At 36.0% G+C, this 121,714-nt stretch overlaps 12 protein-coding genes across 24 annotated transcripts; 6 read left to right on the forward strand and 6 right to left on the reverse strand.

Annotated features, from left to right (window-relative positions):
- The first annotated feature begins 1,287 nt into the window (after positions 1-1,287).
- On the forward strand, positions 1,288-4,233 carry LOC126798959 (uncharacterized). Its single transcript, XM_050526059.1, has 2 exons — positions 1,288-1,674; positions 3,697-4,233. Exons 1-2 carry the CDS (start codon positions 1,593-1,595, stop codon positions 3,885-3,887), a joined length of 273 nt encoding a protein of 90 aa, XP_050382016.1. The 5' UTR covers positions 1,288-1,592; the 3' UTR covers positions 3,888-4,233.
- An 897-nt stretch (positions 4,234-5,130) lies between these two features.
- LOC126797044 (putative glucose-6-phosphate 1-epimerase) lies at positions 5,131-11,241 on the reverse strand. The gene is made up of 11 exons (XM_050523733.1): positions 11,140-11,241; positions 9,850-9,858; positions 9,675-9,725; positions 9,466-9,540; positions 9,067-9,123; positions 8,812-8,972; positions 8,490-8,630; positions 7,053-7,155; positions 6,860-6,959; positions 6,203-6,399; positions 5,131-5,626 (listed from the first exon to the last, which is right to left on the reverse strand). Exons 1-11 carry the CDS (start codon positions 11,239-11,241, stop codon positions 5,615-5,617), a joined length of 1,008 nt encoding a protein of 335 aa, XP_050379690.1. The 3' UTR covers positions 5,131-5,614.
- Positions 11,242-12,136: 895 nt separating this feature from the next.
- On the forward strand, positions 12,137-12,550 carry LOC126797047 (uncharacterized). Its single transcript, XM_050523734.1, has one exon. It carries the CDS (start codon positions 12,137-12,139, stop codon positions 12,548-12,550), a length of 414 nt encoding a protein of 137 aa, XP_050379691.1.
- Positions 12,551-13,070: 520 nt separating this feature from the next.
- On the reverse strand, positions 13,071-14,356 carry LOC126797048 (fasciclin-like arabinogalactan protein 14). Its single transcript, XM_050523735.1, has 2 exons — positions 13,633-14,356; positions 13,071-13,261 (listed from the first exon to the last, which is right to left on the reverse strand). The coding sequence occupies exons 1-2, from the start codon at positions 14,354-14,356 to the stop codon at positions 13,071-13,073; spliced, it is 915 nt and encodes a 304-aa protein (XP_050379692.1).
- A 1,716-nt stretch (positions 14,357-16,072) lies between these two features.
- LOC126800841 (endo-1,3;1,4-beta-D-glucanase-like) lies at positions 16,073-18,929 on the reverse strand. Its single transcript, XM_050528258.1, has 7 exons — positions 18,649-18,929; positions 18,463-18,484; positions 18,146-18,269; positions 17,777-17,867; positions 17,485-17,574; positions 16,798-16,898; positions 16,073-16,374 (listed from the first exon to the last, which is right to left on the reverse strand). Exons 1-7 carry the CDS (start codon positions 18,794-18,796, stop codon positions 16,234-16,236), a joined length of 717 nt encoding a protein of 238 aa, XP_050384215.1. The 5' UTR covers positions 18,797-18,929; the 3' UTR covers positions 16,073-16,233.
- A 32-nt stretch (positions 18,930-18,961) lies between these two features.
- Positions 18,962-28,675, reverse strand: LOC126800840 (uncharacterized). Of its 7 annotated transcripts, none has more exons than XM_050528255.1 (17): positions 28,536-28,666; positions 28,244-28,350; positions 28,088-28,144; positions 26,814-26,892; positions 25,233-25,310; positions 23,919-23,984; positions 23,747-23,805; positions 23,548-23,644; positions 23,305-23,369; positions 22,030-22,456; positions 21,925-21,953; positions 21,611-21,819; positions 21,391-21,509; positions 21,145-21,240; positions 20,990-21,065; positions 20,713-20,866; positions 18,962-20,152 (listed from the first exon to the last, which is right to left on the reverse strand). In XM_050528255.1, exons 10-17 carry the CDS (start codon positions 22,280-22,282, stop codon positions 19,979-19,981), a joined length of 1,110 nt encoding a protein of 369 aa, XP_050384212.1. In that variant the 5' UTR covers positions 22,283-22,456; positions 23,305-23,369; positions 23,548-23,644; positions 23,747-23,805; positions 23,919-23,984; positions 25,233-25,310; positions 26,814-26,892; positions 28,088-28,144; positions 28,244-28,350; positions 28,536-28,666; the 3' UTR covers positions 18,962-19,978. The 7 variants fall into 7 exon arrangements, with proteins under 7 accessions (XP_050384212.1, XP_050384208.1, XP_050384209.1 ...); XM_050528251.1 differs by having other exon boundaries at positions 23,492-23,644; XM_050528252.1 differs by adding an exon at positions 27,139-27,395 and having other exon boundaries at positions 23,305-23,644.
- A 22,387-nt stretch (positions 28,676-51,062) lies between these two features.
- LOC126797049 (serine/threonine-protein kinase BLUS1) lies at positions 51,063-61,665 on the reverse strand. Its single transcript, XM_050523736.1, has 20 exons — positions 61,603-61,665; positions 60,989-61,177; positions 60,472-60,726; positions 59,290-59,414; positions 59,033-59,077; positions 58,840-58,921; positions 58,685-58,753; positions 58,424-58,594; positions 58,255-58,320; positions 57,212-57,280; positions 57,002-57,124; positions 56,792-56,862; positions 56,449-56,660; positions 53,497-53,594; positions 53,372-53,428; positions 52,221-52,340; positions 52,055-52,100; positions 51,911-51,969; positions 51,215-51,273; positions 51,063-51,114 (listed from the first exon to the last, which is right to left on the reverse strand). Exons 1-20 carry the CDS (start codon positions 61,663-61,665, stop codon positions 51,063-51,065), a joined length of 2,031 nt encoding a protein of 676 aa, XP_050379693.1.
- Positions 61,666-61,808: 143 nt separating this feature from the next.
- Positions 61,809-66,614, forward strand: LOC126800858 (ubiquitin receptor RAD23b-like). Its single transcript, XM_050528278.1, has 12 exons — positions 61,809-61,982; positions 62,193-62,354; positions 64,025-64,063; positions 64,161-64,237; positions 64,326-64,364; positions 64,721-64,880; positions 64,949-65,083; positions 65,160-65,225; positions 65,621-65,668; positions 65,762-65,871; positions 66,103-66,181; positions 66,264-66,614. The coding sequence occupies exons 1-12, from the start codon at positions 61,917-61,919 to the stop codon at positions 66,378-66,380; spliced, it is 1,098 nt and encodes a 365-aa protein (XP_050384235.1). The 5' UTR covers positions 61,809-61,916; the 3' UTR covers positions 66,381-66,614.
- A 17,694-nt stretch (positions 66,615-84,308) lies between these two features.
- Positions 84,309-87,434, reverse strand: LOC126797560 (uncharacterized). Of its 2 annotated transcripts, none has more exons than XM_050524208.1 (7): positions 87,293-87,434; positions 86,839-87,070; positions 86,498-86,740; positions 86,088-86,199; positions 85,813-85,987; positions 85,013-85,253; positions 84,309-84,807 (listed from the first exon to the last, which is right to left on the reverse strand). In XM_050524208.1, the coding sequence occupies exons 2-7, from the start codon at positions 87,020-87,022 to the stop codon at positions 84,518-84,520; spliced, it is 1,245 nt and encodes a 414-aa protein (XP_050380165.1). In that variant the 5' UTR covers positions 87,023-87,070; positions 87,293-87,434; the 3' UTR covers positions 84,309-84,517. The 2 variants fall into 2 exon arrangements, with proteins under 2 accessions (XP_050380165.1, XP_050380164.1); XM_050524207.1 differs by having other exon boundaries at positions 86,839-87,084; positions 87,293-87,429.
- A 16,147-nt stretch (positions 87,435-103,581) lies between these two features.
- Positions 103,582-105,343, forward strand: LOC126799564 (uncharacterized). Its single transcript, XM_050526792.1, has 2 exons — positions 103,582-103,695; positions 104,876-105,343. Exon 2 carries the CDS (start codon positions 104,905-104,907, stop codon positions 105,187-105,189), a length of 285 nt encoding a protein of 94 aa, XP_050382749.1. The 5' UTR covers positions 103,582-103,695; positions 104,876-104,904; the 3' UTR covers positions 105,190-105,343.
- A 6,469-nt stretch (positions 105,344-111,812) lies between these two features.
- On the forward strand, positions 111,813-115,732 carry LOC126798853 (uncharacterized). 6 transcript variants are annotated; one of them, XM_050525922.1, is made up of 6 exons: positions 111,813-111,951; positions 112,105-112,348; positions 112,956-113,091; positions 114,041-114,136; positions 115,200-115,323; positions 115,462-115,732. In XM_050525922.1, exons 1-5 carry the CDS (start codon positions 111,876-111,878, stop codon positions 115,320-115,322), a joined length of 675 nt encoding a protein of 224 aa, XP_050381879.1. In that variant the 5' UTR covers positions 111,813-111,875; the 3' UTR covers position 115,323; positions 115,462-115,732. The 6 variants fall into 6 exon arrangements, with proteins under 6 accessions (XP_050381879.1, XP_050381878.1, XP_050381880.1 ...); XM_050525921.1 differs by having other exon boundaries at positions 114,041-114,132; XM_050525923.1 differs by having other exon boundaries at positions 111,850-111,928; positions 114,041-114,132.
- Positions 115,733-115,882: 150 nt separating this feature from the next.
- On the forward strand, positions 115,883-117,083 carry LOC126798855 (probable CCR4-associated factor 1 homolog 11). The gene is made up of 2 exons (XM_050525927.1): positions 115,883-116,496; positions 116,614-117,083. Exons 1-2 carry the CDS (start codon positions 116,437-116,439, stop codon positions 116,923-116,925), a joined length of 372 nt encoding a protein of 123 aa, XP_050381884.1. The 5' UTR covers positions 115,883-116,436; the 3' UTR covers positions 116,926-117,083.
- Positions 117,084-121,714: the final 4,631 nt, after the last annotated feature.

Here is a 121,714-nt window from a genome sequence, read left to right on the forward strand (position 1 = left end):
CCCAACAAAAAAAACTGTTAAGATTTGGAGTTAACTGCCAAGTATAAAAAAAAAATCATTGTCAAGGTTATGATCTCCACATGCTTTGGATTGAAGCAAATACAATAAAATGGTTAATCTGAACTCTATATTATGGCCGAAATCGTTTCAGCTAATTACTACGAAAGTTTAAGTAAATTGTTTGAGACCCTTCTTTTCTTCAAACGGAATGAGTATAAATAAAGTCAAACTGATGCCCTATTCCAACTAATATACTCGACTTGCAAAGATAGATTAGCATCTTTAATCAAGCGACGAATAAATTTTTTAAATATAAATTTACAAACAAGATCCCAAGAAAATTGGCTGAACAAACAGAACAATTGGAGAATTTACAAAATAATATATAAAATATAAGGTTGCTGAAAAATGATAAAAGTAACCATTCATATGGTCGTGATTTGTGACTTGGTGAGTTTTGTCTAGTATCATTGAAAGCTTCAACACTGCCCTGCAAGTCATGCACAATGTATATGGAAACAAATTTGTTGCACACCCTTATCATGCCCACCACCCTAAATAAATGTCAAGTGTCTTTTATAACTATAGTGATAAATTTGTTGAGAAAAATGACATTTGACATTTACTTAGAATGGTGGGTATGAGGTAGACATAATAAATGTGCGATAAATTTGCTTCTCAATATATATATATATATATAGTTCGTGCATATATTGGAGCTAGTGTGCTACAATTATTCACACTAAGCCTTTGTCTGCGCTCTGCAGATTGCACCCCCAAGAGCTAATTAAAGTCGAATTATTATTCATTAAATTCACAAATCACAAACAATACTACTAATTTTTTGATTATTTACATAGATGATGGATCATCAATGTAACTTTGTATAACAAGGTTTCATGGGACTCCTAATTAGAAGTCTACAAGAATGTGTGCTGACATTGTATGCGGAACTATTCAAAAATCATAATATTTGAATAATTGTTATTCACTTACTCTCGAGCTCTTGCATGACCAGTGCCCAGAAAGATTCCTAAGACGTTGCATATTACCATTTTTTTTCCATTAATTAGATACTATGTTAATCTATTTCTTTGTGGATAAGGTCGTTTTAAGCTTCCACATAAACGAGACTTTACGTACAATAGAAGTAAAAAAAACATCCTGATATAGTCTTTTATATATAAAGTAGAGAGATGAATAAAGAATCACAAACCTTTGAGGCCTCGCAGTGTCGGTGAAGCACTTATTATAGAGCTTTATAACGGACAAACCGGTGGGTAGCTCTACCAATTGATCTGCCATAGTCCCAAACAAGTCCTCTCTCTCTCTCTCTCTCTCTCAAACACTTCAAATATCTTACTTCCCTCACAAATAGAATCGATCATCTGCAGGAGAGTAATTAGCAGATAATATACAGGAAGATCGAGAGATATTGAAGCTAGGTGGTAGTGGTGCATCTATCCATGAGCATATGAAATAATATTGCAGGTCTGGCCGGGTTAAGGAGCATAACAATTAGAGTGAGTAGAGGGTTCAAGAATAAGAGAAAGAAAAGCAGAAAGAAAGTGAAGGTTATACAAGAGAGATTGATGGAGTTCTGGCACAAGATGATCTTCCCTGTCCGCCGTGCTTGGCTCGCTGTCTCTACTCGTGTTAAGGCTCGCAAAAATGGTCAGTCTTCCATCTTCATCGTATGATTCATATCCATAGTTCCATATATACACCATCTTCTTTATAAGCTTATAACTATATTAGTACAGGTGCCATGTTTCTGTATCATCTCTCAATACTCAATAGTTCCTGATAGGATGGAATAATCATCATCCTCTCTATATATCTACATGAATGATTTTCACTTTTTTCAGTAGCAAAAACTGAAAGTGAATGATTAATAATTGTCAAAAACTAGTACATAGTTAAGCTATATGTTCTTCCCATTTTGTTTTAATTTGTTTTATTCTCTGTCCTTTCACAATTTTGTTACATATTTTCTTGGTTTCTTTCTTTTCGTGAAGTTCATAATTAACAAGCATGCTATCATCATTATATGATTTATTTCATCTTCGTCAACTGATTTCTTTTATTGTATGAATCAGAGTCTTTGTTGTCAGCACCTCCTCTACTCATGGAGGTGTGGCCCCTTCTCTATCATCAATTTTTTTGAATTATTTTGTAGGATGAAAGTTTTCTCTGCTGAATATATATTTAATTTCCTCTGAAAAATTTAGTTGGTGTTATTCCATCCCCTCTATTTTTCCTACAAGAAGCAAGTGTCTACAGAGTGTTTAAAATAAATAAAAATCCATAAGAGGCAAATTAGTCGTTACTGAGAAAGAAAATTAATAAATTCTCTATCTTAGCTTGAGGTTAGGATAAATTAAATATCAGCTTTACCCTACTAACTACCATATTATAACTGAAAATTTTAAATCTTAAAAAAAAAACCGAACAATTTATGTTTCATGATCAGTCTCTTTCAGTCTTTATGTGGGTGTATTTACCTGATTATCTTAGCCAATGACTGTCAAACTCAGTAATCAATTAGACGAATCTACATTCAACAACAATTAATTTGATTACTCTACATGAGGAGGTGTCTAGTGCTTTGATTAAACTAAAATGACATTGGTGGGTTGTTTAAGATTTAAACAAGGAGTGGTATTGAGAGCTTAGTGGTAATCCATTTATATTTAGCCAAAGAAAAGTTGTAGTCTTGTGAGCTGCTGCCTTTTCCATTCAAGTCCACATCTGTTAAGGAGGCCATGACACCTTCCCCACTCCCCCAAATGTTGCTTACCTAATATTCACAGTTTTATGGTGACCTTCTTTAAGGGTAAAGTTGGGGTCATCAAGTTTTGTTGCTATGTGTCTGTGGGCAACTGTAGTGAATTCTAGATTTCTAGATGCAGACTCATCCTCAACTAGCTACCTTCTTTATATATTAATACTCAAATTTTCTATTTCAGAAAGCGAAACTTCAAAGCGTTTTAGCCGTTGATCAGCATGGGACCTTTGGCGCGATCCACATCAATCAACGACTTTTAGTAGCATAGTCACCCATTAGCATTTCTTAGGACCCTAATAATCATACTTTATGCCTCTAGTATTGCTTCTCTTAGAAGATTAGTTAATAAGTTCCATCATCACTACAGTACTTTCCACAATCTAACCAAGTGTTTCATTTGGTTTTGATTTCTTCCATATATGCCACTAATCAGTTGAGTACTACAAGAGTATAAGACACAAGAAAGTGTTGGATCGTACGGAACATCCAAATTCGAGTAACTCCTGCCATTCAAAGTGACAGGCTGCTACTTTAGGGACCATCCCAACCTTCCCGTGTCTAATTTCCAACTCAAATATTTCGAATTTAGCCGAAAGCTGAGTCCTAGAGATATTAAGAACTATAGCTTTATTGATGCAACTTCAAAGTCTCAATAAGAAGTGGTCTGGTCTAGAGTTGATATCGTGTTGTTTAAGCAACTAAAATCTTCATCACCAGCCACAAAAGCATCTATGATGTGTTGATGACATAAATCCGAACTATCTGTTTTGGCATCAGATGATTATTTTTCATTCATTTAGTGAATAAACTTGAAGTTGCTGTCTTGCTGATATGGAATCTGATGTTACCTTATGCATAATAGGAAAGCGATTACTTACGAGTGTTTCGTGGATGGTGTTTTTGAACAGGTGCTGGGTTGTTGAAGCTTCACGACGATGTGCAAACTTGTGGCTATCAAGATGTGCAAGTGATGTGGCAGATGTTGAGCAGAGAGGCTGAGATGATAAATCACCACCATGCAAAACGTAAACAGCGACAGTTTTGGAGAGTGTTTAACAGCCATAGTAAAGCCTCCTCCTTCTCTGCAAGTCGGGCATGAATATGATGAGCTTCATCGTCGAAAGCCAGTTAGAGAGACTATAAATTATAAGAATAATAATGCTTTAAGCTGCTGGCCGAATTGGCATCATAGTTTTACAGTCGAATTGCCAAGATTGCAACAACGGCATGTATATAACTGTTGGAAGGTGTCAAAAACAGTGCAAGATGAAGTGTAGAGTATGTGCCTAGGTTTTACCTGACATGGTCATTTGTAAATATAATAATAGTTCGCTAAAACCAGAAAACACAGCAGAGTTCGACAGAGGCCTTCATCGCAGAGAGCTCATTTTTCATGTTTATTGTACTTGTTCTACGAGCATGCAATATAAGTCCATGGCTCTAAACTCTAAAGTTCTTGATCGAATTCAACTCTTTCGCTGATGCTACATGATTAAATTTAAAACATTCGCTGACCCTGGAACCCAATACAGTTTCGGTGAACATGACAATTGCGCATAAAGTGACATGCATGCTCGGATTGCTAGATTGTATCTGCATTTCTAGACATGATATGGTTTCAGAACTTTCTAATCACCAAGCGAATGAAGCGATCATTCAGAATCCATGTCTGCCACTGAAATTGCTTGTTGTTTCTTCCTTACTTTCTACTGAGAGCTGTGATTCTCTCACAAACTAGAGCTTTCAATTTTAGATTTATCACACCGCCCCCCTAAGATAATTTTCCTATGATCCCATCTGTAAATGCCACAGCCATCAAGGATCGCTTGCCATGATACCAAAAATAAACCAATTCAGGTCTGCAGTGCATTGATGTTACTGAGCGAGTAGCTATTGTGTCAAAACGTTGCTTCCCTATTTTGGGTCATCTTTGAGCGAGTAGCTATTCTGAAAATAGGGCATACTGATAATTGATGATCTCCACTCATGGCTATAGTTCAGAATAGCTACTCGCTCAAAGATCTCAATCGTGTTAAAACGTTGCTTCCCTATTTTGTGTTGATCTTTTTTGAATATATATAGGGCTGGACGGGTGTTCTCTTAAACTTCAATCCTTTATCTATCAATGCATTGGGAAAGACTATCAAACAGAAGCTTTTATACTGATTGCCCCATCTTATTTTATCATTTTTCCTAAAGGTTGAAGCAAATTAAGAGAATTTCATACTATTTTGGGGGATAAGTATTCCCAAAGAAAAATAAAAATAATCAAACCATGAATAACACAGCAGAGGCAAGATCCTTTATCCAATAAAAAAGCTGTCAAGAACCATATTTCCGAATCAAAAAACTTCTCAACTATGGTTGCTATGCTAATTATTACTAATCCAAAGACAAGCAAGAGATTTACAAGTCATCTTATCAACACGAAAGAATAAAATTGTTTGAAGAAGCTTATGGAAGAGAAAAAAGGACTCAAAGGAGCTTGGGTGCTATGCTAATTATTACTAATCCAAAAACAAGCAAGAGATAATCAACACGAAATAATAAAATTGTTTGAAGAAGCTTATGGAAGAGAAAGGAGCACGGGGATAAGGGGCCAAAAGGCCTTTTTTTTTTATCTTCATTTCTTCAGTAGCAAGTCCACTATACATTCACAAGATATCAACTAACCTTCCTTTAACTGCCTTCTTCATGTTCCTACACCAATGAATATCCATTGAAGTGGATATAGACAATGATGCTGATGAATGATGATGAATCTGCACTCCAACGAAAACAACTGCCACATCTAATATCCAGAAACTGCCTGATATGGATTTATGATCATCCGTTCACCTGATAAAGAAATGAAACAAGAATTAAAACAGACACAAACATGTATTATGAAGACAATTACAACCTGGCGTGGCAAGCCAAAATCCAAGTTCATATTGATACTACAGATTGAAGTGAAGAAAGCTGAATCGTATTCATACAACATAGCAACGATAGCACGAGTTTGATGCAAGGCATGACTACCGCGGAAACAACAAGCTAACAACTACAGTGGACAATCAATGAGCCCCAGTATCTGTTCCCTCAAATGCAAGTTAAGACCAACAGTCTCCGAAACTTTCTAATATTCAGAACTCCTCCTATAGTCCGTATATATGTTTTCTTTTTAAAAGAGTGTCCCATAGTCCATAATTAGATATGTAACAATTTTGAAACTTGAGCAAACTGTCACTCCTCATCCATTTTATATTTTACCATGTTGACCTGCCAATGAAAAATGGATGTATCGATCTGTTGCAGCTTTATTACTGTACTCAAGTAAACTACCAGTAAGAGTATACATAAAAAGGCTGTACTGAAGTAAACTACTAGTACAGGAATAATCAAAAGGTTGACCATTAAACCACCATGCAGTACCTGATCTGGGTCAAGTTTTCCACTACAGTAACTTGAAGGAACAGCAGACAGCTCCTGCCTTCCTCTCCATTCTTCACCGGGTTTCAAAGTAATAGGCGTCTCCACACAAGCAGCCTGGACACAGAGCATATGCTTGTATTCATCATCTCCAAAATCAGGAATCGCCTTTGCTTTCTTATCCCATGGATTCCAAACAACTGCAAAAGAAAATGATAAACACTAAGGACACAACGTTTAGTATGTACATCAAGTGTAATCTTCAATGCAACGTGCAGACTTGCAGAGCCTTCTGCATTTGCTCAACTGATGGGTATGTAGCATCCATTCAACATATTATAAAAGATAGGTAGTATTTTACCAAATATTCTAATTAATACAGTAGTATACTAAGAAGCGAGACAAGTAAAATAAAAAGAATAAGACAAACAACAACAAATAATTATCATACCCGCAGATTTCTGTTCTGTTAATTTGAAAATATGCTCAAAACAGCTTGTCTTATAAGAAAATTTCAAAGATGCGACAAGCAAGAACTTCCATGTTATCATTGTTATGTAAGCGGTCATCAGTTGACAACCCTTTTTTTTTTCTCCTCCCTGAAGTTCCTCATTACCATAACATTAGTTGCTAACGAAAACTAGTGATGTGTAAACTAACCAGCATCTGGAAGTCCATCCTTTCGCAAGACAAATGTTCTCTTTCTTTCATGGTCCAGAATAGCAATTTTTGTAGGTGTGCCAAGATAAACTTTGTCCACCTTGACAATATTACAAGCCAATATGCAGACATATTAAACCAAAAGAAAGGAAACTGTGAAAATCCAAAGCATCTAATGCAGACAAACACTAACTTCTGATTCAAATGTTATGGCATCCCCTTGTTCAGTAAACCGCTCTCTATCCTTCAAGTTATCTAGATAATCCAGTGTCTCTAGTCCTTCTACTCGCACTTCACTAAACAGAAGCAGCGCGCATGACAGTTAATAATCAGTAGTTCGTACACGTTAAACACAAAAGAACAGCTGTCAAGAGTTATCTGCTTGGTGAAACAGCTAAGACATGCTTACATTATAAGGTTTATAATATTCTATACTGAAGAAGCAAACATGCCATGAAATTGTGATCCACAGCATATACAATTAGGTATGACATTTTTCTGAGGTTTTGCAACCAAGTTTTTTCAACCATCAAATTCACTACTAAGAAAGAAAGGGGGACATATAATTTTGTCAGAAGATAAATTCAGCACCCATGACATAGCAGCAACTATCGCCATGCAGAACACTCGACCCCCAAAAACTAACCCAGTAAGAAATGGACCTCCTATATATTTCCTATCACCATTTTCCAACCAATTCTCAACAGGGTTGGTTGATGCTTGATGCCATTTTTTTCTCTATTGAAGACATCAATTACGGGGTCTACCATGCGTACTCACATTTTAATAATCCTATCTGAAGCTTTTTATTTCTACAAATTTTATTTAGTTTGATTCACCACAGGAAAATTATCTTAGAATATTAGTATAATATGCACTATGCATAACAAAACTATGTAAAGGTTGTCACTGTAGCATTACGGTACCAAATCATTATCTATTCTATTTACATATAACATATAACTGAGAGGGTGAAAGAAACATATGGAAATATATAAATGATGTGACGCAGCACAGTAGCTGCTTAGGAGCCAGGATCACAAACTCTAAGAAATATAGGTTAAAGTGTTAAACACACACTGATTTTAGGCTCCACTCCCAGGCTTCACACCCTAGTCTAGGCTTCACACCCAAGACACTATAATTCGGGAATCTCTCCCAGGTTTCTCACCTTAATCCTATCACAGGATAATTCAGAAAACACTCTGATATTTTTATTCAACATCACATATCTCAGCCTATTGGCTTTTTACAGTTATTTATAGGTTCTATAACTGACACTAACTACTTTTAAAGACTCTTTAGGACTCTTGAAATTCAGAAACTGAAACATAAAGACCTAATAAATAAAAACTTAGACTCCTAAACTGAACAAAAACAAAAAGACTCAAGTAGACTCTTGAAATAACACTAAGCCTAAAGACTCCTAGGATCAAACTTCTTCTAAGCTGCCATTTAATATCCTGAGAGCAATGATCAGCTGCTCTAAATTTCCATCTCTTTCATTCATAAATCATGAAAGGTTTGGCATGATGTCCTCATCATGATGCCTTGAAGTTCTCAGTACAACTGAATTAGAAAGCTGAAATATAGATACAAAATTCAAACAGCTAAAGTTTCATGAGCATACCTTATATCAGTTACAGCCAAATAGGTGTGATAAGCGAATGTGAATGTAAACGACCTTCCATCAGTGTTTGTATTTCGAATGCGGGAATTCAACATTAAATCTCCTCCAGGTCCCAGGGTCACCCTGAGTCGAAATTCATATCTGCCCATAATAATTATGACATCACTTGATATAAGCAAAAGGAACCGATCACCACACAGTCTCTCACATATATATATGTAGTGTGTATGAATGATTGTATTGGAGAGAAGGATGGAATTTGTTTGTTCCAGACAGCTTGCAAGCAATTACACAGGACCACTAGAAAATCCAATTCCTTTACCTGTGAGGCCATAATTTTGAATCCTCTTCAGAGGTCTTCAGGATCAGATCAATGCAAGCTTTGTTGCCACTATTTGTTGGATGAGGCGGTGGATCTTGATCAATACTCCAAAACCTATTCCTAGCGAATCCATGTTGTTCAAGAGAACCAAGATTTCCAAACTGCATATGCCGACTAATTATATCAGAAAATAAATGAAAAACCTATATAACCAAAGGAGAATGGAAGAGATGATAGAAGATGCAAAACTCATACTTGTGGAAAACAGATCGGAATTCCACCACGGATAGCCTTAGGAGACTTAAATGTAGCCTGCAAGGTGCATTATAAATTTAGAGAAGGGAACGTTTAACCATTATTTATGCAAAAGCTAATTGTACAAAGAGTTAGAGAATAAATTATAGAAGATCAATCTCTGTCATTCATAGATTTCTATACAACTGTTTCTCAATTAAACTTATCCCGGGTATATCATTTCTTTCTCAAGTATAACTGAAAGCTAAGTTGCGCCTGTAGATAAAACCTTTAGCATTGCAAATTCGGCATCATCAATTAAATGACTAACTTGAAGTGACTTCAAGGAAAGTTCCCAATCACATAGAACCTAAGATGAACAGCTGCTATGCAGCATATCTATAAGGATCTGATTGTTACCTTACTACTCATGAAAAGCAATTCTTCCCCATGTTCATTTTTCCATGATGAAACTTGGGCTCCATACAAATATATCTGTATAAAAGCATATACAATTTGTCAGTAACAATAACATTATTCTTTCGCACACAATTAGCGCGATACTACATCAATTTAATCAAGAGAAGACAACATATTATTTATTTTAAACAAAGGAGGGATATAATTACAGAAGCCAACATGGTCATATAAACTACCGTATAACTGTACTTTTTCTTGAGCTATATCACAACACATTAGTTAATCAATATCAACACACTACATGCCACACTCAATACACTTACATGGAAAACCATACCCCAAAAAAAAAAGTATTTCCATCTTACATAGTAAACCTTCAAATACCTGAAGCATCTATACGGTATAGATAAAAGGCACATCAAGTTATAAAGAACTCTATATTACCAAGACCATACCCAATATAATTCGTATACTAAGAGACATTAGTCTATGAAGATCTCTTACTGATCAACCTACTGCTATGAGATGAGACAAGATATAAACAGTAAATTAAGTATTCACAACTCACCAGGGACGGAGCCAAAATTATGAAATAGATTGAGCTAAATGTTTTTGAATTAGAAACTCCAGAATATATAAATAATATAAAAAAATTTGTACAAACAATAGCAACTGATTAGAATTCTCTCAAAGAAAAAAACTAGCTAAAACAATAGCAAATCCAAACGATAAAACTTTATGATGAATAATTTCTTAATTTGAATAACCTATTATTCTCTTGGTGCCGATTCCTTTACTAAGTAATGAACATGAATTGAGTCACTATTGTTTAATTATATTCAATTTAATTCTGATAATAAGGCTGTTTTGACTTTCCTTTTGATTAACTTATGGAATATGGAAATTTTTTGACTGGGCTAAGCACTCGTAAGTATGTGAGATTAAGGATTAAAAGCCTACCTAATCAGAAAAATTAGAAAAACTTACTGGGTTGTAGCCCAGGTAATGCAGTACTACGATCCGTCCCTCAATTGAGTAAATATCACATATTATAAACCAAACACTGATAAAGCCAATACTCTACGATAGCATCTAACTATGTCACAATATTTCTTGTTCATCTCCCAACAAAGTATCATGGTAGTTTCATAAATCTTTTTTTCTCATTTGAAACCAAAATCAAGATTTTGACTCATTTGACCGATTCTCCCACAAAAGAGACGAACAGACGATTTCTCAATTCAATAGGCACCCAGAAAAGGATCCCACTAACACTTTGCAAAGTATATCCGAAATACGAAGCAAAACAATGTCAGGCATTGAGGGCATGTAACATGAAAACAGCTACTGAAAATCGCAAGCACTCAAAGTCTGTACTCACACTGCATCCCAAAAAACAGTGTACAAAGCACTTCATTACTCAAGAAACATATCACATTTTCTTTCCAAGAACCATATCACATTGTCAATTCCATGATTACTCCAAGAAAGTAAACGATCATGTATAACTTTACCGATCTTTAAAGATTTAATCTGGGCATTGTGGTCAACCTCTAAAGAAAGAACAATGCAAGAGGGAATAAGAATCAAGAATCAAGAATCAAACAAAGAACAATCTTTAGGATTTACAATGAAAAATGAAAGATGGAAGAATGGGAAGAATTGGATACGCACCTCAGCCGAAGAGCCGCGAAGCTCTTTGAGAACAACCTTCTCAAGGCCATTGGGGGCCTTACAGTACTCCACCAGCACCTTCTCTGAAACCCCAGAAGACATCACGATCCCTACACTAGGCCTCTTCCCTTCTCTTCTCTGCCCTTATATACTTTTTTCCAACGAATTTATTTTATCATCTGTCGCATCAAACTTAACATTTGTCACAATATATTTCTTTCCATCAAACTTAATCAATTTGAACCATAAATCCCTGTAAACCCAAAGTAGGGAGGGAAAGAAGTTCATTTTTTCTCGTGGTTATTAATTGATAGAAAATATCATTTGTCCTCTGATCTTATTTTCAAAAGTATTTCCTGTGTACATGGAGCCTTGTCTTATATTGTATCATTATATGGTTGATTTCGATATACACAGAAGATTTGATAGGATATATAAGATATCTTAAAAACGTTTGTAATTTCACTTATTTCGAATGATTCCGAATAATCACGTGACAATATCCGGTAGTTCTTACGTGGTTACTGGAGGACTGTAAAATTTCTCATTTCCAAAGAGAGAAAAAAAACACGTTTTGACCAAGTCAGATTTGTTGGCCGCGCTGGATCACCGATATATAAGTCTAAAATCATGGAATAATCACTCGATCGCCATCTTCGATTCCGGTCAATCTATTGTAGAGCTCCGAGCTATGTAAAGTCGAAGGCAAGCTCAAAGACAGGAGGCATCATGTTTCGAATTTCACCCGACATTTTATGCCGAGTGGTGCCACTAGGAACAAGGGAACCCTACAAAGACACGGATATGATTGCAGTGAGATTACGGTTCAACCACTGCGACTTAGTAACAAAGAACAACGTCATGATCGGTGACGATCGTTATATGTTGATCGAAAATACCAAACCCCCACCCCCCCCCCCCCCCCCCGGTCCAAAAGATCATCATGATTCCTCACTTCTCTCGTTTCAAGCAGAATAGCAGAGCCTCCACACAGATCATGGAAGAGTTTCTGTCAAGCATGGGTGTCCCGGAGGACGGGCATTCCAAATGCCTTCAAAAAATATTCAATGTCGCTTTGGCTGAACCTCCTCTGAAGCCCGTTCTGGTGATCATCAACCTCGTAAATGATCCGCAGCGCAGTGCGGACGAGGTGGTGGTGCAGCCTGATGAGTATCCAGAAGATGAGGGCCTGGAGAGAGTCCATAGAGATAGGTTGGAAGCTAATGGAGTGTCATCGTCGTGCGTCATTTGTATGGAGGAGTATGGCATTGTTGACTTTGATCGAGTGCTTACTCGCTTGCCTTGCTTGCACCTTTTTCATGCGATTTGCGTCATAACGTGGCTCCTGAAGAAATTAAGAATCCCAACTGTCTTTTGTGCCTCTACTCCATGCCTCATGTATACGTGCTAAATTACATGTTTTTTACTCATCAGTCATCATCCAAGTCGTCACACCGGAGAAGTCGAGGCGGAGGTGCATGGCTGCGGTGTTGGACTCCCATCGTACGTAGGTGCTGAATGATGAGCTTCCCATGATGGTCCATAGGGCTCAGTTTTTTATTTTTTGAATAAATTTTAGTTTTTCAATAGCAATAAATATTTCTTTTATTTCCTTAAAGGGTAAAGACTGATAATTTCTCATTCAACAATTATTTCATGAAGGTAATCGGGCAGCAGATGCTCTTGCCAACTCTGATGAAATCACTTCTTTTTTTTCTTTTTTGTATTTCACGCAAGCACTATCTACTATTTACTTCTATTGTATGCTGGTTGTAACATGTTAACTACCTTCGATCAGAGACTACGTTGATGCCCACGCAATATCATGCATATCTTCCTTCTTCAGTACATACCAGTACGTACGTTCTGAAGGCTATCACGAGAGTCGATTTAGGTTCTAGATTTTGTTACGAAAACAAAAGGAATTCAATTCATACAAATGAAGAGCAGTGCTGAAATGCTCTGATCAAAGAAAGCATTAGAGATATTCGTAAATTCACATTGGTGAAGCATTGAGAAACCACCTCTGGCAACCTCCCTCCAATCAAGAGAGAGCTAAGAGGTTGCTTGCATGTACTTTGATCGATCAATGTAGCAAAGTTTACTCCTTTCTTTGTATAAGCTGCAGTACGTAAATATCATAATAGAAAAACATGCAATAACGTCTGATCGAACTGAGCATTAATCTAAGCCGCATTGACTGCGGCAATCGATTAAAGGGATTTTTTTGTCGATTATAAGCAAGCAATAAGATCGAAAACCCAAGAGATTGAGCGAAGTGATATTGATGAAAAGCGCTGAGGAAAACTGGAAAAATTTATTACTTGAACACATCAACTAACAGATCGAAACAAAAGTCCATGATATTCACCATGTGACACTCTCCTTATTCTAATATAAACAAACCTGATTTTCCTTTCTGGCTCAAATCAGGATATCATGGAAGTTTCATCATACACAAAGTGGACAACAAAATTACAGAGATGACAAAACCGTAGCTGATAGAAAACACTGGTGTCCCAGCTGACTTAGACTTGCCATCTGGAGAGGCTGCACCGGAACCATCTGCAGTACCGGTACCTGGAGCAGCATTGGGAGAGTCCAACAAACCCTTTGGAGAGTGGGGAGAGTCGGCCGGGCTTTCCGCTGGAGATGTAGGCATATGAGTAGGAGCTGCAATTGGTGGAGAGATGATATTAGGCACTATTGCATTGCTGATTTGGAACACCGAAATGTTATACGGCTGGCTAGTCACCATCTGGACAATATTTGCGCTCTGATCAGGACTAGAAGCTGAAGAAATAGAGACTCCATCTCCTGCGGTGCTGTTACCACCGATGGTGGCCTTCAAGAAACCCTGCTGGCCAGTTGCTTGGCCGTTGGCTTGAAGCAATGTGGTCATAATGGTTGGCTCATCCGTTGGCAATTGTTGGAGCTTTTTGGTGTCAAAGTACTCTAGGGCAACGTGGACGCTCAGAAGTTTAGCGACCATGTCTAGTGATTTCTTCGTGATCGATCCCATTCCATCATTGTCGACCACAAAAATTGTTAAGCTGTCTCGTTTGTTGATCTGATCAGCAATTGTGGTTCGCGTTAAGTAGTCATTGAAGGTACTGAAATCTTTGTAGTTGCTTAGTATGTCGGTGATGTTGAAAGCATATGAACAAGAGAAAAGGCAAAAGGAAGAGAGCAAGAGAGTGGAAATTGGAAACTTCATCTTGGCAAACTGAGGACAATTGAACACAGAGAAGCAAAAGCGAATCAAGAATGAGAGAGGTGCCTTTCAAGTGGGATAGAAATGATGTATATATACGCTTGAAGGGAAGAGTCAGTCTTCACCAAATTTGCGGGAACATACTTTTGTTTGGTTAGAAATGAGGGAGAAGATGATGGTAAAGCTAATTTCTACATTGTAGAAAAGTGCAGACCGAGTCTTGCATAGTTGCCAATGTATTCGCAGTGTGTCAAAAATAGCTACTGTATCTTAAAAGTGCACAAGAAATCGGAATTGTAGCTCATCATATCAACTCTCGGACCACATTATATGAGCGAGTTTACACGAATGTGTACAGATTAACCGTCACACTATGGTCACTAAGCATTTCAATGTTTGTGGTTTCACCTTTCAAATACAAAGAGTATTTTCCGGACAATTAGGGTGGATGAGAACTACATAAAAATGGGTGAACTGTTTAGTTTGTGCTATCAACTCCAGTAAAGAAGAGGAGTTGAGAATTGAACTAGCAGAAAAGTGAACAAGACATGAAACAACTCTGATTTGAGCGAGGTGCTCGATACAGAATCAAGTGGAGAAGGAAAGACTGCAGAATACAATAATCCCAAAAATGCGTTGATCCGGGGCGTTAGGATAAACTGTTACCCACTTCTACTCGTTCACAAGCAACCAAAAGGGCTATACATATGCATATTCATATTCACTGATAGTTTGTTATCTGGGACTTTCACATTTCATGAAAAATAAAGGGAAGTTAGGGAACCAGGTTGGTTCTGATCTCATGAAACTACGAATTTCTTCCCAATAAACTCACTTGTTGTTATAAATAACAAGGTTTGTAACCATCTCTCATAAGCATTTACCGGAAAACTGACACCACTTCTGTAGTAATCCTGTTACCTCCCCTCAATAATTCCAAATAGGAACAGTCTCCTACTTAGTTATATTTTCTAAAGATAATATAAACCTTAATACCCTAAGATACGCTTTTTGTATCACTCACTGCAATGCTCCCCTATTCTGTATATGGCTCATAGTTTGTTCAATACTTATTTAAAGCCTTTGTTATTGGCTAAACTAGTCATTTGTATAATCTCACCTGGAGCTTATAGTATTCACTTCAAGCTCCCATTCCATGAGTTCTTTCGCCTTAAAATCTCTATTACTTTGAAGTTCCTCGATTTATTTCCAGTGCCCAACTAAAACACAGTCTTGGGAGTATGGAACGAATTACTTTCTACCTCCTATGTTTCCCCTTATCCGAGAAGTGTTTCATCTATACTATCATCAAAGAAAGACTGAACCACTGTTTTTTTTTCTTTGGACTCATTCTAAGTTCTAGGTGAACCACTGGTTTAGATACCACCTGCAAACCAGTCCTGGGCATAACAGAGAGTTCAACCTAACAATATTTTCAGTAAATGATGTGTTAGATCCAAAACTCTGATTCACCCAGCATTATCAATTTTAGAACCCAGATATACATATATGGGGTCTTAACATCTACTCTGAAATCTAAATCGATGAAACTAAGTACTATCTGGCATCTGCCACGAGTTCAGCATCTATTAGCCTTAACCGAGTGTATAATAAGAGGATGCATTCATAAGGATTAAGTGGTTACACATCTGGGTATTTTCTTCTCGAACTTGAAATGAGTACATTGTTCCCCATTATGTCGACTATATACACAAGAGACTCTAGCAAACGCATTCACTATAATCAAAATAAGTTGACCTTTTGAATGCAGAGTATCAAATTATTAGGTATGATGTTATGACTTCTAGCTGGATATAAGTTCCAACAATCATATGAATCCATATTGTTCGCATCAGAAACAGAAAGAGAAGGAGAATAATTTACTTGACATGCTTAGCAAACCACTGCAACATGTCATTATGAGCTTCCTCTGCACGCTGTGTAGCTGCTTCATCGTCAACATCGTACCTCACAGCCCAACCATGAGCAACTTCTGGGAAGATTTTTACATAGCTATCAACCTATAGATAAGAGAACAGATTTTTTTTTCAGTTAAGATAAGAGAAAAAAAAAGTGCTCAAGGGAGTTTTGAATAAAAAGATTAAAACAATTGGTAAACTATTTAAACCAAAATGAAAAACACTAGATAGATCAATACATTGGAGACAGCCAGACAGGTTTGAAATAGTATATGCAGTAGTGCAAAAAATGATCTAACATTCATTCTTTTATTATTTTCTCTATTTTTCGTTTCCCCCTTGTAATTCATATCCAGATACAGGGATTGAACCATTATCTTAATCTTTATATAAGGTGACTCCCTACATATGGAATTATTACTCCCAAATAGTCTCATTTTTTAGATTATTGTGCATCAATCATTGAAGGATGAGAAAAATCCTCATAACAAGACTAAAAGAAAAGAGAAAGGAAGGTCTCTGCACCTGGGGTTTAGCATTTAATATCTCCTCAAACTTCATCACGAGTTCCGGTGGAGAGTAGTTGTCAATCTCAGCTCCCAGAATAGCAATAGGAGATTTAACCCCTGTTGATCAAGTAAAGTATTTACCATTTGTCTTTCGACCTGTGAGAGAATAATAATCTGCCAAATTTGTGATAACAAACATTGCAGAATATTATTGGTGAAACAATTGTCAACTGTCAACTAATGATAGAGTGCACTGTAAACATAGCATTCTTAAAACGCCAACCTAACCATCAAATGAAAGCACTGAATATAACACAAATGCTGTTGGTTGATCCTGAATTCCATAAGAACTATAACAACTCCAGCTACCATTAGACTGATTATAATCTTGGTGAGCATTAGTTAACCCATTTTGATAGTCAAGATCAATTTCTTATTCTGGGTATGACAATACATCAAGTATGATCCAATTTTGTCTCGTCATTCCAATCAATTTGGTCAAGTACTACTACACATGAATCACTATTTTATTGGTACAGTGCTTATAAAAAGACACTACTGTGTTGGTGTGACCTGGTTTTGTAATGCTTTAATATCTATATCAGTTCAATGAATTAATCAAAGAAAAATGATCCCTGTTGTTCGACTTGTCATAATGCAATTAAAATATTGCTTTAAAACACTAAAGTAGTGGAAGTCATACTCTCAATATCATCGACAGAAGTAAATGGGGGATGCAACAGCACAGCAGCTTGGATCAACTCAGACTTTGCAAGTTCGGTGACTACCATGGCTGAGATAACAAAAAGTTTCTAGTTTAGTCAGCTGCTATGTTTGAAGTTTCCGAAGAATTAAAATAGGGGAAACTACAAGTTAATTTAAAAATGTGGCTGACTATAGAATACATAGTGGAAATGATGACAACAATTATAAAAGTTAACAAAACACAGAAAAAGGAGAAGATATCTGTACAAAAATGTATCAACCATACTCACCACCCCAACAGAAGCCTGCAGCTCCAATAGCATAAAAACCTTTGCCTACAAGAGTGTCAATCACTGATTTTGCATCTTCAAATCCCTTAACCTGATCAATGCTTAGACAAAAAATCTATAACTAAACTATGCGACATATATGCACAAGTTTGTGACCATCAACTTTTTAAATAGCTACTATAGACCTTAGGTGTTTTCATTAATTGATGCTAGGTGTAAAGCAAAAAAAGAAAAGAAAAAGGCAGCAGGGAAAAACTAATATTGCATGCAGACCAAAAATGTATATCTCTAATTATGCCTCAACATTACAGATGAACATAAGTTAATTAATAAAAAAAGTCAGAAATCCATAACAGAGCAAGAACAAACCGTTTCATGATCCTTTAACCAGACTGCTAGAGGCCTGTTATTGTCATACACAAACAGATCTCCATAGAAGAAGTCTGGAACTACAACAAAGTATCCAGAAGCAGCAACTCTTCCTGCAAGCTTCCTTAAAGAGGAAATGCATAAGTTCTTAGGAAACATGTAACAGTGTAACCAGTCTTGAACACACAGATTATTTGTTTTCATGCATATACTACAGTCCTCCATGTACTCATTGTTTTGTATTGAGAAATCAAATTATCTCAAAAGTAGAAGCACAGGTCAAGCATAGCAGAATCCAGGTAGAAATAGCTCATTACCTCAAGTTGGGAGCTCCATATCCTGCAGGGTAAGTCAAATACATATATTATAAGGTCATCATCATAAGGTATTTCGTGCACATCTTCTTGTGAAACAAACAAAAACAGGGACTTAATGATTCAACTTTATTCCTAATACTTCACTGAAACATAAAAAAGACAATTGCTGAGGATGCAGGCAAGTACCAAAAACATCAGAGATAAGAAGAATAGCGCGCTTGGAGTTGGGAGAGCCCATGGCATAGACATCAAGGCCTCCATATTTTTCAGCACAGCCTGAACCATAGCTTGTGTTGATAATTGGTGGGTTAGAACAGCACTGAGAGCCTGCCATTGCTTCTCTGACCAGTGCAGACTAAATCCTTCAGACCGAAGTAGAAAAATAAGAGCAAAAACTCTTCTGTAGGTATAAGACTTTTAGGAGAGGATGATGGCAAATGGAACTAATAAGCTAGTAGCAGAATAAAGGAGTCAACCACCCTCTTATTCAGTCACCCCCTGTATGCTTTAAATACATGATTTTGTGGGGAATTCTTGACAAGATGAATATATATACAATATAATTACGTATGTGCCATACCGAATCAGAGAAATTAAGTAAATAATCAATAAAGTTTAATAGCGGATACTAGAACTTGAACATTTTTTATTCTTTTAATGGTTGATGCTCAGTTTGTTGCCCAAGTTAGTCTGACCAAGTCCATATAACACTTTCTTTCATAGAATTCTCAGCCAACTATTCAAAAATCAGGTTAATTTTTTCTTCCTTGACATGTTTTCATTATCAATTTATAGACAATAGACGAATATGATCTGTCAAAACTCAAACAAAAGGAAGAAATTGCAAAGAATTATATTACAAGTACTGTAAAAGAAAAGAAAATCAAAATACGTTCAGAGCAGAAAGATGAGGGCCTGTGTCAACAAGTGCTACCTCATGTCACTGATTCATCACTAGAAGTCGGCCAAAATTGGACAGTAAGGATTCAGTACAAGTCTGTCATGTTGGACAACAGAAACCAAACAACAATCAAGAAAAAGCTAACTAGGGTGATGCCACTTATGGGTAAGTGAAAGATTATGGATTAAGTATGAAGGAGCAAAGTCTGCTCCCACTGGGATAATAGACATATATATGACTTATAAATAACCAATCACATTTCCAAAATCTGTATGGTTTCTTTCCTTCAATGAGCCACAGCCAAAAATAACTTCTTTGTAACTTTTTGAGATGTCTTTGACCCTCCAATAGTCAGCTATCCACTCTATACTGCTATTCTACAATCTATGCTGCTGTAATGTTAGGCCACCGTTTCCTAAGTGTACCCCACGCTGCTATAATACAATCTTTCAGAGGCAAATTACTGAGCTAGGCACAATGATGAACTGGTCATATGGGGAAGGCATTGGAAGACATAGTGAAGTCCGACAGATTACTTTCACCTAAAAGCATCTATCTGCACCAACTCAAACCCTGTTCATTGACACATCCATCATACATAAACTGACTTTTAACCTATGATACAAAGTTCAACACAGAAGGGGAGGATTCCTTGAAAGCAAGCTGTAACTCTAAAAATAGATCAGAAGATGTATTCCAAAGTTCCTTTGCAAGTTTGGCATCATATGAAAGCATTGAAGAGCTGACAGTGTTGCCCTTTCCACCGAAGAAGTAAACTCCAGATGTTTCCTAAAATTAACACAGTGGATCAGATGAGTATTTTCCGAGGTCTGAAGAGTGAAATTTCACTGTAATCCATTAATGTATCAACATTTACTGGAGAACACCCACCACTGCAGTTACTACCAGTATTTTTCTTTATAAACAGTAAAAAAATTAAACCAAGATGTTTTGGACACTAATGTAAGCCATAATGCACAAATTCCTTGGAACTTAAAGAATACATATAGCAATTGTCCAGTGACCTGTTACAGCCTTTTTTGAAATGCCATTCCCACCAACAATTATACTAAAGCATAACAAATAGTAAAGCTTGACAATAATACTTTCAATGAGAAATAATCAGTTTTTACACTGTAGGCCAGAGCAATTTAAACGTTAAACCCCTTTATCACTGGATAAGGTTTATTGTCATCAAGATATATCCTATAAACTGTTACGGGGATAATTAATGAGATTCTTTGGCTTAGAACTTCTTATTACGTTTGGAACAAATAAGATCAATAGACCAGGACAGACATTCACAACACATAACAAGCTGCATAAGTACAGAAATAGAATAAGCTTACTGGTGGAGCAAGTGCTGCGTCAAGAATGGAGCTAATTCCAGCCTCAGGTGACTGCAAGAGGCAAAGACTTCTCAAGACTTTAAAAGCCAAACTGGATAGGAATGGAGGAATTTCTCGCATCATGTTGGTTTCAACAACACCAGGATCTACAGCACTTCAAAACCAAATAAAACCGTATTTAACATGAGATATTTAAAATAGCATCTCATGCATGATCGTAGAAAAGAATTCAGCACAACTCTTCCCAGAACCAAAAAAAATGCTTGTAAACACGTACTTGACAGAGATGTGACGAGATATGTCCATCAAGTCAAGTTGGCGATGAAGCTCATAGGAGAATAGCAGCAGGAACACTGTCAAGACAAAATGGGGCAGGTTGCACTATAATAGACACATAGGAGCTATTCTACAATAATAACATCTAGAACTTACATTTGGAATTCTCATACACATGAGCAAATGGGTATCTTTTTAATCTGCTGAAGCACTTCCCAGAAACTATCTCCTTGTCAGCCTGTATATTAGATACTGAAAGCGAGAGAACATCAGCGGACAGTAAAAAAAAATCCTAATTTCGTAAAACAATCCAACAAAAGTAGAAAATGAAGAAACTTTATAAAACCAAACTCTACTCATGAAAATGATCCAACATCACATACTCAAAAGATTGTCACTGACCACTTCGATGTGTGAAAGATGTGACATTCACTAAACGAGAAGGAGTTAGGCTGTTTCTGAGAAGCAGTAACAATAGCTTACTAAGAGCAAACGCACTCAAGTAGTTTGTAGCCATCATCCTAGCAAACATATTAAGTAAAAACAAGACAACCTCATCAGCAAACAAGACTACATTCCTTATATCAGAACCCAAAAAAAAAAGATCAGATCAAGTCATTACTGATCATAGCCCTCAGCGGTGAATCTCGACGACGTAGCAAGTATTCCAGCATTGTTAATCAGGAGCTGGACCGAGCAGTGCATTTGCGAATCGGAAAGCCACTGCTCTAAGGAGTCTCTAAACTCAAAAACCGACTGCAATGATGATAGATCAACCTCGAAAGCTTTCAGTTGCGCACTCCCATTCTTCCTCTTAATCTCCACCATCGTCTGCATCCAAAAAAAACACCACCAAATAATTCCGACCAAACTCTCACCTTTTCGAAAACCAAAACCAAAACTAAATAAATTCCAAGTCCCCCGGAGATTACATACCTTTTCTAACAAGTGAAACGAGCGTCCAACTGTATTAATACACAGAAATCGATTACGACTCTTATAAATTAAGGAAGCAGTGAATAAATTGAACAATGTGATTACCGAGAACAACGAAGAAGCCGCGAGCAGAGAGAGCGTGGGCGGCGGCGGCGCCGAGTCCGGAAGTAGCACCGGTGATGATGCAGAGGGGCTTTGTTGATTGGAACGATGGAGGAGGAGGAGGAGGAGGAGGAGGAGGAGGAGGAGGAGGGGAGGCGAAGAGGAGGTTCCAGTAAGAGATGAGAAGACTGAGAGTCCATAGGAAGCCCATTCTCCAGAATTCCATGGACATCATAAAATGAAGTGTCGTGTTCATCGTCTTGTGAATTTCGTGGGTTGAAGAATGAAGGCCTCTGTTGGTTGATGGAAGAACGAGGGAGAGAGAAGTTGGTGGTGGGTTTGTTTTCTATCAAGATTTGTGGGACTGGGGAAACTGGGGATTTCACTTCACTTTCAGTTCGGAACTGCCTCCACTCGGGGCTATTTATACCTATCAATCGGGGGTAGTATGTTATTCGGGCATCAACAATATATCATGTGAAACTACCGGGATAACTAACGATTATCGGTGATTATTTTCTGAAAACGATTTTACATACATGAGTCAATTAACATAACTCTTGATGCCAATGGGTAACTAAACTGTAATTATCATGCTATACAAACATATATATATATACTAGACACTTTGCCCGCGCTCCGCTGCGGGTTTATGCCGATTAAAATCAAGTCAATGGAGAAAAACATGGAAATAGAAGTTTGATTAGTAAAAATTAGATACAAAAAGGGGTTGGTGGTCTATTATATATTGGTGTTAACCCAAAAGTTTGCATCAATATTCAAAATTTCTTAGTTTCATAGATTCTCTTGCTCATCAAAACATAGTCAAAACTCAAAACCAAGTAACAATTTTGGTTGCCTTCCTGTTAGTAACATTGTTGCTTTATTGCCCTCATCTTTAATCATCATGTATGTTTTATATCTGTGGAGGAAAAAATAATGAGAAAAGAAAGAAAGAAATCAAAACAAAGATAACTTGAATATGTACCTTTTTAACATGATATCTATCACCACATTACTGATAACAATTTGCAATTTTTGCGCAATGCCTACAACTATGCAATCTTCTTACATAGATGCAACATATAAAGTTAATAAAGAATAGTATTCACATAATTATTGCTCCATCTTAGATCCTATCGACATTACTAAACAAACATTAGTTTGGTTGTAATAGATGATGGAGAAATAAAAACACATGAAGAATTATAGTAAATGATTGTATTTGTATTAAAAAATAATTAATGATTACATGAAGTTTGAGCATATAGTTAATACCTGTTATCAGAGTCCTAGATGATGGAGAATCGGTCAGAACACTTTTCGAAGTAAAATGATGGTCCCTGAAATAAGAAACAAACATTGTGGGTGACACTCTGTATTAGTAATATGATATCCTGAAGGTAAAAGAGTAATATTGAATAACGCATTTGCATCTCAAAGGAAAAATATCTCATACACATACCAAACAAATAGAATAATAACATGCATTTAAGTGTAGAAATGTTGCCGACAAACCACTTGTTGAAGTAGCAAAGTTCAGCTCTTGCTTTTCCACTCTAACAGTTGTCCTTCATTTTCAGTAATGAAAATTGACAAATGGATAACTAAGCTAGTACTTTTACAATAAAAATAACCCAATTAGTTGATCTGGAAACATTAAACAATGAGTGTTTACAATAGTCTAAGTTGAAATATTGTTCATGATTTAGCTTTTTACCCGAAAATGCCTGCTAAGAAGTTTAGGATCTGCTAAAACACCTTATCTAGGAATCGAACCTGAAGATATGTGGATATAATGAACGATAAGTGAGAATATTGGTATTTTAGGCAGTAAAGGGATATATGTTTCAAGCACCAAAAGTAGTTTTTTTCAGTCAACGTAAGCATACCTCATTCAATGGAGTCTAAGGGAAGGGATTTGCAGGCTATTGATTTCATCTAAAGGATGTTGTGTCCTGAAAAAAAGTAATAAATGATTCAAACATTAAGAGAATTAAAAAGTACATAAGCATATCTGAATTGATAGAAAAAGAGGGACTGAGATTATAAGACATTTTATTTTTGGAAGTGGTAGCCGGACTTGGAAGAAACCAAACAAACTTCAAGGGATTTAAATTCAAATACTAACTGTGGTAAAATCCTAACAAAATTTTCCTAAAAAAATTCTAACAAACTTAAAAGCTAGGTGCACATTGCTTTATTACCGGTATCATTATTCTTTCCTCTAGTTCTAAGTTCATCTTTAATTTTGCAAGAAAACCTTATAAAATATGCACGTGCAACATCATGTTTCTATTGAACTGAACTTTCTATTACCCTCATACATATGCTACTGCCATTGAACAACATATTTTGAGTTGTGACACCTAATAACTGAGAGCAAAAAACGATTTCAGACACGTGAAAGAGTGGATCTTAATCAAAATACTCTTCATAACATATAATCATTAGATAATTCCTAACATACCAACTGCATTACACTATTCATCTCCACCAGTTTATGGCGACAATAATTCGATTATCTTAGATATTGATAGTAATTCCACCACCAAGAAACAAAAGATTGTTTTATAGTACGTGCTCTCTCTCTCTCTCTCTCTCTCTCTCTCTCTGGTTGGCAATTTCCCACACTTGAGAATTAGTTGAAAGTTCTAGTTCTTGTGAATAATGGGGTTTAGGGACTATTACATGTGACATGTGATCCTATCACCAACACAACCAATGCTATTGGATATTGCATAGACGTCTTTAATGCAGTGTTAGAGATATTAACATATCATGCTTCTGTCCAGTTTTATCCCTTTGCTAAGCTTAATGGTGAGCCAGTTGGTTACTACAATGATTTGGTCCTTGAAGTGTTTCATGAGGTTTGTGATCGAATTGATGAGAATTGCATAAGCCAAAACCTATCTTACAGAGAAAAGAAGACATCAAAGAACATGTTTTTTTATAGAACTCTCAGCCCAGGAGATCCTCTCGTCAACAGAATCCCATACTCATACTCCAAATCGAATCAGAAACCACGAATGTTATTTCAATTTGAAAAATTCATTCCCACAATCCATATCACATCACATAAACCAAATAACAAAACAAATCAAAAACAAAAATATATGCACTACCACCATACCACCAATTCCTAAAAAGATAAGCATATTGTGTTTCTAGACATCCTAATTTCCGAAAATGAAAAGCATGCTCACCCAATATAATACTCCCTTGGCAAGTAAATGTCTTTGAGTGGACCAAATCACCCGAACAGTCGACGTAAATCCTATGGCCTGCATATCACACAACTTATCAACTCCACAATCAACATAATATCCTTGACCAAAATCCAATTACAAATATCTAACTCCAGCACAAAAATTATATTTCAGCGATGACATGAAGAGCAAGAGGAGGAGAAACAACCGAGCTCGCTAATGACGGTTCAAACCCTAAAATATTACAATCCCAAATCCAAAATTCAGAGTAAATTTCAAATCTCAATCGAAAGTAAATCCCTCTGAAAAAGAGATGAGATTAGCAACATCAGTTTTCCTCAGAGAAACAAAGAGAAAAAAACTGAAGATGAGGAAGAGAAACCCAAACTAAACCACCTACAATCACAAAGAGAGACAGGACGAAGAGAGCACTCAGAGAAGGAGAAGGGAGACACACAAATGAAATTCAATCTATTTCACTATAATCACCAAACAAATGAAGGGGTTTTTTTAGAGGAGAAAGATGCCGAGAGAAGGGAGAGAGATGCAGATGGAGCAAGAGGAGATCGAAAGTAAAGGCATCATTAAAATCCGGAACTCCCCATAACCTATTGTTTTCACTTTCTCTTGAGGACAGTTTCGTGATTTCCGCGTAAGCCGAGCCGAGCTGACACTGTTTATAAACCGACTGCAGTGCACTGTAGCGATATTGTTGCTACACTGTTGGAATTGCAACCGGCGTATAATATATTAGGTGCAAGCCCGCGCTTCGCCGCGGTTATTGTGTATGTTCATATTTGTTGATGGAGATCACAAGTGGAAATAATCGCAAAGGGAAATATATAACATACATGTACATATACATGCATGTTAAATTGAAGCTGGAGCCATATTGTTCAAGATAAGAAATGCTCCGCTGCGGAATGATAAGTGAGTAGACAACAATGGAAATCAACAGATATTTTTAAGTATGAGTAGTAGACAATATGAGCTTCTAAGAATGATAAGTGAGGTAAACATAAGCAAAATGAGCTCTGAGAAATCCATGGAATAAGATAAGTCCCAGCTGAACACAATTTCAATTCACCGTAAAATGCAACCAATAGGATTATAAAATTTCAATTAAGATTTTGGATACTGCTTGGCATTGGCTATGGCAGTTGAGAAGGTTGGGGCAACAAACTTCAACTTTCAAAAGGCAAATATTTCTGTCTCATCCATTATTATAGAAAGATTAGGGACAACTTATACACAACACTTAAATTAATAACAGTCCTTTGTTTTTTTTTTTTTGTATCAAAAGGACATACACAACCTATGTAATACTACAAACATTGAAATTTTTTAAAATCATTTGTATTAACATCAAGTGGCATATAAGATGATTAGTCTCGCACTTCAGATTTACTGACTTGTTTGTTGTACAGGGAAGGAACATTCCCCAGTTTCAAATAATTGACATATTGATTTAGTTAAATGTTAGCAAATTGATTGAGTATCACTTGTGATTACTTTAAATTATCTCTGAATGCATGTATCCTAATAAAGCACTCTTAAGTCAAGGAAGAGGAATCATACATGCTATATGTGAACAGATCTTCTGTGTTTTGTGCCCCCTCCTAGCACATATGCAGCAGGCCTTCTAGACTTCTCAAAACTAAAATGAAAAACAAAACAAAAAATATTATGCAACACGAAGTTGATCCACTGTTGATTCAATCCAAAACGCTGCAGCTAGTTAATCAATTTTACACAACCCAGAACAAAATCTCCATCCAAAAAAATGAAAACTTAACAAAGGCATCATTTTATATGCAAGTTAAATCTAATAGATTAAGAAGTCTGTATTATCCCTATTTTTGTAATGGAATCCTATCTCAGCCGGCAAAATCCAAAGGCTTACCTTTGGTTTTGGCAAAAATACTTACTACAAGTCCTCACCTGAAAACTAAAATATTATCTGATCTTGATGATTAAGCGCTAACTACTGGAATAGAACATTGAAAGGAAATCAAAGAGAAACACAGAACTCTGATAATACTAATCCTTTCAAACGTAAGCTTCAATATGGGAACGAAAAAACCTAACAACTCATCCCGTCAGATCCCCATTACAGCTTAAATGGGTAACATAACATTAAAATCAGAAAGATAGAAACACCTGCGTGTAAAGCCAAAATCATAAGTGCAAACCCAATTCATCGTAGAATTACCAAAATATAACCCCTAACTAAAAGAAAATGTAACCTCTAACCAAGTGACAGTCCCATTTCTTTTCACAAAAACCCCATTTCATATTACTCTTTTATCCGTATAGTGTGTATCCCCTTGCTTTCTATTTCTCCCAACCCCTAAGCATACAAAATCAAACCTACAAAACTGAAAAATAGTAGATACTAAATTTGTAGAAGATTAAATACCACACAAATCGTCATAGTATCAAAGACAACCTTCAAATTGTTATAAATAAATGGATCCGAGTTACCAATCTAATCAATTAGTGTAAAATTTGAGAGCATGGAAATTAAGCTTTTTACCAAGAGCATATATATATATATCCTACAGTATTACATCGAAATTGGATATATAATGAACCACAGTTGGATAATATATAAATTTATAAATTGAGAAAGAGTACATCTCTAGGTCACCCCTCTGGCTATAAATTTAATCCTCTCTCTTGTTCCTTATTTTCTCATATAGTATTCTTTCATTGCATATATGAATACTTCGTTTTGATTTGAATTGTAAGCATGAGTTTTCGTTATATATGAACTGTCATGATTTTAATTTGGTACCATATTTCGTAAAAAACAGATCTATATCATCATATAAATAAACCCAATTGCTTACCTTCGTTTGCCAAAAACTTTATGCCAAAATCGACTGAAAACTTAGTTCGTTCTTCTCCTGGAACAAAGAACACAGTCAATTATAGAAAAGAATTTGGTACCATGATTTTGTAAAAAACAAATCTATATCATCATATAAATAAAACCAATTGCTTACCTTCTTCTGCTGAAAAATTTATGCCAAAATAGACCAACAACTTCTCAAAAACTTCTCAAAATGGTCCTGAACTTTCTCAAGCACTATCAAGCACAATATTCAGTGGCCTGAACAAATTCATTGCCACAATCCATATCCCATCACAGAAACCAAATAACAAAACAAAATCACTTACCAAAACCAAATAAAAAATATAGGAAGAAACCAAAAGAACAAATCCAAACAATCCGTGAGGAACCAAGAACAAATCAAAACAAAAAGATTGAGAACCTAAATAGAAAGAAATCTGCACCTTCTTCAGATCTCTATCGTTTCCCACATGTATCTCTCCTTCTACGAATCTTATAGCAGAAAGCTACGAATCCTATGATTGAACAATATGAACAGTGTATCAGCTGCCAACCCGATTAGGTTCTTCCTCTCCTCTCTTTGTCGATGTACTTAGGCCTCATCATTTAGCCCGCGAACCTGAAAAGCCCGCAAGCCCGACGGGCTTTTACCCGGCCCGGCCCGCGAGAAAGCCCTCTAAAGCCCGTTTCCGTGGGTAAAGGGCCGGGCTTAAATTAGAGATGTGAAACCCGGGCCGGCCCGCCAAAAGCCCGCAAGGCCCGGCCCGTAAAAGCCCGCCAAATAATAAAATATTATACATAAATATTTTATTAGGTTTAGAATAAAACTATTGCATTATGAAGCAACTATATTAAGGAAACTTCTTGGGATCGATCGACACCAGTAGATATGATCGGTATATATATTTAGTGACCCTGTAAAAATTTCATCCAATTCGGAACTCGTTTAACCGTCGGAATTTTCGGTAAACCGAAAACAACACTAATATGTCATAAGGGAAGACCCATTACCAAAATGCGAACACCAAAAGTCATTTGCATATTTGAAATCACCTAATTTTTGTTACCGATTGTGTGCGGTCGCATCATGGAAACCCATTTGGCAAAGCCCCGGTCAATGAGGATTTTAATATGTCAAAACGCATTTTTCTTTGTTAACCGTAGGTATGGACGGTCAAACAATATCCAAAACAGACGAAAATTTTACGGGTTCCCTAAATATATATACTTATCACATCTACTGGTGTCGATCGACCATATTTCGAACTAGAGTTATTGATCGCCGAAGCGTCTATTAATGTATTGTAACTTTTATATTAGGTTTATATTAAAATTAACGCATTATGAAAGCGACTATATGAAAGAAACTTGTCGGGATCGATCGACACCAGCGGATGTGATTGGTATATATATTTAGTGACCCTGTAAAAATTTTATCCAATTCGGACTTCGTTTGACCGTCGGAATTTTTGGTAAATCGAAAACACCACTAATATGCCTTAAGGGAGGACCTATTACAAATATGCGAATGCTGAAATCCGTTTGCATATATGAAATCACCTAATTTTTGTTACCTATTGTGCGCAGTCGAACTGAAGAAATCTATTTGGCAAAGCCCCAGTCAATGAAGTTTAAAATGTCAAAACGCCTCTTTTTTAGTTGACCGTTGGTACGAACGGTCAAACCATGTCCAAAACGGATGAAATTTTTACGGGTTCCCTAAATATATATACTGATTACATCTACTGGTGTTGATCGACCATATTTTGAATTGGAGTTGTTGATCGCCGAAGTGTTCACTAATGTATTATAACCTTTATATTAGGTTTATAATAAAACTATCACATTATGAAAGCGACTATATGAAAGAAACTTTTCGGAATCGATCGGCACCATCCGATGTGATCAATATATATATTTAGTGATCATTTTCAAATTTCATCCAATTCGGATCTCGTTTAACCGTCGGAATTTCCGGTAAACCAAAAACACCACTAATATGCCCTAAGGGGTGACCAATTACCAAGATGTGAATGTTGAAATTTGTTTACATATTTGAAATCACCTAATTTTTATCACCGATCGTGCGTTGTCGCAACGAGAAAACCATTTGGCAAAACCCCGGTCAATGAGATTTTATTATGTGAAAACGCCTCTTTTTTTTGTTGACCGAAAATTCCGACGGTTAAACGAGGTCCGAATTGGATGAAATTTTTAGACGGGTTCCCTAAATATATATATCGATCACATCTATTGGTGTCGATCGACAATATTTCGAAACTAGAATTTATTTGTGACTTTTGTTTTAGAATGTTTTCTAATAATTGTTTTATTGTTTCAAACACTTAAATTAGAGTATTATATTGTTTTTCTAATACAAGCTCGTAAGGCCCGGCCCGGTCCGCAAAAGCCCGCATGGCCCGCCTTAGGTGGGCGGGCTTGGATCTTCGTATTTTTTAAAATACCCGGCCCGGCCCGCCACTTATTTAAATTTATTAAGGCCGGGCCCGGGCCCGTTACTCATGGACTGTAGCCGCGTAACTGTTGTGATACTGTTCCAAACATACGGCACGCATAATATATAGGTAAATATGAAATATATTATAATCAACGATAGATTCTTAAACAAGATTAATTTAGAGCATCATACCTGCAACGAAGGTTCTAAAAAGCGCTAGGCGATATGCAGGCGGACAACCACCTCCTAACGCCTAGACGGTTAGGCGGCCTCCTAGGCGGTTTTCGAATTATTAAATATTTATTTATTTTTATACATATATTTAAACTATTTTAATGATTAAAAATATATAATGATGTCTAATATTAATTTTAAAAATACTTAAAATAGTTTAAATTCACATAACTTAAGTAGAAAGTCCATAAAAAATATTTGAATAAAAGATAAATAATGAAACAAATGTAATAATATTAAATCTCAATTTCTTTCTCTCTAAATTATTTCCTAACTTAATATTCATATTTCTTTCCTCTTCTTCTGTTGATGAGATTTAGTTTTCAGAAAATAGACAAAGAATGAGAGTTGCGGCCTCTTTTAGGTTTTTTTTATATCAAATGATGGTTGACCGGCTAAGACTAAATAGGGTTGATTAGACCGCCTAGGAATGAATAGGACCGCCTAAGACTGATAGGACTGAATAAGGCCGCCTAGGACCGCCTAATTCACAAAACGCCACAGATGGCCGCCGAGGCAAAAAGCGTGGCGATGGGTGACCTCCTAGCACCTAGGCACCGCCTAGACCGCTTTTTTAGAACACTGCCTGCAGCATTGACAAAGATGGACATTGAGTATGATCTTATGTGACTCTCCTAAAAAGCACTTGTGTGGGATAATTCATGTGTGCTTAACATAGTGAGCACATGGCCATAAACTCATGTATATATAGTGATTCAATTATTGCATTGTCCATCAAAGAGTCTTAATCGAATTCCAGTTTGTTTCCTTATTGAACATGAGAATTATATCAGAAATCTCTTATTTATATGATTACATGATATTACTGAATATACATTCCTCATTCAACTTAAATTGCTTAATAATATTTGATCAATTTACTTAATCCTCAAGTCATGTAATTTGTTTATTAAGTCCAAAAAAAATTTCAATCTCCCACTAGACTGTACACTGATTACAATTAAGTAATTGAACAAGATAAAGTCTAAGTAAAAGCTTAAGGCATGTGTGAGCTGAATTCTATGCATAAATCTAAAACAAACAACTTAGTCATTTTATAATTGTAAGTGCAAAACCTAGAATTAGTACAGAAACACTAGTAACTGTGGATTAAAGATCACTGCAAGAACTCCCACAAAACACAAGAGTTTTTGATATGATCTAAAGTAGAGCTAATGACACTTCACATATAATTTTTTGCAATGTCAAAAATACTTTGTGTCCTCCAAATGGTTTTAACAAAAACTCCAAAATCACAAGTATCAGTAGCACCAGTGGACATGAATATACTTGTTAATTGTAAAGGCAACATGTACATAACAAATTACTGCACATAAGTATCCACTTAAATTCATAACAACTTGATAGGATAAAATTGAAAATAAAGTTCTATAATTTCGAAATTTTAATGTAAGGGACTGAAAGAACATAATAATCGAATTCTTCAATTTTATAAAATCAAATCAAGTTTATATCACTAAATCAAAGATAATAATCAAAAATACAAGAATAAAGACTTAAACATTGAAAACTCTCTTAGCTAAATTTTGAATGCTCCCACTAAACTCCAGAATCTAATTTTTCTAAAACTCCAAGATTTGAACAATGCCTCTTGAATACTCCAACTACTAATGGTTTGGTGAAAGGATCTGCAAGTTGATATTCAGTGGCAATGTTTTCAACACTGCAAACTCATTTTTCTTAACTAACTTCCTCATGCCATAGTACGTGAGATCAATGAACACATAACCACAAGCAGAATAGTTTGAATTTAGATAATTCCCAGCAAAGTCAGAATCATTGTAGCCTATTAGATCTAAGTTTTCACTTTTCTGTAAACAAACATGTGGTTTTTAGTTCTTTGAAGATATCTCAGAACTTTCTTACCTGCATTCCAATGGTGAATTGATGGATTACTCTGAAATCTAGATATCATACCAACTGCAAATGCTAAGTCTGGTCCAGTGCATACTTGAGCATACATAAGACTACCAACTAATCTAGCATGAGATTTTGAATCCATCTCAGCCTTTTGAGCTGCAAACACATGCAATTTATTTTATTTAATTTATCACCTTTAGACAAGGGACTTCACCTGCATTGCAGGTTTCCATTCCAAAACGGTTCAAAACTTTGGTAATGTAGCAAGCTTGAGATAATCCTAATAAGCCACATTTTCTGTCCCTTCTAATCTCAATGCCTAAGACAAAAGATGCTTCCCCCAAAATTTTCATGTCAAAATTCTTTGACAGAAAGATTTTAGTGTCTTTGAGCAATTTGAGATTTGAACTAGCTAGAAGAATGTCATCTACATATAGAATGAAAAAAACAAAATTTTCTCCCGCTGTCTTAAGATAAATGCATTCATCTACAATGTTCTCTGTAAATCCAAAGGTAGATATAACTAAATCAAATTTTCTATACCACTACCTAGATACTTGTTTTAAACTATAAATTGAATTTTTGAGTTTATAAACCATTTTCTCTTTCCCTGGAACACCAAATTTTTCAGGTTGTTTCATATAAATATTTTCCTCAAACTCTCCATTTAGAAAAGTCGTCTTAACATCCATCTGATGCACCTCCATGTCAAAATGAGTCACTAAAGCCATGATGATTCTAAAAGAATCTTTTGTTGACACAAGAGAAAATGTTTCAGCAAAATCAATGCCTTCTTTTTTAGTGAACCCCTTAGCAACCGTCTAGCTTTAAACCTCTCTATATTTATCTTAGCATTTCTTTTTGTTTTGTAAACCCACTTAGAGTCTATAGCTTTTTTATTTGACTTCATGGACTTTATTTCTACATTCATGGCCTCAAGCCATTTTTAAAATCCTCACCATTTTTAGCTTCACTAAAAGAGACTGGATCAATGTCTTATGTAGGTTCATCATCAATTTCTTGAGAATACACTATAAATTCATTGTTAGTTCCAAATGTTGGAACCTTTTCTCTTGTAGATCTTTTTAGTTCGGGATTAGTTCAGGTTCTTCTTCATGCTCTAGTGGTTATGCATTATTTTCTAGATTTTCATTGTTACCTACAGGTTGATCTATTTCCATATTTTCAGCAAAATTTTCATTTGATGGCTCAGTTCATCATCAATTTCTTGAGAATACACTATAAATTCATTTAAAACTTTGATTTTTTGTAGTTAAATCAGTGATATTTGGTGAAATAGTCTGATTGTTTAGGTTAAGTGAAACTCAAGAATTTTCAATATTTTTTGCAAGTTCAGTAGATAAATCTACATAGTCTGCATTGAATTGAGTCTCTCCTAAAACTTTAACTTGATAAGTCTCAAAAGTTCTGGGAGAATGTTTACTTGAGTAGAGTTTATAACCCTTAGAATTTTCACAATAACCTATATAATGACAACTAACAGATCTTGATTCAAGTTTCTTGTCAGTGTAAGTCATAGAATGTAATTTAGGGATGTACATCATGTAGTTAATACTTACTTATTCTGTATATGGTAGTACGTAGAGTTGTAGTACAAAAAATATTATCTATATATAGCCTGCAGTGTGAGATGAATATATATCAGAAAATTATTTCTCTAAATCGTGTCATATTTGAGTTGGTATCAGAGCAAAGATACAAAAGGACTTTGTCTCTTTTTCTTTTCTGCTACAAACTATTTTATGAAATTGAACTCCATTGTTAGGGTTCTTTTCTCTCAATTTCGTCTACATCTTCAAAGCATCCCAGCCACGTTTCGTTTGTCGACAATGAGTGAGTCATTCATTAGAAGTTGACTTTGGTTCGTCATCATAGTGCAAGCAGTGTTGTTCTCTATGGTGTTATCATCTGACGTCCGATCTATGTCAGACAGATCTCTAGCACCAGCGGCGACGGTTCAAGCTTGGTATTACGGAGGTGACGATTCAAGCTCTTATCCGACCCGGCTCTTCAGTCCGCCATTCAAGCTCTTTGATTCCGACATCTCCTCATAGTCACCGCATCTCCTCCAGCATCTCCAATCCGGCGTAGGTAGTCCAGTTCTGACCCGGCTTCAGCCGACCTGGATTTAGATCCATTCGACCCGACCCATCTATCAGACCCGCTCCGTCAGACCCAATCCACTTTGTCCAGATTTGTTAACACACCCAAGAATCTAATTAGTACACCCACTCCAAAAAAAAGGTGGAGGGAAAGATGTCTCGTGTGTATGTTGGTAATTTGGATTCTCATGTTTTAGAATGAGAGCTTGAAATTGAGTTTCGTAATTTCGGAATGATCAGAAGAATATGGGAGGAAATCACCGGGTTATGCTTTCATTGATTTTGTCCGCATGAGAGATGTTGCTAATGCTATTCGGGAATTAGATGGCAAGTATGGCTGGAGAGTTTAGTTTTCCCATGATTCTAGACATGTTGTGGGACAATAATGCTCTAACGGTATTATCTCTCGAGTAGGTGGTGGTAAGATTGGTATGACTTTAAAAGTTTCAAACTTTGTTGGTTCTGATACTTAGATTATTGATTCTAGTGCCTCTGATCATATGATTTATGATAAATCTTACTTTATTGCTGAGTTGTCTGCTCTACCAGTGTTCTATGTCACTAATGCTAATGGTGAGGCCTTTCTTGTGCTAGGGAGATGGTCAGTTCGTATCACTCTTATTTTAGAACTTCATAATGTACTATATGTACCTGACTTATCACATCACTTATTATTTGTTCTCTAATTGAATACTGAGTCTAGATGCTATGTAACTTTCTTTCCCATGTATGTGATTTTTCAGGATCTTCTCACCAAGTAGATACTCGGTCGGGGGGATTTAAGGCAGATTGTTTCACCTGGATCAACATAAGGAGGAGCTAAACGAGGGGGCACAACCATGTACTGCCTTGACTGCAAGTTCTATCCATCTAAGTGAAATTTGGTCGTGGCATCACCCATTGGGGCATTCATCTTTCCATGTTATGAAAAAAAGTATGTCTTCCCTGTTTATTGCTGTGGATGAGTCTTCTTTGTGTGATGAAAAATGTGTCCTTGCTAAGAGTCATTGTTCTACCAATTCTCTGAGCTTTTCTAAGAGTCATACTCCTTTTGAATTAATTCATTCTGATGTTTGGAGACCTTCCAATGAGCCTATAGTCACATGTATACGGTATTATGTGTCTTTTATTAATGATTGCACTAGGTCGTCCTGGGTTGATTTTCTTCATTCTAGAGATGAGGTTTTTCCTGCTTTTCAAGCTTTTCACACTTATGTTAATACTTCAAGGGCTTGAAGCATATGACATTCATTATCATCACGAAAAGCATACATAATATTATCAATGATAATTTTCTGTTTAAAAGATAATACCCTTTCAATTCTGAAAACTGGTATGTCAAAAACCTTTAGATGCTAGTGAAAAAACCTCTTTGTTCCAGGGACTTCAGGAAGCTTGCTTGCCCTAAAAGGGGCTCTTCTGCCTTTTGGCAAGGCATTAGCCATAAATGGACTTGACATGCCTTTACCGTCTGCCGTTTGAGATGGGCTAGTCAATCCTTTACCCTGGGATTGATCAATTGTGGCTGCATTAGAATGAAGCAAGAACTCATTAAGAGTTTCTTCTCATCTTCAGAAGTTTCCAACTGAGCTTCTTCCTTTGATGTGGATTTATCATTTGAGTGCTTCCCAATCCTTTGTTGGTCTTGGCTTCTGTTTTCCAGCTGGTTTGCTTGATTCAGCAGTGTCGTATGAGACTATATACCAATAAAACCCTAAACCACGTCCATTATGTAGCGGTCCGACAATTTTGTCTCCACTCTTGTATGTTTCCCATAGAGTCTTTTCTTTTGGTTTCAGACTCTACTTCTGGATCCAGTCTCTTGCTTCTGGGGTTACGTCATTCTCTTTGGAACATTGACATCTCTCTTGTAAGGATGTCTGGCAAGTAGTTTTTGTCTCATGCAATTATTTCAATATTATAATCATATTGAGATAAAAACATCTGCCACCTAAGGACTATTCCTCTATCAGCTGCATCAGTTAGTTTATAATTCTTGAAGTTTTGTTACTCACTTTTTATATGTTCGGACCAGGAATTTATTTCCTAAGAATGCTTCTGCACCCTTAATGGATTTAATCCGAGCGAGGACTTCTTTGTCTCTAGTGGAATAGTTTAATTCAGTTGGATTAAACCTTCCTGACATGAATTTACAAATCTTTTTATAACTTGTATCTGGGGTAATAGCTAAGACTGCTCCTACCCAATAGTAATCATTTTGCGTCAGTTTGCAAAATGATCTTATCACCTTCTTCTGGTAATTGTGGGGGTGGAAGATTCTCGTTAGCTCTTTAATTTTCTTGACAGTGTTGCTATGATTTGTCGTGAAAGACCACTACTTTTTAGACTTGTTTTGGGAGAGAGGAGAGTTGTGAGACCACTGACTTGAGGAATAAAATCTCTCACAAAATTAACAACTCCCAAAATCTTTGTAAATACTTTTCGTCTGGGATGTTATCTGGAAATTGGCCAATTTTTTTGACAGTATGGTCTTGGAGACGAATCTCTCCATCCTTAACATGTATGTCGAGGAAATCTATTTCACATTTGATAACATGATATGTCGTTAATTAAAACGTCTATAATTAAACCCTGTAAAACATCATCGTTAGTATAGAATAAGCAGAGATCGTACTTCCCGGGGAATTGAAGGGAACTCTAAACTTTTAGTGTTAACAAATAATGGGGGGTTGGAGATTGATTATTAACTACTAAAATAAAACCTAAATTATTATTTACATGATCGACTTTTCTTTAAAAAACTTAAACCAAATTTACCATTACATCACATAATTACAAGTTCAAACCTATCATGTATTCTAATTCGACCAATTACATACTTTTTAGACACCAATACAATTAGAGCATTAGGAGATTATCTAATCATGCAAGATTTCAATTAACATTTAGATTGACTTAGGGCCGAATCTAAATTTGCATGCAATCGAATTCAATAACACTTAGAGTAGAAATCAAACAAGATTACATTTAAGCACTAAATCTTTGTTGGAGACATGTTTCATGTATGGCGTCACCCACCATGGTTTCATATACAAATTTCCAGAATTTTTACCACTTTTAATCAACACAAACAGAACCTAATTAGGGCATGATTTGATCTGTGTCAATATGGTTGATGAATCTAGCACTCAAACACAATCTTATGGACTGCATCCAAACACTAAATTTATATGCACATATCTGAAAATTATCTAAAAGTATGAGAAAGATGATTAGAACACAACAATAGAAATACAAACTCAATAATTATAAGAAACCATCAATTCGACAAAGATCCAAAAATCCAATAAAACAATCTGAAATTTTTGATTCTTAATACAAAACAATAATCCCACACAAACATCATACTCCAATCTTCATAGACAAAATATTGTAAAAAATCAAAAATGAACAAACCCATGAAGAAGAGTTGCGAGAATCACACGTTGTAGGAACCTTGGATGTGTGTCTTCAATGGTGATTTCGGTGGAGATGAAATTGATATATGGGGGAGAACGACTTGTTGTTTTGGTGAAGGATGTTTGAGGTAGTATTTTAGTAGAGTTTTGACTCTTGAATGCAAAGGAGAAGTGATTTTATTTGAGAGGTGAAACCATGTATATATATATATATATATAGAGGAAAGGGGGATGCACGGTTTGGTTTTCTCTTTGATGTTGCATCTTCCTTCCTATTATAATGTCATGTTTTATTCCATTAAATCATGCTATGCTTTATTCCCTTAATGATCATCCTCTATTTAATTGTTGCATGACTTGGCTCCATCTTCTTTTCTCATAGCTCATCCTCCATTTCTTAATTCTCTCCACTTGGGCACTCTCATCCTCCATGCTTTAGTCCCTTAATTCATGCCATTCTTTATTCCCTCAATGATCATCTTTTATTTAATTATTGCATGACTTGGCTCCATCTCTTTTTCTTTAATGATCTCTTCTATTTAATTGTTACATGACTTGTTGATGATAGGACTCCATGTACATGGCTTTTCCTTGTTGCACTCTATTATTATCTCTTAAATCCAATTAGAACTAGTAAGTTAGTAAAATAGGAAAGTTCAATTAGGAAAGTTACGGAATAAGAATTTCAGTTCAAATAGGGCTTTCCCAATGCAAATACAAATGTTACAGAAACGTCAAATGATGAAGACTCCTAATTCACCTAGGTTTCCTAGTTCAACGGGGAATCCTACTTTAAATTGGACTCTTGACAATTTCTGTGTTTTTAACTCATGTAAGCACAAAAATGCACCTAATAGTCTAATATCGCCCAAGACTCTTACTACGACTTAATGACTCAATAGTACAACAATAAAGGCTAAGCAAAGTACAAATGGAAGTAAAAACATGTTAAGAATGTCGCAAAAATTGCTCCTATAAGTTCAAAAGTGGGTAATGCTATGGAATTAGGATGCATTTTGACTTGCCAGAATCCTGACTATGCATCAAACTTGGAGAAGATTCTTCCTCCCTTGAGTCTGTTGATGAGAACTCTCACTTGTGCTATCTGATACCAATCGTTTATGGTCTTCTTATTCACATCTCTATAACCTATCACATTTTGGCTTTTTCTCTTACTTGTTCTGCATAATTTCTTATGAGAAAGGCTAGAGCATGATGAGGACTATCAGATGGCCTAATTAACTTCTTTTCAAGAAGTTCCTGAATCTGGCTTTCCATTTCTTTTTTATCTTGCTCTCTATAATGTGGAATAGCTTTGACATGGAAAATAGCATTTGCATCATGCATTTTTAGCTCACAATATACTAGACCTTTTTCCTAGTACAATTGAGGGTCTTCACTGATGATGAGTTTCAGTAAATTCTCAATCTCTATAAGGGTAGGAACCTTCTTTTGTTGAACCTTGTTGGCATATACCTTAAGGTTGTGTTCCAAATGAAATCTTCTGCTCCATCATAGCTTGAACTCTCATTATCAGAACCTTGAGGATTTTCCTCTAATTTTGATTCTTTCGAGTCTTTTGAATTCATTTCAACCGTTATTATTTCTTGATAATCTTTTAGCTGATCTTTTAACAACGGAACCAGTTGAAATTCTAGCTCATAACCTGGATTGTGATCACTACTCTTCGCTTATGATCTATGATATTGTTATGTGAAACCTTCTCCTGTGATTCTTACTGCAACTATAAGTCTTGATTCCCAGTAGAACTTGTTATATTTCTCAAACCCGAGCATGGTTGGAGTTTGAATTACAATTTGTTGAAGGAGAAAATCATTTTTAGTCAACAAATCAGCTTTCTGAGCTTCACACTACCAAAATCACTTAACGATAAAAGTTCCTCCTCCCAAGGAAATGTTAGCATTCTTAGCGAAGATATTCATATTTATCTCATTGTTTCCCATTCCAATTCATGTGACTGGTTTGTCAGCTCGTTCCCAATATTCTTCAGGAATAGCATATCTCCTCTCTAAACTGTATCCTGATCCACTATCGACAAATGCATGTATATGATATTTCTTGTAATTAAGAATCTTCAGTCTTACGGTTATGTAGAACCAATCGTCTAGACTTGTTTTAATGGTTTTAGTGAATCACCAAATATATTTCAATAAAAGAATTGATTATCCTTTGTTCTTCTTGTGTGGAAGACTCTCATACTTCTGTTGATATAGAATTGCTTAATGAAGTTACTAACTTCATTTTTTCAATATCATTCCTAAGACTCTGCTTGAGGACTTGCTCTATTTCTTGCTCATAGAACATCTCATATTCTTGATCAATACTGATATTAGCATCATTCTCCCTTGTCGTTCTGCTGAGGTCTACGATGAAGCATTCCTTATGATATGTTTCTCATGTTCTCTCACATTTACAATAGTCACATGTAAATGCTACAAAACAATTATTCTGCTTTGGTTTATTCTTCCTAAAAAATTCCTTTTTAGGAGTTGATTTCTCTTTCTTTTCTTCAGAAGATTTTGGTTTATAAGATTTCTTCTTGAATCTATACTTTTTAGAAGCGAACTTTCGTCCACATCTTTTGCTCGAGAAACTACTTGAAAACCTGCTTTTATGGTTCTTGTCCTTGGAGATATGACAACCCCACTGAGTTGGGATATCCATAATTTTAGGACACAAGTTCTCAACTCCTTTGAATTTTTTCTTTGCCATTTTTGACATCAGGTTATCTGTGAATTACTTTCTTAGGAGATCCCTAACCCTTTCTGCTATCCCACCAACTGTAAACTGAGGAATGAGATTTTCTTCAACACATTGAGCTACTGCATCATTACATGGTTATGGAAGCTTTCTATAATATTTTTTAATGAGATCATCATTCTCTATGTCTCTAATTATGTAGTAGTAATTCTAGAATTCATTCCTCTATTATTTGAAAAATCTCATATTACAAATACTTAGTTTCTGAATATTTGCTCTAACTCCTTCTTTCAGTTGCTCATTGTGCCCTGTTATGTCTCCACAAAACAAAGCATAGATTGGCATAGCAAAGTCCAACATACTATTGGTTTGAGCAAGTCTAGTTGCCCAGTTTGGCCACATCGAGCTTTGTTTATAGGAATTGTACCATTTATGGACAATTTCTACCAAGGTTGACTCATAGTATGCATGAGCATTCTCATAGGAATACTTGGATAACACAAGAGCTTGAGTCAGTTTTAAGCTGGCGACCCAATTGTCAATAGCTTTTGTCTTATCCCCAACTCTATCAAGATCTAAGTATACACCTCTTTCAGAGACAGATTATTCCCATTTTGGCTCTGTAGGGATGAACTTTTGCATGCTCTGTTCCCTAATCCTTCCTATATGAGCTTGTCCTTTTAGAAGTTTAGGCTTATTTTCTCGAATAATCATTGTTGGATAGTTCGTAATATTTTGAATTACTGGTACTGGTCCAATATTCCTTATTCTGGATTCATGAATGATTGTCCATCGGTCTTATTTTTCTGTGCTTTTTGATAAGGAAAAATATTCCTCTTCTTCTTCTGTTGGATTTGGGAGATTCCCCTGATGATTTCTTCTAATCCTTCAATGGATTCACAAGATTATGCTTGTGCATAAAGCTCTTTTAATCCCTCTGTTTTAAGCATTTTTAGAGGTCTTTTAGAATCTTCTTCTTTGAATGCTTCTTCGTGAAAGGTTGTGGCTCTTGACTTAGATGTACTAGCCTCATCATATCTGGCAAAGGAGTGTCTATGATGGAATTGAAGTCTAATTTTTCCTCCCATATCTTCGTAAGCTGAAGCATTTGAGCTTTGAACCTGTCTTTCCGGGGTGAGAGTCTCCATTCCCTTGGAAAGGTTACTTCATGCCATTTTGTGAGATGTTTCTACCACAGATTATTTTTGGGATTTGTGAGTATGGATGTAATAACACGAGGGCTATTTAAAAATCTGGTATTTGGTGCCACGTTCGAACTGTTGTTATAAGCGCCTTTAGATCTTAATAGTTATTTGCGATATAAGCAAAGAAGAGTAAACAGAAACACACCAAAGTTATAGTGGTTCAGCTAAAGCCTACCTCCATTGTGATCTCTCTTGAGAGATTTACTAGTACTGAAGAATTTAGGTACAAGTACTTATTGTAGACCTTAACCCCTCCCTGTCTAGCTCCTATCTCTCTATCACCCTTAGCTCTCCCTTTAGGATTTCTGTCTCTCTCTCTAAAAACCTCCCTGCAGCCCTATTTATATCAATAGGGGCTGCTTAATACAATATGGACTAGGATTATTAAACCTAACACAAATCCTAATAGAATATTAGAAGATATACTCTCCTAAAACATATAGAAAAGCTGTGCTAACTTATTTCCTTTTTAAACCTGGATTTGATTACTGAATCCTAACTCCAACATGCATCAACGAGCCAAAAACACAACACGAACTCATTAACTTATAATAGATTCGATAATCTATAGCAAGTTCCATCATCCCGTTCTTCATTGAGATTCCATATGACATAATCTCAGTCTCAGACAATGAGCTACATCTCTCAGATGAGTAGTAAAATTTGGGAAACATTAAAATATGCAACTTGGTTGCACAAAGAATCTTCCACTGTTCCTAATAGACTTTTTTTAACCTGTTATTCTGTCATCCTGTAAAACACACACGACAGAACAATTTATTCCATCTCTTGCTAAGAGTTTGATACCTACTTAAACTGCTCCTATATGCATGTAAGAGTATCTTTTTTGCATAGCTTCACTTACTTCCTTAGGAGTAATCAGTCTGATGTTTCTTTCTCCACCAGTGGCTGGAACTGTTAGTTCAAGAATCTTGAACCTATGAGAATCTAAGATGAAATATCCTCTCTTATATATGTCATTCAATCTAAATCTGGGAGCAAATGCCCCTCTTACACTTAATTCAATCTCATTGTACTCAAATTCTTGAGCATTAATGAGTTGTACTAGGACAATACCCTTCTTACTGAGAATTCTATTCAACATCTTCATGTCACTTTTAGATTTGGATTTTTTCCACTCGAGTAGTTTAGGTTCACTAAATTTAAGCTCATTTTCCCCTTTTAGTGAAGGTATCTTGATCTTACTAGCAACCAATCATGCTAGTTTTCTTCATCGATCTTTTCAATTGCTCATTCTTTCATTTTTTCTACAGATTTATGTAGATTTAGGACTATGATGCTCAGCTCTTGAAATTGTTCTTCGAGGCTACTTCCTATCTCTTGGAGGTAGGCTATGCTGTAATTTTATTGGTGAATGATGGCTTCAACGTTTTCGCTGAGTTTTTCTATAGGAAGGTGAAAACTTATGGCTTGACAATCTTCCTTTTTTACTTATAGATCTACTCTTTAATTCATCTTATTCGGGAAACTATAGTCTCTTAAAGCTTTTTCAGGATTTCATATATATCTTTTAATTCAGCTGCTTGCTGATGAATGTTATTAGCGAGATCCTCAGTCCGAGCTAACTTCTTTTCAATATCTAAAAGATATTGATTTTCTTTTAAGTAATCTAGCTTGACTTCAAGCTTAGCTATTCGGGAATAAATCTCCTCGAGTTGATCTGAAACTTTGTCATTGTCTGTGTGTTTTTCTCCAGATAGGTGATCTAGGATTCCAATCAGACTTAGTCTTGAATGATTAGGTTCTGCTACTCTAATCTCATTCTGGAGATGAATATGTTCGTCGTATAGAGTATTTAATACTTTACAGACGTATTCGATGGAGTATTGACATTTTTGGATATGTCTTGAATGAAAGCACACATGTCACTTATCACTTCCTTTTTCTGTACAAAAGGTGTGATTACTTTTGATTTCGATCTTTTTTTATTGGCTTCAAGGAGCCAACTTTGTGGCATAAGTCTGTTTTTACCTGTTTTGAGCAAAACAAGCTCTGATACCAACTAGGGCGGATCTAACTGATGCTCCGAAAATCAAGGGGCTTTTGATCTTCTTCGAAGACTTCTCGAAAAACTTCAATATTTTGTTCAGTTTCGTAAACTCTACGTTGGACTCTGTATACAATATTTCAGTAATTTTTTGTATTTATGTATTTTATTAAATTTTTATATTTTTCTTTTTCTTCCTGAAGTTTCTTAAGAAAATTTCCAGTAAACGCTAATAATTCAAGTCTAGAGGCTATTGCAACTGAACGATAAAAATAATTGTTTACCTTCGAGTGCAGAGGATAGATTTTAACTGCAAATGTCAAAATAAATTAACTCAAATATGAGCCCACTACACTCCGTCAGAAAATAAATAACGGTGAAAACTAACGAAGTTCACTATTTCACATACCAAAGTTGTGTACTGTTCAAAACTTGAAGTACCAAAGTGAAGTTTGTGAAACATGAGGTAGTAAAGTTTATAAGGGGCCAAACATCATGTACCGTTGGGACAAATCTCCTTTTTTTTTTGTTGGACTCAAGTTTAATTTGCTTGTTTATTTGGTTTGTTTTCCTTCATAGTTTGTAGGTAATAATGAGCTTATTCTTTGTAGTGGAGCTTGCTCCTGCCTAACCTAGCAATATTTATTCGTGATTGGCTTATGCCTAATGAAGTTATTCTTTATTCTAAAAAACAAAAAGAGCAGTTTTTTTGTTATAAAAATTAAGCGGTTTTAATAAGCAAAATAAATGAATCACATATTTGTTGTTGAGCTATTGGTGCCTTATTTTAATACAACAATATTTGTACTTAGATTTGAGTGGGTCATGTGCCCCACTCAATTCCTTTATGTCTCCGCTTCTAACGTTATGCGTAGAGTTAAAGTACAGTTAGATTCAAAGGTTGTGATAGCTAATCTGATGGGTATCTCTAAGAACATGAGAATTTACCCTCTCGTTATTGAAATCAAGGAGAAATGAAAAAGATTTGAAAATTCCATTAGGATCTGGGCTCCAAGAAAAGCAATTGGAGCTGCGCATGCGGCTCCGGTGCTTGCCACCAGGATTGTGGATCCTTTGCGATGGGCTTCAGTGCATCAATGTCCTTAGTCTCTGTTTTATGAGTCGATGTCCTCCATTGCCCCCTAAAAGAATTGGCATGGACGACAACAACGGCTAGTATATGTTATTGTTTCTATGTTGGGTTATTATCTTTGTTTTGTTTGGATGTAAAGAGATAATCTCCTTTTTCTTTTTGTATTTCGGGCCTATTCAGGATTTTTATAACCAAAAAAAAATTGATGATCGACTGGAATCTCTGTCCCTTCTTGATAATATGCTTAAGAATGATGTTCCACAAGTATGACTTTTATCTCTAACTAGGTATGTGTGTTATCCAGTATAAATATTAGCTGTACTACACGATCATCTTGAGCATATACATGACACATATCTGCTTGTTTGATTTATTGACTCCATTACATATGTAATAACATTACTTTCTCTTTGGGTTTTCTAAACGGCACACTTCCTTAAAAAAAGGGAATTTAACAAATAGTTCGTTACATTTGATAATATAGATTCTCCCATCATAATTACAAGTTGTTTACCAAAATCAGTAAACAAAGCCATAGTCGTTTGTATCATGCACATGTCGAGTACAAATACTGAAAGAACACTATAAAGTACAAGTGTCTGAAAACATCATGCATATATTTGTCAATCAAAAGTACTAAAGTTCATACATTTATGTGTCAATTGTCAATCCTTTTTTTCTGATTGATTTGGATTTGGAATTGTAATTGTCAAATCCTCTTAACATTTTGCAATCCAATCCAAAATGTTAGGAAGGTAGGGGTGATTTCACTAAACAATACCTCATTTATTATTAAAGCTAACATTTAGTACCTCACATTTGGAAATTATCTCATTGGTACCTCAAGTCTCTATCTCAGCCCAATTTTAGTTCATTTCATTAATTAACACCGTTAGTAGCTTCAACTCCCACTAATTTTCAGAGGCATTTTTGTCACTTGATTTCTCTACAGTTTCAACTTCTTAAAAAAAAAACAAGTTGATAATATATATCATTTCATAGCAAAAATAAATAAACATCATTTATTTACCACAACTATTACAAACAAACTAATTAAAGTTCACAATTACAAAATAAACTAGCATATATTTCATATTGTATATGTCTATTAACCAACAACCATATTGTTACAATAAAACGCTCAAACTATTTTGGAAAAAGTGAAGGAGTAGGAAAAAGAGCGTGCGTAGGAAATCAGTAAGCTGAAAAAAGAGGAGTATAAGACTTGTAAGAGAGAGGGTGTGATGGTTCAAAAGAGAACAAAGGGAGTCAAGTGTTTGACCACGATGTTGTAATATCCCGAAAATTAGTATCTAATTTCCAATGAGTTCCCGGATATTATTAAGTCGGTTGTTGTCCAATTTTATTTCACGAGGGTGAAAACCAAAGTTTTCGAACAATTAATTGCTCAGAAACTTTCAATTTGAAGGGTCTAAGTGTTAACTTTTTATTCGTTAGGAATCTCAAAAAACTTCATTCATAAAGATTGTGGAGTTTGTCAATACAAGTTTGTAGACCTGTGGCACACATGAATTGGAGATCATATGAAAAAGTTGTAATCATCATAAGTTTTGAGATTCCGGGAATTTTAAGTATAAAAGAGAAATTTTGCTTTAGGGTTTCTATTTTTCGTAAAACACTTTTCCTCTCCTTTTCTCTTTGCGCCTTGCCTTTTCAAAATAAAAAATTTCCTTCTAACCCGACCCAACGTTCCCGGCCAGCTCCGGTGGTTCCAAGCGACGGGGCTAGCCCAAAAATCTTCCTCTCCTCCTTGCAGGCCTCCCTATGTTTGTGGAGTGTGCAGTTTCACGTTAGTTTGCGTGCATCGAAGGTTGAAAGGAGACCCGATGACCAGACTTTAACCCAGATTCATTTCTGGCTATTCTAGGCTCTGGTGCTGGTCAAGTTCCCCTCTCCTCTTCCTGGCGACCTCCACAATGGTAGTTGGTTGGACCACCTTGCTCTCATTTGCGTGAATCGAGCTAGACAATGGTAACTATTTCATGGCTGTGAACGGACCCGATTCATGTCCTTTCCGGCGCTGCAGTTGGCCATGACGTCTTTCCTCCCCTTTGCGCATCTCCATGACGCAGTGGGTCACTCTAACTCGAAGCCACATAAGTATTTCAAGGTAGCAAGACGATGGTGGCAGAACAATGATCCTGCATCCTTACCGACGGTGAGTGTACTGTGTTTGGGTTAGTTTTACAGGCTGGTGTTTTCCCCATCCGACTCAAAATGATCTTTCTCACCTTGAGGTTGAAGCTTCAAATTTGCAGACTTAAGTGAGCTCTTAGCAGAGATTTCGACCGAATTCATTATCACACTAGGTACCGAAATGAATTCCTTGTCTTGTTGATGTTATAACTATGTTGACATGCTTAGAGTTGTAGTTTTGCGACCATGTTAGCTTGTAGTTAGCATGTTTGGGTAGTGCCTTGAGGCTATCTAATCTCATTTATCATGTACTAGTGGATTTTTAGTAATTGCGTGTATGATGTGTAGTTTCCGACTGTTAAGTTTTATGTTGTAGGTTAGGAATGGTCAAATTAGTTAGGAGTCAATCCGTGCAGATCCGACCTTTTTACCGACTTTAAACTATGAAGTAACCAATTGGATATTCCGGAATAAGTTTAGTATTAGGCAGCTTAACTTCGAGTCTTGGTGAGATTGTGGGCATAAAACTTTAAATGTTTCTTTTGTACCCAAAGGTTAATGAGTTACAACCTTTTGTTTGATAGGGTATGTGCCAACATTATGTGGAGTGGATTACTCTGATTAGTATTCTTCACAGTACGTATAGAAGACGCAGCGGGAGTAAGAGGTGAGTAAACCTCACAATGATCATCATGATCAAAGTTAATTTATATTTATGAAATTGCTACATGTTAAATTGTTTTACAAATAAGTTTTGTTTAACTCATATGAACTTGATCGATTACGGTTCATAGGTAAGTAAAATGGTTTTATTATAAAAATGATTTTTGAAAGGTTGGGTTTTATTATAAAAATGATTTTTGAAAGGTTTAGCGATTGTGAACTATAGTTGGTATTAGTGGGTGATTCTTGAGTGAATGTCTGTATATATATATATATATTTATTTATTTATTTATGTTGAATATATGTATTGATGGTGTGGAATTGTGAGATGTTATAATTGATTTATATGGGTACTTGTTTGTGTTGGCGGAATGGATTGGAAATTAAGAAAATGTACATTTCTGGTAAATTGATTTATTAGCATGGTTATGCTTATATGTTGATGCTTGAGTCACTTGGATTTAGGTACAATATTTTCATGGTGGGATTGTTATGTCAAGTGAGTTGTTTTTAATATTCGAGTTGTGTTCAAATGTTTTTGTCCTCGGACGGTCACAGTGGTGACAGTGATGGATACAACATTATCATGGTTGGATTGAAATGTTGTAAGTGTACTTTATAATGTTGAGTCGTGTTTAAAATGTTTTTGTCTTCGGATGGTCACCGTTGTTGTGACAGTGACAATTAAATCAGGAACCAAGCCTTTAACTAAGTGTTGATTATGATCAGTTAGAGCTCTAGTATGTCTGTCGTAACACTGTATGTGGGGGAACCGAATAGGGTTATACTCAAGTTCATGAGTGCATGTGTTAAAGGAGATTTTATTTATGATATTTTCATTTGGTCATTGAGGTGTAAAAGAAAACAATAGTGAGTTGTTTTCATGGTTTTGAATGAGGATTTTTGATTACTGGTTGAGGTGTTAGTATTTTCATTCCTAGTATCTGGTGGTGTACTTGTAGAAATTTTTGAACTATGTTTTCATACAAGAATCACTAATCTTTATCTTGCATTTTATTTGAGTGTAATTTGTAGAGTTATATGTTGCTTATGTTTGAGAAATATAAAACATGTGTTATGTAGTTAAGTTTACGCAAACGAGCTTTAAAAAGTTTACCGGGTTTGTTGTTTACAACCCAGTGCACCAATCCATGGTGTATGGTTATATGTGCAAGTGAGGGTATTCAGGTTCGCAGTATGAGAGATTAGAGAAGTTGTGTACAACGATATAAGGGTAATATTTAAAATTGATTCGAATTATCACATTTTCGAATTTGAATTTTGTTTTTCACAAATGTCCTTGAAGATGACAGGATGTGAGTCTGAGTACAAGTCCTCCGACTCTGACTCCTTCGGCTCTACTGGTCCGGCCCCAATCCCTTATACAAGAGTGGCAGTTCTGGCTCCGACGACTTCGACAAATAGATCTGACATCCAAGGCTTTATGTTTCCTGTGGTTGTTTTGTTCCTACTGTTTATGTTTCTTATAGGTTTGTTTCTGCTATATCTTTTATGTTTCTCGTTGTTGGAGTAAGTATTTTAAAAACACAAAATGGCTGGATAGATGAAAAGGGAAAAGATACAAAACATCCATGGTTGACCGATCATGATTAGCATGGGTTTTCCTCAATCTTTTATACCCTTCACATCATGATTAGTTTTGCGATAGAGATTATGATAGAGATTTTGAGCATTTTATTGTAACAATATGGTTGTTGGTTAATAGACATATACAATATGAAATATATGCTGGTTTATTTTGTAATTGCGAACTTTAGCTTGTTTGTAATAGTTATGGTAAATGAATGATGTTTATTTATTTTGTTTTGAAATGACATATATTAATCAAGTTGTTTTTAATATAAATTTAAATTAAAGGAAAATAAAGTGACAAAAATGCCCATAAAAATTAGTGGGAGATGAAGCTATTAACAATGTTAATAAATAGAAGGAACTCAAATTGGGCTGAGATAAAGACTTGAGGTACCAATGCGATTGTGTCTATATGTGAGGTACTAATGGTTATAATGGATAATAGTTGGCGTATTGTTTAGTGAAATCTCCCGAAAGATAGAACTAGTTCCTCATGTTTTAACTATGGACAGATTTCATACCAGCATTGCACATGGCTTGGTTAGTTAGAAACTTTCTTTTCAACCTTGAACTCATGGAAATATAAAAGTTTTTTTTATTTTGCGGGGAGTTAATTGATATTTTAAATAACTCATATAAAAGTTGATGGTTGGAGATTATTTACTAAAAGTATAAACATGTTGAAATTTGAAATCCACGGACACAAATGTAGAGTCAAAGGAATAGGAAAGTAAAAAGTGATAATAGTCAACTTGACTATAAGTAATTGATAGCAAACAAAACACACAAAAAACTATAGCACCTTAGTAAAAACATGAAACAAATACATTATAAAAAAATCAGAAAATTAATTAGAAGTATGAGACTGGTAAGATAAAGTACCAAAAAAATTATATATATAAATACATTATTGATATCTCACAATTACTAGTAATATTTAAAAAATTATAGCAATGTATATCAACTTTTGTCATGAAACAGAATAAAGTATCAAGTAAAGCAAAGATGAATTTGTCAGCATTAATTAACCGAAAAGAGTGTCATAAAATTTATCATGAAACATATAAATACAAGAAGATGCGGGTTTAAAGGTGAAAGTAAGTCTAAATATAGAATTTATAAAAATTCTACAAAATTAACGTAAACTATATACACTTAATTTACATCCAGCTCAACTATAAAACCTGATGTATATAGGTTTTCCTCTACCTATAGAAAGATGAGTATCAAGGACATTTGATGTGGTTAGTCAAGTATTCTTTCTATTTCTTTTATTTTTACAATTTTCTATTTGTTTACTTGAATCCGAGCATTCGAAAAAAGAATTGTATACCTGAAAGTGATGTGTTAGAAACTATTTCCGTAACTAAATAAGAGGTGTTTGAGTGAAGCATGTAAACTATTAACCTCAATATTAGGCAGGGTCTAATTTTAATTTTTGTAGCTCATCTTGGGCAATCACAAGCCTACACAAAATAACAAACCCACACGCAGTATTATCAGCATCTTAAGGAGAAAACAATGAATCAGATGCATTCGTTATTAATTCATTTATTTGTACTATACCTCTTCAACAAATCAGATATTTCATTTGTTAATTCTACCTCCCTCTCACTAGCTTGAGGCTGCAACCAAACAAAATAGGTTAACTAGTGTTTGTAGCATCCATAATCACCTACCATGACTCATAAAATAAATCACTAACACATGTAAGGGAATAAATTTAGATGAGCTAAGGACTTATGTGAAGCTACAAGAATATTGTTTGCCCTTAAAATCTAGATATGCAACTTAATGACTTTTCCCAAGCTTATTACACACGGAAGGTTAGATTCGACTTTTCATGCGGGCAATGTATATATATGGTTTTTTTGTTTTTATTTATTTTTTTATGTTGTACCCAGCGGAATTGCATTTGCGATATTTGGAAAGAATCAACTAATGGTGAGCACTACATTTAGTATTCCAATGTTACTGTTAAAGTTCCTTGACCTCATAGCCTAGCTAGTCGTCTAGCTTAGGAATGTTAAGTACTGCACTATACCGTATGAGACAACAAGAAACTCTACAATTACTCACGAGCTATTTAATTTTTTACTTTCAATTCTTATAAACATATTATTTAAATAAATGTGAAAAATGGACAATGGTGTTTGAGGCCTTAAATATAGTTTTATTTATCTTTTACTTCTATGTTAATTCCTTACAAGTTACATAAGAAAATTAACTAGATAAATATGGATGAAACTCTTCAGAATGTACCAAAGATTTATCTGTCCCATAAGTCACTTGGGTGGATCCTCTATTAGCTGAACGGTTGGCTGAAGTCAAGGATTGAAACAGTAAATTAAGAGAATCCTATATAATTTGAAAAGATTTAAAATGAACTGCCACATTAGTTTGAACCTGTGAAGTCTGCCACAATTTGTTTCAATACAGCAAGAATAGTCTCCTGTTGAGCATGATATAGAGGAATTAATATGTATCATCCTTTAGATATAAGACAATATAATGGGCCAGCACATACCCTTTGTATAATATTTGTTTGCAAAATAGAGTTTAATAAGGGGACAAGAGAATAGCCCGGTAGAGTTGGTGAGATGACATCAGAAGGATTAGTTAGTGGTGATGGAGCTAAGGGTGATGGCAGAGCTGATGATTGTAGAGGATTTGCGAGATTCATACTGATTACCTACATACATAAGGAAACAACCACCTTAGATATACACAATGACAAAAGATAGTAATGACCCCCTAAAGCCCAAATCAACTTTTAATAGTCATCTAATTATATATGCTTAATTAGCCCAAAGAGGGTATTCTAATGTTAACTTAGGTTAAGTCAAAGAATGTCCTTTGACGGTGCTTCTTCTCATACACATGACACCCACATAAAAATTAACACCAATTTATGCAAATATTAAATATCATATTACATTACTTTCAATCCATGTGACATTAATTTTTAGTTTTACAGACCCGATATCTACATGGGCTTGAAGGAGTTGACAAGTGCTATCATAGGATCAAAAATCCATAGTTGGTAAGGAGATTAAGATATATGGCTTGTGTAATAGTGATACTTTTAATTGTCTTTTTTTTTGTGTGTGGTGATGTTAGATACTCTACAAGTACAAACCTATACATTAATAGTTTTGGAACTGATGAAATTTATAATTTAGCGAGATATTAATGCATTTTTTGATAACTTATTAATTTATTAAGGTATAATATATATTTTCTTTTACTTTTTCGAAGAAAAAAAAAGTTTTTATTTTATTCATGCATTACATTTTTTTATTTATCACGGATAAATCCATTCAAACTATTATGTTGTTTGATTCAACGTATTATATTATTTTATTTGATGATAATTAAAATCAACAAAATTATTCAATAAAATCCTCATAAAAGTACAATTTATTATATTAATTATGTCATTATTAATTTATATATTTGATGGGGTGTATATGAATTATCAAATTTCTATTATCTTACAAATTTAGCGCACTATTAATTTAACACGTTAGCCCCAAGTTGGGACCGATAAAAAGTATAATTTTAACGAGGTTATTAATTAATCAGGTATTAATTTAACAAGGTTCTAGTATTATTACTTCTTAAAGTAGTTCGACATTTTATATCTAATATAAATAACAAAAACCATATAGAAAACAGTTGATACAAAAAATTTAATAAGTACTTTGACACAATTGTGCTAACCTCAAAACTACGAACCTGTAAGCTGTGACTTTTTTGTAGTATAGGAATAGGAACGACCTGAAAAAAGAGGCCCAACTTTTTAGTTTTCACCTATAAACCAAGTTTAAAGCCGGACTTACTAAAACAACCTTTTCTAGGTCAACATTCTCTGATGTGACTTTGAAACGTCCTTTTTGTTGAACAACTGGTGCCTTTACCTTCTCATCTAGTTCCTCAATATTTACTGTATTAACAATAACCTTATTATTTAAGAAACAATTGATATGCATACATATACACATTAAAGGAAATAAAAGGTCTGATATACATGTATACACTCATATAAATCATTGTATAATAGTTAAGGCAACAAATTACAACAATAATTCCACGATGTTTAAATTAATCTATGAAACAATTTGCATAATGATAAAGTCACCAAAAACACTATTACAGTTAGTTATAAACACTTGCAAAAGAAAGTAAATACATTCAATGACAACACAAAATCACATAAGATGTGGTTAAAGATAAAAAGTACCACATATGTATAAAATTCTCCACAATGAAGCCAAGAAAACTCTCCACTGAATCTACCTAATCAAATAAATGTTACTTCCGAAATCATAAAACTCAACTAGAGACAATCACTATACAATAGTTGTCGATGTCAAAACTCAATGACGATGCATGTGCAAGAGGCCATGATATCCCACTTAACCTTGTTGTGTCATGTCACAATCTCTATGTGATTAGAGCAACAAACAAAAGTGTTCATATATCAATTTCGTATTTACATTTACAAACTATATATCAATCGTTGATGATTATCATGTATTCTCTATAGAAAATTATCTAATACAAATTAGCATACTATTTTATAGAAAAAGACTGTGTAGTATTCTATTTCAAACAAAAGTCTCTAAACATACCCCTTATATTAATTTAGATCAAAAGTAAGATGTCTTACAATTTGCATAATGATAAAGTCACCAAAAAAATTATTACAATTAGTTATAAACACTTCCAAAAAAAAGTAAATATATTCAATGGCAACACAAAATCACATAAGATCGATGTGGTTAAACAACCTAATTAGGATAAAAAGTATCACATATGTATAAAATTCTCCACAATGAAGCCAAGAAAACTCTCCACCAAGTCTACCTATTTAAATAAATGTTATTATGAAATCATAAAACTCAACTAGAGACAATCACTATACAATAGTTGTCGATTTCAAAACTCAGTGACGATGCATGTGCAAGAGGCCATGATATCCCACTTAACCTTGTTGTGTCATGCCACAATCTCTATGTGATTAGAGCAACAAAGAAAAGTGTTCATATATCAATTTTGTATTTACATTTACAAACTATATATCAATTGCTCATGATCATCATGTATTCTCTATAGAAAATCATCTAATACAAATTAGCATACTATTTTATAGAAAAAGACCGTGTACCATTCTATTTCAAACAAAAGTCTCTAAACATACCCCTTATATTAGTTTAGATCAAAAGTAAGATGTCTTACAATGGAAGACATATACATTGTCTATATATACTTTACATATTCATACATATATAAATTCAAGATAAAATTCATAAACACAAGATAAAATCCATAAACATAAAACATGCCTGGTGATTTAGATGCCTTAGGAACCTCTGAAAGCATGTCATTTGCTAGTTGTGGAGCTATTCCATTGCCATTTGCATGACTTTGGGGTTGGTTTTGAAGTTTCTCACTGAAGATGCCACTAGTTCAAGTGAGATATATGTACATGTATATACATGTGTGTGTCTAAGTTATATATATCATAGCAAAAGATAATTAGAGCACAATATGTAAATAACTACATAATTCATAGTCGTTAGATTCTTCTAAACTATGAGAACTTGATGTGATGTTGGAAAACACTGATTAGAAAAATTAGTTTACAATGTCGCTTAATAGTATATAAAAGATGGCTTTAATGCTATTGCTGAAAAAAGGATTTACAAAAATGTCCAGTTGTAACCACAAAAGAACTGAGTTGAAGATTAGATTTTTTATAAGGAGGATAATCCTCTAGTTATAATGTCATGATAGCCAACATTTCAATTCTCGACTCCTTATGTATTACGTACAGAGTAACAACTTCATATAACCATTATCTCCATTTTCATAATCTATTATTTAGTGAGGACATTTGTCGTACTTCATATACAACCAAATTGTGTCATTATATCTATTATACATTTATTACTATATATTTTCTATCTTTTATGGGTACCCTCTTATATTTTTCTGGTTAGTTGTGAGCAGATAATTGTAAATACACTAGTGACATCACTCGCATGAGTCATATTCTCCTATTAGCATTTTCAAAATCTAAGCCTAATATATGACATATCACCGATATTTCCATATATAAGAGATTATATATTAACAAATTAATTTAACTGACTATGATAGATGATGTCTATTTTAAATATTAAAATCAACACATATTAAGAATCATACATAACTCATGGATTTTAGAACCATGTGGGAAACTAAAGGGTGTTTTGAAGTGCTATGGAATGAAAGTTCACAAGTTGATTGTTCTTGAGATTAGAAACTACTGCATCTCATATTATAGAATTTGACACCTTCATTCGCTCATGGAAACATCAAATTGTGAACTAACAAGTTTGTTCAAATCTCCTATTTATCTCGATCGTGTGCCGACTAGTGGACATTATTTTCGTTCTCTTGAAACGGAGTTCTAGATTTTTCATACTAATTATTTGAGACTGAACAAAAAAAACCAATTTACACGATAATCACAACTTCACATAGCATGATAGTATCTATTAGCCATTTATACTATTTATTAGCATAATGGTAAAAAAGGTAAATAACAATCATGGTGATGATATAAAGATGAAATTTATTGTATAGATATATATGTTATATAATATTTTTTTTCGTATTTACTTGGCAAGTATTTGGGAACGATACGAATTAGAAATCAGTGAGTAATGTGACGTCGAGTTACATATGGGTTATTAAAAATCAACAATAATGTGACAGTGAGACATACCTCTCTCCTTATGTAATTGTATCACCAGCCTCTAATATAATAAAACTGCCTGTTGAGAATTGCCTTCTATGATGAGAATTCCCAGTCATAGGATCTATCATTCTTCCAATAATATCTACATTAGGCTTCTCAGTGAGATTGCTTTCAAGGCTGTGTGGTGAAGAATTCCTTGACATATGTAGCTCATGGCCATGACTAGCTATGCTAGAATCGTCGTCTGATTTGTCATTTTTAACTCTGGTATATGAAATATTGAAACATTATACGTAATAGGTCTTGCAACTCATACATCAACTTTTGAAGAAGATTAAAAATAAAAAACAGTAAGGAAAAAAACCCATAGTATATATTTCATAGTTAATTAATACCTGGCATCGTGAAAAGTTGTGTTAACAAATGCAAGAGGACCTTGTTGGTTCCGAATCACATCATTATCTTCCTGTAAAAAAAGGTCTAAGCAATATCTCACACAAAGAAAATTCAATTTCTAATGATGTGTGCAAATGTATTTGTACGAGAACTTTGTGCTAAAAACAAAAAAAAATGATAAACGTAATTTAATCAAATAAAAGAAGTACCATGTCTGCAACTGGGAATAAATTTTGATATTTTGATTGCTTTTGTTGTGGATCAAGAGTACTCAACGAGCTACAACTCTCCAGTTGACTACTATCAAGAGTAGGGTCATCAACATCTTGGATCTAAATAAAGAAAACATAATATAAAAATTGTATTTGATGTTCCAGTTATCATAAAATTATAAGTAAAAATTCAAGATGGGTGTTTACTAGAGAAGCTTGAGCCTTCATATCTTCAATATTGAAGTTCCAACCACTAATTCCACGTTTATATTCATTCTGAAAACAAATCAAAAGTCAACCAAAAAATGATAAGATTGAAAGGACAAATTAATATATAGAGAATATGAGCCCAAGTGCTCTAAATAAGAGAACACTACCAAAGATTGCTAACATTAACCCGAAAAAAAAAATATATGCAACATGTTCAACTTTTACCCGTTATTGGTGACTCAAATATAAATGCAATATGCAAATATAATATCTTCAAGGTTGATGTTCTTACTTTTGTAAGTGTACTATAAAAAATTAAATTAAGCCAATTGCAAAATAATATTTTAAAAAATTTGAAAGAAAACCACTAGCATAATAGTTAGTGATGTTTTCAATGGTCGTACAAACACACCACATCATCATACAAACTCCATGTCACCCAGGATAAGTTGTCTACATTTATGACTTATACAAATTGAGTCATAAGTCCAAATCCATGGGAAAATATACCTTGCTTGTGGATGTTAAAGGATTTTGATTAACTACCCGGCCCTATTGTTATATCGGTGTTGATTTTGTAACCCAATTTTCTTTATCGTACATGAATGGTGATTTATCAAGAATATCAGTAGATCAATATTACATACGTTATAAACCCCCATCATTAATTTTCAAATATATATATTTAAGAAATATTTAACCTATAAAGAAAGCTTAACATGTAAACAACCTAGTAATCATAGGGAGTAATTCTATTTGTCAGCCCACATGGTTGTTTTATTCTTGGTACTGTTTGTTGAGCTATAAATTTAATTGACATCTTAATTCAATAAAAAAATATGTAAACTAACCTATCTAGGTTTATATAACCACATAATTCATTTATGCAATGAAAATATGATTTGGAAAGTGATCTAACCTAACCTTCTTAAGAAACATTAATTACCTTAATTTACAATAACCACAGTATAACAAAAAATTCACAGTTACGATTTTCTATCCAAAAATATTCTCATTGATTTTTTAAAAAAATTTCTTGCCTGGGAAATCTCCTCCTTTTGACCATCTGGCATTTTCTTTTGAGCAAGCATATACTCTTCTTTTCTCTATATTTGGAAAGACAAATTCTTAAGTACATAAGTTTCATCAACATAGCATGCAAAAAATGAGAAGTTTCAAGAGTCGCATCAGCAAAATTGATTTTGTAACCTTTAATTCCTTAATGCGATCACCAAGAGCAGGCAGCCCCTCCAGAAGTGTTCGTGCAATATAATCATTTGACCGAGCTTGCTTGAAGAAAGAATGTTTCAGCAACTTCTTGGCAGACGGTCGTTTTGAAGGATCTTTTACCAAGCAACTAGCAATCATTTGCTTAAAAGACTAAATGTGGAATATAAGAACCAATGAGCACTAATGCAACCACCATTAATCTTAAGATAGAAAAAAAATATACATTTTTTCAATAAATACCTTGGAGAATTTTCTATCCCTTTCATAATCAAGACCAGGCGGTGCATTTTGCAAGGTCATAAGCAGTACCTACCACCAACATATCCTTAAGTTCTATGAACTCATAATGTGCTCAAAGTTGCTCATAGAAGCATACAATATCAATGGATAAGCACCTTCATTGGAGGATATTTTGAGAAAGGAGCATGGCCATGGGCAAGCTCCAATGCAGTTATACCAAAAGACCATATGTCAGCCCTACATTATTAATCCAACCCAACCTTAACACCAAAATAAAAATTATATAATGGAAAAAAGCTTTTATGAAGAATATACCGTACGAGTAGGAACAATTTTAAACACACTTACTTAAAATCATAACCATGTAGTTGCTCCATAACCTCGGGTGCCATCCTACAAGAAGAAAATGTTGCTTCTAAGATAGAAGGGCATTGAGAAAAGTGAGACCATAAAATTAAACTTATTCCTTTCGGACATTAGAATTTCAAGTTCCTTATATACGATTTGTATATAATCCAAGCCATTAGTTTATATTTCATCTCGTGAGATAGCTTAAGATTTCACAAATGACAAAGTCATAAAGTGCGTAGAAAAAGCAAGCATACCAACAAGGTGTTCCCACAAATGTATTTCTCATCCTTTGCCTATCACCGTTATCAAAAAGGCAAGCAGAGACACCAAAGTCCCCAAGCTTGATTGCACCACGTGAGTCAATAAGGATATTCCCAGCCTATAGAAGAGTTTAGAGATTGTGCAAAGTTGAGGTGCAAGTGTATGACAGTTACACTAATATTAGAGACAAAAGTAAAGGAAAAAACAAGCAGTTTTCACTAATGGATTAGTGTGTTATTTTGGCACATATATAGCAAAAAAATACTTCGGCATAGTAAAAACATAAAATGCTTATTGTTGTTATTAATGGTGAAGTCACTTAATCCGAGGTCATGATGGACACTTCCAATAAAAGGAAATCCACCAAGCCAGCCAAGGAGGGTGGCGCGCACACACACATATATGGAAAATGCAACACCTCTGTTGGTATGACTAGCTCTATTGATCTACAACATGCATGGATTAAATATAGGTATAAATGCGATGCGGTGATACAGTTTTGACAAGAAATCATTTGTAACAATAATAGGAGTAAAAAAAAAATGATACTTACACCATGGATATATGAAAGACAGGATGTTGACATATTACAGACAGAAAAAAGTATCATTTTCACTTATTGGTTTTGAAATGGATATATATAGAACAGTAAATTGTGGCATAGCATAACATACTTACCATCTCTTTACATGTATAAATAACATGAAAAAAGCATTTAACTTGGTTCCCATTGAAATCATATAATTAATGAAATTTTGAACAATTGGTTTACTGATTGCAACGTCTGCTTAAAGAACCATCACAAATAAACCCGGCGCCTTGTAAAATTCTCATTGATAAATTCATAGGAAATATGATATCTAAGACAAAAAGGTAACAAACTTGCCACTGTGTCCGATTGAAAATTTGTTTTTTCTTAGGATATAGTAATTATACATGTAGCAGGAAACAAAAAGATTCAATATTGTTTAAAAGATATATGCAACTCAAAGACAGACATATGATAGGTTTTACAAAGAAGTACCAACGTTGAGGTAATAAAACAAAATACTAGTTATGCAATCAAGCATAAAGAAACTCCAGGACCAAGTTAAGACCAACTGATATGTTCCTACAGAGATTATGGGATTATAATCATTATATCAAAATAAGTGTGGAAGAAAAAACAATCTTACTTTGACGTCTCGATGAATGTGTCCATGATGGTGTAGATACTCTAAACCCTTCAGAATCTCACGTAATATAGTGGCTATAGCTACTTCCTCAAAACCATCTGGGTATGCGGCTTTTAAAATGTGAAGACAAGAACCTCCGGCCATAAAAGGCATGACAACCCACAGATTATGATCACTAACAAAGGAACAATGTGATTTGAGGACATTTGGATGATCAACCAATATCATTGTTTGCGCTTCACGTGAAATGTTATTCTGTAAGAAGCAAACACATTGACACAATGTTAGTTGTTAACACGAGTATCATTGAGCAGGAGTCAATTGGGCATATACCCAACTAATCTGATTCACAATTAGATCATTATCAATTAACCTAAGCTATATAACAAAAGTTTATGTATCTTCCAATCCTAGCTAGCAGCCTAAAAAATAGTCATGAATCATGGATCACATTACCAATAAGAAAAGAATACAAGACAAGATAAAGATAATTAGGCATATATATTGAATTTGGTACCAGATCACAATTGTCTCTTTCGAAGTCGAGGATTTTGATGGCAACAACCTCATTGAAGGGCTTACACAGGGCACGGTGTACAGAGGCGCTCACACCTTGGCCGACCTCCTCGTAGAGCGTATAGTGCTCCGGTCCTATTGGGTACTTCTTCTTCTTCTCCATCCTCACCAGAATGTTCTTCTTCTTCCTCTTGTTGATCAAACCAAATAATCACAGATACAAATGCAGAAACTGGTTTGGGTGCCACACAGAGGCAGAAGCAGAGAAGAATAAGAGACCATGCATCTGAGGCATTGAGTGTGTTTTAAAGGCGGTCACAGGAGTGAAGGGAAAAAGGTAGAGAAAGGCATTGAATACAGGAAAACGATGATGGTGACGAGAGACGAGGTTGTTGCGTTTGTGTTGTGTCAAACGCTTAATTTCTCGTGAAAGGGAAAAATGGGAAAAGGAAAACCTGGGATTTTTTTCTTTGTAGTTTATGGATTTTGATTTCGTGTTTTAGGTTTTCCCAGGTTGTTTGATTTTGTGTTTGGAAAGAGATAGAAATGGAAGAAACGAAGGTGTCGGATCGCCGCTAAAACGGTGGAGAGAGAGAGAGAGAGAGAGTTCCTTACGTTTGTATGCAGGCATATATCCCGCCACTTGTTATCAGTCCATTTTTCCTTTTCATCTTCCATCCTGGTAGCACGTGACTTCTGCGTGCTACTTGTAATTTTTTTTGGTTGAAACGTGTTACTTGTATTTTAGGTAGAAGAAGGACTATACATATTAGGGTAAAAAAGGAACAAGCAAGTAAAGTTGAGCTGCGCACTCTCTCTCTCTCTCTCTCTCTCTCTACTCCGTTTTGGTCTCGTTGAGGCTTCAGCCCTCCTCCATTGTATCTCTTCCTAGGGTTTCCTCTGCACCCCCAATAGCCCCACGCGCCGAGATGAAGCTCACCGTGAAGACCCTCAAGGGCAGCCATTTCGAAATTAGGGTTCAGCCCACCGACACCGTGAGCAACTCTCATTTCTCTCAATTCTTCAAATTTCCATTTTCTGCCCTATTTAGCATTTCGCGTTATTTGGGTCCGGGTAGTTGAGCAATGCCCAATTTGGGAATGGTTGAAAACGTTGTTGGTACTTGTGGTTTAGTTTGTTTAGATGTGATTGGGGGAGAGTTGGGGATTGGGTGTCTTTGATGTTTGTTTTTTGAATGAGTGAAGGTGATGGGTGTTAAGAAGAACATTGAGGACATACAAGGGAAAGATAATTACCCATGTGGGCAGCAGTTGCTCATACACAATGGGAAAGTGTTGAAAGATGAAACTACCTTGGCCGACAACAAGGTCTCCGAAGATGGTTTTCTTGTTGTCATGCTCAGCAAGGTACCTCTCTCGCTCTCGAAAATAATGTTGCTGTTATTATTCGAATGTAGAGACAGTTTATAATGTTATTGTTAGTTGTGAATTGATTTTCGGTAATGTTGGTTAGTTTAGTGTCTGATTATGGGAAGACTGTAGTTATAGAGTTTGTGTGACTGACACTTTTGTATGCATCGATATTGGAAGTTTGATATTGTTTATAGGGTATGTAATTGAATTATTTCATTGTACCTGCTGCTACACCTCTAATTTAGAAAGATAAGTTTGACAGATATAGATATAATGGTTTCATCTACTTCGGTAGGGAAATAATGCCGAGGATACAAGTATTAATTTTATCAATAAAACGATGAGAGTTGTGAATAATATTTTGAGGTGTGTGATGGAGTGTAAAGCTTACCATGATTAGGTATTGTATCTGTGCCTAATGGAGAAATTATATGCCAAGCTGGAGGTAAATGATTCCTTTAACGATTTGTGAAGTGCTGCTAGGGACTACTCAGATAAATATATTCAAGGTTTTAATTGCAATTCTACGTTATGGATATGGAGGTGGCCAATAAAACATAGAGGCTGCCTATTAGGACAGTGAGCTTTTGGGATCTGGTTGTGGATGAAGTGGAGAGGTGGTTAAATACTGGATGGAAGCATTTTTAGCAAGAGGCGAAGATAATTGTGGTTCAGGCGTCTTGAGCCGCTTACCATTATTTACTCTTTTCCTTTTGAGATCCTTTCCAGTGTCAATAATAGTGTCTTCACAGAGAGGGGTGGGGGAAGTAACAGAGACCAGTTAATCAAATGGGAAATGGTGCAAGGTACTTTTAAGCGTGGGAATCTGGTAATAATAAAAAAAAACATGAGGATCTACTTTGTAATAGTGACACTGTTTACATAAGGAAAGGAGGAGTTATAGTATATATTATCTTGTCTTTTTGTTACCCTGAATCGCCCAAACCCACTTTGCGGACCAAGCTCGAAACTGGGTCCTCCTGCTGAACCCTACAATCTTTCCTGGCTAGCTATTGTTATTAACATGATCTTTCCTACTAATCCTTTGTTGATTTTAGTAAACTGTTACTAGAAGCGTTTATGGACTGCATACAAATGCCTGGGATTCTGCGTGGTGCTTTGAGGTTCAATGCAAAGTCCACATCAACTAATTCTCATCTTGCTTCAATACAAAGAATGTAAAAGTATGATTAAAAAGAAAATATTACTTTTCTAAACTGAACCAATTAAAAATGAGTAAATAGAAATCAGATGGTGTAAGATTTGTACTGATACAATTTTTTTTTGCATAATTTAGTCTTTTAAGCTGTTATACTTTGCAAGGAAAGTTCACTGAAATCCACATATGGTTGTGTGTGTTTTTGTGTGTTGCCCTTGTTTGTTATTAGCTCATTCAATCGGAATCTTGCATGGAACATGATAGTTGGTGTTATCACTTTATATGCTGCTATGGATATTGTTCAGTTGTTACTTGTATTTTGCTAAAACCAACATCTGTTTTGTGTGTGTTTGCACGAAAGGTCCAAGATGATATGTATATATGAAACATAACCTGGATAGGCAGCAATTGCAGATATTCTTTGTTTTATGATTTAAGTGGTTTGCATAACTCCTCGTTCATACTTGTATTCGCTGTTTCAATTCCTGTTTTGTTATTGTGACAGAGTAAAACTTCAGGCTTAGTAGGGACTTCATCTGCTCAGGTCATTACTTGCACTTAAAAAAAAAACAAATTGTGTGGTATACATTTTTGTTTTTTGTTTTCTCATGTATAAGCTATTCTGTAATTCTATATCACAGCCTGCTTCTACGATTCCACCTACAACTGCACCAATCTCCAATTCTACTACCAGAGCTGAAGCTCCCGTACAAGCACCGTGAGTTTATATGACAAGAAGCCTTTTGAATTAGTTTTTAGAGTAATTTAGATTTCATCCAACATACTTTTCCCTTTCTGATTTGCAGGCCCTCAGAGAGTACCGTACCTCCTTCAGACACAGCTGAGTATGGTTTTATCTGAAATTCCATACAATGATATTAGGTCTAGTTTGTGTGTTCCAGGTTGAATCCGATAATTTAATAAGATGTGTGACTTGTGTGAATGAACAATAATTTGGTCGATGTGTGCTGTCCATGTTGTGACCTTAGTAAGTGTAGGTATCTCAACATCCTGTGTGTGTATTTTCTTTCTTTCCTCTTTAGGTGGAGTGCTGCTTTATTTTATAGTTTTCTGTTCTAATTTCTATTTCTTCCGTTCCAATACAGCATATATAAACAAAGTTAGATTTTTCGTATCTAAGTATGTTTACTTATTTGATGTAGAACCTACTGATGTTAAGTCTATTGTGTTGCAATTTCAGTATGCATACTGATACCTATGGTCAAGCTGCGTCAAACTTTGATCAGACTATTCAACAAATAATGGATATGGGTGGTGGAACTTGGGACAGAGAAACAGTTACACGTGCACTTCGAGCGGCTTATAACAACCCAGAGCGAGCAGTGGACTATTTGTACTCTGTATGTCTACATCTAATTAACTGAGCTCTTATATTGATGTAATCAGCTGCTGACACAGTGTTCTTCAGAGCATTCCAGAAACCGCTGAAGTTCCAGTGCCTGTGGCTCATTTCCCTGCAAGTCAGGCAACTGAAACAGGCATTGGTAATGCTACACCTGTCTCCGGAGCACCTAATTCTGCTCCCCTGAATATGTTTCCGCAGGTAAACCTTATGATTGTGGAAGGACTTTCTTTTCATTTTATTCTGTTGTATATTTATCTTAGTTGGATCTCTTCAGGAAGCATTGTCCGGTGCTGGTGCTGGTGCACTTGGATCCCTTGACTTCCTTAGAAACAATCATCAGGTAAACATCCTGTTACCATGCCTCCTAAAGTGTTCTTATTGCTGTATAAATCATGAAATTGACATGATTAGATCATATAAAACTTTTCCAATTATACTGTGGAATTAGGTACATCACAATGTGCATGGTATGATTTTATTTGACATTGTGATGCCAATTGCTATTTTAATTTATTTTACTTTTTTTTAATAAGTATTCTGGAATCCAATGAAAAGAAGCTAAGCAGATGTAATCACAGCCGAAGCACCTACATTTCACTAGTCAATTGCATGCTAGTCTTTATCTATCTGTTGAATGGGTTCTGTGGGAGATCATGTCTGGTTTAGATGTTTCCTTTGCTATATTTAGCTGTTAATGATGAGGGTTTTGGTTTATTTAATTTGTCTTTATTACAGTTCCAAACTTTGCGCTCAATGGTGCAAGCCAACCCACAAATTTTACAGGTAGGTATAATGTGAATTTTGTCTCACACTTGTTAATGTTATGGTTTCCTTTTAAGTTGTCCCATATTGTCTTGATTCTGCTTTTGTTTACAGCCCATGCTGCAGGAGCTTGGAAAGCAAAACCCCCAGCTTTTAAGATTAATTCAGGAGCACCATGCCGAGTTCCTTCAGTTGATAAATGAACCTCTTGAGGGTTCTGAAGGGTGAGCATTGAGCACCTTTACATGCGGAGTTCTTAAACCATAGTCATAAAAAAATGCCTAATAAAATCCTTGAAATCTTATCAGGCCTCAAAAATAGAATAGTTACAATATATAAAATTGTTAAAAATTTATCAACACTGAGAAACCTGGCCAAGCAGGATTAATTCTCTTTTGTGATTGTTGAAGCGCATGTCCTGTATGTGTTTTTCACTAAATTAATCTTTCCTCCAGTGACATGTTTGATCAGCCTGATCAAGAAATGCCACATGCTATCAATGTAACTCCAGCAGAACAGGAGGCCATTGAACGAGTATGTATTTTTATTCTATCTCTGATAATCATTCGTGTAATTTATTTATGTTGGCTCATTAGTTGTACAATTTTCTCTGTAGCTTGAGGCAATGGGATTTGATAGAGCCTTGGTGATTGAAGCATTTTTGGCTTGTGATCGCAATGAAGAACTGGCAGCCAACTATCTATTGGAGAATGCTGGGGATTTCGAAGATTGAATGACAGTCCTTCCCCAGTTAATGGATACCCATTGGATTCATGGTTTTTCTTTTGGATCCTCATTCTTGACACTTGCAGTATCTTCACTCTGGTAGTGTTTGGAGTAACTCGTGTGGCCATTAATAGAATATAATTGATTGCTTTCCCCAAAAGTTCATCTGAAATGTGTGACACCTTTTGTACTTGGCCAAGGCTTATTTCTTGTGACTTTTTTAGGAGAGTTGATTGCTAAAGGAGAAGTCTTCAGTTCCAGTTTTTGTTGTCTCTGGTTTTGTTTAGCTTAGGGCAGTGAAACTTTACAAACCAACCTCACACGAATAATCAAACAAAGAAACGGAACCCCTGGCCTGTGCTCAACAACATGGCATTGTTTATTACTACTCAAGAATTAGATCGAGCTGCTGATTGAGGGACAATATGATGGGCTATAACAAATCAATCTGAGCACCATTTTTGCTTCAGGGCTCTCTTTCCATGCACGGGTCTGTCTACGGGACAATTGCACAGTACCACTGAAATGAAGCTCTCAGGCTTTCAGCTTCTAGATTGATTCGTCTGGTGTCATGTAACTTAGCAGAAGTCACATTCCCAAGGTCGACGAGGTCGATAGATACAGTTCTATGTACAATCGGGTTAGTTCTTTTCATTACTACATTAAATATGACAAAACTCTTAAAGATACTAGCAGACTGGAAAAGGGGGTTAAGCAAGAAAATTGAGGATGTTCCTTTAGTCTGCCTCCTAATCTGTTGTCTGCTGCAATTGATAGTTTGACATACGGGTGTTTGCCTGATCAATGTCGCTTGCATAGTAGGATAGGAAGCTGATCCATGTTAACATATTCCTTTTCAAATTTTCAGGATTAGAACTGTAAACTGTGGATAATTTTCCTGAACCACACATTATTGCTACAGTCAATGGTCTAAATATCGGTTATCGGCATCGTATCGGTTTTGGAAAATAAGAATATAACGGGGATATATCGAGATATATCGGATTATATCGGATTTATCGTTTTTGTTAATTTTTAATTTAAATTTAATATATTTATAAACATATACTTCAAAATATTCAAAATATACCAAATAATATTAACTACTAAGTACTAATTGAACAAAAATAGGTGCACAAAAGATAGATTGAGATATTGATTATGCATTCATGCATTATAAACTCTCTTATCATCAGAATCAAAGTCAAAATCATCTTCTCCATTATCTTCATCCTCATCTTCTGAGATAAAATCATCTTCATAAATCACCTTCTGTCTATTTGAGTTGAAATTCCTCAAAACGATATCGTCTCCTTAAAAAAAATCACCGAAAAAAAAGTAATAAGAAAAAAAAAGTAACAAGAAAAAAAGTCACCAAAAAAAAAGTCAACGAAAAAAAATTATCGAAAAAAAGTCTCCGAAAAAAAAAGTCCACGGAAAAAAAAAGTCCACCGAAAAAAAAGTCAAACGAAAAAAAATCCACCGATATATCCCGATATATCACCGATATATCGCATGTTGACCCGATATTTTGAGTTGACCGATATATTAAGGCGATATGGCATTTATCATATCGGTTTCTAAATATCACCGATATATCGCCGATATATCCCGATATTTAGAACACTGGCTACAGTTCATCAATTCCCAAGCACATTATTGTTTGGTACTGAGTAGACATAGGAGCAATTTGTTTGAAATAGAACATGCCAAATATTCAAGTTTCAATTTGGTCATTGATCTACGTCCAGCAACTCAGGCAACAGATGCTAGGAAATATTGTGATCGTCACCCTTGTCCCTTGATACTCACATCTATTCCTTTTTCTGTCAAAGGGGAACAGTCTTTCATCACTGAGAAAGAGAGACTCAAGCTTATGAATGTAAAGGAGCAAACACTCATAACATAACACAAGTATGACATCAATGACTATTAGGAGTAAGATATTACTAGGCTATTAATCACCTAAAGAAGTGAATAAGAATAAGATTGTGTTGCATGTGCAGTTCGAAGATGATGAAGCCTTGAGAGTTGGAACACTCTAGCTACTTGAAAAACAAGAGTTCATTTGAATAAGTACTGTGGTGATTGCAAGTTTGCAATTAGATTTTAAAAAAAAATTAGAACATGCGCAATGACAGTCTTTTAGTGTAAGTTAACGAAGTTTGTGACATTTCTCCATCAAGTGATTGATTATATGCAAATATCAAAATATTGAGCTTTTTTCCAAATAACAAAATAATGCTCCATTAACTAAAAACTGTGGCGCACATTGACTTATTGATCAGGCTGCCACAACAGTAGGTACTTCTTCTTTACCAATATCATGTAGTTTCGTATCAGTTGTCCTTTGTATCTTTCAGGGGGAACTTAATCAGTTGCTTGCTAGTTTGACTAATCATATATAGTTTTAGAAATAATGGATATCTGATCAATTATTACACGTTAATTATGAGAGAATTGAAGAGTGGATGTGACCCTGTATTCCATGCCGTGAATACACTCTGGGGATGACTAGATGGCTTGTACCCCTACATTGTTCTGTTATCACATCTCGGTAGAAAGTATTAAGAATGAATGGTGTCACTTTTTGTTACAACTGAGTTCTGTTTTGAAATCTATCTGGTCCTTTAAGAGATGCTGGAAACCTGTAAATAAATCCCACTAGGAACAGAACCGACACTATGTGGGCTAGCGAAGCTGCATCTCCCTAAAAAAATTAAATTCATGCCTATTTCAGGCAAGTGTTTCTTCGGCAATGCAACTGACATATGGTGGCAACCTTGATCAACAGCATAAAAGCAACTGAAGGTAGGCAGTACCAGGCTCCTGTTCTGTTCCTTGCATTGAGAAGAGATTCCAAATCCAACCATCACCAGATTAGAATAGGTTGTCGGCTACGTCCCATCTCATGTTGTTATTTGAAAAGTACATAATGTTCCTCTGCATTAAGCTTATCATGTTGCAATAAGAGTTGATCAACAATGAGTTGCAGACCAGGCCTACTCTCTAGGAAAAATCTCTGAGTGTTCCAAATGATTTAAAAGAGGCCAACAAATTGGCATATTTGTACATGAAAAATTACACAATCAGATGAATGAAAATTTACAGCAACTACCCTATTTTCAGAAAGTACATAATACAGTAAATGCAGGCTGCGTGCTTTCAAAGATATACGCTCATCTATTAGTGACAGTAACATCAATTTCCAAGATAAACAGAAAAACCAACATAGTACATAATAATCCATGGTTCAGTTGTTACAGATGTACAGTAGCTTACCAGAGTGAATACCATCAAGTTGAATTTCAAATCCATTTGAACTGGACATGTAGAGTTGCTAGTTTGCATTCTGGAGTGAAAGAAGATAATCAGCTCCACACTGGCGAAAGAATTACAACTTGGAATCTTGACCCTAATCAAATCACGTTAAAATGAAGAAAAAAAAATCAAAGATTTATAGTTAGTTTTTATCTACTCCCATTGGAATTGATTTACAGGTTCCCAGCATATCTAAAAGGAGAAAATAGATTTCAACACAGACCACAGGTGTCTCGCGTAGCTAACATGATAGTCATTCAATGTGAAAAAAATTCCCTTTCAAAAGATTTTCTTAGGATGGACTCTGACAGATACAACCTTGTTACAAAAAATGAGACCACTCGTTCTTAATTATCTACCGAGATGGGATGACAGATTAGTGTAGGGGTACAATCCATCTGGTCATCCCTAGAGTCGAAATGGAACACAGGGTCACATCCACTACTTTTTTTTTTTTTGAGAAAAAGTCACATCCACTCTTAAATTCTCTCATAATTAAAAAGAATTATTGATCAGATATCCAGTATTTGTAAAACTATGATTTATCAAACTAGCGGCAACTAATTAAGTTCCCCCTGAAATATTACAAAGGACAAGTGAGGAGAAACTACATGATATAGGCAAAGAAAAGTACCTAGCTAGTGTTGTAAGTTGTAATAGCATGATCAATCAATCAATGTGTCTACAGTTTTTATTTAATGCTGCATTATCAGGCAATGATCAAAACTTTAAACCAAAGAACTTCAAATTATGAATCCACAGAAACTAGCATTATATATACTCACAATTTTAAGTTACTTACCACAGTATGTACATATATTTTCATCTTAAGATACCAACGCCATCTCAAATGCTTTTAGCTTGATGTGGCAGCCACTGCAATTTCCTGTACAATGGATTTATTGTCAGTTACTGAAGAAGGTCAGTTGCAAAGAACCTAATCATAGTAGAAATTTTGTATCTAGAAATTCTGGACTTCAGAAAGAATACCTCAGGGTCGAGGATCATCTATTTACACCCAATAATTCAGAATTTTAAGACCTGACCTAGCCATTGAAACCACAGAAGAGCGCGTGCAATCCTTTCTGCTATGTATATAACCAATATTAACATCTCGATCATGCAAGCAACTTAGTTTTGTTTATAGCTCCAAAGAGCTAACAAAAAAAAGAAAAGAAAAAGAAACCACTATAGACTTTCATATCTTGATTTATCATGGATCTTCCTTTCTGAGGTTTTATTGGATCAATGCTTTGGGTTTTTGGAAAACCAGCCCTAGCTATTTCTACTTTTATAATCAAAAATGACAAAACTTACTGGGTAAAGACACTCGAACGTACTTCACATGTAGTTCGATTTCAGCATCACATGATATCTCTTACCCTGCAGTAATCACATAAAATTTGTCAATTCGGTGAAAAAAAAAGACTCAGCACTCTCAACTCTCAAGCCAAGAAAAACCACATGACGTTATAATTATATATGAACTAAAGAAGATAATCCGAAAGATTCATTGGGATTAGGGAATACCAGTAGATTGACACAATTACAACTTGGGAGTCTTGACCCTAATCAAATCACGTTACAATAAAACAGTATCAGAGAATTTATGTTTTCATTATTTCATTTATATTGATATGAACGAAATATATAGGACATAAGAAATCTTACCAGAAAAAAGGACCAGTCATAAGGAACGATCTTCTCTTTCTATTGTTGCCAGACTTAGTATTTTTTTCTAGGGGAATGAATTAACTTCATTTGGCATTAAGTCATGCACGACCACAAGGATTAAATATAAGCAGTGACATACCACCTCTTATATATGTCAATTTAATAAAGAAAATAAATGCGCAAAAACACGCTTATTATACAAACCAAAGTCTGAAAAAGTCCAAAAAGAAAACGAAAAAAACACTAAGACATAGTAACTTTCTCTAGTCTAATCTAACGACTTATGACACTAACACATCAAGCCTAAGTCATCAATTTGCGTGGTCACAATGTTAGTAAAATCAAAGAAAAAACAAGGAGGATTTTTCCTCATGAGGCCAAACTCAGACCAAAACTAACATGAAAAGAGAGAGATTAGGACATATGAAGCTCAGCCCATAAGGCAAAGCCTAGCCAAGGCCCATAACCTAACACCATCTTCATCCATGGTAGTTCTGGCCAAATATGACCACACGGGATCTCGCCGACACCTCAATCTAGTGCCATGTCTGGCTTTGGAGCCATGATGATCTAGTGAAGGGACTCGACGCCGCCGCCGCTGCTAAGGAAAACTTGAGCCTCAACCACCGCCGCTAGGGACCAACTCCCCACCAGATCCATCTAGAGTTAATTGAACACAAAATAGATCCAATCAACCTATTCTGAACCACCACACCTGGAATTCGTCGCTTTGACCTTGAAACCCGACCAATTGGACAAGCAAAGATGCAGTCCTTGAGCAGCCAAAGCAAACCGACCTACCGACTACCCGCACCGCATGAGAGAGAAGCTTTCCTCACCTAGGCCTTGCACGCCGGAGCTGACGAAGTCGGAGATGGCGCCACCCTACTGCACAAAACCTAGTTTTAGGTTTTGCAATCGCTCCACAAAATAGGAGCCTGCCAGACTCTGCAGCGGTGTGTTGCGCAGGAAGTCGGGCAGCATACAATCTCTAACAAGATTTGATAGAGCGTTTGGTTAGAACGTCTATAAAATACCCTGAAAAACATCATCGTTAGTATAGAATAAGCAGAGATCGTTCAGTCCGGGGAATTAAAAGGGCCTCAAAACTTATCATGTTATTGGGGGATTTGATTTGGATTCTAAAACTACAACTTAAAATAAATCCTAAATTACTTATATACAATTGATTAACCATTCATCACATAACCAAAACACAAATTCTACTCAAGAAACATGTATGACACACATAGAACAACAAATAGGCAGTAAGTATTTCGATTATTTCTTAGTCCATTTTCAATTCCAATTCTAATTAGAGTCCGAAGCGGTTCATCTAATCGTTAAGACTTCTTAGTTATTTAGAATCAACGAAGCGTTCAATCCTAAACATATGCTAAAAAGAGTTCAACATAACGAAGCGTTCTAGTTAAACAACAAAGTAGCACATAAGCACATTAAGTCGAATTGGAGACATGTAAGCAAGCATGTCGTCACTCATCTTGATTAAACATGCAAATTCCTAGAACTATCACAACCCTAAACAAGTATCAATAATTGAAACACGAAGCGCATATTCAATCAAAGAACACTTTGGTGAATGAAATCGCAACCTTAGGAGAACCATGGCCTTGGCTTCCTCAAACATTGATTTAGATGCACAAGTTCATGGAATAAATTGAAATAAAACCTAAATTATTTCGAAAATCCTACTGCCCTAAGCTATCTAAATCACACGACATACATGCATGATCAAGAGTTCATACAATCAAAACATAAAACCAAATAAGTCTGAATTTATGTTTTTCATATATAAAACCGAAAATAACATCCAAGAATTCATACAATAAATTCGAAAATTGCAGAAAACCTAAATACAAATTACTAGCCATGGATGAATCACACATTAGAAACCTTGAAGGATGAAGCAAAGATGAATTCGATTATAGAGAGGCAAGAGGGGGAGACGGCTTGGTGGAGAATGGATGAAGTTTTTGGCTCGAATTTTCTGGGTATTTTGGCAGGGTTTCGGCTTGGATTTATGAGAGCATGGAGATGCCAAATATGAAGGGAGGCCGTGCCTTTTATAGAGGAATGAGGAGAGGAGGGGCTGCTAGGGTTTTGATGGGCCGATCCATGTATGCACGGCTAGGATCTTTTCTCTTTAATTGGATCGAATGGCTGCCCTTCTTTTCCTTGTAGAACAAGTTCTTATCTCCTTATTTCTCTAGGGTTACACGGCTGGACTCCTTCTCCTTGGCTGAATTGGATAAGACACGGCATTGGACTCCTTTTTCTTCTTGGATATGAGCTGAAAACGTGAGTAGCTTCACCTTCAAGCTCCTTTCCATCCTCTATTTTCCTCATTGGATATGGACTTCAGCTGTGCTATCTCCTCCTATCCCATACGGCAAAGAACTCCTTCAATTTCTCAATTTGATGCCGTGTATTATCCTTTGATTTATCTCTTCAATCTTGAAAATAAAAACCGAAATTAATAAGAAGAGATAATGATTTCGAAACTTATGTCTTAATCTAGCCATTTGTTGTCTTAAAAAGACACATGTAATAGATGAGCTCAACTAGATTAGGAAAGTTTCTAATTTGCAAAAATGAAACTTACTAGAATAAGTAAGTTACTAGAACAAGAAAGTTCATTTAGGAAAGTTTTGTAATAAGAGTTTGAGTTCAAGTAGGACTTTCCAAAATGATACGTTTCCTAGTCTAACAAGGATTGCTAGTGCAAACAGGACTCTCAAGATATCCCCAATGCGACCAAAGCGTAGAAAGATGAAGACTCCTAATCCAACTAGGTTTCCTAGTCCTATAAGGATTCCTACTCAAATTAGGACTCTAGACCAATTCTTCGTTTTTAACTCGTTTAAGCACAAAGACACATCGAAAACCGTCCAAGACTCCTATTGTGACTCAATAACTCAATATTACAACAATAAGGGTTAAACAAAGTATAAATGGAGGTAAAAACATATTAAGAACGTAGCACAAAGTGCTCCTATCAAGGTAATTTGACAAGTTTACTACACCATTCAAGTTGCAAGGTTTGCAAATTGTACAAATCGCACAAACTGTCTGGCAATTCCTCCAGTTGCGAATTATGCGATAAATTCAGATATCTCAAATGTATCATTCCACCAATCTCTTTTGGAATTTCTCTAATAGAGTTTTCTCTCAAATTTAGATTCTTAAGGCTTTTGGATTGTGATATCAACTCTACCCTGATGCTAGTAAGTTTCGATTCAAAAACTGTGAGAGTGCGCATGCTCTTACAGTTAAGAACAGAAATAGGAAATGGACCCTTGGGTGCAAACATTAAAGACAAATGACGGACCTCGTCACCCGGTAACTTCATTCTCTCATTTGCACCATTTACCATCACACTAAAGCATTCATCATTTGTTAGGTATTGGACAAAGTCATGCACAATGTCGTGCATTTTACACCTTTCTATATTCCCCTCTTCATCTTCATTAAAATCTTGAAAGAAAGACCTTGTTACTAAGTACTGAAAACACCTTTCACCAACCACTGTTTCATGTGCTTCCTCCTTTTACTTCAAGATAATCTTGTGACATCCACAACTCAACCACTCTCTTTCATGTGCTTCCATTATAATCCTTTGGAAACGTGGCACAGTAAAAAAGACAACGTTTGGATAGTGGTTCTAGATCATAGTAACTTAGTAATAATGGTTGGAACACCTGCTGCTCAACCTCTTGTAATTCCCATATCTTACTATTCAAAACCTTTACCCATAGTTCTATTGTGTTCTTGCACCGCATTAGACTACCCAAAGTTGTAGCAGAAAGAGGCAAGCATTTGCACCTCTTTACAATTTTATCACCAATATCACTAAACGTTTGAGACTTTTTCCTTTCGCCATCAAAAAATGCAATGTGATAAAACAATGAGCTATATGTTTCTTCATGTTAGAGTTTGAATAGAATTTTACGGTTTCTGCAATTTTTGAAATCAAAAGGACAAGTCTGATCAACTTACCTTTTGGATTTGGACAAACAGATTTTTGAAAGGATACGTTGTCAACATCCTACATACTGAAAGGGTGCCTAGGAATCTATATAACCCCTCCCAGTCTTCTTCTCAAATACAGAAAAAATAAGAACATATTTTCTTCTATCTTTCCCTTTTCCATTCAGAGAGAAAAAACACTGAGTACGTTCGCTAGAATCCAAGGTCTGGTGCTAGGCTCTTGGATTATCGATAATTGTATCCTAGTAGTCAGAAGCCTAACGAACTACAAGCACTGAGTAGGGGTGAAATTCTGTCTAAAGGACATTGCCAATCTGCAAGCCTTTATCGAAACACAAGTCAGTAAACTTGCAACTTCAATTCCTTTATTTTACATCTGCTGTATTTGTATCTGATCAATTGTGCAGTGATCTTTGTAATACTTTTATATCATACAAGTGTATATTCAATTCATTGACATATATCCAACAATCTTTAGACATAAGTTTATGGATCAAGTATCAATGAATGGTGTGAAAACTCATGTGGAGAAACCAGAAAAGTTCAAGGGTGTGGACTTTAAACGATGGCAACAAAAAATGTTGTTTTACCTGACAACTTTGAACCTTGCTCATGTTGTGAAAGAGGAAGTTCCAAAGGCAGAAGGAGATGATGTGACTGTAGAACAATTGAATGCAATTGATGCATGGAAGCACTGTGAGTTTCTATGCAGGAACTATATTCTCAATGGGCTAGATGATACTTTGTATGATGTGTATAGGTCATACAATACTGCAAAGGAACTCTGGGAATCTTTGGAGAAAAAATACAAAGTGGATGATGCAGGTTCAAAGAAGTTCATCATTGGGAAATTTCTGAATTACAAAATGGTGGACGGCAAGACCGTTGTTAGTCAAGTGGATGAACTCCAATTGATAATTCATGAACTTCATGCTGAAGGTATGATGATTAATGAAAGCTTTCAAGTTGGTTCTGTTATAGAGAAATTACCACCTTCTTGGAAAGATTACAAAGTGCACCTGAAGCATAAGAAGAGTGAAATGACAATGGAGGATCTGGTTTTGAAACTACGAGTTCAAGAAGACCATCTGAAAAGTGAGAAGCAAGGCGATGGATCTATCTTCGAAGCCAAAGCAAATATGGTTGAGGGAGAATCTTCCAAGCCGAAGTTCAAAAATCAGAAAGTCAGAAATAATAAGCAAGCTTTCAAGTTAGCACCAAAGCCTAAGAACTTCAAGAAAATTAAAGGCAGTTGCTGGGTGTGTGGAAAGCCAGGACACAAGGCGCAAGAGTGTCGTCACAAGAAAGATGGAAATGCTGCCAATAGGAACAACAACAACCGAGCAAATGTGGCTGTAGCAACTGATGATTTTGTGGCTGTTGTTTCTGAAGTAAATTTGGTGAATGACAACAAAGACTGGTGGATTGATACTGGTGCAACAAGGCACATTTGTGGAGATAAAAATCTGTTCATTACCTATCAACCACTTAATGGTGATGAGCAATTGTTCATGGGAAATGCATCTGCATCAAGTGTTGCTGGAAAGGGTAATGTGGTCCTGACATTTACTTCTGGGAAAAAACTCACCCTCACTGATGTGCTACATGTTCCTGAAATAAGGAAAAATCTTGTGTCTGGTCCTTTGTTGAGCAACAAAGGTTTTAAGCTTGTATTTGAATCTGATAAGTTCGTTCTCACTAAGGGAGGAACTTTTGTAGGAAAGGGCTATCTTGCAGAAGGGCTCTTCAAACTCAATATGTATGATGCTGCTATTAATAATATAAATAAGTATTCTACCTACTTGCTTGAGTCTTCTAGTTTATGGCATGCTAGATTAGGACATGTTAATTACCGTTCTTTACATAGAATGTTTAATCTTGGTCTGCTGCCGAAATGCACAATAGATGCTGCACAGAAATGTGAAACATGTACAGAATCAAAATTTGCAAGGCAAACTTTCAAATCAGTTTTTGGTAGATCAAATGAGGTGTTGGGACTAATCCATAGTGACTTATGTGATTTTAAATCCACACCAAGTCGTGCAGGAAAGAACTATTATGTTACTTTCATAGATGATTGCAGTAAGTACTGCTATGTTTACTTGATACATAGCAAAGATGAAGCTTTGAATATGTTTAAGACATATAAAGCTGAAGTTGAGAATCAACTCAATAAGAAAATTAAAATCCTACGTTCGGATAGAGGTGGTGAATATGAGTCGAATGCATTTGCAGAATTTTGCTCTTTACATGGCATTATACATCAAACAACTGCACCATATTCCCCGCAGCAAAACGGAATTGCTGAAAGGAAAAACAGAACATTTAAAGATATGATAAACTCTATGCTAAATAGTTCTGGTCTTCCCCATAGTTTGTGGGGTGAAGCATTGCTTACCGCTAATGCAATCTTGAATAAAATCCCTCACAAGACAACTGATAAGTCTCCATATGAAGTATGGAAAGGAAGAGTACCTACATATAAAACACTGAAAGTGTGGGGGTGCCTTGCTAAGGTTCAAATTCCTTTACCAAAGAGAACCAAACTAGGACCGAAGACAATTGATTGTGTGTTTATTGGTTATGCCAATAATAGTGCTGCATATAGGTTCTTAGTATTCAAATCAGAAGTTGCTGATATACATATAAATACTATAATAGAATCTGTAGATGCAGAATTTTTTGAAGATATATTTCCATACAAAACTAGAGTATCTTCAAACAAGAGGAAACATGATACAGATCATGCTAATGATTCTACATCATCTGGTGTTCAAGGTAATAACTTGGAACCAAATGATAATAATAATAATGACCAGGAGAAAGACCTGGAACCAAGAAGGAGTAAGAGAATCAAAGTTGCAAAAGACTTTGGACCTGAGTTTCTTACTTATATAGTTGAGTCTGAACCACAAACATATAAGGATGCAATGACCTCTCCAGATGCTCCTTTTTGGAAGGAAGCAATTAATAGTGAAGTTGAATCCATTTTACATAATAACACCTGGGAATTGGTTGATCTACCTCCTGGTAATAAACCAATTGGATACAAATGGATTTTCAAAAAGAAATTGAGACCAGATGGTACTATAGACAAGTATAAAGCTCGTCTAGTTGCAAAAGGATACCGTCAAAAAGAAGGGTTAGATTTCTTTGACACTTACTCACCGGTCACAAGAATTACATCTATAAGATTGCTAATTGCAATTGCATCAGTATATAATCTGGAAATTCACCAAATGGATATTAAGACGGCATTTTTAAATGGTGAATTAGACGAAGAAATATATATGGAACAACCGGAAGGGTTTGTGGTACAAGGTCAAGAAAAGAAGGTTTGTAGACTTGTTAAATCTTTATATGGACTTAAACAAGCTCCTAAGCAATGGCATGAAAAGTTCGATCACACAATGATAACAAATGGATTTCAGATCAATGAATGTGATAAATGTGTATACATAAAGAATTGTAAAAATTCTTGTGTCATTGTATGCTTATATGTAGATGATATGCTCATCTTGGGATCCAATCTGGATGTCATAAATTCTACAAAGAAAATGCTGAACTCTAAGTTCGATATGAAAGATATGGGACGAGCTGATGTGATTCTAGGCATTCGTATTCAAAGGAGTGCAGATGGATATATTCTAACTCAATCTCACTATGTGGAAAAGATACTAAAGAGATTTGGTCACTATGATAGCAATCATGCCGTGACTCCTTTTGATTCCAACTGCAAGTTAAAGAAACATGTTGGTGAAAGTGTATCACAGTTGGAATATTCACAAATAATTGGTTGTTTAATGTACATTATGAATAGTACAAGACCTGATATAGCCTATTCCATAAGCAGGTTAAGTAGATACACCAGCAATCCAGGAAAAGATCACTGGGAGGCTTTAATAAGAGTACTACGGTACTTAAAATACACCATTGATTATGGATTGCATTACACAAGATACCCTCCTGTATTAGAAGGCTACACAGATGCTAATTGGATTTCAGATAGCAATGAATCCAAATCCACAAGTGGATATGTCTTTACACTAGGAGGAGGAGCAATATCTTGGAAATCATCGAAGCAAACGTGCATAGCACGCTCGACAATGGAATCAGAATTTATAGCTTTAGACAAAGCTGGAGAAGAAGCAGAATGGCTTCGCAATTTCTTAGACGATATTCCATTGTGGCCTAAGCCTCTTACAGCTATTTGTATACATTGTGACTGCATGTCAGCAATAGCTAGAGCAAAAAACCATATATATAATGGTAAATCAAGGCACATAAGACGTAGGCATAATACAATCAAGGATATGCTCAAAAATGGAACTATTTCAATTGACTATGTTAAATCAAAAGAGAATATTGCAGATCCTCTTACAAAGGGTATACCAAGAGAGCAAGTCAAGTATACATCGAGGGGAATGGGTTTAAAGCCAATTCAATGAGTCAAGCTTGGCGGAAACCTAACCTAGTTGATTGGAGATCCCATGGTCTAGGTTCAATAGGCAAACTAGTTGAGTGAGATTCAAAACATTGAACACACAACATAACTCATTCCTACGGTGGGAAGTGTGTTACCTGTGATGAAGTGAAAGGTTGAGTTCGATCTATATTCTTAATGACACTAATCTTTTACTTTTTAAGAGGAATATGACAGGATATTCATAAATTAGGTGTCACCTATATGAGAGTAAATGTGGGTCGCATTTATGAGAATTACATGGCTAAGTTCTCTAAAGCTCTCATGAATCCGGGATTTGTTCAGGACCAAAATGAACACAAACGTATGAACTGAAAAGTGTCGAAAGAGATACGTGTGATGCTTATTGTCTTGGCCTACTACAACGGTGGACAGTTCAAGATTTCATATTCACTGCGTCACCAAGTATGTCCGATAAGTATTCACTAAGGTAGGTTCAAGTCCAAAAGACACCTCTCCTGATGCGTATCAATTTCAAGTTTCTCACGAACTCTTCCTATTTTCAAATCCCTATTCAAATGTGGGGGACTGTTAGAGTTTGAATAGAATTTTACGGTTTCTGCAATTTTTGAAATCAAAAGGACAAGTCTGATCAACTTACCTTTTGGATTTGGACAAACAGATTTTTGAAAGGATACGTTGTCAACATCCTACATACTGAAATGGTGCCTAGGAATCTATATAACCCCTCCCAGTCTTCTTCTCAAATACAGAAAAAATAAGAACAGATTTTCTTCTATCTTTCCCTTTTCCATTCAGAGAGAAAAAACACTAAGTACGTTCGCTAGAATCCAAGGTCTGGTGCTAGGCTCTTGGATTATCGATAGTTGTATCCTAGTAGTCAGAAGCCTAACGAACTACAAGCACTGAGTAGGGGTGAAATTCTGTCTAAAGGACATTGCCAATCTGCAAGCCTCTATCGAAACACAAGTCAGTAAACTTGCAACTTCAATTCCTTTATTTTACATCTGCTGTATTTGTATCTGATCAATTGTGCAGTGATCTTTGTAATACTTTTATATCATACAAGTGTATATTCAATTCATTGACATATATCCAACACTTCACTCAACTTCTCCAAATGGATGTTGTGGTCACTGGTTGCTCCCATTGTAGTTGCAACTTGCGCATTTCGGGTTGTTACCAAAATTATACTCGCGAAGGCACCATGCTGTAAAATGTTGAAAAAGGGCTCCCACTTTCTATGGTCTGAGTCCCAAACATTGTCTAAAGCAAGAAGGGACTTCTTGCCCTCTACATAATTAGCTATATGTTGAACATAAGTCTCTAACTCATTAGAATTTGGGACACTTGCATATAGACCCTCAAGGATGGCTTTGGTAACTGCAATTTGTACAAAGGGTTCTGAGATATAGACCTATATTCTTGTACGAAAACAGTCTTTGACCCTGTCATCATTATATGCTAGTTGGGCAAGAGTAGTTTTTCATATCCCCCCTAAACCTACAATAGATATGACAAGAGGCTGCTTCTTTTCTCCACTACTTTGACTCACTAATTGGCTCACTAGCTTATTACTTTCATAGTCTCTACCAAATGTACCAGACTTATCGACAATAGAAAAGCTTTTTCAATCGGGCAGGTTGTTCAATTCCTATTTCATTGTGCTAAAGTTTATAAAATTTTCGCTGCTCATGGGTCAAAGATAACTTCTCATTCAGATCTTGAATCCTCGTAGCAATATCACGATGAAAAATTATATGACTGACTTGCCTTGAGCAAAGACAATGGAAGGGAACAGAGAAACACCCATTGTTCTTAAGAACAATAGTACTTTCGCCTTATTTATGGATCTGTTGCTCAGGGCCGGCCCTGGGGCAAGGCGAAGCAGACATACGCATTGGGTCTCTAAAAATAAGGGCCTCCAATTTCGAAGGGACAAAGATCGGCTCAAATATCACATGCAATGACCGGGTTGTGTAGTGCTCATCGAGGGGGAGAGAATGGCGGTGGTGGAAATCCCTGACGTGGCTGGAATGCGGCGGCGCAACCGGTCAAAGGTCGCAATCTCTGGGTTTCTTTGTTACAAACAGAGAGAACAGAGAGAGTGACGCGTGAGGGAGAGAGAAGAAGAAATAAAAAAGAGAAGGAAAATAAAAAGAAAAAGAGAGAGAGAGAGAGAGGTTTGTGTGTGGGAGAGCCACTCTAGGCTCTCCTTTTACTTTATATTCAACGACGGAGATCAAATGATGGAGATCAATGGCTTAGATTTAAAAATGTAAAAAGTGTAATTTCTGAAAATGCGACTTAAGTAATCGTAAACTTCGTAAATACGTAGGATATAAACCGAGCATAGGAAAAATATTTCGTGAATACCCCCGCACTCGTGACGACACGTAGTTTAACAAAAAAATAATAAACAAAAAATTTGACATCTCAAAAAAATATCGGTTAATGTGACAATAATACTAAAAAGAAAACAAATTGCACGAGCTCACACTCTACCCCCTTAAAGAAATTTTGTCTTCGAAATTAATTGAGTGTTAGAAGAGGTGCGGATATGCCTCATGCATAAGTGGCCTCATTAGGGTTATACCGTCTCCATTGTGACGGTACATATATTGGCCTCCATATAGTTGATGAAGATTCAAAGGTGTGGAGGACAAGTCATGAAGATTTGATATGCAAAAGGAGAATTGAAGTTGTTTCCTAATTGGACTAGGAAAAGATTATGGTTTGTTTTTCCTACCAAAGAAGTCTCCACCGATTTGATTATGGGTAGATTGATATATATTTGAGAATATATATTTAGTTAAATGGTGTTTGGGAATTGTTATAGAAAAGGATTCAAAATAAAAGGTGTATTCCATATTCATATGGATTTTTTCCTTTTCTATGTGAGATGTATTAGGAAGTGAAGTTAGGTTTAATTCCTAGGGTTAGGGAATACATGTGGCTGCTATATATATGATGTATATAGGCAGTAGGTTGGGTAGCCAAGAAGAGATACACGGCCAGAGAGAAGAAGAAAATAGAGAGAAGGAGAGAAAGAGAGAAAAAGAAGAAAAAGAGGTGAATCCTTAGAGAAGAAAATTCACACAAAGAGAAGCTTAGTGCTAGGAGATCTTTGTGACTTCATTGAAGACCTTAGTGGCAACATCAACGTTCTTAGTGAGGTTGATCATCCGTGTGACTACAACGATCTTAGTGAGGTTGTATCGACACTTGAAGCAACGATCTTAGTGAGGTTGTTTCATGCTTGATTGTGACTATCAAGTAAGAAGTATTTTTTACTTTTGAGAATAATATTATTATTGATTAAGGTGTAATCATTGTAATATGAATTGTTCAATAGAAAAGTAAAATTCTTCTATATATTCCGCTGATATTACTCGTTATTGTTCTATCTTGTGTTTTCACATTGCAAATTCACCACGGGCACATCGCGATTTCATAGTTTCAAATCTGGGCCTAAAAAGAGACAAATAAGAGGACTGCAACTTAGATGTCTCCAATTTTTTTTTCGCCTTGAGGTATTATTGACACATGGCCAGCCCTGCTGTTACTTGAGGATTTCATAGCTCCACTCGCCCACCACATCGTCAATCTCGAACGAGACTTCTTTGAGGTTGTTGAGCCAGCGTTTGACGTTGGCCTCCTTCACCTACCTCTTCTCAGCATCCGCACTAGAATGGTTTCGAGGGTGAGGTTATTCACTTCTTTCTTGACATTCACAACAAGTCTCACGTTTTGTTCCAATTGTTGGAATAGAATGGAACCCAATTGCTCTATGAGTAAGGAAACAAGTGCTTCAGCCATTTTGTTTGGTGTTTGGATATGGAAAAGAAATAGGAATGAGAAAATGAACAAGGGCAAGTGACACGATTTGGTAATCAAGAATTCAAGTTGATTTGGTGGTGGTGATATCGCTACCTCCCTTCAACCAGCTTTATATAATGAAGCTTGAAGAATTCTTGGGGGCAATTCAAGTACCATTGTTCAATACACAAGCGGTTACCTTAACAAGCAAGGAATTTTTGATTGCTTTGGTTAAAGCATTAATTCATTGTCCAAAACCTTTATCTCTTCACTCTTTTCCTTACTTGTTAGCAAACAAATCGATATGATACTCCACGTTATTCCTTACTTGTCTGCGACCAAATTGATCCGAAGATACCTGCAATTTCTTTCTATAGAACCCCACTCGGTCACTATGCTTTGCTTTTCATTGACCTTACCCTTCCTACTAGGGGTATTTGATATTCGTATAATTGCCTAAATCGAATAGTCTCCCTGGTTAAATCTGAATACAACATTCATCGATTATAGGGATCAATTCCACCAAGTATAACTGTCTAAATCATTAAACAGAAAGCATTCAGATACAGTAATCTTATTTTCTGGGTCTGTAACCTAGTTAGTTTAGCATGAGTAACCCTACGGAGAGAATTGCCCGTCACATTCAAGAAAATCCGCTACAGCCAAATAGATAACTTAACACTCCTTTAACTTCTGCATATATCAAAACCTGACAATAGGGGGGAAATCCGGATGTTCCAAAAGTCGATACAAATCATTTTATTTACAGAACAAACAATTTGTTTCCTTCTTCAGGATAGTAGAGGCACACATTACACACAATAAGCATACTCGGACATCGAGCTTTTTTCTTATCTCTAGCTTGGTGAAGACAGGATTTAGAATTCCCTCTCAGGGAACAGAATTGGAGCCAAAAGGGACCAGATAAAGAGCCCTGCAGTTGCCCAACTTGTCATGACCCTCACCCAGACTGAGGGCCATCCCACATCAATTAACTTCCCACTCTCCCCGACTGAAGTTGACCACCCTGTCAAAAGCATTGCCGAGTACATACTTGCAAGTGAGAAAATGATGTGGAAGAAGGCATATGAATACGACACTGACTTGGCTTTCTCATTTTCTTCACGTTCTTCCGGCTTATCCAATGGGAGCAGTGGTTTTCCAGCACCTTCACCATGCAATTGGTTTTCAAAAAAAAAAATAATTTAATTATTACACATAATAAACTTGATATGTAGCCTTTCACTGCTACTAAACAATCATCAAGGACACTTGTTCAAAAAATTAAAACATCAGTTGTAAGTCAGTTGTGATGTAAACTTTTGATGGAAAAATAGAGCAACATCATATAAACCCAAGAGGCCAAGATTTACCTGCACGAGGTGAGCTAGGCGGAGACAAGAGAGTTGTGGAAGATCCAGCACGCACAGCAGAATAAACCACAGATAGAACAGTGGTAAGCAAACCTAAGGTGAGAGTGCCAGTGGAAACAGCTTTAGAATGCTTGTGGAGACCATTGCACTCATAGTCCCTCGGCTCACTGGCAAGTGCACTGTAGCAGAGGTACGTACAGTACACAGATATCACTGACGCAGGTAAAATGCTGCCACCTACCTGTGTAACATCAAAATAAAGACCATAAAATCATCAAGGTCATTATTAACAATTAACTTGGACATTTCTACATAAAAGAAAAAAATATAATTACAATATCAGGTACGTACTGAAACTAATTATTTTAATATATAAATCTATTTACCACAAAAATTAATTTCTATGCAACCAGAAAGCAAAGCAGCAAACAAGTAGTGTGTTGGATATTTGATAGACTCATAACCTGAGATGCAATAAATGATTAAGCCAATACAATGTAAAACTGGAGTATTAGTATTGTATCTGTTTTTTTTTTGCCAGCGATTAGTTTTACTGTCTTCAGAAAGAAAATTGAAGTAGGTATTATTTGGATTTCAACTAATCAAACTTAAAATGTAAATATTCCTATATACAAGAACAAAGACTTTTGATCAACCCTTCTACGTTAGCTTTTTTACTTATCAATCTAGGGAATAAAGTGAGCGAGAAAGTGGGAACCTATATTAGTGAATATGATGAACTAAAACAATATAGAAGGTTACAGATAATAGAAGCAATATAACATAATTATTAAACTTACAGTAGGATGCAGTGCCACTATAAGGAAAACGAAGACAAATATCAGAGTCATGACAATAAAGAAGGTGTTGAGCCCGCAGTCATGTCCAGATGGCGTGAACAAGTGGAAAAGAAGTCCAGAGAAGACGAATGTCGCCACATAACAAACTAGAGAGACAACAAAAAGAGCAACATACCTGCATAAATGAAAATAGAACTAAACTCAGTAAATGAATTATAAAAATTTAAATAGTATATACATGATCATGACGATACTAATGGGAATAATAAACTAACCAAAACTGCTCATCATATGAAACCCATTTGTCGTTCCATCCATGAACAAAATCCAACAGAAGCACAACTTGTACGAGAAGAAAGAATCCTGAGCCAAACTTTGCAATTGTCTCTGCATAAACAACATAAAATTATCAATATCATCCAAACAACTCAAATGCACAATGTTTAAATGACAAACTTCATGTAAAACCTAATTGCAGTCATTTCCATCATTCAACAACTAGGTGCATTTTCATCATGTAACAGATATGTTATCTGTTCAACATATAATAGCTCATCTGATGAGACCGGGAGGTACACCATTGAACATACGCTCAGCATTTATCTCGTAACGGCATTGAAATTGTCTCAAACAATACAATTGACTACCTTTACAACGAGAAAACGCGTGTATAAACAGTGCTTACCATAGAAACTAATAACCCCATTCGGCACAAAAAACAAGGAGAAGAGCACCAACACGAACCAGCAAGTAACCTTCATCATCCATCCACCGTGGTGAATACCATCACGCGGATCCTTCTGACTCTTCACACCAATCATCACAACCGACAGGACAGTGAAGAACAGAAAATTCCCCAAGCTAACACGAAGCACGGCCTCCGTCTCAAACCACTCCCTATCCGGTATCTGATGAAAATGATTAATCCCTGCATCAAAAAACAACCAAACCAAAACACTTCCATCACAAACTCAAACAATTTCTCAACAAACACAACGTCTCAGAGGTGGCGGTGGCTTATATTACAAGGAATCTTCTCCAGTAGAGGCGGCGCGACGTCGCGAAGAATCCATGAAGCAATGAGAGAAAAGGCAAAGAGGAAGCAGTATGCAATCCTCGCAGAGCGGCGGCTGATGCTGGAGACGGCGGACTGGCACAGATTGCAAGCACAGCCGGCGCAACACGACGCCAGGCACGAAGCTGCCCACATCTTCTTCTTCTTCTTATTTCTTCACACCTTCACCAACCGATTCAATCCCTAAATCAAACAAACTGATCACCAACCAAATTATCATCAATAATTAAATCGAAAACTGAAGAATAGAAGAATCTGATTACGATTGTATCTGAGTAATAGCGAGAAATTGGGTAAAGTGATGCAAAACCCTAATGATTAGGAGAAAGGGGTGACCGGATGGATGAGATTGAGACTAAAGGGGGTTTGAGATTGTAGGAGATCAAAATCGAGGTGAGGGTTTACCTTGTGGAAAATTGGAGGAGAGCCAAGATTGAAGAGGTAGAGAGAGAGCGAGATGATATTGATATGGATGGAGTAAAGACCGAGAAGGATATAGAAGATGGGAAAACGAAGACTTTCGCTTTGCGGGTCGGATTCGGATTTGGAGTTGTCCACCGTCTTATTTGACTGTCTTCGAGTCGAAAAATAGTAATAACAAGTTTTGGGCCGGGTTTTGATTAGAGGTGGCAATGGTATAAAAAACAATTCCAACTAATTCGTATACCAACCGTACTAAATATGGTGGTATACCAAATATTTGGTACATGATATATGGTACAGTATACCGTATCAATATTAAAAATACGGTAGGTAGGTGGTATAGATTTTCCATATATCATGGTATATCGTACCTACCAACTTATATTATATTAAATTATTTAATTAAAATATATATATATATTTTTAAATTTCAATTGTAGATTTATTGAAAAATAAATTCAAACCATATATATCTACTAACCTTAATCTAATCTCTCTGAGTTTCTTTCTCAAGTACACTATTTTTCTCGTCTTTAATTTCTTTATTTAATTATGAATGAATCGATTCAATCGAATTCCCAAGTACAAATGCTTAGGCCTATCAATAGCACCATCACTGCTTACAACATGTCAACATATATCGCATTTAAACCTATCATTTATTTTTTCAATTGTTTTGAGAATTCATAAGTACTTTAACCGTTTGACTATTTGGACTTTGACTTTCTATTTATGACTTTGTATTTGGTAATTTGGTTGAAGTTATATAAGACTTTAGAATTCTATTGTTATTTCACTTATTTATTATTATTTATTTGGGTTGGGCCTTAAAATTTTTGGGCCTTAAATATGTTGGTACAAGCCCATTACCAACCGTACCACTTAATTGGTATACCAACGTTATTGGTTGGTATAAATTGTGGATTTTTCATACCAAATATATATTGATTGGTATATGGTATTGGAAAATTAAGACTGGTATACCAACCAATCCAGCCCTAGTTTTGATCAAGGAGAGGCCTCGAACTTTTTTCGAAGGATAAAAATTAATTGTTCGCAAAGAACAAATTAGGGATGATAATGCGCACGAAAGGGTCAGGGGATCGAATGTCATACTCATACTCAATGTCAATTACGTCTTCATACTCGTCTCAATTCCCGTTAGAAAATAATGGGTATTCCCCGTCCCCGTCCCCATACCCGTTGGAGATCCGTTTCTCATACCCGCTCAAATATATGTTAATGATATTTTTGTTATATTATATAAAAATTCATATGAAATATAGAAAAACGTAAAAATCTAAAATAAAAACTAAATATCATGATGAAATTAGTTTTTTTTTACATTAATCCTACTCAAATCAATGCAAGTCTAGTCAAAATAAAATAATAACTATAAAAAAAGTTTGTATTTACATATATATTAATTAATATTAAAACATATATAATATATATTTTATTCTTATTGGATGGGGATGGGGATCAAAATACCATCTCCGCCGGTTACCCGATTCCATATTTCGAATATAGAGAATCCACATACCCGGTCTCCGTTTTTACCTATTACATAGCTTCATTAGGGTCGACTACCCGATGGGTAATATTGTCATCTCTAGAACAAACCAGCATTATTGAATGTCAATAAGCATGTAGTTGGTCTTCGTTTTTTTTTTGTTCTTTAAAAGAAAATAATAACAACTATGTCTTCACTCGTTACTTATTTTTTTAACTAATTACTAAATTGATTAAATTTATGTTATTGATTCCCTTACTGAACCCCCCTATCAAAGCCAATAACAAGGAATGAATAATTAAATTAAAAATGATAGTTTATAACAAATAATACTTACTCTGTACTAACTATACCAAATTCATAAAAATAAATGCATTAATGCTAACTCATAAATAAAAATGGCTCATCTCTTTCCTCTCCTCCTTACCCTAACCCTTATACTTTCTAATGGCGGCAATGTGATGTGGAAGGTGGACGACGTCAGTAGTAGCGTTAGCAGCTTTGGTAGTTGTCGAGCATCATGTTGGCTATGGCCCTCCCTTTTTTCTTTTTCTCTTCCGTTTGTGGATGGGAGATCTCATCTCCCTTAGATCTGGCCGGATCTATTTGGCTTGTACAACTTCTTAGGGGTTGTGATGGCTACAATTCAGTATGGTTGCTCAAATTGGAGGTTGTGGTTATGTTATGGTGGCCTCAAGTTTACTCTGTTGCTAGCAGTTGTGTTGATCAGTAGCAGAGAAGTCGAAGGTTGTGCAGTGGTGGAGGATGTCGGCGGCTTCGCGGGGTTGTCAGAGATCCTGATGCCAACTTGGTTTAGGCTTATGGTTTCTATGCTGGTTGTGGACTGTGGGCATAGCAGAAAGAGTTGGGCTTTTGGTTGACCTAATTTTTGGACGTCTTAAGGCTTTTTTAGTTAATTTAGATCCTGGGGATACCCTTTCTGCATAGGGTGGTCCTAGCGGTCATCAAATAAGCGAGCTGGTCACACAACATTTTATTTGGGTTACTGGTGAACTTTTTTTTTTATCTTTGAGGTTCATGTTAGGGTTGGGTGCACTTAGTTCTTTAGTTTGGGTTTTACCTTGCTTTGATCATTTGCTTAGTTCTAATTTATGCCGGGCCCCCGAGTGCAGTGGCTAATGCCGATGTCGGATGGGTAAGGCTGTTGTATTGAAATTTTAATTAAAACTCGCAAGCGCACGAATTATTGTAATTATAGTATGTAAATACAAGGTCGTTCCAACTAGGGATAGAGAATAGATATAATCCTAATTTAATTGATCTAAACTAAAAACACAAAGGAATCAAAATATGTTTTTTATTAGATTTCCAAATAACAAATTATCATAGAGTTAAAGGAAGAAACAAACAAGATAATACCTAGGATATCATAATCAATCACTAACAATCATATTTATGTATCGAGGCAACTAATGTATTCTTTCGTATCTCTAGATGACAATTCCCGTATCAAAGTCTAGGTACGACACTTAAACCATAGTTTTCCTGAAGTGTATAATACTCTCCAGGTTCGGCAGAGGTCGTATATCGTAGCATGCAATCTATCCATGTACGACATAAATTTAATATGAATGACTCACCTATGTTCTAAAAAACAAGAGAATCATGCAAACCATAACTTCAGGTACGCCAATAATGTAATTTACAAATTTTAATCACAAAAAACTAAGTTGAATTATATTGCAAGCACGCCTTAAAATTTATCTTCTAATTACTAGATGTAAAGCCCTAAGGTGATCAATCAAAAAACTTAAACATAAAAGCATTAGTTCAAATAGTGACTAAGAATTCATCATAAAGAAACTATAAATCCATCAATAAAACATCAAACTACATAAACAATCATGATAGAAAATCATCCTAACCTTAGAAAAAGTTTTAACAAACTACGACTAAGAAAAACATAACAAAAACATAAAAAAATGGAATTGTGAAAATGGATGGATGATCTATGTTTCTTAGGCGTCTACATTGTGCTCCGGAGACCTCCTCTCATATTAAATTTGTGCTCCCTTATATAGGGAATATTCTTGCTCATCTTTGATTTCAGTTTCTTTGTAATACTTGGTTTAAGACTCCTTACTTGATATGGAATGGGAAAACCTTGAAATACTCTTGTAAAAGTAGAAATCCATGTACTCTTTGCATCTTTATCTGAATCATTGACCTTGATGTATTAAGATTGAATGCACTTGGCAACACAACTTGAGTTCTTCATAAATGCTAATGAACCCGAGCAGATTTCAGCTCTGACCTCTTATCACTCAAATAATCATAACTTCCTTTCAGAGTATCAAATCGATATCTGTAAAATCCTACATAAAATAGAATTATGTATCTTTCCAATGATATATGGTTCATAGTCTAATTCGATCTGCAACTCTCACAGTCGCTCAGAAAAGTTGGATGTTCTGCATTGACAGATTCTGACAATGAAGAATATAATTGTCATTTAATCTTTGTTGGCTCATTTTAGCTTATTTTCTATTTTTGACACAAACCTATCAACACACTAAAATAACATAAATCAATCAAAATTAGAGAACGAAATATATAAACCAAGGGTATAATGCATAGAAATATAAGATAATATCAGCACATTAGTTATCTGCGGTTGGGTCGACTTTAGGAGCTGTAATGAAGAAGATAGTGTGGTCAGCGATGTTGCACACAAAACCTATATACGGTGGATCTGATTTATGGGTGCCCTTAGTACATGATTATGGGCTTGGGTTATGTGTTGAGCCTTTCTTTGGGCTTTAATAGTTTCTGCGCTGGAGGGGATTGAGGCGGATCTTTTGTCTTTAATTAGTTGAACCAACCAATTCGACAAAGCGTAAAGGTGACCCAAGCGATGTTTTTTCTATGGCCCTGGTCGGGAGCCCCCTATGCTTAGGATGGAGGCCCACTAGGCTTAGGGTGGTTCTCTAGGGATCTTTCCGAGTGACCTCTTCTGAGCAGGATGCCCCTGGTGGGATAATAAGTGTGTAGTCTCACATTAAACATAGACTTTTGGTTACTATGTGCTTCATTGCCATGGTTTGTTAACGTTGAGTTAGTTGGATATTTTCTTAATTAGCTTGTCTAGTTCAATTGTTTCGAAGTCCTAATGGGTGTTTTATGTTCATGTTACCGTTCCTTTTTAATATATCACTTTATCATCGTTTAAAAAAAATCTTTTAATGTTCTTCCCCCTTATATAGTGAACATGAAATTACAAGTATGAGTTAATGAGAATTTTAATCTAATCAATTTGAGAAAACTTTTGTTGGGAATTTTCATATGTTAATCATTCAGAATATTTTATTACTTTCATTGACACCCATATTTATTTTTGAAGACTCATTGATGTACATCTACCGTCCGCATAATTATACTTTTGCACTAACAAAAACATTTTTGGCCTCTAGCCAAACTTTAAGCCCACCCTAGTTCAGATCCTAGATTCGCCATTGAGCATGAGAATATTTTCCTACATCTCTAGTTTCAATCCCTCTTGCTCCTTTATTTTTCTGCTCTCTTTGTTTTTTTTTTCTTGTTTCCCTAACTCTGATATATACTTGTATGATCATAACTTTTCTGAGCTTTGATACTTTGTTCTTCTTACTCATCAAGTACATGTCACTGTTCTACTTATATATATATATATATATATATATATTCCCATTCCAGAGCGAAGTTCTACTCTAAAATTAAAGAGCGGAGTTCCTTATTTGGCCAACTTTTCAGTCGCATTTCCGCATATCCACCATATAGAGGTATTCAAACTTAGGATTTAAACTTATAAGCATGAACGGTTCAGGTTTCACAGATTTGGCTCGCCCATTGCTTTCATCAAGTTTGATACCTTAACCCATAACCAATTTAGCTCAAATTTTACAGAGGTAATCTACACATTAGACCATAAAAGTTGAATGATGCAGATGTGAAAATATAATTGAAAATTTGGTTAATGAACTACTCCTTTAAAAGACTCAAAAATGATCTCTTAGTGGAATGGTTATATAGATATATGATTTTTCTCAGGTGCGGAGGTCCGCACCATTGATTTTAGTGCGTATTTTCATTTTTACACTACTTTTCGATCGAATTTTCTCATCTCCACCATCTAGTATCTAGATAATATTGTGTAGATCATTCCTGTAAAATTTCAGCCAATTTGGTGATCGTTAAAGCTTTTAAAATCGAAAAATAAATTGACTAACTGAATTCTGTCAAATATGAACCGTTCATGTTTTTAACAAGAAAAAGCAATTTTGAAAGGCTTAACGATTACCAAATTGGCTGAAATTTTACTGAGGTAATCTACGCAATATTATCTAGATACTAGACAGTGAAGATGATGAAATTCGATCGAAAAGTGGTGCAAAAATGAAAATCTGTACCAAAACTATCGGTGCAGATCTCTGCAGCCAAGAACGTATAGGCTTTAGTGGCTTCTATAGGATCCCAATAATGTTAATGATTCCATATTTTAGTGGCTTCTATATATAGTGAAGAAAATGGGAAATTAACTTAGTGGCAAGTACTTGGGTTAAATGTTGATGCCTGAATAGATTGACTATTTTAAAGCAAAACTTCATACAACAGGATCCCAATAATGTTAATGAAATAGCTTATGAGAATTATTCTAAGAAAATCATGGCTTCTATAAGATATCAAATTTTTGTGTGATCATTTGCATTAGAAATGTGGATTAAGCTACTAACTTTTAACATATTTGGGACCTAGTAGAGTACAATTTAGTTTAAATTTGTCTATGTGTCTTTTGTATTGATGAGAAATTATGCAAATCCGTTTGAGGGATATACTTTCTACCTTATTGTTACCCAATTTAAAATTTATCGCACCATCAAATTTTAATGAAATTTCTTTGTCTTACAATTAGGTCGTGTGACATTTTAATCCTAGCTCCACCACTGTGTGGCTCATGGATCAATTGTTGTATTGATAACATCTCAATTTAATTACTTTTAAGGTGTTGGATTTAAATCACAAAAAGCCTCGTTACAACTAGTTAAAAAAACGTACTGACAAGTTATATTTTTGTCACTTTCCATAGCTTTGTGGTCTTGTTCTAAAGCTAAGGAGATCTGAAGCTCTCCCATTTTCGACGTGTTGTTAGTATTTGGAGAATTGGTACTTTTAAAGACTTCGTTCGAAATATAATCTGCTCTCTTTCAAAAAAAAATAGAGCTTTTGATGTCTGTTCATGTCACCGTATTTGGCAAGAAAGAATTGAAGAGATTTTCCAACACGAATTGGTAGCGTCACACACCATGTTCACTCATGTTCTTAATTTTGTTGCTGATTTCATATTGTTCAACCAAGTTTTATTGCTTCAGTTGTTAGATGCGATCATTAGTTGAAACCACTTTTATCTTCTCTAAAATTGAATGTGGATGGAAGTGTCGATGATGCTACTAGAAAAGGAGAAGTTTAGGTGATATGTTAAGGGATGAAAGTGGTGACCTCTTGTTAGCTATTTATAAGAAAATTATTGGAGCATATGAGCATATTGGAAGCATTGGGCAGAGCTACAAGTGGAAGACATGACTGTGCAAGCAGAGCTGTAATGATGCAAGGCAAGGTGTGAAAGCAAAGTGTGAATAATACGAAACGTATTATTCAAGCTACATTTAATTATTGCTCAGTGGTTTTTGACATTAATTTCAGCATTAATTGTTGATTGAAGACTTCACATTCTGCATTAATTATTGATTGAAGACTTCTCCCGTTATGCATTAATTGTTGATTGAAGACTTCTTCCGTTGTGAATTAATTGCTGATTAAAGATTTCACATTCTGCATTAATTGTTGATTGAAGACTTCTCTCATTCTGCATTAATTGTTGATTCAAGACTTCACATTTTGCATTAATTGTTGATTGAAGACTTCTCTCGTTCTGCATTAATTGTTGATTAAAGACTTCACATTCTGTATTAATTACTGATTAAAGACTTCACATTCGTTTAGATTGTTAAATAGGCAGAAATGTTGCTCTTCGGTGTAAAAGTAAAAATATATAGTTTCTTTCGAACTAGTTTCATTATCTTTGTTATTATGTCTTCATTCTTCAACATGGTATCAGAGCAGGTTTCATGACCTGTCTCCTTTACCTTTATCTTGGATCAAAGCAGGCTTCCTCATATTACATGTTTCTACAATCCTACTTTGCAAAACTTCATCTTCATCTTCCTTATCCATTAATTTATAATGGTTGAAGGAAGTAATTCTATCTCCATCTATCTCACTCATTCCCGATAAGAAGTATATCTAAATTGGAGTCATCATCTGATTTCTTCTTCTTTCATTTTAAAGAGAAATCAAGTTTGAGGTCATACCTCAAATCATTTCCGAAAAGGAGTAGATTCAAGTCGGTCTCATTATCTGATTTCTTCTTTTATCATTGGGAGAGAAATATGTTGGAGTTCTTCCATATAAGACTCCTCATTTGTTCATTGTCATTTCATGATTTCCTCTTTTCATTTTGAAGAGAAATCAAGTTCTGATATTTCAATCCCATTCCATTTTGGAGGAGAGATTGGTTTATAGTTTATAACTCCTTATTTCATTTCCCCTTGCCCAATTTTTTATTTCTTTATTTCATTTTGAAGAGATTTATTGTCCATGACTTAGATCTGATTTCTTCATCTTTCATTTGGTGGAGAGATCTGTTTAGAGGTTTTGTTTTAACCTCATCATTTCCAATGTTGGACTATCAAAGTTTATATATATATATATATATATATATTGGTTCCAATCAGATTTGTTCCCTTCTAGTAAGAAGACCGAGGTTATATCCCGATTTGACTTCAGGGGGAGCAATTTTGAGCAATCAACCATTTAAGCAAGCAATTGCTCTGTTTTTCTGGAATGACCTTGTTGCACTAAAACCGAAACTGAGATTGACTCCAACTTCTGAATCCAGTTATATAAAAAGGTACGGAAACTATACACATAGAGCTTTCTCGACATATGTGGCTAATGCTCTCAGGTTGTCAGAGCAGAAAATGAGATCCATCCAAAGTGGACGGACAGAGCTGCCAGAATTTGTTTCACTTATTCCATTCACCCTCCAATCCATAACTTTTTTAGCCATACTTGGAGGTTGTTGGTCAAGCTCGTCTGTCGTTTCTCTTTCAAGCTTCGCTTGAGGGGGAGTATTTGAGCATATGAGCATATGCAAGTGGCAAACATGGTTGTGCAGGCAGAGCTGCAATGATGCAAGACAAGGTGTGAGAGTAAAGTGTGAATAATACGTTAACAAAACGTATTATTTAAGCTACATTTAATTGTTGACTCATGGTTATTACTAAGTGGTTTTTGACATTAATTTCAGCATTAATTGATGATTGAAGACTTCTCACGTTCTGCATTTATGCATTAATTGATTATTAAAGACTTCTCACGTTCTGCATTTCTGCATTAATTGTTTATTGAAGACTTCTCCCGTTCTGAATTAATTGTTGGTTGAAGACTTCACATTCTGTATTAATTGCTGATAAGACTTCTCATATTTTGCATTAATTACTGATTGAAAAGACTTTACATTTTGTATTAATTACTTATTGAAGACTTCACATTCGTTTAGCTTGTTAAATAGTCAGAAATGTTGTTATTCGGTGGAAAAGGAAAAATAGTTTCTTTCAAACTAGTTTCATTCTCTTTGTTCTTCTGTCTTCATTATTCAACAGGAATGGATTTTAGGAGAAATCAAGGAAAACTGTATTCGGTAGAACTTAAATTTGCTCTGTAGTGGTCGTGCTCACCTGAACTTAGGTGATCATCATGCTCGACAAAGCTTGTGTTGCGGTGCAGTCGATGGTTTGTTAACGGCGGTGGTAATTGGACAGGCGTGACTAGTTTCTGAAGTTTCCTCTCTGACCTTAATTCTCACTTGAGTTTGGGGCCTTTCTTTTAGACCCAATATGGGCTATTTTGAAGTTTAAAAATTTGACTTTAATCCATTTAATGACGGTTAATAGCGGCCATGTATGGCCATTGCACACCAAATAGTTAGTTATAAGCTAATGACAACTCAAATTTTCCATAAACCATTTGTGATTAAATGCAGAGAGGAATCATATAATCTAAGATTTCAAAATCAAATATCAATAAAACTTTCCTTACTATCATTTATAAAACGCACATAAATCTACCAATTAAATGTATGACCATAAATGACCATAAAATTAAATTTGGCGTGTATGGTAAGAAAATAATTCCTATATTGCGTTATATTTCTTAGACCACCTTATAAATATCGCTCCAAACTCTAGCAGTTATCTCCACCAAGAGATTTAAGAATTGTGTTTCTGCTAATAAACACAACACAATCTCCCTTAAACCTTAGCTCTTAGAGAAAATGGTGAAGGCTTCTATCATTCTAGTGTGCTTCTTTCTCTTCTTAGTTCTTGCACAAGGTATGCTCGGCTTTCTATAGTCTGGATACTGGAAAATATTAGTTTTTAATGCAAATATATCACTGCACGCAGTAAATTAGTGTTAATTTTATTTGATATGCATATAGGTGCACTACTTGAAGTTAAAGGTGTGGATCGCGATCTGGTCGAGAAGGCAGGATCCACAACAGCTGTTCATCTAGGTTGTGAAGTAGGGGGCGGAGAGTGCAGGGGTCCAGGTTCATGTCCGTCAGGAAAAGCGCAATGTTGTATCAATGCAATTTGTACGTGCGATTGTTAAGAAGAACATAAGACTACAAATATAATTCATATGGATACCAATAAAAAGCCATTCTGCTATATTTAAATAATGATACTTTTATGGTTATTATTATTTATTATGAATATTATGATTGATTGACCATGAATCTCTTTCACATGAATCTTTAGTGACAAAAGATTAAGTAAAACAACAACAAATTGTAAGACTTAACCTATTAATTAGCTGGAGTGTTTTTTATTTTTGAAAAGATTAATTAGCTGGAGTGTTGATCAACTCTTGTACTAGAGGGTTCTTTACTTCTCTTTACCTACCTATTCAAATAGGCTTCATCAACTCAACCCCAATGCTGACGAATGACATGTACAAATTATGAGATTTTCTATTGATATTATAACATGTATCAGAAACTTCCCACACTCTGGGTGTGCAAAATTAAAAAATGCTTTGTTAAAATTTGAGAAAAATAATATTTTTTATTTATTTTATTTAAATTTTGACCATATTATCCCTATTTATTTACTTATTAGTGTGAAACATGAAAATGATGTTTTCGGATGTTTGTATTTTAATAGTATTTGGATGGTCACTTTATAGTATGATAGATAGATGGGCACTTATAATTACCATCGGTTATTTAAAACCGTGTGTTTCTATTTTGGAGGTTTTTTTTTTCAATAACAATTCCAAACTAAGCCTTATTGTAATAGTAAAAATACCACTCTCCTATAAATCTGTGTAAAAATACCATGGAAGAAACGTGGCTAACCTGGTCAGCTAGAACTGATCATGGCCACTAGTGCAATGACATGTGTAATTTTGATATTTTTATTTATTTATGAAACCATCCATCGATGGCAAACGTCGTTAGACGTCGTTAATTCTGAGATCGTCTCACCTCTACATATTCTTCTTTCTTATAATTCGATTGTACTATATTTCCATTCATGGAATTTTCATCTTCACAATTCAAAATGAAAAAATTTAAAATGGGTTTCGTTCTGAATCAGATCATAGTTTGATTTGATCAAACCAAGAGCTATTGCCAGGATGGTGGGCCGATCCAACTATGAGGTTAATCCCTTTGGGTATGGACACAGATCAATTCACCCCTCCTTTTTTTTCACCTCGATCTGCTCATGTCAAAGACCATGTACGTCTTTGTGCTTGAAATTACATTTCTTGATTAGATTTTGTAAGTTTGGTTTGCATTGGTATTTTAGAAGAGATTCAAGAGAATGAAGTTTGCAGTTCGGTTTTTGTTTTTTTTTTGTTTTTGTTTTTGTTTTTTTTGGAATTTGGGGTTCAAAAGGTTTATGTGATTAGAAGTATTGGGTAGCTGAGATTTCATATTAACTCAATCAAGTTGTTTGATATGAAATTTTATATCACAATTCGAATTGGGTGCGTAAGTGCATTCAGTTCAATTTGCTTGGAATCGACTGTAAACTTCCCTACATTCTTAATTATGTTGAGAGAGTTGCATCTGAGTTGTTTTTTTTAAGAGTACTTGGTGTGTTTAGATCAATTTGATTCGAGAATGGTAGAAAGTCGTATATGCCAAAAATTGAAACACTAAAAGAAGACGATGAAGCGTGAAAATGTGTACACGGTACTGACGGTAGAGAGAGAACTCCAGAACCCATGAGCAGTGACATCCAACGCCATTTATTTTCAATGATGGTTTCATGAATAAAAATTGTCAAAATTACACGTCATTACACGAGTGGCTATGGCCAGCTAGAGCTGCCCAGACCTGGTCAGCCAAGTTTCTTCCAAATACCACTCTCCTACAGTCCTACTTACATCATACAAGTCATTTTTGTTCTCGGATTTCAAAGTCGAGTAGAGGACTGGAGGAGGGATCTTTTTTTTTTTTGGTTAATTGAGGAGGGATCATAATGACTCTCCAATGTACTATCTTGTAATGTAGTTTTTTTTTTTCGATGATAAAAGAAAACACATTACAAACAAAAGCCTCTAAGACATCCTAAAGAGCAAGCACCAAAACGAACGACATGTGCCACTGAGTGAGGAAGATCAGATGTCCAACTAGCAAAATGCACTTCATGACCAAAGTGAGCTAGAGCATCCAGAAGCAAAATTAGCTTCATGTCACACATGCTCAGTGAAAGAACGTAGGAAGGGCTAGAATATCATGCACCAAGGATTGAATTCTCCAAGGAATTTGGCAACCTTTATTCAGACAATCAACCAAAATCTCTAAATCACCCTCCACCGTAAGAGATAAGTGGCCATGTAAATAGGCAGCCAGCAAACCAGCACGTAAAGTTGTAGCTTCAACAACTAAAACATTAGAACGATCTAACTGCTTGGCAGAGGCCAAGATAGAAACACCATTACTAGCTCTCAGAATAAAAGCTGCAGCAGCCATATAATTATATAAAACTGAACCATCAAAATTTAATTTAACGCAACCTGAAGCGGGAGGATCCCAAACAATAAGAGGAGTAGAGTGGGAAGGGTTAAGATCTTGAGATAAAGAGTAAGAATTAAACATATGATGAGCAGAAAAAGAAACTTACATCAGGAGTAATATTCCGAGCTATTTCTTGTTTTCCAAAGATGGTATATAATAATTAAAACTTTAGAAAAAAGAAGAAAATGATCAGATGCAATTGAGGATAACTAAGAGATCAGATATTGTTGTAATGAGAAGGATTTGGTAAAACATTAGAAGACGACCAAACAGTACAGGAAAAAGAGCAATTCAAAAATAGATGATCTATATCTTCGCGAGAAGAATGACAGGAAGGACAAGACCGATCTATAGCTTGATTAGTATGAATAATATCTCGAGTTTGAATTCTTCCTCTTAGAAGTTGCCAAGCAAAAATTTTCACTTCAGGTAAAACATGCAGCTTCCACATTTTAGAAAGGGTATGAGATTGAGAATGAGCAGAACCATTAGCTAGAAGAAGAGAAGCAGATTAAAATACCATGTCCAGTAGGACCCCAAACAAATGCATCAGACTTTGGGAAAACAGGTAAAGGAACAGTAGCAATTGTATCTATAATTTCAGTAGGTAAAATAGTATACAAATTATCTGGCTTCCAATGACCATTGACAGTATAATCAGCAACTTTATCGGACAGATTAATAGAATTCTGTAAGTGGTCAGGAACTAAATTAATAAGTGGGAAAGAAAAGCACCAGTTATAAAGCCAGAAATTAATATCCTTTCCATTGCCAATAATCCAATGTATACCTTCATGAAGAAGATGGCTGCTATCAAGAATACCTTTCCAGGAAGTAGATGATCTGATAGTCTTCTTTGCGTCAAAGAAAGACCTTTTCCTTAAATATTTAGCAGAAATAATTTTAACCCAAAGATTATCAGGCTTCGTCAAAATCTTCCAGCCAAGCTTAGCTAAAGCTGCAGAATTAAAATGTAAAAAAGGTTGAATTCCTAAGCCACATTTAGACTTAGGAGTGCAAACAGCAGACCAAGCAACAGGATGAACAGAAAGAAGAACCCCAGAAGAAGTTTCTACTGCAAGAAAGCCAAGAATCCAATTTTTTAGCTAAGGAAGAAGGACATTTAAAGCAAGAGAAAAGACGATTAGGCATACCAGTAATATTAGCCTGTAACAAAGTCAGTTTACCACCTTTAGAAAGAAACTTGGCTTTCCAACCAGCTAGCTTTTTTTGAGTCTTTAGGATAATATCCTTGAAGCTCAGAGGATCTTTCCAAGAAACCATATTATTGATAGATACCAAGATATCTACATATAGTGCTCTTATGAGGGATATGAAGAATAGAACTAATTGAGTTCCTATCATGATTAGGGACATTATCAGAAAAAAAAAAGCTACATTAATTTGTTTGCCTGAAGCAGCAGAAAAATCATTCCGAATTTTAGAGAGATTTCTCGCAGCAATAGGAGAAGCTTTACCAAAAAGAAGACAATCGTCAGCAAAAAACAAATTTTAAATTTTAAAACCTTTTGGAGAAGTTAGAATTCCGGTATGATTTTTGCTAACAGTAGAAGAGTCTTGTAAATGTCTGAGTAACGGTTCTAAACAAAAGGATAAAAATATAGGGGGAAATGGGATCACCCTGTCGAAGCCCTCTTAAAGGAGAAAACTTCTTAGTAGGTAAACCATCAACAAGAATAGAAAACTAGCTGATTGAATGCAATTCATAATAAGATCAGTCAAATAATAATTAAAACCTGAAAATACAAGATAGAACAACAATGAGTAATAGCAGCGGAATATGTAGAAGAATTTTACTTTTCTATTGAATAAACAATACTACAATGATTACACATTAATCAATAATAATGTTATTCTCAAAAGTAAACATAATTCTTACTTGATAGTCACAATCAAGCATGAAACAACCTCACTAAGATCGTTGCTTCAAGTATCGATATAACCTCACTAAGATCGTTGTAGTCACACGAATGATCAACCTCACTAAAAACGTTGATGTTGCCACTAAGAACGTTGATGTTGACACTAAGGTCTTCAATAGAGTCACAAAGATCTCCTAGCACTAAGCTTCTCTTTGTTGTCAATCTCTTCTCTATAGATTCACCTCTTTTCTTCTTTTTCTCTCTTTTTCTCCTTCTCTCTTTTTCCCCTTCTCTCTGGCCGTGTATCTCCTAGAGGCTTAAAAAGCCTACTGCATGTATACATCAAATATATACCAGCCGCATGTATTCCCTAACCCTAGGAATTAAACCTAACTTCCCTTCCTAATACATCTCACATAGAAAAAGAAAAAATCCATATGAATATGGAATACACCTTTTATTTTGAATCATTTTCTATAACAATTTTCAAACACCATTTAACTAAATATATATTCCCAAATATATAACATTCTACCCTTATAATCAAATCGGTGGAAGAAGACCTTTGCCGTGAATAACACTTGCCTTGACAGTTTCCTAGTTCAACTAGGAAAGACCTTCAATGCTCCCCTTTAGCTTGTTCTTCATTCCTTTTGTGTCTTCATCACCTTATGGAGGCCAATATGTGTACCTTCAAAACCAAACGCCAACATGCAAGCTATAATATAGTTCCAGTTCATAAAATCATAGGCTTTCTCTAAGTCAATTTTCAGTGCCACAAGAGGAGTTCTCCTTTTTCTTTTGATTGAAAGAAGACAACAACTCATGAGCAATCAGAATATTATCCTAAATTGATTTTCTTGGAGCAAAAGCCCCTTGAGTATCAGAAATGCATTTATTAAGAAGAGGCTTCAGTCTATTGACTATAATCTTGGAGATAATTTTATAGCTAACATTACATAAGCTTATAGGTCTATAATGGTTGACAGAATCAGGAGAATCAATTTTCGGTATGAGAACAATATTAGTATGATTCAGATTATCCAGAGAGATATTATTATTGAAGAAATCAAGAACAAAATTCATAACAAATGGTTTCACTTGATGTCCGAATTGGTGGTAGCATGCAAACCGTCGGGAGCAAGAGCTTTAAGAGCACCAATTTGAGAAATAGCATTATACATTTCTTCTTCAGAATTAGGAGCTAGAAGATCAATATTATCAGAATTAGAAATAACAGGTTGAATAATGTTAACAAAATCAGTAATACTAGTACTAGATGGAGTTTGGGCGGAGCTTATTCCCTTCACCATGTGAACATCCACTTTTCCTTTCTTCGAATAGAGTGTGCAAATTCTTTAGTCCAAACAAACAATTGACTCAAACTAGTGGCTATAGTGCTACTACAGTGGTAGGTTTGCTGAAAATGAACCTTCACTCAGTGAAGGGAAGAATTTTCAGAGTCTGGGAGGGAGTAAATCTTTTCCGGTCCTTTTTCTGCCTCAGTCCTTTTGGGAGGTAGAACCAAAACACTTTTAGCGAACTGGCGCCACGTGAAGAACCAAAGGTTGACCTCAGCAGCCTGCGCCAATCGCAGCTTGCCACGTAATGAGACAAAAGAACTGTGAACGGCGCCGCGGTGGATTCCAGTTGCCTGATTGTAATTAGTTAATTAGAGGTCAAAACTCAAAACAGCGTGGACCCAGTCCTGCAATTCTTGAGCCCCCCCCCCCCCCCGGTCCCAACTCCAAACAACCACCACACACAGAAAATACATATATAAACGACCCCCTTAAGAATCGCCAGTAGATAGTCGTCCAACTATTCCGATCTTGCCTCCGCCGTAAGTCTCCCTCTTTTCCTTTTCTATTCTTCTTCAGATCTGACTCTCATCCTTCCTTTTTCCTCTTTCAGTTTTCTTGCTTTTATTTATATCGGTTTCTTTTTTCTTTCTTTTTTCATTGAGAATGACCTGATTTGGATTCGTAGATTGTTGAATAATCTGTGTGAGTTTCATCATGCGTTGTTGTTATCAGTGCGTCGTTTGGGTTGAGAAAAGAGAGATCTGGATTAGTTTGTATTGTGAAAACCTTAGGTGAATTGTCAATTCTTGAATTGAATTGGAGCTGTGTGAAAATGACAGCTGAATTGTTGTTTGATCTACACAAAACAGAGACTAGTGATGATGATCTGTCTGAGGATCTCACAAATAGATATAATTGGTATATATTTAGCTGGATTACGCGAAAGAAATTTGCGCCTGGTCTCTTTGATTGTACCTAGGATCGAAGCGTGTTGCTCTTGCTGTTGGATTGAGATAATTTGCTTTAGTGGTTACTGATGTTTCCGCAGGCGCTAGGGTATTGCTTGTTTAAGTATTACATGGTTTAATCAGCGTCAGATCCTGAGGATCTCTTTCATAAAATTGATTTCTTAAGGTCTTTTTATTTTAGGATCGTCATTTTGAGCTCGGCGACCTCTGATATGAGCTTTATCTGAATGCAGACTAAGCTGATTTTGGTTAGATTGTTTAGCACAAATTGGACTTCCTAATAATATCGTGCTTAGGTCTGGATCTCTGATATTTTGTTTTATCCAATCAGTGTTGGATACGTCTAAGCAAATGAAAAAAGACTTGTCTTTGGACAGATGACTGAACCTTTTGTTCTTTCTAAGAGGTTGTAAATCTAATTAGAGGGCTGCACATTTTACTTTAATATAACAAATCTTCGAAACTGACTTCAGCACATTTTACTTGAACATTTTTTTGGGGGTTAATTTTCCACCTTGAACATGACTGTGTTGTTGATCATGAATTTTTGTATAATCATTTGGGTGTTGGTATAGTCATGTTTTTGCTAATTCTATACTTTCCATCTCTGTAGTTAACTGTGAACTTAATCTCTGTGTGGCATCTTTGTATTCCATTGTCAATATCAATTAACCTTCCACTATTTTCTCCTCATGATAAAAAAACGGAGTCGTCACCTGTATTTTGACCACAAGTTTGTGTTTTACTTCAGGTTGTCTGAGGTAGTTCTGTACATACACCATGGTTATTGACAGCATTTTGTCTTCTCCTGTCCGAAGGACAGCATCATTCAGAAAACAATTTTCCCAGAATGAGTTAGGTAGCTGGTCAACACTCCTGCAAAGGCATCGCTTCCTCTTAACAGCCCTTGTCCTCCTGACTTTCCTCTGCACTGTTTATCTTTACTTTGCTGTCACTTTAGGAGCCGATGGGTCATGTTCTGGGATGAGTGGAACCGAAAAGGCATTGTGTCATTTGGAGCATGCTAAGACATCAGTTTCCCATGGAAAATTGAAATTTTTTTAGCATGTAGATGATAAAAACATTTGTGAGTTTAATTTTTTTCTTGGTTCCTATTAATTAGTGGGAATCAAACATTCAATACTTCTAAATGAAATGTGTAGTGGCATTTGTAATGTTGCTTAATTGATTGAGTTAAATATACACAATATTTATGTCATGGAAGTCCTGGCTTACTATGATGATCATAGATGTTGTCATTGGGCATTATTATAAAGCTTAAAACATTACATTCCGGAACCCTGACTCTTGTGTGGACCCTGCAAATTAGCTTACTTGAAGCAAACCAGGACTTGACTGATCGAAATTAACTGTTGACCTATAAAACCTATGCCGAACTAAGTCTAAATCCTCTCAATTTATAAAGGCCACTCTCAATTTATAAAGGCTGCGGTTATTTTCACCCTATGAAGGACTATTTTATTCTTGTACCTTACAACATATGTATTAATGGAGTCATTGGTAGCCAATGAGATATGGAGGCCTTGAAATATATATATCATAATAACGAGGAAATACATAGGGAGCAACTGCTAATAATACATGGAGTTGAGAACTACATCTCTACTACTATAAAGTGAGGAGGAGAGTACCACTAAATTACGAACTGACATATCTACTATTATGTCATCAGTTTCTCACAAATAAGCATATGGGCAGTAAGGTAAAATGTAAAAATAAATAAAAGTAAGAAATAATTGTGAAAAAGAGACATGGATAGTGGGTAGTAGAGATGGCAAACGGGCCGAGCCGGACCGGCCCGGTCCATTTTATGTGGGCCAAAATCGTGCCCGTACTGTGTTCGGGCCAGCCAATTTATTTATCGTGCCAGGCTCGAGTTGGCCCATTTACTTAAATATTAAGCCCGGCCCGGCCCATGGCCCAAGCTCATGTCGGGCCGGGCCAAGAAGCAGGCCAGGTCGGCTCATTAGTATTATATGACACAATTAAAATAAAAAAACTACAACATATTTCATAATTTTTTTTCTACAACGTTATGTATGTCAAAACAATGATGTTTTCTTCACTAGTTTGATAATATTTGTGAAATATTGTAGTTAAAATAATAAATAATTAAGAGATTTTCATTTAAAAAGTCTAATATTTAAGTCTAATAATAATAATTAAGAGAATTATCATTCTACCCTTATGTGTGTCTTAACCTTAATAGGTTTCATGTCAAGAGATAGATTAACATCTGTGTAATAGATTAGGACTCTGAATCCTACGGGATTGTGGTTTTGTAATGCCTATATATAGGCCCTCATATCATTCAATAAAGATACAGTTATTTCATCATGCATCACGTTATCAGGTACTTAGATCTAAAATCCTAAACTTTTAGAGTACTAGAAATTTTTCCCCCCGCCAGGCGCCTTTTTCTCCGGCCTCCGGCAACCTTCCCATCGGCGCTCCTCGTCGACGATAGCAGCCGCCGCTGACCCCTGCAGCCCCCCTACAGCCCCTCGCTGATCCATGCAAAACCCCATGCAGCCTCTGCTTGTAGCCCCGCAGCTCCGCAGGGTCTTCTCCGTATTCGCCCCGCAAAATCATCTTTTTGCCCCACAGGACCCCGCATCAAAACATTCAAGATTGCTCCCTCCCCCCCCCCCCCCCCGCATATTCACGCAAGCGACACGAACTTAACAAGCAAAGTCTTCGCTAAATAGAAGCTACTCCCGTCTTCTTCACACCTTCAAAGGTAATTTTTTCATTAACGTTCCCGTTTTTGAATGTATAGATATATTATATCGGGCGCTATTAGCCTTCTTCTTATCTTCATTCCGGCCTTTCTTATAACGCCGATGAGATTAAAAAGGGATGAGTTTCCCCTCTTGGTCGATGTTTTTTGTATGACTGTCCTGGAGGAGTCACGATTGTTTTGAAAGGAAAGTTAATCGATTTTCGTGTGGTCGCCTGAGTGTACAGCTGTTTTGGGTGCGATCGTGAGTATCGCCATTTGCATCGATTTTTCTTGTGATCATATACGTCACCCCTTCTAATTCCTATTATACTTGAATCTAATCGATTCTGTATTCTGTTTTGTAGATGTCATCACCATCTCGACCGGAATTTGGATTTCTTGATCTAGAAGGCAAGGAATACAACCGTTAGATTTCTGACATGGAGCTCCGATCAATTTTCTGATTTTCTCCAAGTCTGTTATATGCACTCACCGGCACTCTTTATGTGTGTTTTACATCGTTTTTGGATGGTTTCTACCACCCAAGTTTACTGTTTTGTAACTGTTTCGATACCATGTTTTTTTTTCCAACTCTTTAGTTGAAAAATGTAGTACTATTTTTATGTGATACATTCGATGGGATCACACTTTCCGATTCCATTTCTTACAATATCCTATGGCGTATTATATAGAATTATTCCCGTGTCATTAACTCTCTTAATTTTCATTTTGTAGATGTTCCGCGGTAAAATCGAATGTCTAGCTGATTGTGGAACCACCCACACTGTCCTACGGCACAGGAAGTTGTTCACGGATTTAGTGTTTTCGACTTCTTCGATGACTACAATGATTGGCTCGAAATTCATCATTCAAGGAAGAGGCATCGCTTCTTTTATTGTCTAATAGTACGATTCTCAACGTCACTGACGCTCTTTATGTGCCGAAGTCTCCTCGCACCTTGCTAAGTTTTAAGGACATACATGCCAATGATTTTCACCTCGATACTTATGATGAGAATGGAGAGGAATATCTTTGTGTTACCTCTGAGAAAGCAGGCCAGCGCCGCATCATAGAGAAGATGAAGAGTCTTGGAAATGATTTGTATCTCACTTGTATTCGAATCTCATATGTGGTTGAACGCAGCTTTTGTGATTCAAACTCTTATATGCTTTGGCATGCCCGTGTCAGGCACCCTGGACGTGATATGATGATTTAGAATTCTTAAGAATTCACATGGTCATCCATTTTCAAGTCCCGAAAGCGATTGGAGGATTACCTCACCTGTGCTCCACACGGTGAGGCCGTGCCTACCCGTGTACTGCACGGTGCGGCCGAGCCTGCCCGTCTCGGCAGCTCCACGACTTTCATGCCGTCGATGGCGGCATCCCCTCCCTCACATGAGCTTGTGATGCTCTCGTCCTTTCGAATGCCTCCATGATAATTTATGATGCCCATCGCTCGTTTCGCCAAGCTTGTTATCTTGCTAAATTTCAAAGAAGTTATTCTTTTGCTAAGGCTTCAACCGAGAACATTCCATTGTTACAACGTATCCAATGTGACATTTGTGGACTTATTCAACTAGAATGCAGACCTTTTAGATATTTCATGGTATTGATTGATGCATCGACACGTTAGTCACACGTCGGTTTGCTATCCACAAGAAATGCTGCTATTGCTAAGTTATTAGCTGAGATCATCAAATTTAGGGCTCACCACCATGACTATTCTATTAAATCCATGTCGATTGGGATCGAAGTTGAACATCCCGTTCCTCATATTCATTCATAGAAGTATATGGCTTAGGTGCTGTTATGGGACTCACAGTCTAGCAGAGGCTACCATCAAGCGTATTCAGCTTGTTGCTCGGGTAATGGTTATGGGTACTAACCTGCCGGCCTCTATGTGGGGATGTGCAGTGTTGCATGCAACGACACTTATTCGTTTTAGACCCGCGGCTAACCAAGCGTTTAGTGTGTACCATATGGTAACTGGTTACGAACCTAATATTTCACACTTACACATTTTTGGTTGTGCCGTCTATGTGTCTATCACGCCTCCACTGCGTACTAAGATGGGTCCTCAGAGACGATTAGGTATCTATATTGGCTATAATTCCCCAACGATTGTCCGCTATTTAGAACCAACCACCGAAGATCTCTTTACTGCAAGATTTGTAGATTGTCACTTTGATGAGACATGCTTCCTGTCGTTAGGGGGAGATGAGAATGTTATCATTCCAAATGAACGTCAGGAATTGACGGGGTGTGTCCCCACTATGTCTCATTATGATCCCTGCACTGCTCAAAGTGAGTTAGAAGTGCAACACATTATCGACCTCCAGAAAGTCGCGGATTCGATGCCCGACGGCTTTGTAGATATTGCTAAAGTGACAGGATCAAACATACCCGCTGCAAATATACTGGCACGGTTGGATGTCCCGAAATACGGGCTTGGAAGACCATCTCCTGGACCTGGCAACGTTAGCAACGTTGGCACCGCCCTTGATTGTGGGACGGAGGCCGGCGGCGGCACCACCGTACGCCGTGGTGTTGCTATTGTCCCTATGGACGGCGTTGCCGAGATGGACCTGTATGGAACAGCTTTGGCCTCGGCTCCTCAAAGAAAAAGGGAGAGACCGATAAACTCTAAGGATTCAAAGCCTAGAAAGAAGCGAATGACCAAGGCACAACACGTCATCAACGATGAATCACCATCGTATGAAGTTGTCTCTGATTACAGCTATATCCATGAATCAACTCAAGTGTTACCGTGGGACACTATGGAACCTTGTTTGATGCTAGAGAATAACGAAATCTCAGTGAACTACGCAAGTTAGCAATCGGTCTGAAACCGAGCCACTACATGCATTGATGACGTTTTCGCTTATTCCGTCGCACATGAGATCATATCTGAAGATGACGTTGAACCTCGCTCTGTAGCTGAATGCGAATGTAGAGCAGATTGGCCGAAGTGGAAGGAAGTAATCTAATATAAAAAAATGATAAATCTGATATAATCTGATATATCTCGATATATCCCCGTTATATCCTTATTTTACAAAACCGATACGATGCCGATAACCGCTATTTAGACCATTTCCTGACATTAACTATGAAGAGACTTATTCTCTTGTGATGGACACTATTACCTTCCGCTATCTCATTAGTCTGGTAGTGTCTGAAAGACTAAACATGTAACTTATGGATATGGTCACAGCTTATCTCTATGGGGATCTTGACGCAGTTATATACATGAAAGCCCATGATGGACTACTTTTACCTCCATCAAGTACCTCCAGACCACGGAGTGTTCATGCAGTCAGATTACGTCGTTCGTTGTACGGGTTGAAGCAATCTGAAAGAATGTGGTACAATCGGTTGCATCAATACTCGGTGAGAAGGGGATATGGTACTCTTGATGAGATTGAAGAGACTGTGTTTATTTGAAGTCGGAATTTGAGATGAAGGACCTAGGGAGGACGAAATTTTGTCTGAGCCTTGAGATTGTGCATAGGGCATACGGTATATTAGTCCACCAGTCGAACTACACGCAGAAGATGCCTTGACGTTTCAATATGGATCTATGCAGTCTATTGTTTATTCCCATGGTCGTCCGAAGTCTAGATATCAAGAGTGATCCATTCCATCCTAAAGAGGATGATGAAGAAGTTATTGGTCCTGAAGTTCCATACCTTAGTGCAATTGGGCACTATTGTATCTTGCTCAATGCACTAGACCGGACATATCTTTCGCAGTGAACTTATTAGCTAGATTTAGCTCCGCGCCTACGCTACATCATTGGAATGAAATCAAGCATTTGTTTCGGTACTTGAAAGGTTCCCTTGACATGGGATTGTTCTACCCTTATTGCAGAGAGAACACGCCACGGTATCTCCCTACACCACCGCCGTCATCGACCCCGGCCTTGTCACCGTATGCCGCAGCGACGTCGCCGGCCGCCATGGCATGGAGACCGTGCACGGTGCCGAGAGCAGCAACCGGTCCCGTGCAACTCATTCCTCCGATGCAAAGACTCCAAACAACTTGTTAGTTGGTTATGCGGACACAGGGTACCTCTCTGACCCTCACAAGGCTCGTTTTCAAACCGGTTATGTGTTTATCATTGGGAATATGGCGATATGTTGGAGATCAACGAAGCAAACTCTTGTTGCTACTTCTTTGAATCACGCAGAGATCATTGCTCTCCATGAATCAGTTAAATAATGTGTTTGGCTACGATCACTCGTTCATCATATTCGTGATTCTTGTGGATTAGTCTCTACAAATGATCAACATACGTGCATTTTATGAAGATAATGTTGCTTGCATAGAGCAGACAAAGTTAGGTTTCATTAAGGGAGACAACACCAAACATATTTCGCCCAAGTTATTCTACATTGTTCAACAACAGAAGTTCTTGAATGTTCAAATCAATCAAGTGAGTTCAGAATCCAACGTTGCGGATTTGTTCACTAAGTCTTTGCCTAAATTTCCTTTTGTGAAACATGTGAAGAGCATTGACATGCGTTATTTATCAAAACTTTAGAGTTTGGTAGACTTCAGGGGGAGTCTACATCACATGTTAAGATCTTTAAGTAGTTGGTGCGTTGGCCGGGCTAAAAACGGGTTCGGGCTGAGTCAGGCCCATATGCTAATATATCTCGGCCCAGCTCGTGTTACAATAACGGGCTCAGAACAGGCCGGGCTGCTAACGGGATTGGAGCGTGCCAGACTGAACTCGGACTTTTGGGCCCATTTGCCACCTCTAGTGGGTAGTGAGAAATTATGAACAAAATTGAAGGCTAGTGTAGTTAAAGCCATGAATTGAGGTAAGAATTTACAAAGTAAATTCAAAAGTACAAGAATTGACAGAGGTTAAGAAAATAACGTAAAGTGAACAACTTGTATCGCATAGTGGCAAGAGCCCTGATTAAAAGAAAAAAACAGAACAGTAAGGTCTGAGAAGTGAGCACACCTTTCCAGTCCCTCTCTTATTCCAGCGACACAGAATGAAGACAAAGAAGAAGACTTCAAAGCAGCGAAGGATTCGTCTCTCTAAAAGGTCCAAGCTTTCACAACACCCAAGTAATCATTTTCAATTCCCACTAAATCAATGTTTTTTGGTTTTACATCATGCATTTTTCTGTTCCTGACAATTCTTCTGAACATAAAGTTTGCATCTTTCATTTGTACCCAAACCCATAAATTTGATGTATGTTGCATAACTTGCATTCTCAGCTCAAACCCAGAAGAGAAGGGGAGTGATGGAAGAAGGGGTGAGCCCTCTTGTTGAGAAGTACTGGTTTCAAAGATATGATCTTTTCTCAAAGTATGATGAGGGGATCAAGATGGATGAGCAGGGCTGGTACTCTGTCACTCCTGAACAGATTGCTATTACACAAGCCAAGAGGTGTCCAAACCCAACTGTCGTTATTGATTGCTTTGCCGGAGTCGGAGGCAATGCCATTCAGTTTGCCTTACTGTGAGTACCCCAAACACTGTTATGTCATTTGGTTTTGTTCCAATGTATCACTAGTTAGTTGGAATTTTCTTCCAAATTTTTAGTGTCTTTGTTGTGAGAGTTTTGTATATGGGGTTGTTTAGCTTAGTTGTTGATTAACAGTTGCTAACTACCAATCTGACAAGTTCTTAGTTTTATGGCACACATGAAATTTATAAAAGGAAACATACACGCATGATGCATTGAAGCTAGTAGCCATCTGTTGCTTGCCATTGTTTGTGTTCATCTGGGTTAGAACTTCGCTTCATGATCACTTTATATCGTACTGGTTTATTTGAAATTAGTTAGAGTGGACAATAAATGCGAATTAATACATGGAGTGATGAGGAATCTAACGTACTCTTAATTTATGTGTAGGTTCTCTGTGGTATATGATAGCTAAATGTATTTTTTTCCAGCAGTTCTATATCATATGTCTTTTTGGGGTTGCCTTGTTGATGGGGAGGTGGACCAACTGCAATTCATGCGGTGGCGGAGATTCTTTTGAATAGTTGTAAACCATATCTTCTTTCTCAGGTGTTGTATAGGAGGTTCAGAGCTTAAGATCTTATTTTCTCTTGTCTCTCAGGTGTTGTCATGTTGTTGCTATCGAAATTGATCCCGTTAAAGTTGATATGGCCATCAACAATGCAAGAATATATGGAGTGGAAGATTATATTGATTTCATTGTTGGAGATTTCTTCCAACTTGCGCCATCACTGAAGGTACTGGTTTCCTATCTGTATTAATTGCTGAGAATGCTTTAAAGAATTCCTATGACATGATGTTTAAAGAATTCCTAGGACATGATGTTCTGAGTATGATGTCCTTTAAAAAAAATGGCATGTGCATTGAATTCAATAAATTGTCAGTTTGAGCCTTTAAGGTTCCAATAATTCACATACCTTTCCTTTTCTCATTCTTCATGTCTCAAATTTGCAGAGATAAGTTGTCAAATTGGTAGTTAGCTGAATTATTGTCTTGTTGAGTTTGAATTATTAATGTTGTGGTATATATTTATAGAGAGTTTCATCAATATTTAATCCTCTTGCGTCAACTAACTGACTAATGGGTTCAATTTTTTTCGGCTATAATTTTATACAGTTTCTCAGGGTCTATCAATGTTAAACTCTCCTTCTAAATTTTTACCCTACGCGTGGATTAAAAGGATCATGTATTCATGTTACTTGATCAACTCAAACTCCATTAATTCAAGCAGTTAGCTGAATTATTGTCTTGTTGAGTTGTTGTAGTTCCTGCTACCTGGTAACCTGATGTCTGAAAAGTAATTTGCAGCAATCAGATAAAGAATCTTAATGATATTATACTTTGATTGCATCCAGATAGTACACGTTACTGTTCCTCATTTCGATAATGTAAATTCAATTTTCACATGTGTCCCCCTTCCCAGAACAGGGGTAAATTGGAGTATGTTGTTGTTCTTGTTGTTACTATTCAAAGATTGTTGCATGGTTATTGCACTTTCTCGCATGACCTCCTGTTCAGCTTACATATTGCAGAAAGTATGAGAATGATTACATACATAAATAATCTATTAAAAGATTTACAAGTTTCGTCTTTCTTTGAAAATAGTTTGAAGATTTTTGTTGTTTTGTGAGTTTGAGCTTAAACTTTTAATGCTACTCAACATACACTTTTATCTAAATTTTGTAGGGTGACGTAGTGTTTCTTGCACCACCTTGGGGAGGCCCATCATACAGAAGGATGGAGAAATTTACTCTCGACATACTGGAGCCAAAAGATGGGTTGGTAACAAACATGTTCTTCTTAGCATATCATGGAGCATAAATTACAATAACACATTATATAATAAGGGTTTAGGCATGTCTCTCTAAATTCTGGATGCACCTGATTGTACTTTATTGTGTTAAATGGCTCTGAAGTCAAAGGGATAGGCATATCTGTGAACCGTTATGTTTGCTGGAGATAACCCACTCTCGGGAAGTTTTATCTGGGTGTCACTGATTTTTGTGTTTCAGCTGAAGTCTGTCTAGTGATGCAATGTCCTTATAATTGTTGTTAGGAAAGAAGCCTTTTTCTAGCAATATAACTCTATTGATCTGTATAGTGCAAATGCAATTTTTTTCTTGTTCTTTCTATAATTTGGGTGATATAACTGTCACAACAAGCATAATGATTATAAATCCCACCTTTTTATTTCCAACTGTTCCTCACCAACTATCACTAATCTTGTACATCAAGTCTCTAAATAGTTCTGGCTAGATGCTACACGTAAAGTGATTTAAGTCATTTAACAATCATAGCTTAAATATCCTGCAATCTTTGCTTTACTCTTTTTAGAACCTATTTCAACTGTAATCCCGGCCTTTGTAAGCCTGTACCCTTGTATTGGAATTTAGTTGTTCCAACTACAAGACTTGTAGGTAAGTATACAATGAATCTGTGGTCTCCTGCAGCAATTTTGTGCCATATGTGGGTCAGTGCGAGTGGTGTCAGTAATCTTAGATGTATTTCTAGTTTTTAATGTGGTCAGAATCTTCTTTCCGTTGAGTTCAGAAATCTGGCCTGAAAAAGCTCATATATATACTTGCTGCTTGTTGATGAAATAATAATATATTAAACTACATGTATTTCTTTAGTTCATTCTTGAAATGAATGGTGAGTACAAAATTCAAGTACCTGGGCATGAGTTATTATTAGTGCTACTAGTAATCAAACTGGTGAAGTAGAATATTATTGTTCCATGTTCTGTGGAAGATCCCTCCTTTTTCTCTCGATTTTTATGAAACATGAAATTACTTCTTCGTTTTTATTTTGTTTTCCAAATATTTATTGTAGTCTTTATGCACAGATATGCCATATTCCAAGCTGCTCAGGCGATAACAACGAACATCATTATGTTCTTACCTCGAAATGTAGACTTGCTCCAAGTTCAAGAACTCTGTTGGTTGTTTTCTCCTCCTTTAGAATTTGAGGTATGATTCTACATTTTCCATAAGCAATAGAAACCGTCTATAGTATCATCTTTCAATGTATGTTGCAATTTGCAAAGCGAGCACTCTGGCATATTTTAAATATAACTATGAACTTCTCAGCAAATATCAAATGTGCAGATTGAAGAAAACTATGTGCGTGGCAATCTAAAGGGGGTAACAGTCTACTTTGGTGGTGCAGTAGCCAGTCAGTTATGAGTAGTATATGTCTTGACGTACAACCTAACAGAGTTATTTGTAGGATACCCACATGCTCAGTTAACTTGGGGCTAGTGGTGATGATCAACTTCCTTAACTTGCAGTTGCATTATAAATATGAGTCTGCCCTATTGAAGAGATAGTGAAGAACTTTCGAACACATTTTGACTCATTGTATCCCCAAGATCAAAGGTAGGAAGTACATGATGGGCTTATAAAACGGTAACCACTTCTCTCATTCTTTTTTCTTATAAATTCGATAACGATCAGAGTGAAAAGAGAAATGTTCTTCTGAGGAGTCAGATTTTGATGTAACTTGTGTTGGTATTGATGCTTCCTTGTTAATGATTACCTGAACGGCTGAACTTGTGAAATTGACATCTACACTCTAAATTTACAGGAAAAAAATAAAAGAGGTTGATTGAAATTGACTTTTAAGGTCAGTGGCTGAATGTCAAGCAGCTTATAGTGTTCATATTTTGTTGACTGTATCAGGCAGTGCTGATACGAGCTTTAGATGAACTCCTTCACTTGGGTATAAAATTGAGATGCTTTTTCCTTTGAGGAATAAGATTGAGATTAATGTAACTAAGCTACCAATTCCGTTAGGGTTTCGATTCCTATTCTCTATCAAAATAAACTTATTAAAAATCAAGGAGAAGTATGAATAAAAACACAATTCTCATTCAATATAAACCTGTCACAAATTGAGGATAAGTTTGAATTAAAGTACATAAGGGATAGTAACAAGTTTTCCTAAATACTCTTAGTTCTGTCTCGATTTGGTACTTCTGTATATCTATATTTTGGCACCCCCATGCCTTCTTCCTCTCGTTAGTCTCTGAACTAATTCGCATATGCCATCGGAAAATCCTCGGAAAACAGATATCGAACAAGATGCAAGCTATCGACGAGATGCAATGTCTGCACTTTCCGTTACTGCCGCCTGTACCGTTGGTAATAAATCCTTATTTTGGTACAATCCAGTACTGCTACGTCCCAGTTAATCACATGCCCATGCATGCACCTGACCCTGTTCCTGTACCTGGGTCTGTACCTGGTGTTATTTATCAGGTTTGGAAGAGCAATTTAAAGTACGAGTTTGATCGCATTAAGAAACTCATTGAACAACCTCAACAAGCTGAAGGACGACTTGGTTGTTGGTCCGCTTCTATAGACACAGAATTCCCTGGCACAATATATAAATCCGACAAAGGTCGTCTGAATGACCCTGAGTACAGTTATGAGATGATGAAGAAGAATGTGAACGCCACCAAGATAATCCAGTTAGGTCTCACACTTGCAGACGTTCGCAAAAATACCTACACCTGGGAGTTCAATTTCAACGACTTTGATATCGATCGTGATCTTGAAGACAAAGACTAGAGTTTCTTGAGCTTTACGGCATTGATTTCTGCAAACACAAGGTGGATGGTATTCCTTCGCATGAATTTGCGAAAGAGTTTATGAATGTTGGGCTGTTGGGAAACGAACGTGTAACATGGGTTGGTTTCCAGATGTTATATGATATGGGGGGATTCTTCACCAAAATCCTCACAGGATGAATTGTACAAGAAGGTCGGGATATTTCTTCTTTGGGAGTAAGGTTTGTGATGTCAAGGTTGGGATCAAGGACTGGTTTCCGACATTATATGGAGGTTTGGACAAAGTGGCGGAGACACTGGGGTTTACTCGTACGGCCGGCAAGAGTCACCAGGCCGGCTCTGATAGTCTCTTGAGTCTTGACATATGCTACCTATATCACGCTCCAAAACTATACAAAACAATATGTATAGCAACTGTTAGTATAGGTTTTATGAAGATTAACCGTTTAATTTTTTCATCTTGTTTTTTTTCTTCTTGTATCAGACCATTGCTTCCATTATTCTTTTATTTTGCTGGCTTGCTGCTTTACATTATTTTTAAGGCGAATTATTATTTAATACCAAATCAAATATTAAATTATAAAAAAGTTAAAGAAGAAAATTCAATTAAAAGATGGTCTTCACATTTAATTAGAAATTTCAAAAATGTCAACAAATTTCAAACAAAATTAGAATTTTTTTAAATATTTTACTGACTGTTTTGCTTTTTCTCACTCTATTTCTTCTTCTTTTTCCGGCCATAATTTTTCCATTCGGCGATGAATTTGAGTGTGGTTGGTATCGTTGGAAATATCTTTTTCCCTTATTTCATTTGATATCACACCTACTCCAAATTGACCACCGTATAAGACGTAGAAACCCTCGAAAGGGGTTGCCTTCGTCCATGACGGTGCTCCAAGTTTTTTCGGTGAAACCGGAGCCCAAAGCTCCATAATTCTAGCTATTCGCTTCATTCTGAGTACAATCATACCGATTTTCTCTGAATTTTAACATAGTTTCGCTGATTTATAAATTTCTCTCAGCACCCAGCGTATATAGTCACATCAGGTGTCACATTACTAGTCACACTGGTAGTTACAATATGGACATTGTGACTGGTAGTGTGACTGTCACACCAGGTGTCACACTAGGAGTCACATTGATAGTTAAAATGTTGTCCACAGCAAATCACACTTGTAGTCACATCACCAGTCACACTAATTATTACAATAACGACATTGCGACTGTCATTGTATCTAGTAGTGTGACAACCCATGTATTTGGTAGTGTGACTATGTTGTGACAAGAAGAAGAAGAAGAAGAAGAAGAAGAATGACTAGAAATAGCAAACTTTTGTAACTATTATGTGATCTTGAACTTTTCAAATTAACTCATACAATCCAAATATCAACATTGACGTTGTCACACCAGCCAGTAGTCACACTAGGAGTCACACCAATAGCCACACTAGGAGTCACACCAGTAGTCACACTAGCGTATGAAAAAAGAAGCGGTGCATCGCTCCCTGAACTCTAAACTCTAAATGCACTCTCAATTTTTAGGGTTTCCCGACCCAAGAGTTTATGGCTTAGTGTTTAGGGTTTAGTCACACCAATAGTCACACAGCTAGTCACACAGCTAGTCACACCAGTAGTCACATTGGAAGTTATAGTGTGACTACCAATGTTACTATGTGTCTATGTATGAGAGTAATATGATGACTAATTGTGTGATTGATGCTGAGACTATCATTGTAACTCGACATTTATGAAACCCTAATCATCACATTGTTGGATGAGTGTATGACCCAGAAAAACCTTTCACAAAACCAAATGAAGAAATGAAAAAAAAAATTGAATGGGCACCCCATCAAGATCAGAGGAGAATACTTGGTTTCTGGCGAGGAACGTCAGCAGTAGCAGCGTCGTCCTATCCTCTCCTTGTCGTCGTTGCTCCAAATAGTCACCGTCACCGTCGTGCAGACTTCCTCTGCACGCTCAACTCCTTCGTCGTGAAACAAACAACGCCATCTCTTTTCTGATCAAGGCTGAATTAGCCACTCTGGCACTGTCCCAGCACCGCCTAGCAAGGATGATAAAACGCCCCCTAGCGACAACTACGCTCCACATCTCTGCAAGCAGCTCGGAAACCCAAACCAATCACCGCCTCACCGGCCTCCTCCTTCGAGTTCGCCTTTGTCTTCGAGTCAGCGCTGTTCGTCTCAAATTTATGAGATTCCTCAAAGAAACAAAGCTCCGGCAAGGTGATACGCCCTGAATCTTTTACCTTTACGATTTTACTTTTACCTTTTATCGGGAGTCGTACTAAGTGTAGGTACTCTAAATATTGACATGTCGATGCGTATGTTTTTCGGGAAAACATCCTTCATGAAAATTGTAGGGCTCGTTAATACGAATTTGTAGACACATAGCACGCCCAAATCGGAGCTCGTATGAAAAAGTTACGAATCACAAATGGTATGAGGTATTTTTGGAAAATAGTATAAATAGGGGGTGAAAAATTAGAAAATATCGGGTCGGGTACTGTTCACCAGAGAGAAAACCCATAAAACTTCCGACTGACCAATCTCCGCCATTCCCTTCAATCTGTACCGAAATCACGGGACGCCGACCACCGTGCGGAGAGCTGTGACGATCGGAAACCCCGGTGGAGTTGGCGCCGCCATCTCTGGTGACTTCGGAGATCGGGGTTGCTTCTATCCAACCTAAATACTTCCTCTGGTCCTGATTCCATGCCGTTTGTAGCCTACATCGAGCTGGAAATTGGAGTTTCTAAAGTCAACCCTCCGTCGGCATCTCATCATTTTTCGGCTATTTCCCGGCCGATCTTGGCTTGGGTGCAGGTATGAAACTTGTCTACCTTGGTGTGATCTACAACTTTGATGTTGGTGTCGAGTCAATTTGGAGTGGTTGGAAAGGATGGTGCGTGGGGCCCACGCGCAACTGATGTGGCGGCGCGTGTGTGAGTTTTTGGAGAAGTGAGTTGCTCCATTGAATAGCATGCGTTGATACGAACTTATCGACATATTAATCGTTGAATTTGATTATCGTATGAGGTTGTTGATCTAGATTATCGTTGGTAGGAATAAAATATTATTGCCGTAAGCATTGTGTTAATCTAAGGTTGGTTGTTATGTATTTGTATTGATTGGTAATAGATATAGTGCTGTGTACTTGATATATGATGGTTATGTTATTAACTATGTGTGTCGGCTGTGATGTGTTTGTGATACAAATTAGAATGGTTATGAGGTTTACGTTGTTATGGTGAATGTGGTAGGTTTGTGGTAAATGTGTGGGTTATGTGGTTTCAGTGCGCTATAGTGTTTGGCTTGGTGAACAGTTTAACTACGAATGGCTTGATCCCTTGTAAAGGATACATAGGCAGCCCAACCAAGGTTTGGGTGCAACCACAATTATTTTAGATTAGATATTAGTTTGCTTGTAATAATTGGATTTTAGCGCGTAAATATGTTAGTTTTGGGTCGGGTCATTTCATTTGGTATCATAGCATGATCCTCTTAACAATGGGCTTGCTGAGATGTGGGAGACAGTACATTTATTTTGGAAAATTTTGTGTCTTTGAAATCTTAGGTTTTTATGGATTCATGTGTGCGTTCACTTAGAACTGAGATGAGTGAGTTTTATCAATTTTACTCGGCTTTTCTCCATGTTCTTCTAGAAATTGGGTTGTAAAGTTGAAATTATGTGAGGTTGCCCGGTTTACGTTTACAATCATCAAATTTAGATGCCAGATTTTGCCATGAGTGGACGTTTATTTTAATAAATGCGTGCATGTTTATTGAATTATTTGTTATCTTGGAATTATAATTTTAATTTATGAATAATTATTTTTGTTAGTTATTTGGAAATGGGATTTCCGAAAACTATAATTGTTGAGAAATTACCGAAAATGGAATTTTCGGGAAAAGATATTATTTTAATTATTTTTCTTGATTATGTACAATGATATTCCCATTTAGTTGTCTTGGAAATAAATCTGGGAAATTTATATAACGCATTTTGTGATATTTGGAAATTTATTGATTATTTAACCGGGAATGAGATTCGCGGAACTTAATGAGTATATTTGAGAGTTATACAACATGTGAGACATGTCGGATTATTTTATTTTCCTCATTTGAAACTCTCTTGGTTGATATTGAGATTTTTATGTACGGTTGAGAATCGTACCCGTTCTATTTATTCTTAATCCGTTAACCTCTCATTTAACTATATAAGGAAGCACGATCAACGAATAAGAATGATTTTTTATTTTATTCCGGTATCCTCTCATTTAATCCTATAAAGGGGCACGATCAACGAAATCATATTCTATTCTTTCTGATATCATCTCCTTTAGCAACATAAAAGGGACATGATCAACGGATAAGAATGATATCCATTTTTACGGTTATTCTCATTTTATTACATTATGAGTAGCGGGGCTAGTTCACTCATTGTTGTCGAGACCATACACTTTGAGATGACTATGTTAGTATACTATATCATTTTTCCGCCTGGGCGGTGATATTACTTAGCCGACAATGTATATATATTTTTTCCCGGGGGACATATCGTACGACATTTCTTATATATTTAATTCAAGCAAGAGGGGCCAGTCCACTTTTTACTGATTATCCTATTTGACTAGCGGGGTTAGTCCATTTTCTACTATTTGCTATATTGTTTCGACTAGCAGGGCTAGTCGGCTTCTAGTTATTCTTAATTATTTATGTAGACTAGCGGGGCTAGTCGAAGTTCTATAATAATCCTTAATTATCTGATAGT

Source organism: Argentina anserina, chromosome 6 (genome assembly GCF_933775445.1).
Source record: "Argentina anserina chromosome 6, drPotAnse1.1, whole genome shotgun sequence".
NCBI lineage: Eukaryota > Viridiplantae > Streptophyta > Magnoliopsida > Rosales > Rosaceae > Argentina > Argentina anserina.

What these genes read in the sequence shown, in the direction of transcription:
- LOC126800840 (XM_050528250.1), bottom strand. Translation starts at nt 22,282, where the DNA reads ATGAACACGACACTTCATTTTATGATGTCCATGGAATTCTGGAGAATG. An exon ending in CGTTTCACTTGTTAGAAAAG is followed by an intron (nt 21,820 to 21,924) that starts GTATGTAATCTC and finishes TTTTGGATGCAG; the next exon opens with ACGATGGTGGAGATTAAGAG. An exon ending in ACCGCTGAGGGCTATGATCA is followed by an intron (nt 21,510 to 21,610) that starts GTAATGACTTGA and finishes TATGTTTGCTAG; the next exon opens with GATGATGGCTACAAACTACT.
- LOC126800841 (XM_050528258.1), bottom strand. Translation starts at nt 18,796, where the DNA reads ATGGCAGGCTCTCAGTGCTGTTCTAACCCACCAATTATCAACACAAGC. An exon ending in TATGGAGCTCCCAACTTGAG is followed by an intron (nt 18,270 to 18,462) that starts GTAATGAGCTAT and finishes TTCCTCTTTAAG; the next exon opens with GAAGCTTGCAGGAAGAGTTG. An exon ending in TTCTGTCGATGATATTGAGA is followed by an intron (nt 16,899 to 17,484) that starts GTATGACTTCCA and finishes CTTGATCAACAG; the next exon opens with GGGTTAAATCTCCTATTGCT.
- LOC126797048 (XM_050523735.1), bottom strand. Translation starts at nt 14,356, where the DNA reads ATGAAGTTTCCAATTTCCACTCTCTTGCTCTCTTCCTTTTGCCTTTTC. An exon ending in AGTGTTTTCTATCAGCTACG is followed by an intron (nt 13,262 to 13,632) that starts GTTTTGTCATCT and finishes TACGTACTGCAG; the next exon opens with CTTATACAAAGAAAGGAGTA.
- LOC126798959 (XM_050526059.1), top strand. Translation starts at nt 1,593, where the DNA reads ATGGAGTTCTGGCACAAGATGATCTTCCCTGTCCGCCGTGCTTGGCTC. An exon ending in TGTTAAGGCTCGCAAAAATG is followed by an intron (nt 1,675 to 3,696) that starts GTCAGTCTTCCA and finishes GTTTTTGAACAG; the next exon opens with GTGCTGGGTTGTTGAAGCTT.
- LOC126799564 (XM_050526792.1), top strand. Translation starts at nt 104,905, where the DNA reads ATGGTTATTGACAGCATTTTGTCTTCTCCTGTCCGAAGGACAGCATCA.
- LOC126798853 (XM_050525921.1), top strand. Translation starts at nt 111,876, where the DNA reads ATGAAGACAAAGAAGAAGACTTCAAAGCAGCGAAGGATTCGTCTCTCT. An exon ending in GCCATTCAGTTTGCCTTACT is followed by an intron (nt 112,349 to 112,955) that starts GTGAGTACCCCA and finishes CTTGTCTCTCAG; the next exon opens with GTGTTGTCATGTTGTTGCTA. An exon ending in AACTTGCGCCATCACTGAAG is followed by an intron (nt 113,092 to 114,040) that starts GTACTGGTTTCC and finishes TAAATTTTGTAG; the next exon opens with GGTGACGTAGTGTTTCTTGC.
- LOC126797044 (XM_050523733.1), bottom strand. Translation starts at nt 11,241, where the DNA reads ATGTCTTCTGGGGTTTCAGAGAAGGTGCTGGTGGAGTACTGTAAGGCC. An exon ending in ATATGACCATGTTGGCTTCT is followed by an intron (nt 9,541 to 9,674) that starts GTAATTATATCC and finishes GCTTTTATACAG; the next exon opens with ATATATTTGTATGGAGCCCA. An exon ending in TCAAAATTATGGCCTCACAG is followed by an intron (nt 8,631 to 8,811) that starts GTAAAGGAATTG and finishes TATTATGGGCAG; the next exon opens with ATATGAATTTCGACTCAGGG.
- LOC126800858 (XM_050528278.1), top strand. Translation starts at nt 61,917, where the DNA reads ATGAAGCTCACCGTGAAGACCCTCAAGGGCAGCCATTTCGAAATTAGG. An exon ending in GGGTTCAGCCCACCGACACC is followed by an intron (nt 61,983 to 62,192) that starts GTGAGCAACTCT and finishes GAATGAGTGAAG; the next exon opens with GTGATGGGTGTTAAGAAGAA. An exon ending in CCTCTTGAGGGTTCTGAAGG is followed by an intron (nt 65,872 to 66,102) that starts GTGAGCATTGAG and finishes TCTTTCCTCCAG; the next exon opens with TGACATGTTTGATCAGCCTG.
- LOC126797047 (XM_050523734.1), top strand. Translation starts at nt 12,137, where the DNA reads ATGGAAGAGTTTCTGTCAAGCATGGGTGTCCCGGAGGACGGGCATTCC.
- LOC126797560 (XM_050524208.1), bottom strand. Translation starts at nt 87,022, where the DNA reads ATGTGGGCAGCTTCGTGCCTGGCGTCGTGTTGCGCCGGCTGTGCTTGC. An exon ending in TGGGGTTATTAGTTTCTATG is followed by an intron (nt 86,200 to 86,497) that starts GTAAGCACTGTT and finishes TTGTTTATGCAG; the next exon opens with AGACAATTGCAAAGTTTGGC. An exon ending in GCCTAGCTCACCTCGTGCAG is followed by an intron (nt 84,808 to 85,012) that starts GTAAATCTTGGC and finishes TGCATGGTGAAG; the next exon opens with GTGCTGGAAAACCACTGCTC.
- LOC126797049 (XM_050523736.1), bottom strand. Translation starts at nt 61,665, where the DNA reads ATGGAAGATGAAAAGGAAAAATGGACTGATAACAAGTGGCGGGATATA. An exon ending in TTTGTGGGAACACCTTGTTG is followed by an intron (nt 59,078 to 59,289) that starts GTATGCTTGCTT and finishes TTCTTCTTGTAG; the next exon opens with GATGGCACCCGAGGTTATGG. An exon ending in CTACATGGTTATGATTTTAA is followed by an intron (nt 58,922 to 59,032) that starts GTAAGTGTGTTT and finishes TTAATAATGTAG; the next exon opens with GGCTGACATATGGTCTTTTG.
- LOC126798855 (XM_050525927.1), top strand. Translation starts at nt 116,437, where the DNA reads ATGCAAGCTATCGACGAGATGCAATGTCTGCACTTTCCGTTACTGCCG. An exon ending in TACTGCCGCCTGTACCGTTG is followed by an intron (nt 116,497 to 116,613) that starts GTAATAAATCCT and finishes GTTATTTATCAG; the next exon opens with GTTTGGAAGAGCAATTTAAA.